This window comes from Scyliorhinus canicula, chromosome 15 (assembly GCF_902713615.1).
Source record: "Scyliorhinus canicula chromosome 15, sScyCan1.1, whole genome shotgun sequence".
Lineage (NCBI taxonomy): Eukaryota > Metazoa > Chordata > Chondrichthyes > Carcharhiniformes > Scyliorhinidae > Scyliorhinus > Scyliorhinus canicula.
This window is the reverse complement of record NC_052160.1, coordinates 120,586,170-120,730,348: the sequence shown is the minus strand read 5'-3', so window position 1 is coordinate 120,730,348 and position 144,179 is coordinate 120,586,170. Positions and strand designations below refer to the sequence as shown.

At 45.7% G+C, this 144,179-nt stretch overlaps 2 protein-coding genes across 5 annotated transcripts; one reads left to right on the top strand and one right to left on the bottom strand.

Moving 5' to 3' along the window:
• Window positions 1-65,483: 65,483 nt before the first annotated feature.
• Window positions 65,484-107,556, top strand: LOC119978591 (transmembrane and death domain protein 1-like). Of its 4 annotated transcripts, none has more exons than XM_038820357.1 (5): window positions 65,484-65,923; window positions 92,603-92,779; window positions 94,674-94,793; window positions 101,945-102,097; window positions 107,001-107,556. In XM_038820357.1, exons 2-5 carry the CDS (start codon window positions 92,629-92,631, stop codon window positions 107,381-107,383), a joined length of 807 nt encoding a protein of 268 aa, XP_038676285.1. In that variant the 5' UTR covers window positions 65,484-65,923; window positions 92,603-92,628; the 3' UTR covers window positions 107,384-107,556. The 4 variants fall into 4 exon arrangements, 3 of the variants coding, with proteins under 3 accessions (XP_038676285.1, XP_038676284.1, XP_038676283.1); XM_038820356.1 differs by having other exon boundaries at window positions 65,484-65,932; XM_038820355.1 differs by lacking the exon at window positions 65,484-65,923 and adding an exon at window positions 89,461-89,533.
• A 16,634-nt stretch (window positions 107,557-124,190) lies between these two features.
• On the bottom strand, window positions 124,191-125,141 carry LOC119978174 (olfactory receptor class A-like protein 1). Its single transcript, XM_038819607.1, has one exon. It carries the CDS (start codon window positions 125,139-125,141, stop codon window positions 124,191-124,193), a length of 951 nt encoding a protein of 316 aa, XP_038675535.1.
• Between the last annotated feature and the right edge of the window lie 19,038 nt (window positions 125,142-144,179).

The following is a 144,179-nucleotide window of genomic DNA, read 5'->3' as shown; positions in this document are numbered from 1 at the left end:
ACTGCATTCCTCAAAACTGTTAGTACATTTCGACTCATTAAATGAACTGATATTGACCTGCGTGCCTCTCCATATGGTGTTGGTGCCATGTTGTCCCACGAGATGGACAACGATAGGGCTTGTGCCGAGAACCCTCTCAGAGGCCTAAAAAGATTACTCATAAATCAAGAAGGAAGGACTATTAATAATCTTTGGTGTCACGAAATTCTACCAGTACCTAAGCTGGCACGGCGGCGCAGTGGTTCGGACCCGGGTTCAATCCCATCCCCGGGTCACTGTCCGTGTGGAGTTTGCACATTCTCCCCGTGTCTACATGGGTCTCACCCCCACAACCCAAAGCCGTGCAGGGTAGGTGGATTGGCTACGTTAAATTGCCCCTTCATTGGAAAAAGAAAAGAATTGGGCACTTTAAAAATAAAAAATTCCACCAGTACCTACATGGTAGACACGTCACCCTCCTTTCTGTCCACAAACTGCTCTTGGGTCTCTTCAAAGAGGACAAACTGTCGCACTGATCACCTCAGCAAGAATTCAACGATAGGTGTTAATTCTGTCTGGCAGTGAATATACTTTTAAATTTCGTCCTGGGACACACGTTGCAAATGCAGATGCCCTTCACCACCTACTCTTGCAAGAAAGTGTCACATGTACTCCAGTACCACAAGAAATTATCATGGCATTACAGTCTGTCGACATATTGCCTGACTCAGAAAAGCAGATCAGAAACTGGACCAATCTCGATCCCCTTCTCTCCAAAATGAGCGACAAAATACTTATAGAATGGGTAAATGAGCCAGTTTCAGAGTAAATGAAACTATTCTTTACCCCCACAAATTAATTGAGTTGTCAGATGGCATCATACTCTAGGGAGCAAGATTAGTCATTTCTGTATCAGGCAGAGAGATGCTCCTAACTGGACTACTCGGCACTCATCCTGGCATCTCTAAGGTGCTTGCCAGGAGTTAAGTGTGGTGGCCCGGTTATCGATGCTGATATCGAGAAGCTTGCCAAGCACTGTCAACAGCCTGCTACAGCCTCAATGCGCCCTTGGGAATGACCTGGCCGGCCATGGGTATGAATTCATATCAATTATGTTGGTCCATTCCTGGAACAGTGTTTTTGCTCGTGATTAATGCACCCTCTAAATGGATGGACATTTTTGAGGTGAAGTCACCCACATCGCTTGCTACCATCAAAAGCTTATGCCAATGCTTTTCACCTCACGGATTACCTGAAGTCATTATCAGACAATAATGGAACTGTAGTCACAAGTGCTGAGTTCCAAAACTTCACTGCTCTAAACAGTATTAAACACATTAGAACTGCAGCTTACTGCTCAGCATCAAATGGACTAGCCGAGAGAGCCGTGTAAACTTTCAATTCTGGTCTGAAGAACCTGTCAGGAGGAACTTGGGAGACCAAAATCCCACGATTCCTCCACAGCTACTATACCCACTCTACATGTAACTATGGGACTTCCAATCGCAGAACTGCTAAGGAGATGCCATCTCAGAACGGGTCTGAGCTTCGTGTTTCCAAATTTGCCAGGGAGGGTAGGAGGCAGCCAAAGTAATCAGAAAACAAATCATGATTCGCATGATACAGCACGATCATTCATGGTAAATGAAGCCGTACACGTAAGAAACTTCAATAGTTCAAAATTATTGTCTCTTATACCGAACCCTATTCATCCCAAATGAACGTGGTGGGATGGATCGTTCATAAACACGTGGATCACTTGAGGAGTAGAGAGGTGCTCCAGCAGTCAGTGTTGCCATCAAGAAATGTTTTCGAACCTTTGAGCACTGTAGTACCTGATCGACCTGTTAACGACATAACTGGTGTCTCGTGGAAACAAGTAGTGATGAATCGCCTGCGCCAGAAGAGCGACCCGTTGTTGCACTTCCTGTTAACGCCAATCTTGTGGAAGCATCTCAGACAACACAATCACACTGCTCTGCAAGGAACAGAAAACCCCCTCAATCACTTGATTCATAATTGTCCAACTCATGTGCATAATGTTTAGTTAATATTTAAGGCGGAGTGAATTGGTTATTGAAGATTGTATAAAGGACTTGAAAGGGGATGGATGTGGTGATTGTCACTTTCAGGGCAACACAGCAAAATTAGGGTCACATGGCCTGTGTGACCAATCAGGACTTAGAATGTGGAATCATCCGTGGTGAGAATGGATCTTGGGTAGAGATATTTTGGGAGCTAGCTATAGCCATGCAGCTGCTGTTCAATTCTTCTTAATAAATACCTTTTGTGTTCCCTAGTGAAGTCTGTGAAAGTGCATCATTACAGAGGAGTAGGCTTCTTCAGTCCTGAGCCTGCTCTGCATTCAGTAAGATTATGATTAATATGATAGTGGCCTCAGCTTCACTTTCCTTCCTGCCCTCTATAATCGTGGACTTACTTGTGCATCAAAAATCTGTCAAACTCAGCCTTGTATATATTCAGTGACACAGTCTCCACTGGTCTCTGGGGTAAAGAATTCCAAACTTTAACAAGCCGTTGAGAGAAGAAATCTCTGCTCATCTTTGTCTTAAATGGAAAACCCTTCTGGCTGTCATACATGGACCATAGGGAGCAATTCCACAGTGGTTAGGCATACATAAAAGTAATAGGTATAGTTTTTACTTTTCATTTGTAGACTTCAACCAGCCGCTGTGCAACATCCATGGTTTATAGAGAAAAACTATTGCACAAGATGGTAAGCTAATTATGAAGAAACAGGAAGTGGTCAGGGACAACAATAGAGACTTCCTCCATAAGGTCCCATTACATTGTTCAAACATTCCACCGTGCATTGTTACAGTCCGATGTCCAAATAGTGGAAAGTTGAAATTAAGGCTGCTGCAATTGATTACCTCTTATTGTCTCGCGTGGGATAATAATATCCCAATTTTAATTCTCAGCAAGTGGGTGAGACGAGTTACAAGTTTGGCCAATGTCTCCAAGATTAATTTACTGAAATATTAAGTGGAATCTTCTGGTCAGGAGGATAAGTTGGGGGCCGTGAGGGGTGAGAGTGATTTCTGCTTGGGATCAGGACAGATGGCCACGCGATGATCTTGCCCTGGTGAGCTCATCAGATATGCAGGCGCGAGGGGCACGGCAAATTTTGTGGTAGAGGTGGGCAGGAAGTCAACATCCCCACCGCTCCCTCCTCAGCTGTACCATAACCAGTATAAGTTACCCGGAGATCTGTGAACAAATTGCAGGAATCCATCTAGTCAGCATATTCTTTGAAATTGTCCTCTGACCCTGAGCATTTCAGCCATTGGGGAAGCCCTGTAGCTTACATCGGTCTACCTCCCCCCCTCCCCCCCCCCCCCCCCCCCCCACCCCCTCCCCCCCACGCCTACTGCCTTGGTCATCTTGAGTTGCCTTTCAGCATAGATTTTATTGCAGTCCCACATCTTACTGGGATCTCATTGTTTTTAGGCCTATGTGTCTGAAAACTCATCATTTGGCCTTCACCATAGAGAGGAGAACACACTCGAGCATGGTTCTCATGCAGTTGACGAATGATATATGAGCTGTCCCTTCAGTCAGCCATTTGTGCTCACTTTTCACATGTTGTGAAGAAGGGCCTTGAGAAACTGTTGCCTGTAACCTTCCAGACATCCTCGAACACCTGCTCCCTCTGTCACCCACCAACCTCTAATCATCACCCTTGACCCACACCATGGCGTTGGCGGAAGAGACCCCCTCCCCTGTGCATGCGCCCGTATGTCATCAGCTACTGACGCTCTGGCGCATGAGCGGACTTACGCCGGCCGGCGAAATGGGAACCACTCCGGCGCGGGCCTAGCCCCTCAATGTGAGGGCTTGGCCCCTAAAGTTGCAGAGAATTCCTAAAGGTGCGGAGAATTCCGCACTTTTGGGGCGGCCCGACGCAGGAGTGGTTCAAGCCACTCCGATACGCCAGGATTCCCGCCCCGCCGGGTAGAGGAGAATCCCAGCCCTGGTCTTCAGAAAAAGTTTACAATAAGTGTGCAGTAAAATAAAAACAATGCCAAGATTTTCAGATTCAGAGGTGCCACCAGTAACCTCAAAGAAAGTATTCCTGCAATCTCTGTGGTGAGACCCTTCACTCCCTCAGCATCCAACTCATTAAAGTGTTGTTTAATAGTGATGTCATCGAACTGTTCAAGATTAAAAACTTTTCGCAGAAATACAACTGGGAAATGAAAATCACGTGAACTCAAATCTCTTTTTAAAACTTTGAACAAAGTAAAGATTGGGACAACAGAAGGTTAGTTCGAAGCAGAAATATTACGACCAAAATATTTTAAAAATCTAGTTTAAAACAACCTAGTAATTCGTCGTAACCTATTTAACAACATTCTGCCTTTTTTTTTTCAGGCGCCGGATTGGGTAATCCCTCAGTTTGATGTTAATAATCTAGCCATGCCTCACTGAACAGGGAATAAATTTTTATGGGGTCTCTGACAATTATCTTCAGGAGGAAAATTGGGAAGTGCTCGCCAGAGACCAACTGATGCCCTCAATTGTTGACTTGCTTGTTTTGGGGAGTTGTCAGTGGTGTGGAGTGGAGGGGTGATGGTGGTGGTCGGGAATGATCGTGCAGCCTGGGGTGGAGCATGGGTGTCATAAGAACAAGGAGTAGGAGTGGGCAATTCAGCCCCTGCAGCCCGCTCTGCCATTCAATTAGATCCTGGTTGATCTCCTCCTGGCCTCAACTCCACTTTCCTGCCCATTACTAATTAAAAATTTGTCTCTCTCCACCTTAAATTTACTCAAACACCCTGCATCCATCACATTCTGGGGTGGTGAATTCCACAGATTCACGACCCTTTGAGAGAAGTAATTACTCCTCATCTCTGTTTTAACTTTGCTCCCCTTTAACTTAAAACTGCCACCCACCGCAACTTCAGGATTCATAGATTTCTCAGCTCTTACACTGACTCCTGCAATCAAATCCGGAGGGGGACTGATGGTGAAAGCTGACAGTTCGCCAAAATCCCCGCAAATTCCAGAAAACATATCACTGTGTCGGAAAATCATCATAGATGAAATTCATCAGCAAAAGAAAACTGAAAAATTTAGTAGCAAGGAGCCTCTCAAGTTCAACCTTTTGCTCATTAAAGATGAATACTTTGCTACTCCTCCCAGCCAATACACATTGCAACACCTGTCCAGCAGGTGGAGCTAAACCTTCATCTCCTTCATCTCCATTTTCTTACACGACGATACCCTTCAATGTTTGCGGACTATTATCTATCTTGCTTATTTTGTTATACAGACTAATATGACAGCTTTTTCAAAGAGCTAGCACAGGCACAATGGGCTGAACAGTCTCCTGTGATGCGACATAATTTTATGATTGTTATCAATGAAAAAATAAGGGCAGCACGGTGGCCTAGTGGTTAGCACAACCGCCTCACGCGCTGAGGTCCCAGGTTCGATCCCGGCTCTGGGTCATTGTCCGTGTGGAGTTTGCACATTCTCCCCTTGTCTGCGTGGGTTTCGCCCCCACAACCCAAAAATGTGCAGAGTAGGTGGATTGGCCACGCTAAATTGCCCCTTAATAGAAAAAATAATTGGGTAATCTAAATTTTAAAAAAAATCAATGAAAAAATACATTTGGCATGATCTGGCGGCCGCATGGTGTCCGAACCAGGGTACGATGTGGCCAGTAGATGCTGGGAGAGGGCCTTCTCTGGGCTTCTGGGTAGCCATTATGCTTCGCAAGAACTAACCAGTGATCTGGATCCTGCCAACAATGGGTGGATTCAGCCTAACAGGGCACGATCTTCCCAAAAGGGAACAAAGTCCTCGAGGGAGTGCCTTTAGCCACGTATTTCCCTCAGTGCCGAGAAACACATGGTTATTCAACGCGACTGGCTTTAAATAAAGGGACTAACGGGGAACGCGTAGCCAAGGCCAGTTATAACCCCGTTTTTTACAATGCGAAGCTCCGCTCACTCCTCTAAATGGAGTCCCAAACCCTGATCTCCTCCCAGCCCAAACACAACATGGGAGGGTCCCCTGGGCCCCCAACACCCAAAGCTCAAAACTTTGACAAAGGATTATATGGACTTGAAACTTTAGCTCTTTTCTCTCCCTGCAGATGCTGCCAGACCTGCTTAGATTTTCCAGCATTTTCTTATTGGTAGCATAGCCAGGATGCCCATGTGGCACTGGCAGGCAGTGCCAGAGCACCACCCTGATCAAAGGGCATGCAGCTGGGGGCCTCCAATCCCCTTGGTGACCTCCACGACTGCCGTTCCATCTGGTCCTCAAACGGTGCTCGCCCGAGATCCCGAGTTCAAGGGAATCCCAAAGCCTCACCCGGCAGTGGGGTTTCCCAGATTTCAACAGCCATGCTGTGCCGCGGCGAGAAGCTTTTTCAGTGCAGCATGACAGGAGGATAGCGTCACAGGGTGAAGTCAACGTCGAAGCTGACTTGCCTCTGCCTTCGCCGGATCAAATGGCCACCTGGCATCGAAAGGCCTCGCCAAGGAGACCCCAGCCAGGCTCCGTTCACCACTTGCCTCCTCAGTGCAGGAAATGTGTTTCAGTGTGACCTTGGCGGGACGTTCCACGCCAGGGCAAAAAACAGGACAGAGTGCTGATAGATAGCAGGGTCATTCCCGGTGCTACAAGCGTCAGGAACCACCCCGCTAATCCTGCCCAAACAGGAAATCGGTTTTATTTTGGTTAGATTGCGCCTAAATTAATTCGGAGTCCTCTCATGAAAGATTTGAAGTTATTTGTTTCCTTAACTTTTCCAAAGCAGCAATTCAGATTTGAAGAGGTATCCAAATCATAATGCACAATCACTACCTTAGTCGTCATGTAGCTTTCAACTTCTTAGCTGTCAATGCTGTCTTTCTTTAACGACAACAAGCATGTTATGAGTGTGTGTGTATCAGATCAGAGCAGGTGTATGCAGAGCCCAGAAAGCAAAAAAATGGAAAAGAATCTACCAAGTTCTAACACATCCAAGACATTCCAATGTTAGATCGTGTAATGGGAGGATACCACTTAGCGCTTTCAGTACCTGGCCTTTTGCAACTTTTCCCAGTAAATGTAAATCACCAAGTTAATGATGTTTCATCAGTTTTTTGTACCCTGAGCAGTCCATTTTGCCAAGCCATAGAACAGATTTTGATTGGAATATGTACCGAAAATGTTTGTAAATGTTTTCTGATCCCTGGTTACGGCACTCCTGCCGCTCCCGCCGGCACGGTACTCCACCAGCCCCATAGTGGTGGCGACTTTGCGGATCTGGGGCCAATGGAGAAGGCACGTAGAGGGAATGGGAGCATCAGTTTGGTCCCCAATTTGCGACAATCAGCGGCTTGCCCCGGGGAATATGGACGGTGGGTTCCGAGCATGGCGGAGGGCTGGGATTGAGAGGATGGGGGATTTGTTCTTGGAAGGGAGCTTGCTGAGCATGAGGGCATTAGAGGAGAAAATTGGGCTGGCAAGAGGGAATGAGTTTAGGTACCTGCAGGTGCAGGACTTTCTACACAGACAGATTCCGTCCTTCCAACGCCTGCCACTCAGGGGGATCCAGGACAGGGTAGTGTGCAGTGGATGGGTGGGGGAGGGGAGGTTCTCGGATATATATAAAGAACTTATGGGAGCGGAGGAGTCACAGACCGAGGAGCTGAAGCTTAAGTGGGAAGAGGAGCTCGGAGGTGAGGTAGAAGAGGGCTTATGGGTGGAGGAGTTGAGCAGGGTGACCGCAACATGCGCTAGACTCAGCCTGATTCAATTTAAGGTCGTCCGCCCACATGACAGTGGCCCGGATGAGTAAATTTTTCGGATTGGAGGACAGGTGCGCCAGATGTTTGGGAGGGCCGGCGAACCCTGTCCACATGTTTTGGGCATGTCCAAAACTCAGGGGGTACCGGCAGGGGCTCGCGGATGTTATGTCCCGGGCACTGAAAACAGGGGTGGTGATGAGTCCAGAGGCGGCTATTTTTGGGGTTTCCGAGGACCCGGGAGTCCAGGGGGAGAGAGAGGCTGACATTTTGGCCTTTGCTACCCTGGTAGCCCAGCGACGAATTCTGCTGGCATGGAGGGACTCAAAACCTCCGAAGTCGGAGGCCTGGATATCAGATATGGTGAGCTTTCTTGGTCTGGAGAAGATTAGGTTCGCTTTGAGAGGGTCACTGTATGGGTTCACCTGGAGGTGGCAACCATTTATCGACTTCTTCGTGGAAAATTAATCATCAGCAAGGGGTGGGGCAGGGGGGATTAGAGTAACGTATGTTAGGGGGGTAGTTAGGCTGGTCCTTGTGGGAGGGGAGCTGGGTTTCTTGCACTATAACAATTGTTTTTTGCACACTGTTGTATATTACTGTTGTTTATTGTGCCAAAATGTTTTAATAAAATTGTTTATCAAAAAAAAATGTTTTCTGATATCAGTCCAGGTACAGAACCTGATATGGGACAGTGACCACATGTCTGTAATGTCTTCCAGGCTACCCAGGAACCAAAACAGAAAATAAAAATTCCCTGCATTAACTAATTCTAAAATTGTACGAGAGTTAAGTCATTTATTTAGGAAGGGCTAATAGGACTTGACACATAACAATAAACTAATATGTGTTTCACAGATAATTCCTAACCAAGAGATTACATTTTTAATAGGGTAAGTATATCACTGTAGCTTTGTGGGAACAGATCAATTTATTAGTCATTAAACTTTAAAAAAAATACTGTTATTTGAGGGAGAAAATTCTGACGTCGGTTACACTTCCAAGACTCAACCTGTAGTCTGGATAAAACTTTGGCAGGTAACTAATGTCCATTGGGATGAAATCAGTGTCAACAAAATTGCCGATTCACTATGCGCCCATTTCACACCACTGATATAGTTCCATTTCACCCCCCAATGAGTTTGTGAAACATTTTTTTATTGACGATTATAATGCAGACACACAGGTTTATTTCAAATTGGTTAATGCTCTCTTCAAAATAACAAAGGGAGCTTCCACGTGCCAAAATACAGTGCCATAAAGTCTCCACACACGTGGATTTGAAAATATGGGCTGCACTTTTCCAGACACATTCATCTTGGGCATCAAATCCTGTATTGGCCGGAAATTCTCACAAGAGGACCATAACAGAACTTGCCACGGGGAAGATCTTCCTCGGCCACCTGCCGACGACATGGATTCAAAGACGAGGGCGGCACGCTGGCACAGGGGTTAGCACTGCTGCCTCACAGCACCATGGACCTGGGTTCGATTCCAGCCTTGGGGACTCTCAGAGTGGGGTTTGCACGTACTCCCCGTGCCACAGTCCATAGATATGCGGGTTAAGTGAATTGACCATGATCAATGTGCAGGGTTACAGAGATAGTGCGAGGGAGTGGGACTATGTAGAGTGCCCTTTCGAACGGTCGAGGCAGACTCAATAGGCCGAATGGCTTCCTTCTGCACTATAGGGATTCTATGAATTTCCATGTATTTAAATCCATTAAATATTCAATATCGGCTTATAATGAAATCTTCTGGGAAAGTCACATGTTCCCACTTGCTGTCATGGCATGGGTGGGAATCACGGCTGGTCTTCAAAAATGCTGGGGATTCAGAGATGACGGTTGCCCGAGGTGGTCGGGGACATGGCAGGGCAGTGACCGTGCACTGCCAGCTTGGCACTGTCAAGGGGCAAGGTCTGAAGGGGACGGAGCCAAGGGAAGGGCTATAGGGAGACCCATTTGGAGGGCCACAATGTCCTGAATCTGCACCTACCCTCAGAAAAAGCATTCTACCTAGGCCCACTCCCCCACCCTACCCCCATAGCCCCACACATTGATCATGGCCAAGAAAATGTAGATCATGGCCAAAATGTTGGAGACATGGTTATGGTTCCAAATAAAAATAAATAAAATATACCCGAAACATCAACTGACCCTTGATTTTTTTGAACAGACTGCCTGACCTCCTGAATATCTCCAACATGTTGTTCATGTATTTTTTTCATTTTCGTATTTTGTTGTGGTTTAAAAATATGGAGCAAAAAACATAACAGCAACAAAATACGGAAAAGATGCCTGGTTAGAAGTTTGCAATTGCGTGGCAGAGGCTTAGCTTTCTTCCATACATACACCAATTCAAACCCGAGTCAAATTGCCCAAAGGTTTGTTTAAAGCATTTCACCTAACCTTCAATAAAGTGCGTGAAGCAAAGGGAAAGGATGCCTTTTGACCTGTGTAAAACAAAATGCCGATAAGCCTTGACAAACCATAAAACAATACATTGAAGGTAAAGAAATACATGGCACATTACCAATGCTTGTTCACTAGCTGTGGTGATATGTAATCTTTCACCTCTGTATAATTGCAGTCCATTGTACATTAACAGTGATAAATAATAAAAATGAACTTCATCAAATGTCGCTCATGCACCAAGTGACATAAAGCAGATGGGTTGCATAATCTACTTTGACAAATTTTCATTTGAACTGCCACTTTTTTTAAAATACAAATTGGGATCAATATAGTGAACTACAGCAATACAAAAGAGAAAATTAATTTTAGAGTCCTTTAAGCACAGAAAGCCTTTCATTAAATCATTGATCATATAGATGAGAAATCTATAAAAGACAAAGGAATTAGTAAGGAACAGGCTATCAAAATTGAGCTATTGCATTCTCGAGCAATTTATGTATACTCAAGTCTCTTAAACAAATCTACAGCTTGGTGTCCACGTGAAATAATTCAAAATAGGGGGGATGTCAGAGGTAGATAATTTACCCAGAGAGTAGTGGGGCCATGGAATGCACTGCCTGTGGAAGTAGTTGAGTCGGAAACGTTAGGGACCTTCAAGCGGCTATTGGATAGGTACATGGATTATGGTAGAATAATGGAGTGTAGATTAATTTGTTCTTAAGGGCAGCATGCTAGCATTGTGGTTAGCACAATTGCTTCACAGCTCCAGGGTCCCAGGTTCGATTTTGGCTTAGGTCACTGTCTGTGTGGAGTCTGCACATCCTCCCCGTGTGTGCGTGGGTTTCCTCCGGGTGCTCCGGTTTCCTCCCACAGTCCAAAGATGTGCAGGTTGGGTGGATTGGCCATGATAAATTGCCCTGAGTGTCCAAAATTCTATGATCTATGATTAACCTAGGACGAAAGTTCAACACAACATCGTGGGCCGAAGGGCCTGTTCTGTGCTGTATTTCTCTCTCTATCTATCTAAAACTCACTGACTGCAAAACTCTATCATGAAAGGTCTTATCTGGAGAGTTGCATCAGTAAAACTTGTCAGGGGAATCTATATGAAGCTTTATAGGTAGAGGAATACAACATGGGCTACAATTGATCAGAGGATGGACTGTCAGTACACGGGAACTATAGATTTAGTACATGGGAACTACAGATTTAATCTGGGCAAGAACTGACTTTGGCGAAGTGTAGAAAGACCTGATTGTTGACATACATCCAAGAGGGCTGGAATTGTATTTCCAAGGGAGTTCCAAATGTTTTTGAAGTGTAAAGTAGGGAAATTAATAAAAGATCAGTCAGTCACATGAATGGGAATAAATTTGAAAGGGCGACATTATGCAGTGGAAGAAGTGGAAGTATATTTTTCAATGCAAACTATATCTTGTAACCTTGCTAATTTGTATAGACCAAGGGCAGTGCTTACGTTATTTGAAGACATAACCTGAATATACAAGTTCATATCTCCATTCTACTTGTCCCATGGAGGTTTGTCACATTTAAATCAGTTTATAGATAAATAACAGGTGTCAATAAAGGTGGTTGTGCATGTGGTGATTTGTAGTGATTGTTCCTTTAAGGGCAACACAGCAGAAGAGGGTCACTTGGCTTGGGGGACCAATTAAGACCAAGATTAGATGATCACCCCAGGGGGTGAAGTCCTTTCTTAGGCTTAAGATATGCAGGGGACTAGGGCAGCTGTTGTGCTGTTTTTCTTATTAATATATATCTTCAGTGTTTCATTACAATACAGTCACAGGATTTATATTAGGAAAGGAAACTTGATGACGTCAACATTTTGTTCATTCTTTTACTGGATGTGGGCATCACTGGCTGGGCCAGCATTTATTATGCCATCCCTAATTGGTCTTGAGGGGACATGTAATAGTCAACCACATCACTGTGGATCTGAAGTCACGTGTAGGCCAAACCAGATAATTTATCACATTATCTGCTGTGGTGGGATTCAAACGATCCCCAGAACACTATCTTCGGTATCTGGATTACTAGTCCAGTAATAATACCACAAGGCAGACTATATGAATCCAGTCCCGCAACAAATCAGGCAATTTAATTTTATGAAGAATAGCAGCTCAAGAAGGCACCCCACCATCACCTCCTTAGGATAACTAGAGTTATTTAATAATTGTAGGTCTTGGAAATAGTACCTTCAGAATTAATTCTAAAATGTTAAACAAAACTGGAAGAATTCCATAAAATATGAGGTTTATCTTCCAAGTGTTTATAAATAATTGATTTAGTTTGTTACCTATATCTAAATGTTGAGTTCTGAAAGAATATTGACCCAGAACAACTTACCTCAAAGCAGCATGAAGCAGGAACAAAAGCATCACTATAAGGTCCACCTGATGATGATAACACATAATTAATTCCCTGAAGCAGTAAAGTAGCATATGAGTACATATCCACGGCAGCTAATTGGCAATCTCAAGGGTAATATTGGCATAATAAACTGATAGACAGATATCTGAGATCATTAAGCTCAGTTGTAGCTGCTGGAGTTAAAGTAGCATATAATTAAGTATTCAAACTGGTTTGACGCAGTCAGGGTGTTGTGTCGTATTTTGTAATTTTGTGAAGAAATATAACAGTCAGAAAGCAGTTAATAAACTGTTGAGAGCTTTGTGAAAATCATTCTGCTGTTTAAAGCTTTCTTATAAACACACATGCTGTGCGTTTCTTTGAAGACAGTTCTATCCAGCTGACATGGATACTGGGCTCAGGACAAAAACCTCAGGACCATTGAAGTTCCTCGAAAAGGAATTGCTTTCCTCCCAGTTCTGATGAATTAAGTAACAATTGGATCAGTACTTTGCCATTCTCTCGACATGTTCAGAATCTTGTCCCAGCATCTTGCCTATTACCGAGTGCAGCCAGCAAACTCTTTATTGATTACCAGCCTTACCGTTTGCTTGCTTCAGTAAAGGAAGTGCAGAAACCTGCATGGAGAGCAGGCCGGGACATGCTGATGTATCTCCATGGTCACACCCTTACAACAGTAGTATACAGTAGACGTTAGCCATGTTCAATGTGGTAAAAGGGCCTATTTGAGACAATGAGAGTAAGGATTATCTGGGAGTGTGTGCATGGTTTTCTCTGTTACACATTTGCCTCACCAGAATCAAGAAAGCTTCCAAAGAATTCTGTATAATTTATGTTGCAATAATAAAATGTAGCTTTCACTATTGGATGTAGCTGTTACAAGGGGGCATAACTATAAGGTTCAGGGTGGGAGATATAGGAGGGATGTCCGAGGTAGGTTCTTTACTCAGAGAGTGGTTAGGGTGTGGAATGGACTGCCTGCTGTGATAGTGGAATCGGACACTTTAGGAACTTTCAAGCGGTTATTGGATAAACACATGGAGCACACCAGAATGACGGGGAGTGGGATAGCTTGATCTTGGTTTCAGACAATGCTCGGCACAACATCGAGGGCTGAAGGGCATGTTCTGTGCTGTACTGTTCTATGTTCTATGTATGTTCTATATTCTCATTTGCAAGTTGTAGGGTTATCCTTTGGCCAGCTTTCTTGTTCCTGGTGGACTTTTTCTAGTTATACACTTATTTGATGTTGACCATTTTTTTCAACTTAAAGCAAAGTTAATTCATTCTGATGTAAAAGTTCTACTTATCACAATAAAGGGTAACTTCTAAACTTTGATTTAAAGTTGCGTGCAGCTACATGACAGGAGGTTGTGAGTAGAGAGTTCATTTGTTTTGCTAAGATTACAAAAAAAAAGTTGTTTATTTACCGTGTAATCCCCAGAAGGATTGTTTGACACTAACGGAATTTGTTAGATTGGCTAATTAATGTTTCTTAGTTATAGTTGCTGAGGGAAGCTTTAAAAAAAAACTTATGTTGTAAGTAGTCTTCTAAAAGAGAGGAATTTTCTCTGCAGACTAGGCTTGTCCTGCAGCCAGCATTGTGTGCATTGTCCCTGGCAATAAAACACACTTCATGTTCCATCCTGCTTGAATTCCAGTGGTTTCGACAGGTCACGACAGAAACATTCCAGTTCTTACAACCAGTCTAAAACCCATTTTACTAAGAACACTGAGAATTATAATGCCTCTTTTGTGATCAACACAGGCGACAACAATTTACAACTAAGAGAACCAAGTTTTTTTAGCGCAAACCCAAATTAACATTTCTCTTTCTTCGCCCATCACACACAAACTTGTTTTCACGGTTTACAAATGCCAAAAATGGAAAGCCACTTAAAAGTTTCAAAATCAAAATTTCATGTGGTACTTTTCATTTTGGAAAGAAAGAAGTAATATCAGCAGCTCCGCTTACAATACGACTCGTGTTAAAGTTACAATTCACTTCATCGTTCTTTATCAATGACACCATCTATAATGCCCATTCACTGTCAAGCTGCACCTTTGCTTTATTTCGCTCAGTGGTGGACTTTCTTCCTGCCTTTTTTGTACCAACCTTCCTTCTCCAATGTGCTTCCTCCTTTCCTAATTTAAAAATCCAGCTTTCTGGATTTGACTTGTTTAATTACTGGTTTGTTTTGATTAATTAACATATATGTGGCTGCAAGATTGCACCCCTAACGCCTGTAATTTTGAGTCTACCATACTCAGCGTAAAAGTAAAGTTGCCACAGTCCCAGATGACCATAGGCTGCTTTCCCCTTTGAGGGGGAGAGCTGACTCATGGTGATTTAGCCGGAGGGTCACCGCACCTCAGCCGAGGGGCTAGTTTGAGAAGGTGGGGCCTTCATGAATAACCTCAGCAGGTACGGTGATTGAGCCTGCACTGTTGCCATTGCTCTGCATCCCAAACCAGCTGTCCAGCAAACTGAGCTAAACCAGCTCCTACCGGCCCCTACTGTACTCGGTGTATCATGCTGCTGAAGACCAGATGCCCTGACAGCATTCCTTGCCAGTTCCCTATATGTCAGTCCCTGCCCCTTTCAATATGTCAGCCACCACACCAGGGGTCATCCAACTGGGCTGTTGAGGCAGCAGGTTAGCTGCCTCAACCACTCTGGAGGAGCCTTCCAGAGCTCACTGGATTGGGTGCCCCAATTCACGGTGGTCTTTATACCCTTAAAAACCTGGCCAACATGAGGGTCCAACCTTTTACTCTCATGTATTCAGCAAACACTGTAGGAGGAGGTGGGGGAGGGGGAAGATGTCGAGGAGGAACAGGAAGAAGATGAAAGGATTAGGCAGCTGGCACATCCAGATTCTGGCTGGGCTATCCGTAAGCACCTTATTTGACTCCACTTCCCAGATCCACATTTAATCCAATTCTCTACCTTACGACCCCTCTGTTATGGACTGTCACATTGTCCTCTTGGCTACAATCCTGAACCATAAGCTACCACAAAAAACCATTCCATACCAACTGTGTCCATGAAAACATCCAATACTCCACCCAAAATTCAATAATCACCTTTATGCATTCCCTTAGTGCCCATCTTACACATGCCTTTGCCTGGCATCACACTCCTGTACATTGCTATCCCAGTGGCTGCAGCATGGTACTGGAGGAGACTACAGATCTCCTTGCAAGACAGCTCTGGGCCTAAAAGACCTGACTACCCTTGTTGCACTTTATGCAAGGGCAGCTCCTCAATTTTGACTGTGCTTCTGATCTTTGGCTACTCCTGGTAGCATGTTATATTACTGGGCTGAAGTAATATATGTTGTTACTAGTTGCTGATGATCCTGAAGAATACAAGAGTCTTCGAATGTAAGGCAAACAAATTTATTAAATAACGATAAAACGAATAAATGACACTCTACTGAACAATTTCTAGAAATAAAGTGATGAAATCTAACTATGTAAACTGTATCGGAACTACACGTGTTGTCTGAGCTGTGATCTATCTATACTACATGACTGCTGCCTAGCTACTCCTGTGTGGAAAGAGACCAAGATCCTTTGGGAGCTAGTACATATAGGGGGGGATTGTGTGGTGCCCTCTAGTGGTAGTGTTATAGCTAAGTGTTGCGATTAACCTACACGTCTGTCTACATATCATTACATTGTTAAGTTTCCTTTACTTGTTGTTTTAGTTGAAGTTTATTAGTGGCACAGCAAAATTGAGTAGGCCCAGTTCTGGGCCATACGCACTCACCATGGGAAGCAGCAGTCAGTGATAGCAGCCAGCACATCGTCCACATGTGAGCTCCTGCATCTTGGTCCTCGAGGTGACATTATTCACATTGGCCTTCATGTTTACTTGCTCCTAATCCCTTCTAAATCTTTACCTCAAGGACTTTTTGGTCTCCCGTGGACACAGGACCTCTCTCCTCTTGTTCACCTCTTGCATCAGAGTTGTTGCATCAGAAAATCTAGGAATCTAGGCTCTCTAACACACTGCTATTGTGTGGCTCGGAGACTCAAAAGTGCAGCCGCTTCTAATACCTACTGTAGCCACAATGCACCTCTTGTTTGAGAAGTGACGGTCAAATCTTTGGCCCATCACCTTTAAAGCAAGCTCGCCTTTTCAGTGTACTGATCACATTTTCGTCTTTCCTGTATGCACAGTGAACTTTGCAACTGTGGCATTCTGTTGAGGTATGATTGAAAACATTAATAAAAGTATCATGACAAACAGAAGATGAATTCCAAAGCAACTGACTGTCAGTAAGATTTAAGCAATAAAGGTCGACATGAAATCTGGAAATGTCACAGCTGGATGGAGGATATTTATAGTGGTGGGCCAGTTAGGCTTTAACATTAATGCAAGCATGCCAGGAACCTATTATCACTGAGATATTTCATATTGTATGGCCAAGCAACTAACAGTGAAACCTAAATACATTGGAAAATACATTTTCCAAAACCGCTTAGTCAAGCTGACTATTATACATCTGAATTCTCACTTTTAAGCTTCGCATGAGGTCTGTGGACCATGAAATTGCCAATTACACCCATGGAACATCCCATTAAAAGCTTAAGTAGATTGTCTTGAAGTTTTACATTTGACCAACAATCAGATAGATTGCACATAAAAAATTACTATCTGGCAATACTTGGACACCAGTCTATTTAATCATTTCTATTGAAACTCAGTCTACATTGAAACAACACCCAAACACCTTATTTAGTACAGCATATAAAACAATTAGCAAAGGACCAGCATTTACAAGGCGTGAAAGATTAGTTGCTCAATAAACAAGCTGCTGTTTACTTGTAAAAGTCGAGCGCCGGCTTGAAAATAGTTTGTCTGCATCGCTGAATGTTGATGACATGAACGCAGGCAGCAAAATATTGAATTGGAAATGAATTTAAGAATTATATATGGTGGATAATACATTTTCTGTGATGTGATTAAATGAGAAGTATCTATGCATATTGAAATTATATGCCTGGAATAAGATATATAAGACATCCACTATATTCTGCTGACAATTGTTCCTCCATTTTGTTTCTTCGACATAGTCTTTCCTTTCATCTTTTTATTTTACTTCTTGGAACATCAGCAGCCTGATTGACTATTGTATCATTTGCAGCTTATGTCTTATTCCACTCTGGATATAGTGATTTGCTGCTGTTGTGATGATGGAAATTGTTTCCTGGTGGACCTCTATCACATTATATTTACGATGAAGCACTTCTAAATACATTACTTTGCTTTTCCCTTGGTGACCCAAATAAGGTGTTTACTCTTCTTCCTTACTTTCTATTATGTCAAAGTGCTTTCTAAGTGGCAGGCCACATTGCTGGTGCTCATGTAGGTCGCAAGGGATGGATTTAGCATTGTGGCTGTAAGTGACAGCCCACTAACAGCTCCAGCCAGCACAGCTCCTGGAGTGCTCAACACCTGGGGCCTAGAAGGACAAGTGGCTGATAAAACTCTTGGGGTGACAGCAAATCCAACTTGATCAAATACCAGCCAGTGGGCAGGTGTCTTCAGTCACATGGTTCCAGCTGTGGAGGGCCATCTTGGATCCAGAGGTAACACTACCTCCACCCTTCAAGCCCTGCACTAAACGGCAGCGTGTCCTATAGCTTGAGCGTGCCTCAGGTTGGAAGCCTGGACAGCTGCTTGTTGAGCCCAAGCTACCACTTCCACTTTCAACTCCTTGCTTATTATGTGTGTTACCCCTGAAGTTCGCTCCACAAACTCCTCAAATAAATGCCCTGAAATTCTTACAGCAGGTAGATATGTGACAGCCGGCTCCCACTATGCTAATTTCTTGGCTGCCATCTTGGGACGGCCCTACGGGAAAATAAAAGGAAGATGTGCGTAAAAATATATCCAACATTTCAGAGGATGGGCCGGAGCGAGGGGTCCATCCCATTCCCCATATATTTTAATGAAAAATTGCAGATAATAAGCCTGTGATTTTCAGATATGTACTGTTAGTCGGCCAAATTATTCCTCATGATTGGTGCAAACTCGGAAAAGTCTTAAATTCCATTTTTTTCATTCAGTATGAGGTAATGTTACAATGCCAGCTGATCTTAATACTGAACAAACCAGATCCCAGGCTTGGTAGACAGTAATTTAGTTTTAAACAGTGAAGGGCAGTTACTGCACAAATCCACAGGAATCTGCTGATGAACTTTTAACAAAAGAATTAAACATTTATTAAACAAGAAAAATGAACTACATTACACGAGGCAGAAAGTTGGAAAGCTTTCAATACAGATACCAGAAATTATTCAAACTAACACTATTCCTTGCAGACACAAACCCCCAGTGAAGATTTGCCACTGTCTCAACACTAAGGTGTCTTGCTTGGGTTTACACAGCTTCAGACAGTTTTCTTCTGGCAGACCTCTGAGCATTCAATATGAAAATGAAAATCGCTTATTGTCACGAGTAGGCTTCAATGAAGTTACTGTGAAAAGCCCCTAGTCGCCACATTCCGGCGCCTGTCCGGGGAGACTGGTACGGGAATCGAACCGTGCTGCTGACCTGCCTTGGTCTGCTTTAAAAGCCAGCGATTTAGCCGAGTGAGCTAAACCAGCCCAAAGATGTTGGGCGGGATTCTCCCATCTGACGGCAGAGTGTTGACGCCGTCGTAAAAAATGGAGAGTTTAACGACGGCGTCATCGGACCGCTAAGTGTAGCGATCCTCTGCCCTATAGGAGGCCGGCATGGCACTGGAGTGACCTACGCCACTCCAGCTGCTGATACCGGTGTCAAATGGGCGCTGTAGGTCTGCGCATGGCGACCGGCGCAATTGCGCGCATGCACAGTAGATTCCTTCTCCACGCCGGCCCCGACGCAACATGGCGTAGGGCTACAGGGGCCGGCGCGGAGCAAAAAAAGGCCCCCACCAGGCGAGGCCGGCCCGCCAATTGGTAGGCCCTGATCGCGGGCCAGGCCACAGTGTGGAGGCCCCCCCCCCGGGGTCGGACCCCCCCTTTCCTCCCCACCAGGACCCCCCCAGACAGGATGGACACCAAGGTCACGCTGGGTAAGACCAGATGTGAACGGCGCTTGCGGGACTCTGGCTTTTTTGGTGACCATTCGGCCTATCTCGACTGCGCTGGCGCCAATGGCAACGATTCTCTGAGAATCGGCGGACCGGCGTCGCGCAATTCGGGCCCAGCCCGGCGATTCTCCACACCGGCGTGGGCTGAGAGAATCCTGCCCGTTATCTTCAGTTGGCATATTTCCTTGAGACCCCCAAAACTGTAATATTTTAACTTTCGAGCAAATACATGAGTTCCTTACACTCAGTTCCTCATCAAGCTTTTTTCCCCAAGATTTCGTATTGGAGAAATCAGACATTCTGCCTCCACCTTCCGGCATGCACACATTTGTGACTTCATGGGCTTCATCTAAGCCAGCCTTTCCACAACATGGAGCCACCAAACAGCTTCTGGGTCTCCTCTGTACAGAGCCAGCACAATTTCTACCTGGAGGTTTATCTGACTCCTTTTTTCTGAACTTACCTGTTTCTGTCTCTTGCCTTGGTCCCTTGCCTAGGACTTTGTTTTGGGACCTTATCCTTTTCGCCTCCCTTGCCTCCTGCCTGGGACACTTCTCCTTGAGTTAAAGTTGACTGGCTCCTCAATTGCTCATCACTGACCCCTGAATTGAGCTGGGGAACCGACCAACATGCTCACAGGAAACTATCTTTCAGAAGGTTTTATGAAACATCACTTGCTTACAATTAAACACCTTATTTCCCTGAATAAAGTCGGAGGGATTCATCAGCTTACATGGATACCAACTGATATTTGGATTTATCTGAAAAGTCTTTGACACTGAGGAGGATTTTCTGTGCCCCCGTGGGGTGTTTCTCGGTGGCAGGAGGCGGCCTGTTGTTGCCCGGCAGCAGGATCTTCTGGTACAGCTGCTGTCAACAGGACTTCACATTGAATCCACCCCCTGCCACCAGGAGAACCCACACGGGGTAGGGGCTCACCATCCGTGGGACCAGAATATACCATTGGTGAGAACGGCTGGAAAGAACAGCCCCCCCCCCTCCAATCCCCTCCCCCTCCCCCCCACAGTTTTCATAGAAATGGGCCGAGTGGTCTGCCCAATACGACCGGTTCACGCCGGCGCCAACCACACCTGGTCGCTGCTGGTGTGAACAGCGCGCGAACGCTGCATGTGCGGCCTGGGGGGGGGGGGGGGGGGGGGGGGAGGATCGAGCACCACGGGGGTGCTCAGTGGGGGTCTGGCCCCCTTTCCCGCATAGCAGAGATGGTCAATCAAACCGCTCAATATCGTGTATTCTCCACTGTCGACCTCAAATCCGCCTACCACCAGCTCCCTATCAGACCGATAGACCGCCCCTATACTGCTTTCGAAGCAGCCGGCCAGCTCTTCCACTTCCTCAGGTCCTCTTCGGCGTCACAAATGGGGTCTCCATCTTCCAGAGGGCGATGGACCAAATGGTGGACCAGTACGGCCTGCGGGCTACTTACCTGTACTTGGACAATGTCGCCATCTGCGGCCATGATCAGCAGGACCATAACGCGAACCTTGAAAAGTTCCTCCAGACCACCCGGGCCCTCAACCTGACCTACAACAAGGAAAAATGCGTTTTTCACACAACCCGACTAGCCATCCTCGGCTACGTCGTGGAAAAGGGGTCCTAGGTCCCGATCCCAACCGCATGCGCCCCTTAAGGAACTTCCCCTTCCCCATAGCCTCAAGGCCCTCAAACGGGGTCCCCAGATATGCGGAGAAAGCCCGCCCACTCATAAAGACCATGACATTCCCACTGACGGCTGAGGCCCCGTCGGCCTTCAGTCGTATTAGGCCGACATCTTCAAGGCCGCTATGCACGCGTTGGACGAAACCATTCCTTTCCAGGTAGAGAGCGATGCGTCGGACATCGCCCTGGCTGCTACCCTCAACCAGGCAGGGAGGTCAGTAGCATTCTTCTCCCGGACCCTCACCGCCTCCAAGATTCGGCACTCCGCAGTCGAAAAGGAGGCACAAGCCATTGTGGAGGCAGTGCGGCACTGGAGGCACTACCCAGCCGGTAGGAGGTTCACCCTCGTTACCGACCAACGGTCGGTAGCCTTCATTTTTGAAAACGCACAACGGGGCAAAATAAAAAATGATAAAATCTTGAGGTGGACAATCGAACTCTCCACCTACACGTACGATATCAAGTATCATCCTGGGGAGCTCAACGAGCCCCCAGATGCCCTGTCCCGTGGCACGTACACCAACGCGCAGGAAGATCGCCTGCGGGCTATCCACGATGACCTCTGTCACTTTGTGTCCCGCAACCTACCTTACTCCACCAAGGAGGTCAAGGCCATGACCAGGGCTTGCCAGATCTGTGCGGAGTGCAAACCGCACTTTTACCAACCAGACAAGGCCCGCCTGGTAAAGGCCTCGGGGCCTTTTGAGCGACTAAGCATGGACTTCAAAGGCCCCCTCCCATCTACCAACTGCAATATCTGCTTCCTAACCGTCATTGACAAGTTCTCCCGCTTCCCATTCGCGGTTCCCTGCCCCGACATGACCTCGGCCACCATGATAAAGGCACTGCACAGCATCTTCACCTCCGGGGTCTCACTTCCACCTTGGCTGATGACGCCGGGACCTGTTCTTCTCCGGAGGCACGCGAGGAGCCATAAAACGGATCCCCTGGTCGAGAGGGTCCGACTGCTACATGCGAACCCCCGTTATGCCTACAGCACCCCGGCGGCAGGCAAGACACGTTTTCCCTCCGGGATCTGGTGCCCGCTGGTTCCCCCACGACTGACGCCCACCCCCCCCCCCCCCCCCCCCCCGCGCGGGACCTGGCACCCGCTGGTTCTCCAACTGATGATCCCCATCCCATCGGCAGACACGGACCGTGCCCTCCCCCCCCCCAGCGCCCCCCCTCCACACTCCCCGCCGGCGCTGGCACCGTTACCCTCAGCCCCAGCTATTCATCCAGCTATTCCCCCTAACCCCGACCCCTTAATCTGACCCAGACCACCATGCTCAAGGATGTACCCTCATCAAAGACGTCTGTATCCACCGCACCACCACCCAAGCCACGAAGGTCGACGAGGACGAACCAGCCGCCAAAAAGACTAGATATGTGATTCCACTTCACCCCAACGGACTTTGTGTTTTTTTTAAACAGGGGGTGAATGTGATGAATGGTTACTGTACCCTTAACACCATGTAGGTGATGCCCCTTTAAGACCCGGTTTGGAACCCTGGGGGACTCCGCCTCCAGCTCCGCCCACCAGGGAGCCGTATATAAGGTGATGCCCTGTAGGTGGCACTCAGTACGCAGAAGTCTTGGTAATTAATTAGTTCTCTGCTTATTAAAGCCTACATTTATCATTCCACACTCTCGTGTCGTTATTGAGGGTACTACAAGTTTTTTGCTGTTCTGAGAGCGATTGGCAGTGGTTCGATCGCTAGGGCGAACAGCAGCGGGGACAACGGGCATCCCTGCCTGGTGCCCCTGTGCAACACTGGGAGCTGGTGTTTGTCCGTATACTCACCATGGGAGCGTTGTACAGGAGCTTCACCCAGGAGGTGAACTCTGTTCTAAGCCTGAACCACTCCAGTACCTTTATGAGGTACTCCCATTCGAGTCTGTCGAAGGCCTTTTCTGCAACCAGGATGGGGTCATGGTCACATTCAGCAGGCGCTTGATGTTCGATGGCAGCTGTATATCTTTGACAAAGCCCATTTGATCCTCTGCAACCACCTCTGATACGCAGTTCTCCTGCCTTTTGGCTAGGATCTTGGCCAGCATTTTGGCGTCTATGTTTAGTAGTGAGATGGCTCTGTACGAACCGCACTTCATTGGGTCTTTGTCTTTCTTAGGTATTAGCAAGATTGAGACTTGTGCTAGCATAGGGGCAGTGTGCCTCTTGCCAGCGAATCTGTGAACATCTCCCCCAGGTGCAGGGTCAGTGTGTCGTGACAATGTTGTAGAAGAACACCAGGAACTTGTTTGATCCCCGCCTGCATGGAGCTAATACTCTCTATGATCTCTCCCATTCTAGTGGTGCTTCCAGGCCCCATTTTCTGTCCTCCTCCACAACTGGCATGTCCAGTCCATCGAGGAACAGTTTCATCCCCGAATCCCCTGGTGGGGACTCTGGGATGTACAGGCCTCGGTAAAAGGCCTCAAAGGTTTTGTTAACCTTGTCTGGGTCTGTTTCCAATGTGCCTCTGCTGTCTCTAATTTGCGCGATCTCTCAAGTGGCTGCCTGTTTTCTCAGCTGGTGCGCCAACAAAGCTGGTGCTTTGTCTCCGTATTCGTATAGGGTCCCCTGTGCCTGGCAGAGTTGGTGTACCACTTTCCTCGTGCAGAGCAGGCCAAAGTCCGTTCATAGCTTTTTCCTCTCCACCAGCAGCTCCAAGGTCGGGTCCTTGGAGTATTTATGGTCTACCTCCAGTATGGAGTCGACCAACTGCTGCCTAGCCGCGCTCTCCTCCCTATCTCTTTGTCCTTTATAGGTCCTCTAATCACGGTCTTTAGCGCCTCCCAGAACATGGAGGATGAGACCTCCTCATTTTTATTATTTTTTTTGTATGTTCAACTATGGCCTGTGATACTTTCTCGCTGAAGACAGTGTTGGCCAGTAGTGCAGTGTCCAACCTCCATGTGGGGCATTGGGCACTGCCTGACTCCAACCTCACATCCATGTAATGTGGAGTGTGATCGGAGATTACCATTGTGGAGTATTCCGCTTTGACCAGCCCTGGAAGCACAAAATATTTCAAAATTAACTTGCTATAATGCAATATTGGCTAATGAAAGTTTTGTGTGAGGTATGCAGCAGGAGTGCTTTTGGGGCCAGATGTAAAATTCCAGTCTGACTCCTGTAAATTTACACATATTTTAAGTCCCTTATACTAAAAGATATTAGTCTTCTTATTTCGAATTTATTCATCAATGAGGCAAACTCAGTAAGAATTATACAGAAGCAAAATACTGCAAATGCTGGATTCTGAAATGAAAACAGACCAGACAGCATCTGTGGAGATAAAAAGAAGAGTTAATGTTTCAGGTCAATGATCTTTCTTCAGACCAATCTTAGTGTTATGATGACTACAAGGACACGAGGATCGTCGATTGATCTCTCCGTAGGGTTTGTGGAATAAGAGTTCCCCTGTTGAGCGGGCAGAGGCTTACCCAATAGGAACCAGTCGCAGGGAGTTTAAAACCTGCAGCTCAGACCCAGACCGCGTTCCTGATGGTCCCCGGGCTGGGAAGCAAGCACTGTACACTGCGGCAATTGTCCTTTTTGTTGTTCGAATAAATGAGAGTTTTGTATGAAGCCTGGCCATGGCGGAGTTATTATGCTTAGAAATAATCCTCTCCCAGGCCCAAAAATATTCAACTGAGACAAACTAAACAAAAAGGAAATAAATAGGGCTGGGTTGCTTGGGCTTTTGAAGGGAAAATTGTTGTAGCGCAGAGCTCTATGATCCACTGGCCATATTTTGGATATTCCTAATGCAGTACTTTCTAGCATGGTGAGGGTGCTTTTTAATAAGAGCTCTCAAATTCTTTGCTGTGACAGGGCAAGTTTCTCCTCATCTTCAAAATGAATTCCTCCATCTGGCTATGATTGGTTTTGTCTTCTGGATTTTGAACCTCTTGCTCCAATGATATCAATTGAATCTTTCACCGACGATCTGCTTGATGTACTTCCGATAGACTGTATCCGAGAGGAGTGATTCCAGGGAGTGCAGCTTCCAGAGTATTGAATTCTTAACTACTCAGAATTCTATGCAAAGCCATGTGCTTTTTTCTGTGGGATTCCAATTAGTATTTGATTGTGTGGAGTTTGCACATTCTTCCCATGTCTGCATTGGTTTACCCCGGGTGCTCCGGATTCCTCCCACAGTGGAAATGTATGGAGGTTGGTGGATTGGCCATGCTAAATTGCCCCTTAGAGTCCACAGGTTATATTAGGGTTACAGAGATAGGGCAGGGAATTGGGCCTGGGGCAAGTACTCTTTCAGAGCATTGGTGCAGACTCGATGGACCAAATTGGCTCACCCTGCACTGTAGGGATTCTAAGCAATGTTTCTCCAACTGCTCCTATTTTTTGAGGTTATGTCCCAATGAAGTGCCTTAGGATATTTCTTCGCACTGAATGCGTTATATAAATGAAAACCTTAGTTGTTCCCCTCTAGCAGCTCACCCAAGTGACCATTATTGCAAGTCCCAACAATAAAATCATACAAATTCGCAGCCCCTACTCAGCCATTCCATAAGATTATGGTTGAACCTCTACATCCACTTCACATTTCTGCTCTATCCTCACCTTGATTCCCTTTTTTCCCAAGAATCTAGTTATCTCAGTCTTGAATATACTCAACGCCTGAGCATCCACAACTCCCTCGGGTAGAGAGTCATTAAGATTTGAGATCCTCTGATTTCTCCTCATCTCAGTCCCAAAAGGCTGATCCCTTATCCTGAGATTATGACTTTGAGGGTCTCCAGGCAAAGGGGAACAGCCTGTGAGTTTCTACCCAGTCAGTCCTTTGAAGAATTTGATATGTTTCATTAAGATCACCGCCAAAGTATATATGGTGATTGGGCTAGTTGACTGTTAGCAGCTGATGTCCAACAGGAATCAAAACTCGGCCAGTTTTCCTTCCTAAACTAAAGAAGTAACACTCCTACCACCATTCCAGATAAAATTACCCATATTAATAAGGACTGGACATGGGTTAAACTCATTGAACAATCAGTGAAGGATCAACAGATTTTTGTTTAAATGGCAAGTAATTTATTGCTCTGCTCTGTAAACGGAGGGAGTGGAGATGTGGCAAAATGCTGATGGGAAATAAATATCTTAATTACTGTGAAAGCTGAACCTTGTATTAATATTTGCTGTTAACCTGATGTGTTTGGTGTACCTGTAGTGTCTTGACAATAAACACAAAATGTACAAGCACTTCAAGCTGATTATGGCGTGAGGGAATATAAATAATTAAATTTGTTAATTTTCTTCAGAGGAAATATTTGGCCATGAAGAAGTGGAAGGATTTGCCTCACCATTTTTAGCCATTTTGCTTCTTAGGATTAGCCAGTTAATTAAGGTTGATCAGTGTTGGACGAAGCCATAAAGCAAGTAAACACTCAAGTCATGTGCTCAATCATAAAGTGGCTTGGTGGCAAATAGAGGTGACCTGGTTGGGTAAAGCTGCCAGAAAGAGAGAGAAAAGATGTTGACAGCACGAATTGTGTACAATTGGCCCCTTAATTGGCTAAATTACCTGTTTGCTTGTTGGTGGGCACATTTCCGACAAGCGTGTGCGAACCAACCAAAATATTGCACGAGTGTGCGGTGACGTCAGGACGCGCAGCAGATGTGTTCTTGCACGATTTCATGTGCTTTTTGGTGGATGTGTCCACCGTGCAACTTAAAATCTGGCCGAAGATTCATGATCATTATCGCAGAACTGCTGGAAGTTTGTGCACGTATTTTGCATGGGCGGGATTCTCCGATCCCCCCGCCGGGTCGTAGAATCGCCGGGGCGGTGTGAATCCCGCCCCCGCCGGCTGCTGAGTTCTCCGGCATCGGAGATTCGGCACGGGCGGGAATCGCGCTGTGCCAGTCGGCAGCCGCTCGCAACGCCCCCCCCGGCGATTCTCTGGCCCGCGATGGGCCGAAGTCCTGCTGGTTCTATGCCAGTCCCACCAGCGTAAATTAGACTAGGTCCCTTACTGGTGGGACCTGGTGGCGTGGGCGGGGATCCGGTGTCCTGGGGGGGGGGGCGCGATCTGGCCCTGGGGGGGGGGGGGGGGGGGGGGGGTATCCCCATGGTGGCCTGGTCCGCGATCGGGGCCCACCGATCCGCGGGCGGGTCTGTGCCGTGGGCGCACTCTTTCCTACGCGTTGCACATGTCAGCCTCCGTGATGGCCGACGCGTAGGTGAACACCCCCCGCGCATGCGTGGGGATGATGTCAGCAGCCGCTAACACTCCCGTGCATGCGCGGACTCGCGCCGGCCAGCGAAGTCCCTTTGGCCCCGGCTGGAGTGGTGCCAAAGGCCTTCCACGCCAGCCGGCGGGGCGCAAATCACTCTGGCACCAGCCGAGCCCCTGAGGGTGCGAAGGATTCCGCACCTTTGGGGCGGTCCGACGCCGGAGTGGTTCACGCCACTCTGTCCCACCAGGACCTCCCACCCCGCCGGGTACGGGAGAATCCCGCCTATTCGTGGTCATGTGTGTGTGCACATATACGTGTGCGTGTATGTGTATGCGTGTGTGAGTATGTGTGTGAGACCGCGTGCCGGCATGTGTTTGGTAAAAGAGTGGGAACGTTACTGACTAGCAAGGTTCGCAGCTATGAAGGAGGTCTAATCGTTAGGTATGGGGAAACAACCTGGATCTGTGGAGTCACAGCAAGGAGTCAATACTGCCAGCAAGGATGGCAGGAAAGTTTCAAAATTTCAAATATGTGAACATCAAAAATGTGGGATTGAGCACTTAATTAAACCAAAATACTCACGAGATCCTGAACATTTTGATATGAATCATTAAGTCCAACAGATGTTTTTCAAAGTTACTTGTTGCAGATAAATTGCAACTGTTCACAAGCTTAATGTGTGTTTGATTTATCTTTGAAGCCATTTATTTTGAAGCATATTTTAAATTTTAGGACGATGGAAATATGATAAATATATAGTAGAAATTGCTGTTACAGATTTTATTGCATGAAGTGATGTACTTCTGCCAAATTCCATTCTTCATGATTATCATTGAGGCATTATCCCAGGTTTTTTAAATGGGATTATGTCTGTTAAAATAGTCAACGCAGGAATTTGATTAGGTTTATTATTGAGTTTATGGACAACGACATTTGAACAGTAATTCCTGTGGTATTTTCATATGTATCAATAAGGCACTTGAATTTAATGTAAATCAAAATGGCAGAAATTAAAGCATGCCTTTGTTTAAATTGAGTGGAAGGTTCTTAATAGCAATACCCTTGTCAGATGTGATTTTTTTTTCTTATCTAAGCAGTTCTGTTGAGGAGTCATTGTCTGGTATACAATGGTGCCCGAGGAGCTGTGCGTCTTAAATAAACATCCTAATGAGAAATGGTTATTACCTTATGCAAATGATATTCTATCACACCCATCAGAACTAAAATCACAGTTATTTGTTTCAGAATGGAAGAAATGGGGAAAATATAAAAAATGCTAACAAAATAACTGACTTACAAATGCAGAGAAAAGTCATTACTTTTTTGCAAGTCAGCACAAGCTGTCTGCTAGAACTAATAAGAATGTAATGTGCACAACACCCTAAGGACATTTTGCACCTTTTCTACAAGTTTCCATTTAGTTTGCTGCAAATGTAATGCTCTGGGTAATAAATATAGTTCTTAAGCTATTTTCTTTTGCACCATTTGTAGTGGTCAAGTTTCCTGTAGTTCTCTTAAGTTTTAGCTGTTATTCAGCGGTACCAGTCTTGCCTCTGCATTGGTCCCGCACCAGAACACTGAACAAATAAACTAGTCTGATACTTTAGTGCTGTCCTTTAAACGAGATGTTAAAGTGAGGCCCCATCTGCTTTCTAAGGTTGGTGTAAAAGATCCCACGGCAAGTTTCGTAGAAGTGCAGGGGTTATGTCCTGGCCAGCATTTATTCTCCAAGCTAATGAGGGCTATTGTCTCATTCTTGTTTGGGAAAGCAGGTGTGCAAAATGGTGTGCAAAATCATAGAATCACAGCTCAAGAGCTCTGCATTTAATTGAAACTCCCATTGACAGGCTTTGTGGGCGCGATTTAACTAAATGGGAACAAAGTTCCATCGCGAGCATGTTTAGCCGCGTGTTTCCCGGCACTCACAGTGCTGAGAAACACAAAGCTATTAAACGTCACTTGGGTTAGATAGGGGGCCTCAGTGGGGAATGTGCGGCCGAGGCTGGACATAGCCCAGTTTTCTGCACTAAGGAACTCTGCTCAGCGGAACTCCTCAGTATAGCTACAGTGCAGAAAGAGGCCATTCGGACTGTCGAGTCTGCGCTGATCCTCCAAAAGAGCACCATACCCAGGCCTACTCCCCGCCTTATCCCCATAACCCCATCTAACTTTTTGATGGGAAGGGGCAATTTATCATGGCCAATCCACCTCACCTGCACTTCTTTGGACACTAAGGGGCAATTTAGCATGGTCAATCCACCTAACCCACACATTTTTGGATGTGGGAAGAAACCGGAGCGCCCAGAGGTAAACCATGCAGACACGGGGAGGAAGTGCAAGCCCCACGCAGACAGTCACTCGAGGCCGGAATTAAACCAGGATTTCTGGCGCTATGTGAGGCCACTGTCTTTCCCTGTGTCTTTATTCACCAGTTTATCTCAGTTGGCTGGACAGCTGGTCTGTGACAGGCTAGCAGCGTGGGTTCAATTCCTGTACTTGGCTGAGGTTATTTATGAAGGCCCCGCCTTCTCAACCTTGCCCCTTGCCTGAGGTGTGGTGATCCTCAGGTTAAATCACCACCAGTCAGCTTTCCCCATCAAAGGGGAAAGCAGCGAATGGTCATCTTGGATTACAGTGACTTTACCTGATCTTTATTCACCCATAGTGTCCCATCACTGTGTGCTCACCTTTTAGCAGAATATACCCTGTACTATTTTTGGGACAGTATTGCCCAGATATTCCAATGTTTTTATTTCTCTTATCTGCTCTGGTTCATTCCTAAGTACTGGATCCCAAACAAATGATCCCTTGGTGGACTTTTAAATCCAAAGAGAAAATGCTGGAAAATCTCAGTAGGTCTGGCAGCATCTGTAGGGAGAGAAAAGAGCTAACGTTTCGAGTCCAGATGGCTCTTTGTCAAAGGGTCCTTTTAAATATTGGGTTAGAAAGGAGACCTGTACAAGTTGAAAATGCCTTATCCCCATTCTGACTAATTCATTTCAGATTACTTGTAACCCCACACAATTATTACACGAAGATTTTAAACTCATTTTCAAATGCATTGCATATTTCTCCCTCCACCTCCCTTCTGTTGTCAGGTGATCTGCTCACCACTCCTATTTTTAAAGTTATTTCACGAGATGTGAGTGCCTTGTCCACCCCTAATTGCCCTTGAGAATGTGGTGAGGAGCTGCCTTCTTGAACTGATGCTGTCCATGTGGTGTTGGCGTACCCTGTTAGGAAGAGAGTTCCAGGTTTTTGACTCAATGACAGTGACGGAATGGAATATAGTTCCAAGTTAGGATGGTCTGCAGCTTGGAGGGGAATTTGCAGGTGACAGTGTTCCCATGCATCTGCTGTCCTTGTTCCTTATCAGGACAGAGGTCACAGGTTAAGAATCTGCTGTTGAAGGAAACTTGGTGAGCTGCTGCAGTGCATCTTTCATATGGCACGCACTCCAGCCATTATGCTCCGAAGGTGTAGAGGGTGGATAATTATGGTGGTGGATGGTGTCCCAATCAAGCAGGCTGATCTGTCCTGGATGGTTTTGGCCGTCCGGAAAAATGGAGAGTATTTCATCACACTCCTGACTTGTACATGGTGGATACGTTTTGAAGAGTCAGAAGGTGAGTTACTTAACAAATGATTCCCACCCTTTGGCCTGCTCTTGTAGCTGCAGTATTGAAGGAAGTGGCCTGAGAAATAGTGGATGCATTGGTGATCCTCTTCCAAGATTCTATAGAATCTGGAACAGTTCCTACAGATTGGAGAGTAGTTAATGTAATCCCACTATTTAAAAATAGAGGTAGAGAGAAAAGAGGGAATCTTAGACCAGTGAGCCTAACGTCGGTAGAGGGGAAAATGCTAGAGTCCATGAGAAAGGTTTAATAGCAGAGCACTTGGACAACAGTGGTAGGATTGGATAGAGTCAGCATGGATTTACAAAAGGGAAATCTACTGAAATTCTTCGAGAATGTAACTGGTGGAGTTGATGAGGGGGAGCCAGTGGATGGGGTTTACTTGAGGGACGATTTGATGGACAAAAACAGAGTCCTGCTTTGGGCGGATTTAGCGGGATATTTCCTGGCATTTGCAGTGCCAAAAGTGACCCCATTATTGAACAGGCCTCTGCTTTTTTTTTCAGGCCTCAGCGAGGAATGCCTCACCAAGGCCGCACTTAGATGCATTTCCTAGACTAACGAGCTCAGCTCGCCAGTGCAGGAAGAGATGGACGCACCATTTTTAAATGGTGTCCCATTCTCCCCCACAGCGGCTCCTGGACCCACCACAACGGCCTAACATATCAATTAAGGGGTCCTCGAGCTCCCCGCACTCCACATCATAAGGGCAGGGCACCACCCCCCTGCCCAATTCCTAGCATGGGCAAGGTGCCACCCGCACACCTGACACTGCCAGCCTGGCACCCTGACAGTGTCGCTGTCAGCCTGGCAGTGCACTCGGCATCCTGGCATTATTAGGGTGGATGCGGGAAATCCCTCTGGGGGATCTTTGGAGGGCCTGACCCGACTGGTCTGGGCAATGGAACCACATCTTGAGCAATCTAATTGGCTGCTTCACCAGTGCACGTGTTCACACAGAAACCCCATTAGAGCGAGTCTTAGTGGATGTTTGTGGCCTCCTGACTGGCATCATCAGCCACCTTCTGAGTGGGTATCCTTTGTCCCTGAGAAGCTATCCCTCCAGCCACTGCTTTCCCTCAGAAATGGCTGGGATCTGTGAGTGCCCCAAGATGTAACGATCATGGATGCTTCCCAAGAAACAGGCACACACCTGCATGATGTGCATCTTGAGGTCACAGACAATCTGGACATTAAAGGACTGGAATCACTTGCAGTTCAAAAATGGCAGCCCCAAGCCACCATGGAAACCCCAGAGCCACGTGGGTGCAGTCGATGACACCCTGCACCTGGGGCATACATGCTCTGTGGGCAAAGCCCTTGACCCTGGCTGGCATGACCCCGGTCTAAGTTGATGTGCATGTGGATCCTCACAAATACCACATCTGTGACCTGCCTTATTCACTTGTGCACTGCCGCACAGGTTATCTGAGCAACAGAAACTTTCAGGGCCACAGAACATGGGTGACCTCCCAGTTCACATGGTGCAAACTTTTGCATCACCTGGCACAGATGATCCACCGTCTCCGGGGCAGATGCAGTGTTCTTTGGCACTGGATCTCTGACATATGGAGGTAGGAAGTTCTATGCCAGAATATCCTTGGCCGGTAGTGTCTCCTCTGAGGCGCAGCCATCTGTGGCCCTGCACCCGGAAGATCAAAGGGCCCTGTGTCCCCCTCCTCTGCAGGGCACTGATCCTGACCATGTGCAGCAACATGTCAATGTCACTGCTTCTGGTTGATCACAATCGAAAGAATTGCCAGCTCAACTGGATCCATGATTCTCCAGAATCAAAAACTGAAAGGAAGAGAAAATCAAAGTGAGCAAGGAGGTGTCCAGATAGTCCCCTGACCCACTGCCCTCTCAGAACCTGGGACATCCAGCCATGCACATCCACTATGTGAGCACCTTTCTACCAAGCTTCACTTCATCTTCTGCCACACAATAGCCAGTTCCCTACGGATGTCTCTCTCTTAACTCCACATGAATTAAGCACTTTGACCTTGAGAGCCTCAGCAAGCCATGTAACTCCCCCAAGGATAAGGAGTGAAGGCAGTTGAGTGCATTCAATGGAGCTGTGTTCTAACCTCAGGGGGGGAACATAACTCCACTACCCCGTCATCCTTTGAATGGGGTGACTGATAAGCAACTTCACCATAATGCCTTGAATTGGGGGCCACATTGTGGTACCTCTCTGTTATGGAGATAGGAGCATGAGGCTTGGAGTTCAACTATTTTGTATAATATAAATAAGCAATTAAACAAAATCAAACAAACTGAGGACCCTTGGAGTTAGAGTCAAAGGTTAGAAATTTGGCACCAATCAGGGGCACACTCATGCATTATAGTGCTGACTAAATTGGCAAATTGACTCATCAAGGAAGGGTCAGGGAGCTAATTAGACAGCTGGCTTCTCCTTGTGGCAGGTGAAGACTGCAATTAGCATGCCAACTTCATCCTTAGAGTACATTCTCATTCCGCCAACTCTCATGAGCTGCGGATTAAATGAGTTTTCCAACTTGAACAGCTAGCCAGGCTAACACTAAGTCCTGACAACCTGGCCTTCATACCCAGTGGCCTTGAACTTCCATAAAGCCCATGCCCTCTGGTTTGACAGTGCTGCTTGAGCATGGTGTTCATTCTCACTGCAGTGATTTTCCCCCTTGTGTGAGGTTCTTCAGACTTCACGAGGCTGAAAAGCCCCTTTTCAGAGCCTTCCACTCTGCCCATGCAACCTGGCCTCTCATGGGACCTCATCCAAGAACCTCACAGCTGCCTCCAATGCCGACCCTGTGGATTCACCTGCTCCAACCCGCTTTCCAGCTACCACTCTGGAAGGGCCATCCCTCAGTGGTTATATTGCCACAAGCCGAGCAAGGAGGACATGGGAAGCGCTGCCTGCAACCAGCCACAGATGCTTTAAAATCTAGAGGCTCAAAGATATGAAGGGCCTCTAAGGCCTGTGAGCAACTCCACTTGCCGAGTTGCAGATACTGAACACCCCCACACCCTCCAGCCCCAAGTTGAATCTATCTGGGCCCCATACATCCTCTCCACTTCCCCCTCTGCAAAAGGCACCCCAGATGGTAATGGCCGCCAAGTGCTCACCTCTGAATTCCCCATCAGCGAAGGGCCGAATTCTCTACCTGAGTCGCCGTTCTTGCTGATGGCGGACGCAGCCTCAAAATCACCTTCCCCCCCCCCAAGGTATTAATATTACTGCCTGGATGTCCATGGATTTTGCTTAATCCAGAACCTTCAGCCATTTCCTGATGTCAACTGGAGTGAATCAAATTGGCTGAAAACTGACATTTGTGATGTTGACTACCTCAGGAGGAATCTGAGATTATCTGCCCAGCTCTTCTGTCTGAAGATGGTTGCAAATGGTCCTTTTCTCATCCTTTTCTTTGACGTGTTTAGCTCCCCCATCACTGAGGATGGGGATATTTTTGGTTTCTCCTCCTCCTCCGGTTAAGTTGTTTAATGTGTGATTGATCCGTCATTACCTTCTATCTCTCCCCCACGTATTCTATTTCTGTGATACTGATGACTGCATCAATTATCTCTCCTGCCATTATGTTCCATTTAATAAGTACAGCTATTCCACCTCCCCTTATTCTCTCACTCTATCTTTGGTAAACATGTTACACCCTTCAATGTTTTATTCCAATTCTGATTTCTCTGCAGCCAAGTGTAAGCCTGGCTATCTTGGTTTCTTCAATGCATTATTGCATCTAGTTCACCAGGACATTGTGTGCATTGGCGTACAGACGTTTAACTCATTTTCAATAGTTATTCCTCTCACATTATTTTTAATTGTGTTTTTATGCTCCATGTTCTTTCACTCTATTCCTTCCCTGGTCATTTTTGTACTCCCTTAGTCTAACCTATCCTATGTTCTACTTTCTTTTGATGTAGAAATGCCAGTGTTGGACTGGGGTGAGCACAGTAAGAAGTTGGCGTACAACACCAGGTTAAAGTCCAACAGGTTTATTTCGAATCACTAGCTTAGGGAGCACTGCATCTTCCTCAGGTAAATGAAGGACTACAGTACTACTTTCTTATTACATGTATGTGTATTTTATTTCTCATTGATCCTTCTGCTGTCTTAATAGATCAGGCTTGTCCAAACATTTTGTGTGTGTGTGTGTGTGTGTGTGTGCGTGTGTGTGTGGGGGGGGGGGGGGGGGGGGGGGGGGGGCACATTGCAATTTTTTTCACACTCATGGGTTGCAAGGGGGCAATGAGCAAATTTCAAAAAGATAGGGTAGAATTTTCAGGATGGTGAGCGTTGGCGCTCGCCAGCCTGAGAGTTGGTGCCCAGCACACCGCTGCCGACTCTCAAACTTCCACTGCCATTTAATGCTCACTTAAGCATTGATTAGCAATGAGCGGGATTTCTGTTCGCCTTTGGAAGGAAGTCCCATCCATGAGAGTTGTTGGCCAAGCTCTTCAACCTGGCCAGGCGGAGCACTGCAGTGGCTAGAAACAGAACTGCAGTGTTCTGCCAGGGAACATAGAAGATAGAATTTACAGTAGAGAAGGAGGCCATTTGGCCCATCGAGTCTGCACTGACCCTTGGAAAGACCACCCCACTTAAGCCCACACATCCACCCTAACCCCTCCTAATCTTTTTGGACACCAAGGGCAATTCAGCATAGTCAATCAATTTAATCTGCACATCTTCAGACTGTGGGAGAAAACCGGAGCACCTGAAGGAAACCCACACAGACACGGGGAGAACGTGCAGACTCCGCACAGACAGTGACCCAAACCAGGAATTGAACCTGGGACCCTGGAGCTGTGGAGCCACAGTGCTAACCACTGTGCTACCTTGCCGCCTAGTTAAGTCCTGGGGAGGTGGGCAGGAGATGCTCAGGGGACGATCGTGGTGATGGAAGGTAGGTCGAGGGGGTGGGGACCCCTGAGCTCCATCCTCACTCCCTCTCACACAATCAGCCACCCCCACTCTCTCTCACACAGTCAGCCCCTCCACTCCCTCTCACACGAACAGTCAGCCCCTCCACTCTCACTCAGAATCACTCCCTCTATCTCTCACATGCATACACACAAAGCCTCTCTCTCACATGCATACCCATCCCCTCTCTCCCACACAGACACATACACACGTCCTCTCACACACAAATGCATACACACTCTCTCACTGCCTCTCTTTCACGCACACACACATGCACACAAGCACAAACAGAAACACACACAGATTCACAATCTCTCTCACATGCACATGCACTCACCACCTTTCGTTCTCACACACTCACTCACTCTCTCACACATACACATTCACTCCCTCTTCCATATACACATTCGGCCTTTCTCTCTCTCTCACACACACATACACACAAACTCTCCCTCTCTCTCTCTCACACATACACTCACCCTGTCTCCCACACATCTGCAGACATGTGCAAAATGCGTGTCCTTCCCATTGATCCAACTCCATCCTGCCATTGTATTGATGCCAGTGTCCCTTGAAAAGGAACACCTCTTTGCCAAACCAGCCCTCATATTAATTCTCACCTGTCTGTCTCTGTGCCAATTTTCACATGGCTCAGCCATAATCCAAAGATTATTACCCTTAGTGGGATCACTACGTCATTGAAACAGTCCATGCCGTGGATGGTCACATACATGATAAATAGTTTGGATATACGCAATTCTGCAATGTTAAGGGAAACACTGAGCAAAAACCATCTCGCAAACTCTGATATTTCAACGATACAGGTTGATGGCTTCGAGCAAAGGCAGGGCACATGAAAAGAATGCTCAGAGTCATTATGCATGATCATTGTATAATGATCTTCAATTCTTTTGAAAGTAAACTCTTAACTTCAGTCAGCTTTTTAAAGTCGTATTTCATAATCAATCATTTGAAACCCATCTCTCTACATGAACAAATCTTCTTTTAAAGGTCAGCTAACCATTTTGGTCGGTATGTTACTGAATGTGGTATTTAAACCTTTTAAGACGCATCTATTCTCACTAGGTTACCGAACCACTTTACAAGCATTGACATGTGACACAACCACACCCTACAAAAATTACCCTCCACATAATCATTATTTTAGTGCAATTTCGTAAATAAATATTCCTGATAATTAATGATTGCTCAGAGCTGTTCTTGTGGTCTATTAATCAGACAATGCATCCATTATTTTCCACACATTGTTTGGTATACCTGCTTTTTTGAGTGAATAATTTGAGTAATTTAACTGTGGGAATGATCGTGAAGTCATTTATTCTTATTTGTTAATATTGATTTAAATATTTTCATGTAATTCACTCATTAACGTTGGAACGGTATTTGATAACACTAAAGCAATTGAACAAATAATTAGATTGCCGACCTTTACCCTGTCAGTGTTATGTAGAATGTGAGAATGGCCCATGCTCATATTCAATATGAAAATCGCCTCAGTCTCATAGGTTGATCTCCCCTTTGAGGGTGACTGGTGGTGATTTAACATGAGGGTCACTGCACATTAGGCAAGGGACAAGGTTGAGAAGGCAACCTTGTCCCTCATGGTAACCTCAGCTGGTGCAGGAATTGAGCCCGGTTGATGGCATCACATCTCATCACAAACCAGCTGTCCAGCCAACCGAGCTAACCGACCTCTCTAGTCAATAAGGATCACAGCTAATGCACAGAAGCTAATTCGAAAAATCATCTAAGTAGACATTCTCCAATGTCCACAATCAAGACAACTGTACAGGTTCTTGTCGAGTCAGACCGACTTATGCAAGTGAATGTCTTAGACTTGTGGGCTGTGGTGTAGCACTGCATGGTAAAAATTAGTTTGTATCTGTATTTCCACTGTGGTAACTTTTTGATTCCAATTCTGCTACTGCACTAGCATCGCTAAGCAGACATCAGGCTTCTGCCCATGTTGGTGCACAGAGATATTGAAGGACAGCCACTACAGAATTGCTTTCCAGCATCTCAATGTCATGACCACAATGGTAGAGGCACAAGAGAAGGTATCCAGCACATTTTCCTAGCTGTTTAATGCATATGAGACAGAGAAACCATAGCGACGGAAAGAGTGACAGATAGTAGGCTATTCAAAACTGAATGTTGAGGTGGGTGTGCATGAATTGATCATCTATTTTCCATTTTTCCTACAGTACTCCACCTACTGGGTAAAACTATCCTATAAAATGAATCGCTATATATATATTTAGTTATTTCTTCATTTTACTAAACCAAGGCAATTTAGCAGTGCAATGCTTTGTCAAATGTCTCAACATATCCTATTAGAATATACACTGACTTTAGGGTGATCAAATCATGTGAGATATTCAACATGAATTCTTTTTTAGTACATGAAATCTTACGGAAAATCATTTGTGTCCCAGAAAGGAACTGTCGAATGAGTTTCTTCTTCTCAAAACTAAGATCAGTTTGGTCAATCACATCATGAAAAGTGATACATGGCTTCAGCGAATGTGGAGTTCAGGAACTGCGATGGAACATTCTAGGGCATCATTTTACTTCTTATCCTTTCATTTCCAGCCGAGACAGGGTGCTACATGTCAGCGTCTGCTGGGCAAGAGTGTTTACGCAATCCTATCTTCGTATCTTAAATGGCAGGTGGTAAAGCCTTAGTATTTTCTTTTCCTTGTCTCTACCTGCCTTGGGCAACTAACTTCATTCTCATTAATGTGCAATCATTTGCTCAAAACACCTGGAGTCTTACAACATCTTTTAAGACGGAAAACTACAAGAAATTCATGCAATACAAAGGAGTTGGTTTATGGTGTGTTTTTTTCCTTATCTCTTTTTCCCGCAGCCTTCTTTGCTCTCGATGGATCACAAGTTTTAATCTTAGCATTTTATTTTCCACCTGTGAAACGGGTTAAATTTACACAAAGGCAAAATGCAATGGGACTTATGGGAACAAGACTGAAGCTGAATAAACTTGTAGTTTAAGGACAAAGTCAAACTTGAATTTCTAACACACCCAAAATCTGAGGAGGCGGAAGGTGATTCAATCACACTAAATCAACTTGCGCTTTTGCACCTTTTACTAGATTTGCCTCGCCCTTTTTCTAAAAATTTCGAGCTAATTGCAGAGAATTTTACAAAGGCAAGTTTTACAAAATGATAAGCTTTTTTTCGAACAGCTTTCCTGCTGGACATCTTTTGAGGTACGCAGTCTCAGAGATCTTTGCACTCAGGCTTGAGATTTGCGAGAGTTCTGTTCAAGCTTTGCCAAATATGGGCCAATAAATCATGGAGTGAACCCTCAGGCCTCATCCATCTTGTTCTCACAAGACAGGCTTAAAAAAAAAACTGACAATTATTATCCGTGACTGAAAAATTCAGTGTGACCAATAACCATTTTATCAATCACATCTAATTTAATCTGAAAATGACAGCATGTTGGAAGTCAAATCTTTCAGATATGATGAAAAATGCCCAGTTATTAATGCTTTACTGACAAATTGAGATGAAGTGACTTGTTTCACTGATACCAACCAATGTTATTTTATCTCATGCTATTGGCATCTGTGAGGTAAAACCATGCTGCCAAGCCTTTGTTAATGGAGTAGAGCTCGTATGGATTGTTATTTGAATGCTATTGAACATGGACAGCTTTCAAAACAGATGTGGGGGTTTAAAGGCGTAATGATCCAGCCTGTACCCATTCAATTTAGGTTTTTAGAATTAGAATTAGAATTAAAACAGTACAGCACAGAACAGGCCCTTCGGCCCTCAATGTTGTGCCGAGCAATGATCACCCTATTCAAGCCCACGTATCCACCCTATACCAGTAACACAACAACCCCCATTAACCTTATTTTTTTTTAGGACACTAAGGGCAATTTAGCCTGGCCAATCCACCTAACCCGCACATCTTTGGATTGTGGGAGGAAACCGGAGCACCCGGAGGAAACCCATGCACACACAGGGAGGACGTGCAGACTCCGCACAGACAGTGACCCAGCCGGGAATCGAACCTGGGACCCTGGAGCTGTGAAGCATTTATGCTAACCACCATGCTACCATGCTGCCCCCAAAGTTGGTTGTGCACCAACTTTGTGATACTTGCTCATTTGTATGTTTGCTGCTTTCAATTTATGGTGCCAGTCATTGGCTGCACACATCATCGGGGATTCAAAATCACGGCTTGCTAGGGCTGGTTAAAGCTAGTCGGCACCACTTAAAGCTAGCCTGAACCTCTTAAAGAAGGAGCTGGCAGTCATGCAGTTAGTGAATCTGGCCTGGAAATCATTGAATGACCACATAACATGAGAGGGAGTGGGCTAAATGGTTTTCAGATGCTGCAGTGATGTCCTTCGAGGTGGAATGTAGGAGAGATGTCCTGTATCTGCACAAGTCAAGATGTGTTCAAGATGCACATTGAAAGGCAATGGGAACAAATATCTGTGGAGGTCAATGGCAGGAATGAATGTAGATTCTCAAAAAGTTCAATGAGCAATTAAGGTTCGTGAATGCATCTTCATGTGCCACATCCTATCAACTACACCCATCACTAGTTTCAGGCACTGCTCAAAACATTAAACCCCGCTCATTCACCCATCAATGATTTCTGTTAATCAGGACCCACACCTAACATTCCTCTGCTTCACCTCACCCACACAAACCAGGCACAGCTGCAAGTTTCAAAAGTCACATCTCAGAATTTGCACCCGCTGCCAGCTAATCAACCATGCGAGCCAACATCAGACAAACATATTTCACCACATTCACTGGCACAATTGCTTCTCATTGCAGGTTAAGGTTGTGCACAACCAGAGGTGATAGGGGCTAGTGGAAGGAGGACAGGAACAGTTGTGGTTTACTGGCTAGGGTGGAGACATGTTGGCCATTATTGAGATGCCAATGGCTGAGGCCATGGTCAGCAAAGGGAATAAAACCAAAGATAACAGTATCTTCAATCCTTCTTTTCACATTCTATTTCCCTGCCATCCCACACTCTCCATTGATTTGCAACTGGAGATGATATCCGCATGAAGCTCCGTTTGCTCCCCTCTCCATAGCACATCCTTACTCTTTTGCCTTTTTACTCTTGGATACGCATATCTAAGAGGGTAGATTAGAGGGGGGGAGGCATCTGCATGCGGTGAGACATTGGACATGAATGGGCTGGAGCCAGGGCGGGATGTTGGACCCACCATGATTCAGTGTCCGATGCTCAATGTCTCTACTTCCATTGCAGCACAAAGCAGAAGCCAGCCAATGTTTGAGTGAGGAAGTGAAAGCTCAGTTTGAAGTCATGCAAGATCTGTTTACTACCATTATGGCTGTGGATTCCAGTGTGCAAAGGGTTTTTCATGATTGCGCAGCAGTGTGGCAGCCTGACAAACAGATGACTCAGATTGTGCATGAGCTATCCTGAGAGAATAGCACTGGCACTCTGCCAGTGTCCTAACTTTCTCGTCAGCCAACCAACCCAAACTGCTGCCAGCCACGGTCACATGGTATATTCCCCAATCAGGTCTTTGAGGTCCAGGCCTGCTTGAGATTGTCCTCCAAGGCCATCTGCAGTCCCTCCCATTGGAAGGCAGCAGCCTTCCACAGCCTTGTTGTAGCGACTGGGCTGGTTTAGGAGCAATAGGAGATGCAAAGGCCTTTGAACGACATGGATTAAGGGAATGCCTAAGGATGATTAGTTGTCAATTGTACGCAATATGGAATGATTTGATTAATGAATGTGGTTCATGATTTTATCTCGAGGTTGGTTTTCCTTTTGCCTTGTGGCCAAGTGGACACTGTGATAGTCACTAACAGAAAGATGGTAAGTCATGGGATTGTGGGTGAATGGGAAATTGATGTTGTGACTTGTTAGAATCGGATTTGGATCAATTCTTTGTGGGTGGCCTGGGCAAAAAGGGGCTGTCTAATAATAAATAATAATAATCTTTATTGTCACAAATAGGCTCACATTAACACTGCAATGAAGTTACTGTCAAAAGCCCCTAGTCGCCACATTCCAGCGCCTGTTCGGGTACACAGAGGGAGAATTCAGAATGTCCAAATTACCTAACAGCGCGTCTTTCAGGACGAGTGGGAGGAAACTGGAGCGCCCGGAGGAAACCCACGCAGCCACGGAGAGAATGTGCAGACTCTGCACTGATAGTGACCCAGCCAGTCCACTTTGCCTGCCTACCTCTTCTTGCTCCTCCTCCTACAATTCCTCACACGTTTACCATATAGCTCGTAACAAGGGTGCTCACCTCATGATAGTGGGATGCTGTAGGATACAGCAGATCATCATGCATCTCAACACCCTCCCTGTAGAAAATTGCAGGGCTCCTGCAGAATAGTCCAGGCAGCGGAAGCATTGTTTCAGCACACCAATTGTTAGCTGTTTCATATCTTGTACAGTAATGTGACTTTCATTGTATGCATGCCACGCATTTGTGCAAGAGCTGCGCAGCAAAGTCAACCACTATACAGTCAATGCCCTTATTGTCCAGTGGTCACTCTTTGGCTTGCCATGATGGTTCCAATGCAGCTAGCATAGTAGCCTGCCGCAGAATGATGGCTTCTTGATTGCTGCAGGATACTAGATATTTATCTGCATGATCTCCTACCTATTCTCACACCCCAGGGGTGGCAATGGCATAATGGTATTGTCATTGAGCTCTTAATCCACAGACTCAGGATAATGCTCTGGGGTCTCCAGTTTGAATCCCACCATGGCAGATGGTAAAATTCAATAAAAAGGCTGGAATTAAATGTCTAGTGATGACCATGAAACTATTGTCAATTGTCATAAAAAAAAACATTTGGTTCACTAATGTCTTTTAGTGAGGGAAATCTGTCATCCCTAACCAGTCTAGCCTACATGCGATAACAGACCCAAAACAATATGGTTGACTCTTAAATGCCCTCTGAAATGGCCGAGCAAAACACTCAGTTTAAGGGCAATTAGGGATGGGCAATAAATTCTGGCCCAGCCAGCGCTGTCCTCATCTCTTGAACGAAGAAAAAAATCTAGATGCTGAGGGACTGAAATTTCTTTCAGTTCCCCTGTAGGGCATGCACCACCTGCAAAGTGTTTAGTGTGCAGTCAGTTGTACCCTGTACTGTGGTAAACCAGCAATCCAGTTAAACCACATGAACGCTCACCTGCTTGTACCTGGTAAGAGAGAATGAAATGTAATTAGCTTTCATTTAACTGAGAGATTCCATGACCTCCCTTATGGAACAGTAAACAACAAACTGAATATCTCCAGTTCCAGACAAAAAAGAATCAGAGGCATGGAAGTTCATTGCCATGGTTACCTTAACAGTCACTGACAATGCACTCAATGCTCTGAGTGCAGTTGTTGCTGGATCAGGTGGCAGGTTTCAGTGAGGATATCCTTCCTCAAGTTTAGGCATTGTTTGCTGCTGAGCTTCAGGTAGGAGAATTGCTCTGTGTATACCATGGCTGGATGTGGCCTCCTACTGAGAGCTCCCCTCCCTTCTCCTCTGTTCATTATTCAGGTCATGCTATATTTTAAGGGGAACATCTACTGGTATATCCAAGTCTGGGAGCAACTGGTATGTGCTAAAAGCCTTAAGTCAACAAAATGTCCCTCAACATCTGCCAAACCACTTCCTTGAGACTTTGGAGATTCAAAACTACTTTTGGCCGCACAAAACACTAAGAGAACCATAGCAACAACCAGAAGAAATCAATTCAACAGCCAAGATGTTAGCAGTTGGTGATCCCTATAAATAGCGCTGAGTTGTGGTTTGTCATATTGCTGAATATGTGTTTAGCTGTGTGTGGTCAGGAGAGGACATTAGATGGAGCACTGAGCTCCAACATGGCACCATTGGTATCAAAGCAGAGTGAGACCCTGAGTCATGTTATGATGTACACCGTCTGCATACTTCCAACTGGTGTTCACTGTGTACAAGTTGACATTCTCATCAATATTACACTCGGCACAATTTCCCCACAAGGGTGTGCGCACTGCAGATGCTGTTTTGGAGCTTTAAGGGCACTCTGTCAGCCAAATAATGGGTGATACTGAGCCCGATTTCCTGCCCAGAGCATTCAAACATTCCAAAGGAAATAAGATCAGACTGAATTCATTCACTACTTAAAAAGATGACCTTTACTCATGCAGTATTTAAGCAATAGCCAGAAAAGCAGAAAACAGCTAAAGTTGCTCCAATCTTATAAAAACTCCAGAGCAAGGTCCTAAGGATTAAATAAATGTTGGTTCAATATCTAGAACAGGAAGAATATTGAACTCTTCTGAAAAGTAGTTAATTTAAACACACTTCAAAAGCAAATAGAAAGGGTTCTGCTTTTCAATTCTCAAAGTGAGTGGTAGACACCCTCATGCATTCCACTGTTCACTATCTTAGCCAGGTGGTAACCCGTTTATTTGCAGCTGAACCTCACCAAATGTAAAACATCCATCAATAATTCAAATCCAACAAAGATATATGAAAGGCAAGTCATACCTAACATAAATATATCGCAATTCATGGAGGATGTAGCGATTTAGGTGGGTAGTTGTATAATGGTGCATGTTACATCTCTTGCAGCTCACAGGCACTTTGATTAGTTATGAGTCTGTTGTGAGAAAACATAAATGAAAGCTCTCGGGACTAGTAATGAAGTGGCAAAGTGGCCAATGGATTGACTAAATAATATGAAAGAACGTGTAGTGATCAATAGTCACGGTTTTAATTGGGCAACATTGACCTATATATTTCAAGGCTTAGTTGTGGAACTTGTGCACAGTATATTCTTATAAATGATGTTCTAAATCTGCAGATGATGTAAAGTTGCATAGAAGACAGATATTTAGGGGACAGGGAGAATATTCAGAGCAATTTATTGACAGTAGCAACTGAGACCTAAAAAGCAATAGACAATGTTGACCAAATTTATAAGTGCCATTGCAAATTGATAATCATTAAAAAAGAAGAGCTAACTGAGATAGTTAACTGGATCTCAAATATCATTCTAGTGCAAGGCTGTGATTACAACTGTAAAGTTAATGCTAGTGTGCATAAGTAACTTCATCCAAAAATACATCCACGGATTTGATTCTTACACTAATGATTTTCGTGAAATGACTCATGGAACATTGTATCTACTTAGAGTCATAAGTTTAAAAAAGGGGAAAGATTCAACGAGGATCACCAAGGTTGATTCCAGACATTAGATTGTTGAGCTGTGGAGTAAAGGTGGTGGAAGCTATATATTTCCCTTTTTTTATAAGGAGGCACGATTATAAACTCAACATGCCACATGTTCAACTTAACCACTTTACATTTGCACTTGACAAATCGTTCTCTGCTTGCACCAGAAATAAAGTTACCATGTTGGATTGTCATCACCAGTGAAATAGTTTTGCTTATTTCAGGGAAGGAAATTTGTTACATTCCGGTCCGTGAATGTGACTCCAGTTCACCACATGCTGACTCTTACTGCCTTCTCAAATAGCCCGGCAAAGCCACTCAGTTGCAGAATCACTACCGTGAGACAAACGTCCACCACAAACTTCACTGGTCCATGAAGCATGTGTAATAACATCCAGCCTCTCCAGCGTCACCTCTTTCATTAGACCAAAGCAAAAAAGCAGTTTGAACTTTGTTTTTCCCTTAAAACAATTGCCATGAATGGAAAGGCATGTCTGTAGTAACGTTATTTCAAACTCAAACTTCTTGGGCTGGCACAGGGCTACTTTTTGGGGGGTGGTGGGGGGCTGAAATGTGGTTATTTTGTTGAAATAGAGTTTTCTTTTTAGTGTGGAGACTGATTTACAAAAGAGGCTGATATGTCACAAGGCTCATTTAAATTTGAAGACATTTGCACTTTAGTCTGTTTGATTTTTTGATGCATATATATATATGTAAAATATGCTTTTAGGGTGTGGCTGACACTGTCAGTATTGATTGTCTGTCCCCAGTTAGTCTGCAGCATTAAGTGATCAAATATGTCAAGATAAACGTAGGCCATCTGGCAAATGAAACCCACATGCTGGATCCGATATTGGGTGCGGCTTTCTTTTTAAGATATTTCTGACAGTGATTGAAAACATGACTATATATACACTGGAATAAAAAAAGAAAATCCTGGAAAGATCCAGCAGGTCTTGCAGCATCTATGGAGGGAGAAACAGACAGTGCAATTGAAAGGAAATTATTCTAAGTGACATTTTGGACACGTTTGGCGGGGTAATTCTCAATGGCACTTTGACAAGATCATGGCCTGTATTCAATGGCACTTAGTGCCAAAAACAAGACCCTACGAGATTCTTTCATTACCGGCTCCCTCGCTGTCTGATTTGCCAGACGCGACCTCAGGTGCCTCACCGCTAACAAGGGGCAGCCACTTTTAAAAGCTCCCTCATCATTTATTGGCAGTCAACACACAAGCATGGCAGCATGAGGTCTGCTCCTTGCTTTGGCGATGCCGATCTGGTCAGGCTTCTCAACATCATCGATTAGAGACGGGCCACCATGTCCCCCCAAAGGGGTCGGAGGACCAGCAGCAGGTTCAGCAATGCCGCCTGGGAGCCAGTGGCAGTGGCTGCCAGTGCGCACAGCAGGACAAGGAGGACCGCCGTCCAATGTCATAAGAAGACTTACCCATCACCGAGTTGCAAGGGTAAGTTACCACCTCTCTCCTGGCATCAGTTCTGCCTGCCACCCCTCAAATTCACCCTCCCCACAATCTCCGTGCTTGTTCCTCAGCACATCTTAGCACCCACCAGCACAACCTCTTCATGTCCAGATGCGGTGCCCACACATGCCACCTGCTATAGGCTCCCTGACCCGTCAAGCTGTGGCTCACAATGCCCTCTCTTTGTCCCAGCAGGAGAAGATAGCCCATAATAACCAGGAAAGGCCAAGATAGGGGGGCTGGATGCTCGAGATCTGAGTCCACACCCCCTATGAGGAACGGACCCTGGAAATCGGAGGTTGTCCGAGGAGAGAGCACTCACCGACAGTGAGGTTGGCCTGCACCACAGAGGTGAGAAACTATTGCCGCTTCACTCGGATGACGTATCTCAAATGAGTTGTTCATGTGAGACAAAATGATCCTTCTCTCTCACTGACTGTCATAATATACACACAAGTATATGATGGTGCACAGACAGGCATTGATTGACACACAGGATGACCAATGAACATACAGAACACAGCAGCCAATCACCAGACAGGACACGGCCACTATAAAGCCAGAGGGCACTAGTTTTCCCTCTCTCTTGGGATGCAGCCTCTGAGACAGCCAGAACCTGTGAGCAACAACTAGAACATCCACCATGTGGCAGTAAGATAGTCTGATCAGGTTGGCCTCAGGTCTCCAGTCAACTCAGCATAGTGTCAACCCACAGTTAAAGTATGTTTAATAGTTAAGAGTTCAATAAAATAGAGTTGCATTTCTTCAAGTGTTGGAAGCCTGTCTCTCACTGCTACAGTAAATGTAGTCCTCGCAGACCCAGCATACCCAATACATCATGGTACCAGTGAGTCATGTTAGAGTTTGACAGACCTACCCTGAGATAGTCTGCCTTTGACCAGCGATCAGCCATCCGCTAACATGGACAGCGTCCGCCCTTCCCCGCCGCTCCGCATCGCTGGCAACCTCGGTGCAAACTGGAAGATTTTTAAGCAGAAGTTTCAGCTGTATCTTGAAGCCACCGACCTCAAAGCCGCATCGGATGCCAGAAAGATTGCTCTCTTCCTCTCAACAGCCGAGAATATTTTTAACTCCCTCACCTTTGCTGAAGGTGAGGACAAGACAAAGTTCAAAACAGTCCTGCTGAAGTTCGACAGCCACTGTGACATCGAAGTCAATGAGAGCTTTGAACGCTATGTGTTCCTGCAGAGGCTTCAGGGTAAAGATGAATCTTTTCAGTCCTTCTTAACCCATCTCCGTATCCTCGCGCAATCCTGCACCTACAGCTCCACTTCCGACTCCATGATCCGCGACCAGATCATTTTCGGGGTCCACTCCGATCCCCTTCTCCAGCAGCTCCTTAAAGTTAAGCAGCTCACCCTCACCATCGCCATCAACACACCACTGACCACAAGTCCATTGTCTTGCTGGATCCATCTGATGGGGCTGGGCCACTCAACAGAGCACCTGAGCATATCTCTGAGGAGACCACAATCGAGGCATCACAGCTATCACATCCACCTTCCACCAGTACAGAGACGCACACCTCGGTCCGGGGTGACATTATGAAAATGAAATGAAAATCGCTTATTGTCACGAGTAGGCTTCAATGAAGTTACTGTGAAAAGCCCCTAGTCACCACATTCCGGCGCCTATCCGGGGAGGCTGGTACGGGAATCGAACCGTGCTGCTGGCCTGGTTGGTCTGCTTTAAAAGCCAGCGATTTAGCCTTGTGAGCTAAACCAGCCCCTGGTGGACAGACATCTGTGTCACAATCTGGTGGGCACCACATAGTTGCTGATGCACAGCAGGTGACGGCAGGAACATCCAATGGAGTCAGCAGTCAGAGATCTGCTGGATCCCAGGACTCAGCTGGGTCCCAGCCAGATTCTGAGCCTCTGGACAAAGTTCTCCCAGCGCTGATGCAGATGATACGACACAGCCGTGACATTCAGGAGGGGATGTCAGCGACATTCCAGTGACTGCATAGCCGATTAGAGGAGTCACAAAGGTTTTGGACGCAGGAGATGGTGCCGACAAAGCCTGGCACCGAGGCCAACACGGCTAGGGTTGCAACTGCAGTGGAAAGCCAGGAGGGCGAGGACTGTATCTTGAGTGGGACTTTGCATCTGGGAGGCCTTCAAGCCATCTCAATTAACATCCCACTGCTCTAAGACCAACATATGCCAATATTTCATGCATGGCAAATTCGTATAGAACGACAGGGATAGTCTAATAACAGGTGGAGATTCATCCAAGTGCTGTGAAAGAGTAAGTAATGGATATTGTGAGAAAGGGGTGGGTCAACAACATGGTATCTGGTTAGGTTGAAAGTCACCTTATAGGGTTTTACACCACCTTACCTCTGTTTCCTTCTCATTCAAATCTGTTCCTCACACATCCATGTTGCTGCTGCTTTTGGAAGACCACTCCTCTCCTCCTCCCTCCCCCCATGCCCCCCCCCCCCCGCCCCCCAATCTTTGTTTATCCATTGAACTAATGCTAACCTTGCCCCTTTCTCCCATTTCAGATCCAGGGGATATGCATAGCCCTCAGAGGGCTGGTGAAAAAGTAGGCCAGCATGACAAAACAGAAAGCATCACACAACCTAACACTTGAGGACACCAGCTCAAGGAACTGCATGATTATGCTTCCCAGAAGGGAAGAAAACATTAAAACGGGGAAATACGAATACTGGTCCAAACTATATTTTCCTTCTGGGTGTCCATTGTATCGTCAATCATAGTATCATAGAATCCCTACAGTACAGAAGGAAGCCAATCAGTCCAACGCATCTGCACCGACACTCTGAAAGAGCACCCTGCCTCGGCCCTATCCCCCACCCTACCTTATAACCCCACCTAACCTTTGGGCACTGAGGGGCAATTGATCATGGCCACTCCACCGAACCTGCCCATCTTTGGACTGTGGGAGGAAACTGGAGCACTTGGAGGAAACCCACACAGGCACGGGGAGAAAGTGCAAACTCCACACAGTCACCCAAGGCTGGAATTGAACATGTGTTTCCCTGGTGCCTTTGTCCCATCACATTTTCCTGTTCAGGAAGGTCCAAGAAAATTATTTTATGGACGGCAAGGTACATGGTGTGCAATAAAGTATTATATCTCCTCATGTCGGCTCTGGGCTACAAAGGCTTCCCAAGCTCCCAATGATCTGCTGAATCGGAAATATTGACCCTGAAGCCAGGGAGGGTGTGGGGAAGGTTGAAACAACCAATAACTGAATGCCATGAGTACAGAAATGTTGCCTGATGGCAAGATACTATTACCAATTTATTGGAGTTTCCCCACCTGATAGCTGGTCAAATGGGGAGCCTGTGGCAGGAGGCTGAAACTAATGGCACTACATCAGGATGTGCTCAAATGCATGGTGGTGTGCATTCAGACATTGTGGTAGAGCAATACAAAAAGACCCAACATTACAACAGGAGGGAGAGAGGTGGCATCGGGACTAGCGAGAGGGGCAAGACCAATTTTTGGGATGAGCTGGTATGATTTGAAAGAGAGAACGGAATTTTCAGAGCGGAGGCCAAAGGCTTCTCTGAAAGGCCAATAAAAGCACTCCTGCTCCTTCTAACCAAGAAAGAAGGAGTGCTGGAAAACTGAAATTAACTTATTGGCCTGACAGCTTCGGCCTCCCTTTTACAGTGAGGTTTCCCAATCCCTTAGAAATAAGTGAACGAGCAATAGAATTCAGATCAACCAACCAATTGCACTGTGATTGACTTAAATATAGAAGTGAAGTATTTTTCTTTTATTCTGCAATACTTGGATGTTTGAAAAAAAAAATTGTTGGGAGCTTATGTAACGTGTCTTTAATTCCTGCTTCCCCTGCACCCCCTTCCTGCAGTCTTCCCCTGCTTAGCATTTGAGGCGCCTGTTATTGCATGTTTCTCATTTTAGAAGTCGAAAATGAACAACCAGAAGTAAGGATCCCTTTAAATGCCACTTCATGGTAGTATATTCTTTCAGCCTCAAGATGTGGGAGCGGAAGTAGGTCACTCGGCCCATCGACTCCGCTCGACCATTCATTCAGATCATGGCTGATCTGATGTAATCCTCAACTCCACTTTCCTGCCTTATCCCATATACCTTGATGCCTGTCTGTCTCAGCTTTGAACAGTTATCATGAACAGGTCCTAATTCAGGCACAGGGTCTTTATTGATTTCGGTTAAATCGTGTCAGCATTTAGTTCAGTAAGAGGCCACGGATGCCTAGCGAACGCTTAAACTAATATGACTTTGGCACATCTGGCACCATTCAGCCACGGAAATCCGATCTTATTGCAACTCTTTTGGATCTAGAGAACATGTGAAATGCAAAACCAATTTCTATCCTTCATCGTCCATTTCCAACAGTTTGCAATAATTTACAGGTCATTACCTCAAATCAATACACTTAATTAAACTTGCAGTTTCCTTGCTGAAATTGAAGAGATCCATTCAGCAGAACCGATTGCTTTGTTTTCAAGGAACAATTCAATTTTTAAAAGCATATTTTATCTTCATCGTAGTCACTTACACATTATTTGGGGGGGGGGGGGGGGGGGGGGGGGGGTTAGAATTTAAGTAATAATCAGAACGAATTCCGGGTGTTTTTCGGTGATGAGCGCTAACTCCTTTAGCGTAATCACGGAGAGAATTTGTATTTAATTCACTCACTTTCCTGAAGTACAGACGGCATTAAGCTTGTAGAGACCTGGCTTTTAATAGCTTGAATATAGGACAAGGTAAAAGAACGGATGTGAACTGAGTGTTCAGCCCAGGCCCAGGTATTTAAATGACACATTTCCTCTGTTTCGAAAAGAAAAGTACATGCCTGAACAGAAGAAGGAAAGGTGGGGGAGCTTTTGAATTCCAACCCAACTGTTGGGTGAATGGGGTGAAAGTAAGCACACATTATTGTGCCAGCATCCTCCAGGCATACCTGCAGCCTAGGTAGATCAAATCATCAAACCTCGGGACAGCGTGTGTATTCATGTTTGCCTGATTCTGTTCCAACATGACAAGGGGCTGAGTGCTCCCTCAAAGCATAGCTCAGCACAGACATCGTGTCGGCAGTATAATGATAGATAAGACATTCCTCAAACAGCAAGTTCAGACAGATTTATGGCCATGTTGAAAACCCCATCATCGACGCTAATATTGCCTCTGAGAAGAAACGAATGCTCCACACACTCAAACAACTTCAATTCACACAACGTACAAGTAAAATGAATCTTCTCAGTGTTTCATTAACTTTTTAAAAAATAGGCTTTTAGGGATTCAATCTCAGGAAGCTTGATCCACATCATCCACTAAAAAAGAAAGACTTGCCAAATATAACACTTAACACTAGATTGGGATGTTCCAAAGTGCTTTGCAACCAATACATACTTTCAAAGGCCATCACTTAAAACACAGCAGCCAATTTGCACACAGCAAACTCTCACAAACATGAATGTTTCTTCCGTAGTGATGTTAAATATTGGCCAGCTTGCTGGGGAGGAGTCCCTTGCTCTTATGAAAATAACACCATGAGGTCTTTTGCTGTGAGCTGAGAGGGTAGACAAAGTCTCAATTTAATGTTGTGTCATGGACAGAATGTATGTTTCCTTTCACTGCACATGATCAGTATGTTTGTGAAGGAAGGATGTGTTTTCTTACCCTCAGAGTGAGTATCCCAATTAAATAATTCCCAGCAGCAAGCTTTTTCTGAGTTTCAAATAAAGAAAGTTATTTATTATCACACACTTAGCCCAAATTTCCTACAATGTTTCACTCACTCATCTCACATACACTTTTGCCACAAGATTAGATACAGAGGAGGACAATATACTGCCACAATTTATAATTATCGCAGTCTCTTTTGTGGCAGGCCTGTAGTTTTGTTGATGCAATTAGGTCTTGTAAAACAAGGGATTCTTCGCTAATGAGATTTGTTGTAGCCAAATTTCTAGAAGGTTGGTTCTCAGGTGATCTTTCTCTCTGGTAGGATCTCCTACTTTCAAGGTATTGCTGCTTATTACCGCCAGTGGAGGAATAAACTCCCACTGGCCAGTAATTCCTCTCTTCAGTATTTCGTCCCTCGGGACATTTGAAGGGAAGGACAACTTCACATAAGTTTTATAAAATAAACCCATCTGACATTTGGCCGGCTCCAACCCGCGCATGCGAGGCTGACGTCACGACGGCTGACAGCTCACACCCGCGCTTGCGCGGTGGCCGTCTTCCCCTCAGCCGATCCGCAAGACGTGGCGGCTTGATCTTGCGGGGCGGCGGAGGGAAAATAGGGCATCCGATTGAGACGCCGGCTCATCGATCGGTGCGCATCGATCGTGGGCCTGTCCCCTCCCGAGCACAATCGTGGTGCTCATTCCCCACTAGGCCCCCTACAAGCCCCAAAACGGGCATCTCATGGCGATTTCACGACGGCAGCGACCAGGTGTGGTTGCCGCCGTCGTGAACCGGTCGCGTCCGGGTCGGAGAATCGCCGGTCGCCGTGAAAAACGGCGAGCGGCGATTCTTCCGAGCGGGAGGTGGGAGAATCGCGGGGGGCACCAGGGGGTCGTGAAATTAGTTGGGGGGCCCTCCCGCAATTCTCCCACCCGGCGTGGGGAGTGGAGAATCGCGCCCATTAGCCCCGAGGGTTTCTAGTTTCATGCTGGGCCACAGGGTCATAATCATGGGAGGCATCTGCAGCCTGTACATAGGAAAGAGGTTACATACAGGTGGGGACTCAATGGTCTCATGGTGGGTGTGGGGGCGGGGGCGAGGACAATCTCTGTAGGTCACAATGCAATACTTCTCAAGATGAAGAGCGGTCATATCAACATGACATATCGGGACAACAACATCAAAGCACTCAGGGGTAGGAAAGGGTCATCCACGACTACAACAATGGGATCAAGGATTGGAGGGCAGAGGAAAAGTGACAATAGGGAGGGAAAACTGAACATGATGCTCCTCTAGCATGCTGGGAGGGATTTCCACAATCACAGGGAGAGGGTCGAAGTTGGTCTGGTAGTAGAACCTCACCAGCATTGTTCTTCAAGCCGGGCCAATGACGCAATTGAAAATTAAAGTAGGAAAACAATTGTCTGGGGTGGCTTCACAGGGCTTGTAGGAGGAGTCGACCACTGCACTTGTGGGCTAGCTGATGGGGCACCCTAATAAATTCTGATTTTCCTAATGGAGAGGAGGACAAAGCTGATACAGGTTAGGAGTAGTCAAATTATAATTTAGGGAATTTGGCACCTTAACTCTCATTGTTCTTTCATGCAAGAGCATAATTCCAATTGCAGCCATTGTAAAACTGCTTTACAAAGACTCTGGGCGAGATTCACTCGTGGAAATCCTGAGCATTTGAAGGAACAAGTAGAAAAGGGGCCAAAGTGCAGATGCCTGATGCCCATTGGAGCTCTGAGCCTTACAGCGTGGCTGGTTCAGATATGGGTACACCCCGCCTCACCTCATTTCATCACTGAAAGTTGGGGCTGTTGTGTAAACCAAAGGAGACAGTCTGAGCCTGCCCTGCCTGAGGCTTCGCGAGCTGGCAGAACTCTCTCAGACCCAAGCCCAATGTTTGTTGGAAGGTGGAGTGTGGTTGTGGTAATGGTTGCTCTTCAGGTGACCCTGAAGGCTACAATAGAGCTGCAAAGAGACTAAGTGGGGATGTAATGGCTAGGAAAAAAGTAAGCCTTTGGCTTCACAGTCACTCGCTATCAAGAACAGGAGGATGAACTTTGGAGGCTTTTGCTCAGTCCTGTTTCTGTTAAATCATCCTGCCTGAGGGAAATATTTTTTTATGAATTTAGAGTACCCAATTATTTTTTGTTGTTTTTCCAATTAAGGGGCAATTTAGCGTGGCCAATCCACCTACCCTGCACATCTTTGGGTTGTGGGGGCAAAACCCACGCAGACATGGAGAGAATGTGCAAACTCTACACGAACAGTGACCCAGGTCCAGGATTCGAACCCGGGTACTCAGCGCCGCAGTACCAGTGCTATCTACTGTGCCACATGCCTGAGGGAAACATGGATGGAGCAGCCAACATTGCATTCATCCTGGCAAACAGACAACTAAGATGGAGGGGAAGAGGAGCCCATCGTTGCCAGCCTGGGCAAAGGAAAGAGTCTCACCCTGATGAACAAGGGCCAGCAGGGCTCCCTCAACATTCAGAAGCTGAGGTGGACAGAGCAATTGTGTAGAGGTGTCCGCCAAGACCAAATGTATACAGAAGATGCTTTTCATACCACCAGTTAAGTGACACATAGTGCCATCGATGCCTCTGCATGTCATGGGGCATGGTAGCTCACATCTGCAATATTCTCCAGGATGAGTTGACGTCACATGCACAGGGAAGCCATCCGTTTCAGTGGCTCTCAAAGTCATCGCTGCTCAGATCTTCTTTGGGAGTGACCCACTTCAGAGATCCACTGGGAACCTCTGCAGGATTTCTCAAGCATCTGTTTGCAAATGTATTCAAGAGGTCAATGATGCCCTATTTAGCAAGACACATAATTACATCCCGTTCTCCCTGTATGAAGCCAGCCAGATAGGGGGATTTGCGTCGATCACCAGATTCCCACAAGTGCAGGGTGTCATCGACTGTACAAATATGGCTTTAAGTGCTTCCTAGCAGCAGCCATTGCAATTCATCAACATGAAAGGGTTCCACTCTCTCAATGTAAAAGTTGAAGTTGCCATAGTCCCAGATGACCGTAGGCTGCACCCCCCCCCCCCCCCCCCCACCACCACATTGTGACCTCGAGCTTGCTCATGAACTAGGCCTGACTGAGGTGTGTTTCCGCACTGGTGAGGGTACGGGTGAACACTGTGATGGCTCGAAATCCAGTGGGTCTCCAGGATCCTCATCCGAGGTGGCCTGGGAGCTCGGGTCGAAGGTTTGGGTGTCACTGGGCCTCTTCTGTTTCTTGCTGGCGCCCATCTAAGAGAGAAGAGATCATTTGTGATTCGCTGAAAAGTAACCAACTTCACAAAGCTCTCACAATTTAATTGGATGAATGGTGAGCTGGTGATGGGTCCTCACTCGCCTGGGAGATGTCGGCTTCACCCTGGTTGCAGGCACGGTACCTGTCATTGCTGGCCAGCTCTGCCGTCCGCGCTTCAAACTGAATGAAGGTGAGTTCAGGCAATTCCATTTTGGTCCGAAATCTCTCCCTATTTTTTCGGGAGAGTTTTTCCTGCATTAAGGCCGATAGACAGACTGTGCGCAGGATGGATGCTATGCCAGGTGATAAAGATGCGTGCCTTCTATGGGGGCTCTGTGGACCTGTGTAAGATCTGAAGGTGCGAACCGCACCGAATATGAGAAGAGATGAAGATGCCGATGTGTGTGTGTGGGAGTCAGTGCTGATATCCCTTGTGCTTGTAATGTGTGAGATCCCTGTGGAATGTACCCCTGCGAATGCCAGATGGCCTTGTGAGAGTGAGAGTTGAGAGTGGCAAGGTTGACTTACCGTTGTTGTGCGGGTTATATCATTCATCCTTTCGCTGCACTCGATGACAGACCTGTGGTGAGTTGGCGCTGACCTGCTGACCACCCTTCCCAAGCTGGAGTTAGAAAATAGCAGCAAGAGCAGAACATTTGGCCCTTTGAGCCCGCTCCGCCATTCATTATGATTATGCCTAATCATCCAACTCAACAGCCTAATACCACTTGCCCCCCATATCCTTTGATTTCCCCCCATATCCTTTGTTGTGTAGTTCATGGAACTCCTTCTTCCACCACTGTGGTAAAGGACATCCTGGTGTGCCTCCACCATGTCCAGAACCCATGTCAGCGCATGAACCTGTGAACTTGGGAACTCTGTCTCTTGCCTTTTGGGGCCATCACTCTCTTCAACTAGTCCTGGGCTGCAGAAGTGAAGGGTGTGTTGAATACAAGAATGCTGCAGCATATCGCAGGTTGTGGACCTGAATTGTTATGAGCCAAGCTCCCACCATCTGATGAGTCAGCCAGGAACAGATCCTACCAACTCCAGCAGTCCTGATGCCAAGAATTGATTGGTATTCGACTTCTGCCCTCACTTGGGAGAAGGTCCCGCCATGGAGAGTTGTCAGTCAATCAGATTGGTATGGCAACTGCTCGGCCCAACTCCATGAGAAACTACAGAGAGTCGTGAACACAGCCCAGTCCACCCTAACCCAACACCCATCCATTGACTCTGTCTACACCTCCTGCTGTCTTGGGAAAGCGGGCAGCATAATCAAAGACCCCTCCCACCTAGCTTATTTACTCTTCCAACTTCTTCCATCGGGCAGGAGATACAAAAGTCTGAGAACATGCACTAACAGATTCAAAAACAGCTTCTTCCCCGCTGTTACCAGATTCCTAAATAACCCTCTTATGGATTGATCTGATCTCTTCACATATCGTCTCCACTGAGTAGTACTACACTCCTTTATGCTTCGCCCGATGCCGGTGTCTATGTATTTACATTGTGTATTTATGTTTGCCCTATGTTTTTTTCATGTATGGAATGATGTGTCTGGACTGTACGCAGAACAATATTTTTCACTGTACCTCAGTACACATGACAATAAACAATCCAAATCGAAAACCATTACCATTGTTACAGTGCTGGGTCATTCTGAAAAAGGTAACTGACAGAAGTCCATAAAGTCAGTACCTTAAAAGAAGTTCTGATATGTTAATGGAATATTCGAGACAAAATTATTAGTAAAGTAAATGGTAAGAACACTCCTGTTGTGTTAGGTACACTGGTCTAACACTGGCTGCAACTTAGATCAGAAAGATACTCCAGACCTTGAAGTTAGTTCAATCAGGTTTATTGAACTAATAGCACAGTTAGCACAGTTCTCTGTGAGTTCGACTCTCTGCTAATTTAAGTGTGGTTACTCTGTCTGACTGAACCAGACTACCTCTTAGCCACGTGGTGGAGGGGTGAGATTGTAATAACACCCTTGACTAACTGTCTAGATGTTCATTGGTGGAAAGAGGCAGAATGTGGGTGTCTCGTGTCTTTTATATTCAGATCCCACCCCTAAGTGTCCTGCCTGCTTATTGGTCATGTCCTGTTCCCTGTGTCCATTAGCTATTTGTCTGTATATCATTATGTGTGTGTCTGCCTATCATGACAACTCCCAATGTAAAAACATTCCTCCTCAAACACTTTAACATGGGAGATTTCCAATGGTCCACAGAAACGGTGGGCGGCACAATAGCATAGTTGTTAGCACTGCAGCTTCACAGCGCCAGGGTCCCAGGTTCGATTGCCTGCTGGGTCACTGTCTGTGCGGTGTCTGCACGTTCTCCCCATGTCTGCGTGGGTTTCCTCCAGGTGCTCCGGTTTCCTCCCACAGTCCAAAGATGTGCAGGTTAGGTGGATTGGCCACGCTAAAATTTCCCTTAGTCTCCAAAAAAGGTTGGGTAGGGTTACTGGGTTAGGGGGATAGGGTGGAAGTGAGGGCTTAAGTGGATCGGAGCAGACTCGATAGGTCGAATGGTCTCCTTCTGCACTGTATATTCTATGTTCTATGTTAAACCACACTTTCAGACTTCCACTTATCTGTTGCTTTTATTGAACTTCGGGCCACATCAGAAAGTGAGTACACATGCAGCACAGTTCCTCAACATTCTTATCCTCATGGCTGTTTATTGAGTTGCTTCTGAACATGTAACTTCCGTATTGGAAAATACTGGGAAAGTATTTGCAGATGTATTTAGAACATAGAACATAGAACATAGAACAGTACAGCACAGAACAGGCCCTTCGGCCCTCAATGTTGCGCCGAGCCATGATCACCCTACTCAAACCCACGTATCCACCCTATACCCGTAACCCAACAACTCCCCCTTAACCTTACATTTTCTAGGATACTACGGGCAATTTAGCATGGCCAATCCACCTAACCCGCACATCTTTGGACTGTGGGAGGAAACCGGAGCACCCGGAGGAAACCCTCGCACACAGGGGGAGGACGTGCAGACTCCACACAGACAGTGACCCAGCCGGGAATCGAACCTGGGACCCTGGAGCTGTGAAGCATTTATGCTAACCACCATGCTACCCTGCTGCCCCAACATTAAATTTGTTCTTATTTAATATCAATCGAATAGCTCTATTAGAAATTGGAGTCTGAAACTATGCATTTCCATGGAACTTGGGGAACTTAAATTTCGGGCGTGATGTAATGGGAAACAAAAGAGCCCGTTCAGGGTGGGATTAGAGGAATTGTTCCAACACTTGTAACACCGGGAATGGCCCCGCTATCGAACGGCACTCTCTTTTGTCTGCGCCTCAGTGATATTCCCTGCACTGGATTGGATTGGATTTGTTTATTGTCACGTGTACCAAGGTACAGTGAAAAGTTTTTCTGTGAGTAGCTCAAGCAGATCATTTAGTACATGAAAAGAAAGGAAAATACATAATAGGGCAACACAAGGTACACAATGTAAATACATAGACACCAGCATCGGGTGAAGCATACAGAAGTGTAGTATTAATCAGGTCAGTCCATAAGAGAGTCGTTTAGGGGCCTGGTAACAGCGAGGAAGAAGCTGTTGTTGAATCTGTTTGTGCATGTTCTCAGACTTTTGTATCTCCTGCCCGATGGAAGACATTGGAAGAGTGAGTAAGCCGGGTGGGAGGGGTCTTTGATTATGCTGCCCACTTTCCCATGGCAGCAGGAGGTGCAGATGGAGTCAATGGATGGGAGGCAGGTTTGTGTGATGGACTGGGCTGTGTTCACAACTCTCTGAAGTTTCTTGCGGTCCTGGGCTGAGTAGTTGCCATACCAGGCTATGATGCAGCCATTTAGGATGCTTTCTATGGTGAATTTGTTAATGTTGTTAAGAGTCAGTGTGGACATGCCGAATTTCCTTAGTTTTCTGAGGAAGTAAAGGTGCTGTTGTGCTTTCTTGGTGGTAGCTTCAACGTGGGTGGATCAGGGCAGATTGTTAGTGATGTGCACACCTCTGAATTTGAAGCTGTTAACCATCTCTGTCTTTGCCGTGTTGATGCAGACAGGGGTGTGTACACTACTTTGCTTCCTGAAGTCAATGACCACCTCCTTAGTTTTGCCGACGTTGAGGGAGAGACTGTCATCATTGAACCATGTCACTTGGATCTTTATCTCGCTCCTGTACTCTGACATCGTTGTTTGAGTTCTGTCCCACTACAGTTGTGTCATCAGCAAACTTGTAGATGGATTTGGCATTGTGTGTATATAGGTTGTATAGTCGGAGGCTAAGTATGCATCCTTGCGTGGCCCCGGTATTAAGGACTATCGTGGAAGAGGTGTTGTTTGTCCTTACTGATTGTGGTCTATAGGTCAGGACGTTGAGGATACAGTTGCAGAGTGAGGTGTCAAGTCCTAAGTTTTGGAGCTTTGATGTGAGATTGGCTGGGATTACGGTGTAGTCAATGAATAGGAGTCTGACAGTGGAGTCCTTGTTGACGAGATGCTCCAGGGATGAGTGCCGGGCCAGGGAGATGCCATCTGCTGTGGATCGGTTGTGGTGGTATGCGGATTGCAGTGGATCTAGGCATTCTGGGAGTTTGGAGTTGATGTGCCTCATGACCAACCTCTTGAAGCACTTCATGATGATCGATGTCAAGGCCACAACACGATAGTTGTTGAGGCACATTGCCTTGTTCTTCTTTGGCACTGATATGATGGTGATCCTCTTGAAACAGGTGGGGACGTCAGAACGGAGTAGAGTGGTTGAAGATGTCCGCAAACACATCTGCCAGCTGGTCTATGCAGGATTTGAGTACATGACAAGGGACCCCCATCAGGACCCATCGCTTTCAGATGGTTCACATTCAAGAAGGCCGCTCTGACTTCAGAAACTGTGACAGTAGGTATGAGTGTGTCGGAGACTGCTGGGACAGTTGGCAACAGTTTGATGGTTTCCTGCTCGAACCGAGCATAGAATGGATTGAGTTCATTGGGGGAGGGGTGCACTGCTGCCAGAGATTCTACTTGGATTCACTTTGTATCCAGTTACGTTGTTTAAGCCTTGCCACAACCAACGAGAGTCCTTGACATTAGTCTATGACTCTGGCTTGGTCCGATGTTGTCTCTTGGCATCGCTGATGACTTTGCGGAAGGCTTACCTGGATTTCTTGCATAGGTCAGGATCACCTGTATTGAACGCCTCAGACCTGGCCTTCAGTAGGTAGTCAACCTCCCGATCAAGCCATGGTTTCCGGTTGGAGAACTTACATACTACCTTCTTTGGCACACAGTCTTCTACACAATTGCTGACAAAGTCTGTGACGGTGATGGCATACTCTTTTAGGTTGGTTGCCGAGTTCTTGAATATGGACCAGTCCACTGACTCCAACCAGTCACGTGGGAGCTCTTCTGTTGCCTCGGACCAGCACTGCACGACCTTAACCGGATTCTCCCGCCTGAGTTTCTGCTTGTATGCTGGGAGAAGGAGCATCGTGTTATGGTCCGGTTTTCCAAAGTACAGTTGGGGGATGGATCGGTACGTTATTTCTAACAAACTAACAGAGTGTGAGTCAGGGTTTGTTTTGATGAGTCTGGTGAGCTTCTAACCAGGATACCTAACGTATTTGCAGGACCGAATACCTGGTCATGACGAACGAATGTCCTATTTTCGCCACACAAAGGCAAGTGTTTCTCAGGGGATCCTCTTTCATTCTATTTTTTTCAGTTTTCTTGGCAAGACCACAAACTATTCATAGAATCATAGCATTTACAGTACAGGAGGCCATTCGTCCCATCGAGTCTGCACTTAAGCTCACACCTCCACCCTATCCCCGTAACCCAGTAATCTCACCTAACATTTTTGAACACTAATTTAGTATGGCCAATCCACCGAACCTGCACATCTTTGGATTGTGGGAGGAAACCGGAGCACCCGAAGAAACCCACGCAGACACAGGGAGAACGTGCAGACTCCGCGCTGACAGTTACCCAAGTCGGGAATCGAGCCTGGCACCCTGGAGCTGTGAAGCAACCGTGCTAACCACTATGTTACCGTGCTGCCCTATTGCAGGTATACACATCAAAAATATGCATCTTGTCAAAAAGTACATATACAAGGATAAAAAATAGTAAATGATCAATTTTCAGTGGAGGAATAAACTCCCACTGGCCAGTAATTCCTCTCTTCGGTATTTCGTCCCTCGGGACATTTGAAGGGAAGGACAACTTCACATAAGTTTTATAAAATAAACCCATCTGACCTTTTAATTTCCTGCATTCTATACCCTTATGGCATAGTTATTTATGATTGTGGCACTTAACATCAATTTTCAAGACAGTGTTATTAAAACCAAGATCATTTTACCTAAATCCTTAAAAACTGTCAGGGAGAAATGAACTTTGATTTGTGTTTAGGTGCCAGAAATGAAAAGGTACTGTTCCAACATGCAAAAACAGTGCAGTTTTCATCTATGTTCTAATTTATTTTTAAACAGGCCTATACAAGAGATTGGGAGCTGGTTTCTCACGCACAAAGCTATCAGGTGCTTATGATATTGCTAAATATCTGCTGAACAAAGCTGCAAATTCATAAAATTGAAAGAAATTTGTAAAAAGTTTAAGAAAGTAAGTACGCAGAGTCGTTACATTGCAGAATGAGGCCATTCAGTCCATTGAGTCTGACCAACAGGTTAGTTGATTGGGCAGCTCAGTCATTGAGGAAAGCAATGGACGCCAGAAACAAAGTCGCAAACCCTAGCTTTAAGATGTTTTTGCACGTCCAACTACGGTTGCTTTCCTTTGTCCTGGCGGTGTGGAATCTGTCCTACCAAAGCTTGAGAACCTTAGGCTATACTGCAGAAACCCACCTTGAAGTAGATCTGCTGTCTGACTATAGACTTGTTTCTGTCGGTGGAGCCCTGCAACAGTTTTATTTTACAAAGTAGATTTGAATGATCATCCTGTAGAAGCTATAAATTACACACCAGCATTTAATGATCTGATAAAAGCAAATTAGTATGGATGCTGGAATCTGAAACCAAAGAGAAAGTGCTGGAAAATCACAGCAGATCTGGCAGCATCTGCAGGGAGAGAAAAGAGGTAACGTTTTGAGTCCAGATGACCCTTCGTCAAGGCTAAAGACAGAGAAAGTGGGAAATATTTATACTGTGGAGTGATAATGAAAGATGAGTCATAACCACATAAACCCAGGGAAACGGGGTGCTTATACCCACAGAAAGCAAAGGGAAATAGTGCTAATGGCAGTCCCCGGGTTAGGTGGGGTTAGTTGGGGTTACTGGGTTACTGGGATAGGGTGGAGCCATGTGCTTAAGTAGGGTGCTATTTCCAAGGCCGGTGCAGACTCGATGGGCTGAATAGCCTCCTTCTGCACTGTAAATTCTATAATTCTATGATTAGTGGAAAGTTTCAGAGTGGACACCTTGTTGATGTGAGAATTGCTACAGATCACAAACGGGGTTATAACAAGTGTTATATACAGTTTCAGGAGGAGGTAGATGCAATTAATTAACAAGTAATTAAGAAGACTAATGGAATGTTATCCTTTATTATGAGAAGAATTGAATGTAAAAGGATGCTTCATTGTTCAGGGCATTTGTGAGACCACAGGCAGGATTTAACTCAATGGGAACAAAGTCCCATAGCCCCAGTGTACTATGGGAGGGTCCCCCAACTCCCCCACCGCCCAACATCCACTCAGGGCACCCCCAGCTGGATCACCACCATGCAAATAATGCAACCTTGGCAGTGCCAACCTGGTACCCTGGCAGCACCCCTGCCAGCACCACCTGGACACCTTGGCAGTGCCAGGTAGCCCAGGTGGCACCAGCAGTACCAGTCTGCCTAAAGGGCATCCACCTGGGGGCTTCCAATCCCATGGGAGACCCCCCATGAGTGCCATTCTGCCTGGTCCCTGTTTGTGGAGACCAGTACTGGACAGCACTCGCCCAAGGCCTCTGAGGTGCAGGAGATTGATCCCACGCCTCAGGTACCTCAGGGATCTGCACATTAAAGTGAAACTAGCTGTCTTGCTTTAATAATCACATTTGCTAAAAAGTGATCCCCCCACAATGGGCGGGATGTGCATTGTATCGTCTCATGAGATCGCGTTGAATCTCGCGAGATGTTGCGAACCAGGTAGACCCCGGGAGTGGGGTCTCCCGGCTTCTATCGGCCATGCTGCTCTGTGGTGAGCTGCCTTTCAGGCAGAGCATGGCCACAAAATCACACCCCACATCTTGAATACTGAGTGTAGTTTTGGTCTCCTTATTTAAGGAAGGATGTAAGTGCATTGGAGGCAGTTCTGAGGAAGTTTATTAGATTTTAACTTGGAGCAAATGGTTGTCCTATGAGGAAAGATTGGACAAGTGGGCTTGTTTCCACTGGACTTTAGAAGATTAAGGGGTGACTTGATTGAAGCGTATAAGATCCTGAATGGTCTTGACAAGTTCGTCATGGAAAGGATGTTCCTTCTTGTGGGTGAGTCCAGAATTGGGGGCACCATTTTGAAATTAGGGGTCGTCCCTTTAGGACGGAGATGAGGAGAATTTTGTTTCTCTCAGAGGGTTTTGCAACTTTAGAACTCTCTGCCTCAGAAGGTGATGGAGGCGGAATATTGAATACTTTTAAGAGGAGGTAGACTGCTTCTTGTTAGGCAAGGGAATCAAATATTATCGGGGAGTAGAGAGAATGTAGAATTTGAAACACAAACAGATCAGCCATGGGGCAGCGCGGTGGCATAGTGCTTAGCACTATGGTTCCACAGCGCCAGGGTCCCAGGTTCGATTCCCGCTTGGGTTACTGTCTGTGCGGAGTCTGCACATTCTCCCCATGTCTGCATGGGTTTCCTCCGGGGTGCTCCGGTTTCCTCCCACAGTCCGAAGATGTGCAGGTTAGGTGGATTGGCCATGCTAAATTGCCCTGAGGTTAGATGGGGTTTCTGGATTACAGGGATAGGATAGAGGTGTGAGGTTAAGTAGTGTGCTCTTTCCAAGAGCTGGTGCAGACTCGACGGGCCGAATGGCCTCCTTCTGCACTGTAAATTCTATGAAATAAGTAGCCATGATCTTCTTAAAAGGCGGAGAAGACTCGAGGTGACAAATGGGCTATTTCTGCTCCTATTTTAGATGTTCGCATGTGCAACATGGAAGTCTTGTGGGTCACATATTAAAGCCATGTTCTCATTGTTTTTATGCACCACAATTGTTTCTACTGACAGATCTTGATGTTCTGAGGATCGATTCACTAATGAGGCAACAATGTTAACAGACCACATGGTCAGAAATTCAGACAATAGGAAAATGAGAAAATAAGAACTCCAGGCGTCAATAGAACAGAATTGTTTGGGTCAGGGTGGCAAGGGCTGGAGGCCCAGCTGCTAAAAATAAGTTAAATGGGATAGCGTTAATTTGTACAGTGGAGAGTAGGAGAACTATTTCAATGCTTGAAGCTACACTTTTTCCACAAGATCTCACTATTACTTTGAGAAGAAAAGCAATGTTTTTTTTTGAACACTTCATTCTGAAAAATGTTCAACAAGTCTCACGGGGTTAAATATTCTGTGAGCACATATTTGTTGGTCACGTCTGTCGGGGTGAGGCCAGGTGTCAGTTTCTGAAGGCAAAGACTTCCCCTAAAACAGAAAATCCTTTACATGTTGAAGTAGGGGTGGAGTAGAGTGGGAAGAATTGCTGTTTATTGGACTGTTGTCTCCGACAGTCTGACAGCACATATGTTCAGACAGGTAGATAAGGGTTGGATCACAGTATGAAATCTCAAATGGTCGCTCCTCATCTCAAGCTACCTCGATGTGCCTCACCTTAATTTATTTTCTTTATGTTTTTTTCAGTTCTTTTTGCTTTTCCTTTTCTTTTAATCATAAAATGCATATTGCTTCCACCTTTTTGTCTTTCTACAAAGTACCTGGTCACTCATACCTGAATAATGTCTTAACAATTTTGTTTAATCCCTTTCATTTTCTATTTCCACTTCTTTTGTCCTGTCCAATACCCCTTTTGAAACAACATTTTCAACCTTGTTTTCCCTGGTGAATTATCACCTGATCGGCTATTACAAACTTCTCAGTAAACCCAAATGTTTTTTACAAGAAATATGACAAACTGCTTGCTCCAGAGTTGGTGACCAACATGTGAGGAGACATGGTGAGTGATGTAAGTTTTGTAACAATTTACTGGTAACAGGAGCGATTTGATAGGCTTATAAGCATGCTATTTAGTAAGCGGATTTGTCTGAGAAACAGAAACATGGGTTGCTCGATACATTTTTAAGATAAAATAGTGAACTAATAGTATTTCTCATCTCCCTTTCTGTTTCTTTTTCTGTTACTTTAGGCCCAACGGCATTATGCACTATTCTCAATGAGGTGATTAGCAATCTATATGTTCTCAGGCATGTCCCCAAGACACTCCTGAAATAACTACGAGAAGTAATGCAACATGTTGTGGGTTGCTGAGTTTCAGCTTCTTCCTTTCCCTGAGTTGAACAATCTGATTCCACTTGATGTCTCCCAGGTGGCTTGTTTCAGATCAGAATCACTTCACCATGTGAAGGATTTACTCGGTAGAATCTATTTCCTGCCAATGCCTGATTGCAGGATGTCATGGAGTTATTTACTGAGCTGCTGTGGTCCTTAAAATACACTCCAGTTCTTATGGAGTGAATATTCTTTATTGATAGGGAAGGGGAGCAGAAACGAGTAAATTCTCAACTGCTGTTGTAGAAATACTTTCAAAAGTTTTTTCTTTCCCATCTCAGGTCATTTTTAAGTGAGAGGTTTAATTATGTTATTTGAGAGACACCGTAACCTTATCCTTTCCTTTAAAATGAACAGTTTCAGGTTTCATCAAAAATGACTTTGAAGAAAGACAGGATTTTCAAAAAAGATTTCACTGGAGCGTAAACAAAGATTTTTCAAAACAAAAGTGTGCAATGTAATACTCCAAAAATGCCTTCCAGTCCTCAGAGTGCATCTAAAACCAAGTTAAATGTTTATATTTTGGAAGTATGTCAAGTGAGGGATTACCCAGACAAATTATTTTAAGGTATCTACTTTGTGCCCAGTCTATAAATCAAACTGAAATGTTTAAAATGCTCATGTCTACTTCATAAGTTTGGAATCAAGTTAAAGTTTCAAACGGGTATTGCTAATTTTTTGAGGAAGCTGTACTTTTCATAGACTGGAAAATTCTTGGCATCGATTTTGTGTTTAACTACATGAAAAAAAAATAGACTCAGGAGTCTCAAAATACAATTCTCTGAGTAACTTTAGGGGGATGCGAGAAGGTCTGTAGTTGCTGACGCCTTTCAATAATTTTGTATTTAATCAGTCTGATTAAATAAAACCCAAAACATAAAAGATAAAATACTTTTGCTCAGTATTTCAGATGTCAGAAGATGGTACAAGAAATCCTTGAAGTATCTCTCTTTCTCTCAAGAAATGATTCCAATTCAATTTTATCTGGTGCACCTGCAGCTAGAAAAGGGTTAAAGTGTTTAACAAGTTCGAAACACTATGGGGCTGCAAAAGCAATGTGGTCAGTAAAGGGTTATAGCGATTAAGGGCAAACAATGGGTGTTTGTGTTTTAGAGCTTGTAGCAGCCTGCAAAAAGGAGGTATGTTCGACAAGTCTGAAATGGCCTGAAAAATTTGCAGTAGTCATGTGTATCCAGTTAGAGGTGTGGACCTCTTTACTCCAAATCTGCTTTCAGAGCATTTTTATCCCAAAGATCTGGCATTTAATTTTTCCCAAAGGGAGGAAACTGTCCGTTCAATTGATTTGTGTAGGTGTTTATTGCAGGAGTTGCTCAGGCAAGTTTAATAGCTTAACCCTTTCCGTACTGCAGCCACTCATTCCAAATACAGTGGCCCAATGTTTCAATGGTAATGGGTTGATGGGGCTGAATCTTATAAACTAAGAACAGAACAAGACACAATTGATTGGCGTTTTCTTAAGAATGTACTCTTACATTTTGCAATTCAAATACTTCAATTGTAAGTTTGTTGATGTGTTATTGGTTATAGACCAGAAAGCCAGGTAGCAAGGATAAAACTAGCCAATATTTTATCAGCCTTTATATATAGAGATTCACATACAACTCCTCACCAACCAACTAGTTTCAATCTGTTCCTTTTTATATTGCAACAGGTAAATGTTCATGCCCACAACCTGCATACAATATAATATAATGAATATACGATTAACATTACCTATATTCTTACAGCTCACAAAAGACATATTTCAAATTCCCGAAAAAGTATTTATGTTCTATTAGCTAAACAGGTCTCTTGAATGGAAGTAAACTATCAGTCCAGACACACAAAGGATGATGCATCCTGGACTATATCTAAGCATTTGAAGGCCACAAAGGCTTAGTTAAGGGATCATACTAAATGATAAGCAAAACATAGTAGAGGCTAACCAGTTGATCGGCTATTCAATTTCGGGTAACTTAAGATTAACTTCAGATCGCCTTACTTAAGATTTTCGTTCAATTCTTCTGGTTCCTAATCAGCTGAGTTTAATTTATTTTGTATATTGTGCTCCAACTCTATTGTAAACAATTAGAAAAATATCAACTTCATGACAGGTCATTTGATGGGATCTACTGAAATGTTTTAATTCAATCTTAAAATACTGAGTTCTGCAATATAACATTTTTATTAAATTTCTTCCTCTCTATTTTAGACAGATGTGTCAAGAACTGGAATGAGCAATCAGTCACTGGTGCTATAAGTACCAGTCTCTGGTATCCAAGACTGGAATGTTTTGAATCATTTAATTTTACAACTGTAATTTAAGGTATTCCACCTACAGACCTACGTCTTTTTGAAAGAGGATTGGACATGTATCAGGCTGGAGGTCGGTAACTAAAGTCAGAAAGTGATTCAAAACATTTGCATATTCCTATTATTAGTTTAAGAAGATAATTGTTAATAATTCAATGTAAATTTTGCACTCGTCTATTGTGCTCAATGCTAAGTTGTACTTCTTACAGAAAAGTTACTGTTGAAGTCACTGTTATTTGACTGAGATGGTTTATGTAATTTTGATACTACTACTTAATAAACCTAATTGCTTACCATAATAGATTGGTCGGAAACTCAGCAACTTGAGTTACTAAGTACTGAAAATTGTACTGAAATGTTTTCAGCTCCAGTCACTGGGCAGTCTTCCAATCAGACCAATTCCTGTGAGTAAAGGCTACCCAGTAATCTGCTTTGGTGTGCTGGAATTGTACAGTGTATAGTCAGATCAGGAACACAGATGAAATTTGTGGAGAAATCCCTAGTTGCAATGATGCTGTCTTCATTCTGGAAAGGGATGCATTGTGAAGGGTGGCCCGGGTAAGGAGTGAAAAACGAACATTTGAGTGGCAGACAGATGCAAAAGAGTTTCGAAGCACACAAAGCAAGACAAGTTAACAAGACAAATCCACTCAAAGTAGTACCAACAAATGGAACCAGGAAGCAGCATGTTATCGTGCATCGGAATTTTGTTTAGAATAAGCTAATCCATCAGGATTTTAAAATACTTTAAAATGAAGGCTCTTTTGCCAGTGCACAATAAATGAAATAAAATGTGTTAAAGGTGACCAACAATGCAAATATTTGCTCGCTTTGACATTAAGGTGGCTGTAAGGACTAAGTAAAATTGGCTGATAAAATGTGCAAATAGCTTTTTACGTGTAAATACAAATTTGTTCAATTGGAAATAAAATGGATTAATATATCCTGAAAAAGGCCAACAGGTTTGGACGCCCAACAGGTTTGCACACCCAGAACTTTGCAAAGGATAAGATAATACACACATGCTTAAATTACATGAAATATGCCTTCAACTGCACATCGCTAATTATTTTCATATTCCATACTTCAATGTATAGAAATTTAGTGAATGAGTCTGTGGCTTCTGAGACAACAACCAAGTTACGTTAGTGAAAAAAGCTAATTGATGCTGTAAGACTGGATGCCATCCAGCACTTCCTTGTGATGTACCCCTTACTGACATAATCCATGCATTCTGCTGTCCTTCATTCCACCGGAGTCTGTAACATAACCAATCAGATTTCAGTGGAGTGAAGTGCAGGAGACATGGAACACAATCTTCCAATCAACACTGACAGAACGATGGCTAAACCGAACAATCAGCTCCAAGAAAAGGACCAAAATCTTGTCAATCAGCCTTGTGAAGCGCAACACAAGTAACCTATCACTGCCGATCTGCATACAAAGAAATGCAGGGAAATAAAGTAACTCATTGTTGAAGTATGAACTAGTTGTAACCAGAGACCACTTACAACATTATTATTATCGCTTAGGGATTAGTCTGGGAAGGTGAGAATGTTTCTGGGGTTTGGCTGATTTAAACTTCAGTCTTCCTAATCTTGATGAAATTAAGTCTGGTCATTTGAAAAAAAAAATTCTGATCCTTCTCATGTGGTGCATATTCAGCAATAACCAAACAGGGCTATCGGAGTATTGGGAAAAACATTCTTAGCACAAAAAAGATTTGACTGCACCTTACATTTAACGATAAACGTTGATGCATTATGGTCAGATATCTTGGTTTTGAAATATAGTGCAACTTGACTTTTGTAGCTTGCAGCACATTCCATATGGCATTCTAAAGAGCCAATGGCTTATTTATTTTTAGAAGTGTAGCCTCTGTTGTTGTTTGGCCAAATACATCAGCCAAATGGCACACAGCAAGACCTCTCATCAATGGCAATAAAATAAATGACTGATTTACTTGATTTGGCGGGCAATCGTTGCCAGGAAACATTCACTGCCTTTCTTCAAATATTTCCATGGGACTGTTTATGCCCCACCATAACTGGCAGAAGCAGACAACAATTTTGAAAGCTCAGCCACAAGATGGCACCTCTGACAATGCAGCTTTTCCTCAATTCCACACCCATGTCTTAGCCTAGATTAAGAGCTTAAATCCCGAAAAGAGTATTGGCTTTCTGAATCAAAAACACAGCACTAAGCCAAGTTGTCTTATAACACAGATCCATGAGCGAGTAACATAGTGGTGAGAATTTTCATTTAGAAATCTAAAAGTCAACAGGTTAAAGTTCTGGAATTCCTGGCACATTAATCTTCTGTTCATCGTGATAAACTCAACAGTTTCCAACTTGCTGATCCAAGAAAAAGCAGTGTGATAAAATATTATTCCAAATGAGGGTACCCACGGGCACTGGCAGTGTTAGTTTGCTTTTCTGCAAAAACAAGCTGAATCTCAGACTAATCATGAAGCAGAAGCCACATTTTATCAGAGTGGGGTCCATGGCTTTTCCTGCTGAATAAATTCAGTTCAAAGCAGGTGAAGTGGGAGGAATATGGAAGTGCCAGTATCCATCATGTAATAGGGCGCCACGGTAGCACAGTGGTTAGCACTGTTGCTTCACAGTCCCAGGTTCTATTCCCGGCTTAAGACACTGTCTGTGATGAGTCTCTACGTTCTCGCCGTGTCTGCGAGAGTTTCCTCCGGGTGCTCCAGTTTCCTCCCACAGTCCAAAGATGTGCAGGTTAGGTGGTTTGGCCAAGGTAAATTGCCTTTTGTGTCCAAAACAGGTTATGTAGGGCTATTGGGTTATGGGGATAGGGCGGAGGTGTGGGTTTAAGTGGGGTGCTCTTTCCAAGGGACAGGTCGGACTCAAAGGACTGAATGGCCTCCTGCTGCACTGTAGATTCTATGAGAACTCGATTTGGTAGTTTTAAATTAAACGTTCAAAGTATAGATTTTTGCACAAAATCATAGGTGTCATTCAGATAATTTACACCAATATTCTTCAATATATGGAACTGCATACGACCAAATATTCAGGTTAAATGAGTGTGATGAATCCTATAAATAATGAAGACACCCAAACTTACAATTAATCACTGAATATAATGTGATCCATGATGACACATGCATTTTCATTACGTTTACATGTGACTGTACAAAATACAATCCTTCCCAAAAATAGTTACCCTTGAAGATTTTCATAAGCTATCATTATTGTTTTTTGGAAAGAACCTGGCTATGTTTAAGAAGTGGAAAGGGTACATAATTAATTTTTCTACAAAACCTGCCAAGGACGACCATCAGCTGAGCACTCCGCCCATCAAGATCAGGAACGGCCAAGCATTCAGCCATAATAGTTCTCACTTTCACTTCTACACAATGGAGTGTGTCAAAGAAATCGATGATGAACAGAATAACCTCTTGCTCTCTGTATTCAATGGACAAACAAAGAGTAAATAGAAAATGCAACATATCTGTGCTCTGCTAGTCTAATATCCGGTTCAGCTATCTGTACTCCAGCATCTTTATCGGAATAGCTTATTCTTATCACAGATTCACCAGCATTCTGTCCAGGGCCAACCATATATATACATGGTTCAACAGTGAAAATTTTGCCCAAGGTGCCATTATGCACATCTGAATCTTGATCAAGGTGGGGATTTCAGACGGCATTCTCAAAAGCGGGAGACTTCGGGATATCCATTACATAATCATCACTATTTGGTTGGTTTTCACACCCCTCCCCCAACGTCTCACCTGTAAGAGAGTCCTCGGACCCTCCCGATCCCCACCTCACACAGGCCTGATCTCCAGCATGGGTAAAATGTCAGCCTGCAACCTTGACATTGCCAGGCTGGCAGTACCAAGGTGCTTGGGTGTCATCAGAAGTGCCAGTGTGCCACCCTGCCTGGAGGCCAAACACCCAGGAGCCTCCAATCGCCTGGGAGATCCCCCCAAGTGCCATTCCATTTCTGGGGACCATTACTAATTGGTGCCCAATTGGGGTCTCCTCGGAGAGGCCGGTAGGTGCCAGGTGCCATTCGATCAGGCGGAGACATCTTTAAGTGGACTTTTAAGCTCACTTAAGTATGCGAGTCTGGACCCCGCCCATTGTTGGTGGGATCCAGATTACGACATCCCAGAGATCTGGTTAGATCTCGTTGGCGTAACGGCCATTAGGAATCCTGGGAAAGGCCTATCCCAGGATCAACCGGCCGCAACCCATCCCGATTCCAGTGGTGTATAACGCCCTAGGTATATTCCATTGTAAACATTTGAAGAGTTAATACTCTGGGTTTGCATGTGTTTGACTGCAGTAGTCATGTTTTTAAAAAGAATCTTATTTTGCAAGAGCAGAAAGCTTTTAGGAGCCAGAGGTGAACTTGACCAGAGTAAAAACAGCCTGGGCTAATGCAATGTTGTTTGACCACATTTGTTTGTCTTCTATATTATCATTAACACTCCTTTTGTCTTGTGTCCATGACATCATTGTCAATCTCTCCTGACCTCCCACCTATCCCTGACCATCTATTCTGCTCCATTTTCTGCATCCCCTCTCCAACTATATAATCCATCACATTTCTACCCTTCTTCTGTTCTGAAGAAGTCAAACAGACTCAAAACATTAACTCTGCTTTCCTCTCCACAGATGCTGCCAGACCCTGCTGAGTCTGCCCATTATTTTCTGCTTTTATTTCAAATTTCCAGCATCTGCAGTATTTTGCTTTTATAAACATACAAATCACTTTTTTTTTTGTCTTTTTAACAGCAAACTGCAGCTCCCCACATGCTGGAGGGCATCCCATTAGCTCCCGGCGCTCTGTGGAGTCAGGATTTGCATGTGAATCTGACTTCAGGATCCCAGCCAAAAGTGCAAAATGCTGCCCATTGATTCGCCTGATTTGTCAGAAAAGAATCTCCACTGAAATGTATTTCTGTTTGGTCACAATGTATTCTTGGACAATTAAAATAGCTCATAGTCACAACATCACCTTTCCCTTTACCTGATTTAGAAATAAAGCACTTTGCTCAAGTGCATGTTTAGCTCAGTTGGCTGGACAGCTGGTTTGTAATGCAGAGCAAGGCCAACAGCGTGGGTTCAAAGCCTGTATAAGCTGAGGTTATTCATGAAGGCTCTGCCTTCTCAACCTTGCTCCTCCCCTGAGGTGTGGTGATCAAATCACCACTGGTCAGGTCTCCCTCTTAAAGTGGAAGCAGCTTATGGTCATCTGGGACAATGGCAATCATATTGTTCCCCAGTGACGATTTTTAAAAATGCATCAGGTGAAAACCTGATTATTTTAAGTGAACAACGAAGGTAATTTTCTTTTAAGAGTTTGCAACTCGATTCTTACTGTGCGACAGCTAACCTTTTAATTATTCATCCGTCTGTGAAAGGCGAGACAGTAGTATCAGACTTGCAGCTTTTTCAGCATTCCGAAGTCATCCCATGAACAGATATAGAAAAGGCTCTGGAATAAAATATTACCAGGGCCTGGGAATGTGCAGGTTTACATTTATAACTTTTCCTGGACCGGTGTTCCCTGGTCTATGGGATGTACGTTATATATGTCATGCACTTGAGACGTTTTTGAACGTTGAAATCAATTAAATAATGCATTCAATTCAGATGAGACAAGCATCCAATTTCTGTTTCTATTCACATCCTGAGGACCTATCAGTGTGTTCACGACCCCAGATATGTAAAAAAAAGAACTACTGAAGGGGAGAGCAGGTCCAATGCTTTCCAATAGGATAATTTTTATATTGCTACCTAATTAAATGTGTAACAGGATTATTTGAGGAGATATGTTTTAATTTGGTAATGGAATGGAACATTCTACTTCAAATCAATATCTCCCTCTACTGGCTGCTAAAATATTTAAAATGGGACAAATGGTATGCAGCTTTTTGGATTATGCAACAGCTGCCCAAACTATAACTCAGTTTCCCACAATCTGAATTATTCTTTCTGAGGATCTTTGACTAGCGTTAAGAGTATATACCTGCTTAATGTACTACAAGGACACTGTGTTATTGCTTTTCCTTTCAGAAGTTTGTTCATTCTGAGATCTAGATGAAAGGACCGTCCATTTGGGTGCCGGTAAACATTTGAAGAATAATAGAGTGCAGCAGTTGACATTTCCCAGACTTTGTAAAAAGGTTCTTGGTGGAAGCACGCATATCATAAACAATTGTTAAAAACTGTACATTTTGCACACCACACCCATACAGTCAATTAAAAAGTAACCAGTCCGCAATTCCAAGAGCTATTTTTGCTTTCAGTCTCAAAAAAACTGCAGCTGAGGCTGAAAATTCAGTGACCTGTGAAGTTTACAAAACTGGTAAAAAAAAAACTAAACGGGTCAATTCTTTCAAGAAGCTCAGGGTGACTAAGGGAAGCAGAAAGCTCATAAAATTTAAAACAATGATGACAACAAAAAAAGATAAAGGGGGATTTTAAATATCAGAACTGGTTGCGACACCGAACAACGAAAAACATAAAGTAAAACAAAGAAACTAGAAGTAAAGAATTGGCAAAAGAAAAAAAAATGAAGCTTTCATACACGTTTCCACACAACAATATACTGTATCTGTATAGAACCTTTAACATACTGGGCTGGATTCTCTTCCCGCAATGCCCAGATCACGTTCCCCGATGGGCTATAAAATTGGGCATCAGGGGAAAATCGGGATCAACGCCGGGCGGTGAACCCCGCCGCTGGTCCAGGATCGAGGTCCACAACCGCACGTCAGGAGGAGGCTGCAACTGAATGCAATGGGTCTTATTGACCTATTTGCATTCTCTTAGTGGGCCCGGCATCCTATGCTCAGACCCTCCATGATTCCCCAGTCCCCTTGCCTGGGAATCACGTGGGAGCGGATCACATGCTGAGCCAACTGGTGGGCCAAGGCGGGGTTACCCCTGAGGGGTGTTGCCCCCAAGGTCCATCCAAGTGCCGCCTTCCTCCTGCAAAATGCACTATCAGCCTGCTCCTCCTCTACCAGACCTCCCCCCTGCCTTGTCACCCCCTCCTCGCCCACCCAGAGACTCCTTTAATCAGGAGACTCCCCCCCAGGGTCCCAATTCATAGGGAGACCCCACCACGGCTCCCTACTTGAAGGAGCCCCCACCCACTTCTTACTAGAGGGACCCCCCAAAGAGATCCCCTAATTTAATGAATCAAGGCTGCAGCTGGTTTATGGAAGCTGTCAATCCCAGCCCACTACTAGAAAGTTATGACCGGCATACTGTTAATGGGTCTGAGGCGTCTAGACGCCTCACAGATGTTCTTCTTCGAGGAATGGACACATGGGGTCCGGTTGTCCGAGCCCCACGCTGGGCCGGAGAATCGCCGCAACCGCGCCACGCCTCCCTGCTGCCGGCGCGCGATTCTCCGATGTGCGGAAAATCGGCGCCATTTGCTCCGGCGCGTTTGGCGCGGCGCCAGTCGCGGGCCGCCGATTCTCCGGCCCGGAGGGGCCAAGCGGCCACGCGGAAACGGCAGAGTCCTGCTGCCGCTGTTCACGCCTGCTCGCTGCCAGCGGGAACTCTGCGTGAAGGGTCGGGGGCGGCCTGTGGGGCGGGGAAAAGCGCTCCTTCATCGGAGGGGGCCTACTTGTTCCGCTTCCGGCCCCAGAACCCTCGCGCCATGTTGCGCCGGTCTAGAGCATTCCGTGAGTCTGCCGCGCATGCGTCGGATGGCGCTTCGCCACTGCGCATGGGTGGGTTGGCGCTGCCCCCAGTCTGTGCCAGGATGTAAGGCTGGAGTGGCGTTAATCGCTCCAGCACCATGATGGCTCCCTGTGGATGCAAGAATTGGTTGTCCCCGCGCCCGTTTCGCACCATCGTGAATGTCGCCCTAAGTGTTTGCGCCGTCGTGAAACGCAATAGCGTTCACGACGGCGCAAACACTTAGGGCGGGATTCTCTGATCCCCCGCTGGGTGGGAGAATCATGGGGGGTCAGCGTGAATCCCGCCCCCGCTGTCCTTCCAATTCTCCCACCCCCCAAAACCCGGCGTGGCGTGAGTCTCGCCGCCCGCCTCGGAGAATGGCGGGGCCCGTGCGACTCAATGGCCGCGGGGCCACCCGAATTCTCCAGCCCACAATGGGCCGAAGACCCGGCCGCCTGTAGCCGGTCCCGCCGGCGTAAATCAAAGTAGGTCCCTTACCGGTGGGACCTGGCGCGCAGGCTGGTTTCGGGGTTCCTCGGGTGTTGCGGGGGGCTCTTGCCCCAGGATGTGACCCCACGGTGGCCTGGCCCGTGGTCGGGGTCGGCCGTTGTGGTCCTCCGCGATAGCCAATGTAGAAGTGACTCCCTGTGCCCATGTGCGGGGATTACGGCAGCATGTGCTGACGCTTCCGTGCATGCGCCGACTTGCGCTGACCGACGGAGGCCCTTCGGCGCCGGTTGGTGTGGCTCCAGGCCCCTATCCCGATGGCCGGTGGGCGCCAACCGCACCGGGGTGGGCCTAGCCCCTGAAGGTGCAGAGAATCGTGCCCTTAGTCTCCATTTTGGAGAATCGCGCCCATGGTGCTTCCAGGTAAGAGTTGCAGTTGTAATTTTTTTCATTGCACTTGTCTGGACTGATCTCTAGCTTCCAGACAGGGGTCTATTTTTCTGGAGGGCGGCGTCTCTGATGAAAGGGGTGGATGCTGTGGCGGGGGGGGGGGGGGAGCTCTTTAGTCAGGGCTCCCTGTGGGTGTCCCTCTAGTCAGAGGGTATCTGTGGGGATCCCTTTAGTTAGGAGGACAGTGGTGGCAGTGAGCTGCACACCCCGTTCTGGCAGCACCATGCAAATGGTTCATTTGCATCTATTTGCATCCAATTATCGGGCCCAAAGCCGGATTCTGTAGCCCCACAGCCGGGATTCACACGGGCGTGAATAGGTGAAGGTATTTTACAAGTTTGGTCCTGACATGGTGAACAGGAAATTGGGTCAAAGGGGATCAGTGCATAACAGAGATGCCCCCAAAGCCCATTGGTCCAACAATGCAAACCTACCCCCCCATCCAACCACCCTCAAGCCCTCCCAGCCTCCCATCAGACCCCCCATCATTTCCTCATCAGACTCCCCCATCAGCCCCCCCCCACCATCAAACCCCCATTAGAGACCCCTATCAGACCTCAAACAGAGACCCCTACAGAGACCCCTCATCATACTGTTAAAAAGAGGAAGTCAAAGCACTTAACAGCTTTTAATGTCATGATATGGAGATGCCGGCATTGGACTGGGGTGGCCTCATCAGGGAATGAAGGAGCTACGCTCCGAAAACTAGTGATTCCAAATAAACCTATTGGACTTTAATCTGGTGTTGTAAGATTTCTTACTGAACTTTTAATGTGGTAAAGAGCTGTGAATCAGAGCAAGAATGTTCATGAACATTGTGGTTAGCATCAAAGCGAGGTACTGCAGATGCATTCAAGCATGACGGGAAAGATAGATCAACAATGCACCAAGCAGTTGTCTCTGGAATAATAAAACTGTCCATCACTGACCAATGTAATGTATTGCTGTGAAAAACTGAATGAATGATTTGCACTTCAAAGGCGTAGATGGGATTTGAAGGCCTTGGAAGTGTACTGGGCTTTCAAGGAAGCCTCTGACACTTGTAACAGCTGCTGCTTTAAACACTTTTGTCTGAGGGAGCAAATGTTAGGAAAGGGTAAGTGAAAATGCTGTGATTTTTCACCCTACTACCTGGACTGCTCTTAAGCTTTCAGGCAGGTGTCTCTATTGGGGGCCTGATGGGGCAGTGGGGATCTGATGGAGTGGTTTGATCGGGGTCTCTCTGATGGAGGGGTCTAATGGAGGAGTCTGCTGGGAATCCCTAATGGGGATCTAATGGGGGGTCTGGTAGGGTGGACTAATGGGGTGGTCTGATGGGGTCGCCCTCATGCGTGCATGCTGTGAGGGAGGTAACCCGTTATTTCTGTGATGTTGGGAGGCAGGATGCCCCTACTTGTCATCAGGGGGTGGAGGTGTGGAGGGAAAGTCACCAGCTCTCGATATTAGCCCACCTGCTCAAAGTGGTGGCCCAATACTCAGATTCCAACAGAATCCTGTGAATTCTCTACCATACATAAATTTGTAATTTGAAAGGAGAGGGAATTGTTCCTAGCACCAGAGGAGACCAGGAGTGAATCTCCACTGACAGGAGCACCTAGTCTACAGAATGGAGAATCCAGCTCTATGTACCTTCTCTCAATGATAGGTTCACTCCCTAGAAGGCAGACTAATTGCAGGGGCAAGTGCGTCCGATCTACAACCTAGTATGGAGGTGGGGCAGTAAACGTCTTCACATTGCACATTTTATATGAATGGGATATTTGTTTTTTTTTTAATTGATCAACTTTGGTCAACTGATGCTTCCAATAACTCTTTGGCTTCTCCAGAACAATAAATTAATAATGTCTTTCCTGACCCTGGAAGTGGGGACATGTTGTCCAATCACAAGGGGGTTGTGATTGCAAATCCTATGGGGGGGACTAAGGGTCTCATGGGTTTTTGTGGGGTGAAGGCCTGAATTTGGGTGAAGAGATCGCAGGATCTAGTGGGGGAGGGGGAAACATCCTTGCTCCCCAAGTAGCCTAGTAATGGCACTTTCTCCCTCAAGCTGTACTCAACTCCCTTGAGCTCTCAGATTTCCTGGGCGACATGGTGGCACAGTGGTTAGCACTGCTGCCTCACAGCTCCAGGGACCCGGGTTCAATTCCGGCCTCAGGTGACTGTGTGGAGTTTGCACTTTCTCCCTATATCTGCGTGGGTTTCCTCCGAGTTCTCCAGTTTGCTCCCACAGTCCAAAGATGTGCAGCGGGATTCTCTGACCACCCCCCCCCCCCCCCCCCCGGCAGCGGGATTCTCTGAACCCCCCCCGCAGCGGGATTCTCTGACCCCCCCCCCCCCCCCCCCCCCCCCCCGGCTGGGTCGGAGAATCCTGGGGAGGTGGCACGAATCCCGTCCCGCCGCTCCGACACCGGCTGCCGTATTCTCTGGTGCGGTTTTCAGGTGGGGGCGGGGCTCATGCCACGCCGGTAGGGCGCCGTTGGCAGCGGATCCCCCTGCAATTCTCCAGGCCCCGATGGGCCGAGCGGCCGTCGGTTTCTGGCCAGTACCGTCAGCGTGAAATGGGCATGGTCCCACACGGCGGTACCTGGCTGGTAGGCTGCTTGGGACGGACCTCGGGGGGACTCGGAGGGGGCCCCCACGGTGGCCTGGCCTGCAATCAGGGCCCACCGATCTGCGGGCGGGCCTGTGGCGTGGGGGTACTCCGTCCTTTCGCGCCGGCCTCTGTAGGGCTCTGCCATGGCCGGCGCAGAGAAGACACCCCCCTGCGCATGCGCAAGAATACGTCGGCCGGTCTGTGCGTACTTGGGACCACGCTGGCATTTTAAGCATGCGCAAACTCGCGCCGGCTCTTCACCGCTGGTTAGCGTGGCGCCAACCCCTCTGCCGCCGGCCTAGCCCCTGGAAGTGGGGAGGATTCCATAACTTCCGTTTGGTCCGACGCCAGAGTGGTTCGCGCCATTTTCTTACGCCGACATCGGGCCATCGTTGGATTCAGGAGAATCCCGCCCGTGGAATTTGGGTAGATTGGCCATACTAAATTGTCCTTAGTGTCTAAAAGGTTAGATGGGGTTACTGGGTCTCGGCAATAGGTTGGAAGTGTGGGCTTAAATAGGGTCCTCTTTCCAAGGGCCGGTGCAGACTCGATGAGCCGAATGGCCTCCTTCTGTACTGTAAATTCTATGAAGGCCTGGAAAAAATGGTTATCTACTCAAACTCACAGGCTGCCAGTCTCATTAAACTATTTAAATTGCCAACCCACCTCCTGGAAGCATGCCAGTTGTTCAATCCTTGTCCTGCTTCTATGGGCTGGTTGTGGTGACAGATCTTTAAAATGTTATTATCTATTCAGATCTCACTCCTACCATTTTTCCCTGTAAAATTCAACCCACAGATGAAGGCCTGAATTTGGTGAAGAGATGGCAGGAGCTAGAGGGGGTGGGGGAAACACCCTTGGCCCACAAGCTGTCTACTGATGTCACTTTCTCCCCCAATCTGTCCTCAACTCCACAGGCCTAATAAATGATCATCAAAATCTGTCTCTTTTAACAAAAGGAATGGTTGAAATTAAATATCACAGCAAAAGAAAATCTGTTTTTTCTAAATGTACATAGATTCATGACATTCAAATTCGCTTGGGGAATTCATTCTTGAAGCAGATTTCTCACTTGATCCAGTTCTCTTAATAGGAGCCAATCCCTTACCATTTTAAATGGATCAACACCTCTGCCTCACATTCTTTTACCACAAGCATCGGCACAGTATTGAAGGTTGTTTAGTGTGGGAATGTTTCACCAATGCCTGACAATTTTCTGCACCCCATTTCATCCTCCACATACTGTAATAATCCCATTGTGGAACATGTATAACATCATCATCATTGAGTTAGTTTATTTACTTATCCAAAGCAAACATATTGGTGCAGTTACTGCACATATGGTGGGGTTTGCACTCCACAGCTTTCAAACCTATGGCTCTCTCCTGTAAGAATGATGCTGCTACAGTATAAAGATTGATTTACAAATTGCTTAATAATGATTTGAATGACTTCGAGTCCACTTTTAAAGCAATGATCCTTTATTATTTAGTTTATGTGTTGTACAATGACATGTATCCTATTACAGCTCCTATTATAGAATGCACATTAGTTCAGTCACTAAAAGAATAGAAAATGAACACTGGTTTGAAAATAATAGCGCCCAATTTCAAATTATAATAAGGTAGGTCAGAAATTATTTTTTATAACTCCGTTAACTCAGTTTATTAAAGAACAATTTGAACCATTAAATATCAGGAGTATCCCAGGTTTCACCATCTGATTTTGTTGAGGTAACTCAGCAATGGAAGTACTTCAATGGGCATCATGGTCTTAGGCAAAGGAGAGTAGAGCGAGACAGGATACTGATTCCTGATGGCATTACGAGATCCCCTGTTGCAAATTAAGGCATATGGATGTTAGATAAGGGCGTGACGAGTGTCAGAAGTATTGTCCCCTAATGGCTAAATAATTTATTAGCTTTCACTGTTCAAGCTTATGGGAGAATAGTGGTCACTTTATTGAGGTAATAGAGGAAAGCCCCGATGACCTATAGAACTGTATCTCTAGAAAGTACCAACATCCTCAAGACTGATAGTCAGGAGAAGGGGAAAATTGTTGAGAAAAGAAAAAATAAAGAACATTCATTACCTTTATGGGTGTCATTTAGTCACAATGTCTGATACACGTTGACGTTAATTCCCCAGCCATTTTATATTTTCACCTATATTATATCATCACTGTCATGTAGAGCAAACATGCAACGTAATGAGATTTGAAAGACAAAAATAAATGTCAATTTGCAACGTAAGTGTCCCAGGAATAATGTTGAAATAGCTACCGATGGATTTGATTGAGATCTATGGGGCTCAATTGGTCTCAATATTCAACATTGTCAATCACTGAAACCTTAATAGCTTACTGAACGTGCCTGGAAGCTGCGCTTTTCCTGTTTTAATGGTGGCCGGTGGGGTGCAGCCAACCAACCCACTCCCAGGAAGGAGTCCCAAATTTAAATATTTTGCTGGGGATGTGTGCCTAAAATGTATTAATTGCTCCTTATTTAACAGTGACTGAGAAGCCTGGAAGCTAATAGAGACATGGACTGCTGGATGGAGAGCATTAGAGCCTTTCCAGCATTGCTTGTGGATCAGGAAGAGTCTGAATGCTTCCCCCCTACCCCAACAAAGAGACCTTGTTAACTTCCCCGATGATTGAATCCCTCTGTATCCCAAGCACTCTCAATGCGCTCCCCAGCCTACATCTACTACTTGGAACCCTTCAAATGCCCTTTGCATTCTCTGCGATTGTGTCCACCATGTCCGCCTGCAGTCCTTTTCTCTCCTGTTAAATCTCTTATTGCCAGTTGGTAAAGGAGGAGACCAGAAGGTAGTAGAACATAGAACAGTACAGCACAGAACAGGCCCTTCGGCCCTCAATGTTGTGCCGAGCCATGATCACCCTATCAAACCCACGCATCCACCCCATACCCGCAACCCAACAACCCCCCCCTTAACCTTACTTTTATTAGGACACTACGGGCAATTTAGCATGGCCAATCCACCTAACCCGCACATCTTTGGACTGTGGGAGGAAACCGGAGCACCTGGAGGAAACCCACGCACACAGGGGGAGGACGTGCAGACTCCACACAGACAGTGACCCAGCCGGGAATCGAACCTGGGACCCTGGAGCTGTGAAGCATTTATGCTAACCACCATGCTACCCTGCTGCCCCTAAGTCTTTACTCAATTTCTTTTAATTCGCAAAATGAAACATCACACATGTATAGCTCCTATGAGTACACAGTTAAATTAAATGGGCTATTTAACGGATTAACATCCCTTTAAAATGCGCTGTAACGGAAAGCCAAAACATTGAACACAACTTAGTAAATCAAATGTCATTGCCGAGACTGATAATGCACACCAGCCCCTGTGACACCCACTGGGTATAGAAGGCTTCAGTACCAATGGACACTGCATGCTCCTTCTCCGGGGCATGGATGTAGCCATGGAAGTGTTTGTTTACATTTGCACAAGTCATTATCAAATGAGTGCCCACCCCACCCCCATCCCCCAACTGAACCTTAATATATACAATTACTGGATTACATTTTCCAAACAAAAAGTAGCAAATAATATGTACAATATTTCAAAACAAATCAAAGAAAGAATGATTTTCCATTATCGTAAGGTGCCTATCTTTTAGGACGTCCAATAATCTTTTAATACAAACACTTGTTTTCCTGAAACAATCAGAAAATTGATGACTCGCATCAACCCATTTGATCATGATCATTTATGTCAATCCTTTATCTATTTTTCATTTACATTTTCGCTCGAGTGAATATTGTCCCTTGAGGAACAATTATCTATGTTATATTCAACGGGAAAACAGTTTCAGTACACCACTTATATAGAATTTTCCATAAAATATTTGACAACTGGAATCCCATATCTACTGTTTCCGCAAGAGCCCGTGTTTCTTCAACTAAAGTACTTTTAACAATTATTTTAATTTTCTTAATTTATGAAATTCACAAAGAAAACCTGTCACTGTCAGTCTTGGGGTGATATACTAGGAGAGTCATGTTATATCCCTCCTCATGTGGTCAAAACACCGCAAACATATTTGTTTAGTTCCCCTTCTGCATCACTACTTTAGACGATTTCAGAAACGCTTGTCTCTAAAATGTTTCTCTCAGCAAAAACACAGCCTTTATGCCAATTAATCTACACCCCAATGAATATGTGGTTAAAGGAGCTAAAATTACTTTCAGGATTACTTTTCTGCTGTGGGAGAATCCACTCTAACATCTGTATTGCCCAGTCGCTCTTCAAACTCCCAAGGAACAAGCTGCGTGCTATAGCTCAAAAAGTTCAATATGCAAGGACCTTTTTTGTACAGAACCATCTATGCAATAAGACTGGCTGTTCCTTATTTGGTACTTCAAGATGAACTCCAAATTTCTTCGAACTATCTAATTCTCTTTCTTTCTCCTCTCGTGTCAGGTTTAAGGTTAGAGTTAGGGTTTACTTCCTCGTTTATTGAGAAGCATTATGTGATAGAATTTTACATTTGAAAGTGAGGTAGATCAATCTGAAGCCAGGGTGCGGGATTTGAAAAAAAGAAATCTGCAGGTATGAGGGAAAGATTAGCTGAGGTAGTTTGGGAAAATAGACGGAAAGGTACGATGGTACAGAGCAATGAATAGTCTTTAGAAAATTATTACATAGATTTCAGCAATATAGATACCTTCAAGGCCCAAAAAGCCAACAAGAAGTCAGTCAACTACAGCGATCCAAAGAGAACCAAGAAGCTGAGAAAGAAATAGAGAATATGATATGAATTTAAATTTAAACTAGCAAAAAATATATAAATGGACTGTAAAAGCCTCTATAGGTATGTAAAAAGGGACTGTTTGGCTCAGATAAATATGGGTCCATTACAGGCAGAGTTGGGTGAATTTATAATGGGGAACAGAGAAATGGCAGAGAAGCCAAATGGGTAGAATCTTACCAGAAAATGGTGACGGGCTAGTTCCGGTGAGAAAAACAGTGCAAATCCCATCGACAGCAATGACAGGATTTCTCACGGAACTTTGAGCCTCTTTAAGAAAAATGTTTTCCTCACTTGAATCATGTCATGCTCTCGGCGGCCTCCCGCTGATTCGCTTGCCCCGGATTAACTTAATCGCTGAAACACTCGCTCCAGATACATTCGAGAGGATGGCTACCAGGAAGCCAGCACCGCGTTTCTCAGAGGGAGCCCTGACCAGTCTCCTGGATGGCACACAGCAGCGGAGGGATGCCTTGTACCCACATTAAGAAAGCATCCCATCAGTAAGGTGACCGTACTCACCTGGGAGGGCATTGCAGCCTTTATGATTGCCAGCTCCCTGCAGAAGAGGATAGGACAGCCGTGCTGTAAAAAAATGAATGACATTCTTTGCACAGACAGAGGAGGTCTGCCACCTGCAGTCTCCTAATGCAACCTCTCACCCACCCCTTGAACCTCAAAGGTGATCTTCCACCCAGTCACATCGCAGGTTACCCACCTGTCATGATGCCTTCTTCCCCTCCTCTGACAACCACCTGGTGCCCCCGTCTCAACTCTGCGCCTCACATCTCTACTCCCACTCCAGTCCCACGCAACCCACTGCTCAACCATCAGAACTGGCAAGATTCCCACCTACACATGTGAAAGGCGCAGCGCTACATCTCTCCCATCTCCCAGACTGATGACTCAGTGAAGATGCGCTCCTCCTGGCAACACCCCCCCTCCCTCCTATCCCCCAGCATCAAAGCTCAGGTCTCTCATTGCAGCCACACCCCTCCAGTGATGAGGATGCCATGGGCTGAGAAAATGTAGAGATGCTGACCCACCCTGGAGGTTAGTTGGAGGAAAACAACAGAATCCCTGACCTCGAAGGGGGCTGTTGCTCATGAGAGATCACCCCGTGCCTCTAAACTCTATGATAAACCTTTCATTCTGCATATTTCATTAGCACAATTGATTTGTCAATGAAGGATGAAATTCCATATCAAGCAAATGAATGCCTCTTGTGACCAATGAGGCACAGCTGATTAGAGGGAAGCATGCAATTGGTATAACAAGCACACATCTAGAGGGCACCCTCATTCTTCCTTTTCACAGCCCTACACACTTATTCCTGAGAGCCAAGCATCCTAGACAAGTGGAATTGATATTCAATAGAGCTTAACCCCTTGGTCCTCGGAGTGGTGCCTGAGTATGGGGTTCTACTCACAGCTTCCCAAAATAAGGGGGCCTTCATTCCTGTGTTATGTGTCACTTTGATAACACCACTTTTCCGCCATGGAATATTTAATGTTTAAAGTAGTTTAGTGGATAATGATATTTTGAGTTACACCTGAAGCACCAGTTAATTGTTCCCCAGGCACTCCTGGGGTTTATTCACATACTACCAGTTCTCCAATTCTGTCATCTGTTGTGGTGTACAAATCTTCTAAAAGTGCTTTCACCCTATTCCCTCCTCCTTTGTACAGCTGCTTGTGTCCAGTAGCTGGACGATTTCAAGATGCCACAATCATTGAATTCTCCATCCTCCGTAAACTGTGGAATGGTCCATTTGTGTCATCAAGGCTGCTGAAAATGATTGCTTCACCAGGGAAGTTTGTAAAATCCATTCTTGGGTTCAGACACTGAGGAGACCCAGATGCCGCTAGAGTATCATTATTGATGAGTTGCCCTCAACCATTGCTGTTGTTTGAGGAATAAGAATGAAAAACGTCCCCATCATTAACTCCTAATAAAAATTTACATACCACCTCCCTGACAACACACAAGTTGGGCAGCACGGTAGCACAAGTGGATAGCACTGTGGCTTCACAGCGCCAGGGTCCCAGGTTCAATTCCCCGCTGGGTCACTGTCTGTGAGGAGTCTGCACGTTCTCCCCATGTCTGCGTGGGTTTCCTCCAGCTTCCTCCCTCAGTCCAAAGACATGCAGGTTAGGTGGATTGGCTATGCTAAATTGCTCTTGGTGTCCAAAAAAAACGGTTAAGAGGGGTTATTGGGTTACGGGGATAGGGTGGAAGTGAGGGCTTAATGTGGGTCAGTGCAGACTCGATGGGCCGAATGTTCTATGTTCTAGGTGTCCGGAGACTAGCTGCACTGCACTGAGGCACATAATCTTAAACTTAGACACTCCTGCTCAGCGGCAGAATCATCCTCAACAGCTTGCACTGCTGCAGTTGTGCCAGCACTGGCAAAGGCTGTGAAAGGCTGCACAGTTTTGGGGTTTCCTGGGTGGAGGCTCCTAGGATATTCCACTGACGCTCATCCTCCCTGCAGGTGGCAGAGGACCCCAGCTTGACTCCTGCAGGAGATGGGGCACTTGGAGGGTGTGTGGCCATGGAGTGCATGGTCGAGCATGCGCCCAGAAAGATCTGCTGCACCACAGTCTCCATGGTGATTGCCAACTTTCCCATGGTGGGGGTACGGGACAGGGTGCTCTCGGAGGTGTGGGTTGGAGGAGGGAGGATTTCGGACATGTACCGGGTAATGCAGGAGGTAGACGAGGACTCGGTGGAGGAACTAGAACATAGAACATAGAACATTACAGCGCAGTACGGGCCCTTCGGCCCTCGATGTTGCGCCAACCTGTGAAACCATCTGAAGCCTATCTGGCCTACACTATTCCATTTTCATCCATATGTCTATCCAGTGACCACTTAAATGCCCTTAAAGTTGGCGAGTCTACTACTGTTGCAGGCAGGGCGTTCCACACCCCTACTACTCTCTGAGTAAAGAAACTGCCTCTGACATCTGTCCTATATCTACTACCCCTCAATTTAAAGCTATGTCCCCTCGTGTTGGTCATCACCATCCGAGGAAAGAGACTCTCACTGTCCACCCTATCTAACCCTCTGACTATCTTATATGTCTCTATTAAGTCACCTCTCAGCCTTCTCCTCTCTAACGAAAACAACCTCAAGTTCCTGAGCCTTTCCTCGTAAGACCTTCCCTCCATACCAGGCAACATCCTAGTAAATCTCCTCTGAACCCTTTCCAAAGCTTCCGCATCCTTCCTATAATGTGGTGACCAGAACTGCACGCAGTACTCCAGGAGCGGCCGCATCAGAGTTGTGTACAGCTGCAGCATGACCTTGTGGCTCCGAAACTCAATCCCCCTACTGATAAAGGCTAGCACACCATATGCCTTCTTAACAGCCCTATTAACCTGGGTGGCAACTTTCAGGGATTTATGTACCTGGATGCCGAGATCTCTCTGTTCATCTACACTACCAAGAATCTTGCCATTAGCCCAGTACTCTGCATTCCTGTTACTCCTTCCAAAGTGAACCACCTAACACGTTTCCGCATTAAACTCCATCTGCCACCTCTCAGCCCAGCTCTGCAGCTTATCTATGTCCCTCTGTATCCTATAACATCCTTCAGCACTATTCACAACTCCACCGACCTTCGTGTCATCTGCAAATTTACTAACCCATCCTTCTACACCCTCTTCCAGGTCACTTATAAAAGCAGTGGCTCCAAAACAGATCCTTGCGGTACACCACTAGTAACTGAACTCCAGGATGAACATTTGCCATCAACCACCACCCTTTGTAAATGGGAAGAGGAGCTGGGTGAGGAGATTGGGGAGGGGACGTGGGCTGATGCCCTGGAGAGAGTGAATTCCTCCTCTTCCTGTGCGAGGCTTAGCCTCATACAGTTCAAGGTGCTGCATAGGGCCCACATGACTGGGTCGAGGATGAGCAGGTTTTTTGGGGGAGTGGACAGGTGTGCTAGGTGCTCGGGGAGCCCAGCGAACCACACCCATATGTTTTGGGCGGGCCCAGCGTTGGGGGAGTTTTGGAAGGGGATCAGTACAAGGGTTTCAGGCGGTGGCAGCCTTTTCTGGACTTCCTGGCGGAAAGGTAGGGAAATAGGCCGATAGCAGCAGCAACCCGGGGGGGAGGGAGAAATGGGCACATGGGTTAGTGGAGGGTGCTATCTCTCTCTTTTTTGTTTTTTTATTTTTTATTTTTCTTTGTTTTTGTTCTTTCCTTTTGTTTGAAGTTGCTCTTGAAGCTGGGGGGGTATTGTTCATTGTAATAGAGTTAAGATGTTTATATTTTGTATTTTGTAAAAATTTCAATAAAAATTATTTTTTTTAAAAACGTTCCCATGGTGGCCTCGAGGCGCTCGCCTATCAGAGCCACAACATCAGATGGAACACGGATGGATTTGTCCATCTTTCGCTCTAGTCTGCTGAATGACTCTCAAGTTTATGCCTGATATTTCTCCACCTGGTGTTGCATTTCTACCAGTGAACTGGAAGCCACTTCCAGAGGTGAATCAGCAAGGCATGACCTCTGCTCATACTATTTTGCAACCAGGGGCATGAAGGTGCCCAGTATGTGCTGACATTATTTCCAACTTGGTACCTTCCATGTGGAAAAGTACCTTGTTTCTGGTTTGATTCATCATGCTGCCCAGCAACATCAGGAACTTGTTCTGAGGGAAATCTGAATGTAAAATACATCAATTCATGGCATCGCACAAGAATGTAAACACTTTCTACCATCTGACATTCTTGTTGTCCAATATTTCTTTGTTATGATATGAAGGGTTGATTTATTTTCCCCTTTGATCAACGGAATTTAAATGAGCGGACAATAGAACCCAGGTATATTCTTAGTTGGGTTCCTATTGTAGTTTTGCTTGGTTCTAAATTCCAAAGTATGTATTTAAATCTAAACTCTGACAGAAATTCTCTGCTCATACCCGAGATGAGACTTGTAAGAGGACTAGCAGTGTTATTTTTCTCCATCAGAGCATTCTCTGTCAGAGGAGAGGACACAGGTCAGATGAAAATTTACTCTTGAGAACCCCCTCGACACTACATCATTGTAAAAAAATCTCCATAAATGAACCATGATTTGTAGCAATCCAATGATAGGGATTGGCCTCCACTGGCTACTTTAATACTGTTGACGTTGGGTTGCCTTTTATTATGTGGACCATTTATATGTGCTTACAATTAAGACAAAATGATGGTCCTTATGGTGTGCATAGACGCTAATGCTAGTCTAATGTAATTAGTACATTACAAAGCATTCAGAATAAAATTTGTAAATATAAAGAAAATAGGCATTGGAAATTCTGTACCAAACTGTAGTTAGCTCCTGTGGTGTTTTGAAACCATTGGTATTCACCCTCAGAATGTTGTTTTTTGATTTTTTAATCTTCTCCACCTCATTCCATTGTATTAACATTCTGATTGGGTTGATACAATCAACAGTCAAAGGAGAACAGTCAGAGAAAGGAGGGATCAAGTGAGACACACACTCATAAATATACAAACAGGGTGAAATCATATAAATAAATGAAGACGAGTATGAAATGTTTAAGTTCTAATCATAACCAAGGCATCAATTGTTTAAGATAATAAAGCCCAGTACAATTTCATCACGAGGGAGAGTCCCCTATTTCAAATCAGTCTTTGCCTGACTTATGGAACTCTTCACCTTCCTCGCTCCAATAAGTCTTAAGAACTTAAGAAACAAACTGAATCACTTCCACCTATTGCACAATTGGATTGGTTTTGTCTCTTCTCTCTAATGTTTATCGTCTCCAATACTTTTGGCACCAAGCATCGTCTTAAATCCAGGGCGGCACGATTGTTAGCACTGCTGCCTCACATCTCCAGGGACCCGTGTTCCATTCTGACCTTGGTGAACGTCTTTGTGGAGTTTGCATGTTCTCCCCATGTCTGCATAGGATCCCTCTCACTGTCCAAAGATGTGAAGGTTAGATGGGGTTACGGGTATAGGGTGGAGGAGTGGGCCGAGATAGGGTGCTCTTTCGGAGGGTCAGTGCAGACTCAATTGGACGTCAGACCTGCCAGCCCCAGAATGAATGCAGAGGCCGTCGGATGTAGAGGTGGGCTGTGCGGAAGGCCTGCCTCTGTGCTTTGGCACTTTGTTAAACAAATTTTTAAAAGAAATAAAACAGCAAACAGTCCTCCTGCCCTCATTCCTCAACTCCCCCCATTCCCCACACACTCCCCTTGTCCCATGCATGCCAGCCTATGCCACCTCATATCCCTCACCCAACCCCCCCCCCCCCCCCCCGCCATCCCCCCCGCACCGCCTATAATACCCCTATGCAAATCCATATCCCTCTACCCACGCCTACGGCCTCTCATAACATTGATGCCAACTTATTCCCCTCTTCCTAATCTCCATGGCCCCTCATACCCCCTATACTCCCACATTCTCATTGCCCTTATTATTTTAAAATGTTATTGTTAAGATGCAATAAACAGAATTGGACAGCTTGTGTATTCCAGAATGGTATCAAGAAATGGCAAATTATGTTGGATATTAAGCAACAAAGCTTAAATTACAATGAAGTGTATTAACAGATAAACATTTATTTTTCTGACAACTATTTTAGCAGAGGCACCTTACATACACAGATTAATGTCAGTGCTAAGATCTGTGCACAAATATCCCACAGAATAATTTTAGGACCAGGAAGGCATACAAAACAGAACCTGTGGATTTTAGAATGAGAAAGAATATTTCACTGAAATAGCTCACTATCCCCCAGTATTTGAAGCCTATTATATGGAAAATTATTGGTTGCTGCCAAACAGCCACAGTTCTAATTGCGCCGATCTCCAGTTTCAAGGCAGCTCAGGAACCAGCTATTGAATAAAAGCACACCTTGCTATTTCAATAATAGGGCATTCGTTGATTAGAGTTGTTTTGTTATGCTCTTGACGTAGCATAAGCTACTTCCTTGATGTGCACTCTGACAAAGGAAGGTTCAGACTTGGAGATAGCTTAAACACGTTTATTAAACTGTTAATAATTCTCCTACTTGGATTCAACTCTCCTGTTAATCCTGCTATAGCTACTCAGACTGACGAACCAGTCTGCTACAATCCAGGTGGTGGGTGTGATGTGTTTCAAGTTAACCCTGTGTACTCACTGAGAGTTTCCACTGGAAAGAGGAAGATCATGTGTGCTGTGTCCTTTTATATGGGTTGGTGTAATGCTCCCCTGTGGTAGTGTCACCTCTGTGTGTTTCATGAAAGCCCATTGGTCGTGTCCTATCTTACTGGCCCATTGGGTGAATGTCTGTGTGTCATGTCTCTGGTGCTCCCTCTAGTGTCTATCTAGTCTACGTGTATTTACATTAACCCCTCGTGTATTTACGGTGATGCATATCACCACAAGAGTGAAGACCCTATCCCACCACCAGCAGAAAAGAAGCTTCAATCTTTGAAAAACCCTTGGCATATTAGCCAGTCCTACTCACTGCCAGGGCTAGAGCTTTTCTTCACAGGAAAGAATTGTTGAAAGAAGTTCCCTGCACCAGACAAATCCCTTATTCATTTTTGAATTGGGTGCAGGGACCTGGGGAAGGAACAGAACTCAGGGATCGGGGTGGATCAGACCACCAGATACAGGCTCAGTCCATTAGGTGCTCAGGATCCAGGTGGAAGCTGGTGCTAAAATGAGGCAGGTGAGATGTTGAGTAAGCCTCAGGCAGGAGCCACAAAGGGCTTACCTTGGAGACAGCAACCGTTAGGTTCCGAGATGAAAACTACCTTGGTACCATCTACCTTGGAGACAGGGGTTGTATGGAAATATGTACTGCAAGAAACTAGGACACTGACAGCTACATGAATAATACTCTAATGGATGGAAGTGAGCTGATAATCTTGAAAATATTTTAATGAAAAATCTTTATTCCCAATGTTCATAATTTGTAAGCAAAGTTAACACATCATGGAATTGAGTGTATCATTGGTATGGCTGGTCACGGCATATTCTGTGTGCAGCAAAAACACATTCGCAAAACAGTCCCATAGATATCTCTTTCATTTACTGATGGATATATTCACATTCTTTCCTTTAGCTGCTGATGATATAGGACTTCATCAAATGACTCGAATAGCAGAACTGCTCACCACTGTTGAATGTGAGGAACTTCACGCAAAGCTTACTCAGCCTGAGAAAGACATTATGAAGGAGATTGACGAAATGTTGGAGGGAAATGACAATTTATTCAAGACCAGGAAACGCAGAGAAATCAGTAGGTAATCTCAACTAACTGACCTGATGCTCCCACATCAAGCCTGGCCTGTAATGTTTCCATCCTAGTGCGTTACAACCGAAAAATGTGAAGTATTCTCATTGTAAGTGTCCTGCATTTGAATGTATTGGGGTAGATTTTCTGTCAGCCTGAACTTTGGGCAATTAGAGGCCAGAGGGCACTGATTTTCAGCAGAGAGCAGATGGTGGGCACTCCCAGCTCCCCATCGTCCCACAGGGAGGCCTAAATCCATCTCACTAGTGCAAAATGGAGCCATTTTAACAGCTACCAAGCTTATTTCTCACCAATTGAGGAGTGTTAAACTTGCCCCTTAAGAATCAATGTTTAATCCTACATTTTGAAAGATAATGTGGTTTAATAAGTTATGTCTAACATACTCTGACAAGAATGAATGCATTAACCTTATTGCCTTTGAAATGAATAAAGTGCTGGTTCAGAGATGCATTTACTATCCCTTTTAAATGGCTACGGTTCCTTACTTTGACTGTGATATGACACCCTGGGCTAGTGCGCAGTCAATTCCAGCCCCACCTGACCCGGAGTCACAACACAAGTGAATACACCAATAATTCTTTGAACAATACCAAAGTCTTTGGCCCTTGGTCTCCCAATAATTACAGTCACCAGGTTTGTCAGCTTATTTATAACAAGAACTATAATGAAATCTGCAGCAAATACAACTGATTAACTATTATCTAATTTCTAATTCCCCACTTTAACTTGCCCCCAACCCTCAACATACACATGACAGACAGACAGGGAAGAAAGGGGTGAAGAAAAACCTAAGCAAAAGGGAAAAAAGTTTTTGTTTCAGAAGGGTGTTTCCAGCTCCTTACTCCTCTTCAAATATTGCTTTCAGTTCAAGGTTTCAATGTACATTCCTTCAGGTACCTGTAGTATCAGGAATATAGCACTCATTGCCAATCTGGAGAGAGAGAGAGAGAACAGGTTATTGTCTTTGTTTGCAGATTGTAATGGATTCTCTGCAGGTTCATTCCTTCAGGTTCTCTGCAGCTTCAGGAATACAGCACTTCAGGAATACAGTATTCACAGCCTTTCTGGAGAAGGAAAGAAATGCAGGTGCTCATCTTTCTGTGTCTAGGACTCAACTGCTCCCTCAGGTCTCTGAAAACCATCCCAATGGGATAGAATCCAATCACCACCTGTTACCGGGCAGAGCATGACCTTTTGGCCAACAGCAGAGTATTCTCTCCTATAACTAATGAGGTCCTTATTCTCTCTGCTGCTTGGCTTAAAGATACAAGTCTATTAATTACCCAAGGATCAAAAATGATAACGACAAAATAAAAGAAAGGGGAAATAAGGCAATAAACAGGAAGGAAACTTACAACTGGACCATGGTTACACCACAATATTAGTCTGAAACAAATAGCTGTATGCAGCAAATCAAACCAGTGTTATAATCCAGGTTACATCTGGCTGCGGATTTCAATCTGCCTCCCAAGATAGAACTCCAATGGGGGTTTTGCAGTATTATAAGAGAATGGAAGGGAGTGTCTGCTTTCTCATAATGGAGACTGTGCTACATTTGTAAAGTGCCGAGGGTGTCCTGTGCCTACCTAGTGGCTTCACACCGCCCAAAAATTATTTTCCAGTTTCATGATAATTTGCTGGAGGCAGTCTCATACTATTTGTCTTAAGTGTGCTCAGGAATCAGTGAAGGACTGACCTATGCTGTCACTTATATATTTTTACACAGCCAAAACTGCTCTGCACCAACACACAAGTGCCAATATGATCACTACCACACATAAAAAACAGTCCTGAAAGGAAATAGCTTTCAGAGAAGAGTTACGATTGTAAGAGACATCTTCTATGTCATTCTCATTATTTATTTATGTCTGTTTCCTAGCCAGTTTCAATGACTGCAACAACATTCTGATTGACTGGTTGAAGAAAGAAGGTGACAGCATGTACTGGGATCGACTGTCTCGTGCACTCAGGCAGGTTGGGCGGGACGATGTTGATAAAGGTATCATCTTCCTTATTGATAATTATTGCAAATGTTTCAGTAGGACACTAATTTGATAATCTGACTTTTTATTTATAGAAAATAAGCTCCATGAGATTCTTAGAACTGAAAGTGACACAGACCTTGTGATGAATTAGAACGTTTTGTGAAGTAACAAGCTCTAGATTAATAAATCAGACAGATACTTATTGCTGTTTTAACCCAAGAAGGAAAGCTAGACTAAGAAAAGGAGAAGGGTATAAGTATTCTCATTTCACACAAACAAGTAGTGACAGAGCATATAATCTAGGCTGAAACCTGCGTGCAATTTTGAGAGACTGAAATATTTTCAACCATGATATCTGCAAGATTAGATTCATTACAGCACATGCATTGTGGATGAATGAATTATAATACAGCTACAAGAATGCATTTACAATTAGCAATGTTAGTCATCTATGTTGCTAATCATAGCAGTAAGAGTTTTGCAGAACATTTAAAAACGTTTCTTCGCTTTCCCAGGAGCGTACTACAAATTATAATTTCATTGAGAAGTGGGAATAATGGATTTATTTCTTTCCCTTCTGCTTGAGAGGGTTACTGCATACTATAATTTCAAGGTTTACAAAGCATTAGAATTAATAACATGACGCTCATACAGCCAAAGAAAAATGCACGGTTTCTCCTACCAACTAATTATAATGAGTTAGTTTGTTTAACATTGTCACAGCTACTCAGTTTGTAAGTTTAATTGTGACAAACCATTAACCTGAACAAATAATAATCACATACAAACTTTATACTGTATGTGCTTGGGAGAATAAGTAACTTCCAATTGAAGACAATGAAAGCGATGCAGTGGCCTTGCACCCGACTTGGTGCCAGGAAGAGGCCGTTGAGGCCTTCATGGACGGCACGGTAGCACATTGGTTAGCACTGATGCTTCACAGCTCCAGAGTCCCAGGTTCTATTCCCGGCTTGGGTCATTGTCTGTGCGGAGTCTGCCCGTTCTCCCTGTGTCAGCATGGATTTCCTCCGGGTGCTCCGGTTTCCTTCCACAGTCCAAAGATATGCGGGTTAGGTGGATTGGCCATGCTGAATTGTTCCTTAATGTCCAAAAAGGTTAGGTGGGGTTATGGTGATAGGGAGGAGGTGTGGGCTTAAGTAGGGTGCTCTTTCCATGGGCCTGTGAAGACTCGATGGGCTGAATGGCCTCCTTCTGCACAGTAAAATTCTATGATTTTCGCGCCAGAACTAATCAGGATAGAAGCTGTATCGAGTTCGATTAACTTTAGCTCCAGCTCCACAAGTGCCTCTTCGGGAGCACATAAATTCCATATGTTGACGCCAATAAGTAACTGGTGTTCAGAGTTAGATCTTTGTATTCTATCAACCAAATTATCTGCTGGAATTCTCCGGCCTTTCCTGTCAGCAGCGCGCACCCACCCATGGGTTTTCCTGTGGCATGAGGTGGCTTCAATGGGAAATCCTATTGACAAGCAGCAACAACAGAGAATCTCGCCACCAGCAAACGGCGGGGGGGACTGGAGAACCCTGCCCAATATGTCCAAAACGCTGTGATATAAAAAGAACAATATGCAGTACCACACGCAAGTCCTCATGATGAGGTGACTGTTACAATCTCAGTTGGTGTTATAACTGAACAGGAAGATCCCAAAATGGAACTCTGGTTCAAAAGACAATCCGTGGGATTCTCCGTCGACGGGATCCTCCACTTCGCCAACAGTACACCCACCCTCGTGGGTTTTCCGACAGCGTGGGCTGGCCACAATGGGAAACCCCATTGGCCGGCTGCCGGAACGGGTGATCCCGCTGCCGGTAGGGTCGCACCAGGAAACAGGGTTGGTGGGACGGAGAATCCCACCCTACCACCCTGTAACTTGGCTTTTGTTTTAGAAAACGTGGAGGAACAGAGTCTCAGGACTGCTAGTTAGTTTTAACAACAAGAACTTTTTTTATTGAACATGAAATATTGGATTATGATACAATACTACTTTACTCCCTCCTTGGCTTCACAAATATACACAGATTTGAAGGTTAACACAATTTCAAATTATTTATTGAGCTACAATGGTCTCAGGGCACAAAGTCCCTTTGAACACAAAGACTGGCAGTGGCAAAACACAAAGGGCGAAATTCTCCCCCCCCCACGACGGGTGGGAGAATAGCGGGAGGGCCTTCCCGACTTTTTTGACGCCCTCCCGCTATTCTCCCACCCCCCCGCCGAAATCCCGACACGAATCGCTGCCGCCGTTTTTTTACGGCCGGCAGCGATTCACAGCTGTTAGAAGGGCCGAAGTCCCAGCCCTTTACGACCTTTTTACGAACGGCAAACACACCTGGTCCTGCCGTTCGTAAAAACGTCGTGACCACCTGGAAAAAAATAACCATGGCACCGATTGGCACGGCAGTACCACGGCCGTGTCAAGGGTGCCATGGGCCCGCGATCGGTGCCCACCGATCGCGGGCAGCGGGCCCGATGCCCGCGCACTATTTGTCCTTCCGCCGCCCCGCAGTATCAATACGCGGGGCGGCTGAGGGGCAACCCGGACCGCGCATGCGCGGGTTTCGCGCAAAAACGCGATGACGTCACCCGCGCATGCGCGGGTGGAGTCTTCCCACCTGCGCATGCGCGGCTGACGTCATATGACGCGTCAGCCGGCGCTAAGTCCGACAAGCGGGTTTAACGATTTTCGTTAAGCCCGACTTGTCGGAGCCTCCGACGTCGGGCTGCTAGCCCCGACGGGGGACCAGAATCGGTCCCCCGTCGGGAAGGGGCGCGATGCCGTAAAACCCGCCCGGGTTTTACGGCGGTTTGACGATTTTTCCCGTTTTGGGAGAATTTCGCCCATACTCTCCATTCCGAGCCCAGTGAATTTCTGTGAATTTTCCCTCAAAATTCCCCCAGATGATTCTTATACCATGAGCCACCTTATCTCACTGAATTCCAGCTTCCCCACAAGTGATTTCAAATTCCTCTTTCAAAAAGACAAACTTTCATATCTCATTTTAAGTAGTGCTTTCTCCCAGTTATTTTCCATCAAGGATTCACTCACAGGTTTTACTCACCTTCCCCCTTCGGGATTTCTTTGTCTTCACAGTTGCTTTATATATCGATTCCCAGACAGTAAGCTTGAGGTAATGATGGGATCAGCCATGATCACACTGAAGGTGTCTAGGCTTGGGAGACTAAATAACCTACTCTTGCTCCTACGTCATGTGTTCAAGGGAGGAGATCCCTTAAAACCCCCTTGTTTTTTCCAACAGTTACTCAGAGAACAGATTTAAGTTTCTAGAAGTAAGCATTTATCATTCACAGCACTTACCCAATACTCATGCTCCTATTTTATTTAAATTACATGTAAGTAAGCCAATAGCAGATTAAGAGCAATGCACCAAACTCATTCTTTCTGGATCATCTTGGCGAAATTCTATTATCCCCACATATTTGTGAGTTAGCATGATGTTGTGTTTCTGACTTTAAAAGCATGGAATTAAATCACTTTACTACATTAGACAAATTCAGTAATTCCATTCCCCAGGGAGAGCAGGCCAGAGAATTACTGCCACATATTGTAGCTCTGTTTCCACCCTGCACTATTTATCAGTGTGATGCTCCATTATGAACACAGGATTAATCAGTTTATCCTCAGATGAATGCATTTCTTTAAATGTAAAGTGCTAACCCACAGGACAGAATTCTCTGTTTTTGAGTCGAAGTGTATTATGAAAAGCTTTCTGTTGGCCAGAATGGCTGGATCCAGTGTCAGATTCGCGGTTAGAAGCTCATTAATTATACACAGGTGAGTTCCCCTCTGAACCACCTGGGGAGTTGGCAGCTGATTTGTCCTCTACTAGCAGCTAGCAGATTCGAAGGTCTGGGCGTGATATGTAAACACTCTCTCCGGCCCAATATCTTCATCAGACCATGCAGGTAGTCCAGAGGCCAGAAGCAAAAGGCAAGCAACCTCAAGGGGAAGTCTGTACCTTGATTCAACTACCCTCCCCCCGAGCTCATCACCTGCTCATCCTATGTGGACCTCGACCTACCCCACCCCGTTCTGGATTCTTCTTGCATCTCCTTACGGTAAACAATGCTGTATCCTTTTGACTCCCTTGTTTGTGAGAATTTCATTCAGGCTTGTTAGGGTCGAGATTCCCTCCCCTCAATCTTCCCTTTGCCATCCGTTGTTTGTCGTCAACATGCACCTTTGCATACCTTTGTACCCTGTTGCCCTTCTATCCCCAGCTTTGGCACAGCCCTCCTTCCACATTGCCCCTCTGGTCTTCATCAACACAACCACTCACCTCAAACAACACCCCTGGTCTAACTTTGAAAAGTTGGAATGGAGGGTCCATGAGTCCTGCAGCACAGTGCTGTCAAAAAAGATCAGCTCAGCATGGAGCTGGAGGGCATCAACCTGTCTGTCCCGGCAGAGTGCCATTCAGTGTAACAGAAATGGCACAGCGTTATGGCATGTAGGCTATGCATTTGCACTCACCCCACTGTTTAATGAGAATTCATGAGATGCAAATGAATGCAAAATGGGATTCACACTGCCAGGCACCAGGAGAGCTGACCCGCCATTTACTCACCATTGGGAGTATTGCAAACTGGTTTTACGCAGGCGGATTTCTGCCTTGTTGGCTCCTGTTGCATTCTCCACTTCTGCCCGCCACCAAACCTATTGCAGGTAGGATGGGAGAATTCCACCCATATTGTTTAGTTAGGATGGAAGGCAGCCAATGGAGTGGCCAGCCAATTTGGGGAGTGGCAGCAGAGAAGTTGTGGTTTTAATGGTTAAGCTTGCCACAGCTAAAATGGCTGTGCTTGGCTGGAGGTCACTGCCCTGCCATTAGAATCATTTACTTTACTAGGGCCTCTGCTGTCCGGCCTCCTGTTACCATCATGTTGGCCTGGCATGGAGGTTACCACTGCTCTCTTCTTCAGGATTAGATTATAATCTTCGAGGCTTCAAGAATGGAGAGTAATCTATATTCCTGTTGACTTGCGATGGTTTTCGCTGCTTGTTTCTTGAAATTGCAGTTGTCTAAATAAGGCCATAAAAGGGGTGGCTACATCCCTATGTCATTTAACGATGGTTTATGATGGAGGAGGGCTCATGTAGTGATCCGGGGTTGTGGCCGCTGGCAAGGGCGCCACTCCCAATAGCTCCAGCAAAGTTCTCGGTGAGTCTGGTGGTGGTGACCACTTTGAAGATCTGGAAGCAGTTTAGACAAAATTTGAAGTTGTGGCCGGGCAGGATGGATGCGAGGTTTCGGATATGGGATGAGAGGGCGGTCAAGGAAATGTAGGACTTGCTTCGTGGGGGATGATTTGCAGGCCTCCTCGTTGCTGGAGGCGGTAATGTCACCGGGAGGGCTGAGAGGGGGGTTGTTTTAGCGATCTGTGGGAGGATGCTGGAGGAGTGTAGGGTGTCTATGGAGGGGATTAAGGTGAAGTGAGAGGAAGAGCTGAGGGGGCAATGGAAGAGGAATTGTGGTGTGAAGTGCTGTGGAGGGTAAATACCTCAACCTCTTGTGCGAGGCTGGGGCTGATACAGTTGAAAATCGTGCATAGGGCGCACCTCACAAAATTGAGGCTGAGCCGGCTGTTTGAAGGGGTGGATGATGTCTGTGAGCAATATGGGAGGGGCCCTGCAAACCACTTTCTCATGTTTTGTTCTGGCCCGAAGCTGGAAAAGTTTTGGCGGAGGTATTTAACCCAATCATGGGGGGTCTTGCATACGGATGTGGAGCCTGGTCCCCTAGAAGCCATTTTCAGGGTATCGGACCGGCCTGAGTTGCAGGCGGGTGCGGGGCAGATTTTTAGCCTTTGCCTTGCTGATTGCTTGTAGTCGGGTCCGATTGGGGTTGTGGTCGGGGGGTGGGGGGGGGGGGGTGGTGAAGGAGGAGTGTACGATTCTTGGGGGTATTGGGCTTTGTTTATTATGCATTTTCGGGAGCTGGTTGCCGTTGAATGCTGAGGGGGGAGGAAGGAGTGATTGTGGGCTTTGGGAGGGGTACTGATGTGTTATCTGTGCTGGTCTAACATCGACTGCAACTGGATGCAGTAATACGAGAAACAGGCTTCCGACACAGGAGATGGTCCAACACTGTTTGATTGAACCTGTTGATTGCTGCACATAATCTGCTGTGGGTTGACACTCTATTAACCGAACTGATAACCTCCTACTGGCTTGACCAGACTAGCTCTCTACCACATGGTGATGATGTCCATTGGCCTGTGCACTGTGACTATCTCCCTAGCCATGTCCTGTGAGAGAGAGAGAGCCTTAATGCCCTGTGGGCTTATAGTGGTGGTGTCCTGTCTGGTGATTGGTTGTTCTGTGTCATGTGTGTTCATTGGTTATCCTGTGTGTCAATCACTGCCTGTCTGCATCTTATGATATACATGAGTGGATATTATGATAGGTACTGTTTTCTTTTTTATATTGTTGGGGGTGTTTTGTTTCTGTTTCTCTTCTGTATGGTGAAAATGTTGAAAATGTGGCGAATAAAAATATTTTTTAAAAAGTTTAATCTGACACCCATGCAGTATCAATACGGTATGCATTACAGACTAGGCCACTACTTATTGCTGTGACTCTGGGAATCTGCAGGTATTAGCAAACAAGAAGACCAAGGGTGGGATTTTCTGGCCCTTCCTGCCAGCTGGATCCTCTAGTCCCGCCGAAGGGTTCCCCAGCAGCGGGTTCGGACGAGCTACGCAAAACACCATAGACATGAAATGAAATGAAATGAAAATCGCTTATTGTCACGAGTAGGCTTCAAATGAAGTTACTGTGAAAAGCCCCTAGTCGCCACATTCCGGCGCCTGTTCGGGGAGGCTGTTACGGGAAATCGAACCGTGCTGCTGGCTTGCCTTGGTCTGCTTTCAAAGCCAGCGATTAGCCCTGTGAGCTAAACAGCCCCTTCATCAGGAGGACTGGGAGATCCTGCTGACAGCCTCTACCACCGGAACATATGCCGTGGAGGGGCCTGAGATAAAATGTTATGGTGACAATGTGTTCACATTTTCAGCATTATATTTTCATGAAGTATTACTTGAGGAGGGGGGGGGGGAGGAACTCTTACAATGGAAAATGTTTGCCTAAATATGAAAAACAAATGTCACTTCTTTTTACCAGAACTGCGGAAGAACATGAACCAGGACAAGACTTTGGAAGTGAATAAGAATATTGTGGAATATGGTAAAACATTAGAACATGCCCACTCCTCCCTGATTGTGACTGATGATGAGATTAAAATCGAAGAAAATAACCGAGACAAGCGTAGTGAATGTAAGTTCAAATTATACCAGTTGTACCTGTATGTGGAGTCACAATTAATTACTGTCACACTGCAGAACAAGAGAGCATGTTTCTGTTTTAGTCTTTCGCGGGTATGGGCGTAACTGCTAGGCCAGCATTTATTGTCCATCCTCAAATATCCAGGAGAAGGTGGTCGTGAGCTGTCCTTTGAACTACAGCAGTCCATGGGATTCATGTGCACCCACAGTGCTGTTAGGGAGGGATTTCCAAGATTTTGACTAGCAACAGTAAAGGAACGGTGATATATTTCCAAGTCAGGATGGTGGGTGACTTGGAGGTAAACTTCGAGGTTGTGCTGCCCTTTTCCTTCTAGATGGTAACGGTCATGGGTTTGGAAGGGGCAATTGAAGTAGACGTGATGAGTTGCTGCAGAGTATCTTGTAGACAGTGCACACTGACTCAATCATAGAAGGACTGAATGTTTGTGGATGCGGTGCCAATCAAGTAGGCTGCTTTGTCCTGGATGGTGTCGAGCTCATCAAGGCAAGTGGAGAGTATTCCATCACACTCCTGACTTCTGCCTTGTTGATGGTGGGCAGGCTTTGGGGAGTCAGATATTTGCTCTCGGGCCAGGTGCACAGATACTGGGAATGCTCAGCTCTGCAAAACTGCCCACTCGCAATTGGGATTTTCATTAGAATTCAGGTTTGCCATCCCCAGAATGGGTGCTGAGGCTGCCTGACACAAAAACAGGAATGGACAAAGATCTGCCTCTGTGCTCCGGCACTTTGTTGAATTAAATTAAAACAAAAATAAAAATGAAGAACAGCCTGCAAGCTCCCTCACCTTCCCCCACACACTTCCTTCCCCCATCCATGCCAACCTATGCCAACCCATGCCAATCCATGCACCCCACCCACACCCCATGCAATTCTTGTCCTTACACCAACCCATGCCCCTTTCCCCATCCCCCATGTTCCCTCACACTCCCTATGCTTCCCAACATCCCCATCGCCCTTATTCCAACTTGGTGCCAACACATACCAATCCATACCCTCCACCACCATTTGTACCTCACCCCTCCATGCCAATTGACTAGGTTTGCCAGTTCCTTGACAATTTGACAGTTTCTTACTAGTTTTGCACTGCAGAAACTCACCAAGGGTCCTTGGACAGCCCTTTGAAACCCATGACCAGTTTCATCAAGAAAGGCAAGGGCAGCAGATGCACAGGAACAGCATCACCTGAAAATTCTGCTCCAAGTCACACACCACCCTGACATGAAAATATATCGCCATTCCTTCACTGTTGCTGAGTCAAAGTCCTGAAAATTCCTCCCTAATAGCACTGTGGGTGTAAGTGCACCACGTGGACTTCTTCCATTCAAGAAGGTAGCTCACCATCACCTTCTGAAGGGAAATTAGGGATGGGTTTTAAATGCTGGCCTGGCCAGTGATACCCACATCTCACAAATGAATTAAACAGAAGCTCCTTGGTTGCATTGACAGTTCCAATTCTGCACCATTTACACATAATCATGTTTAATTTAACAATCCCAAAGGGAGCTTTGCCTCTTCCAAAGCTGGCCCCGGATCATATCCTAAGAGTAGCTCACCCCCCCCCCCCCCCCACCCCCCCATAATGATACCCTGGCTACCAAACAAATCCACCAGACCTACACTTACATGAACACTTCAGTTTTCACACTCCGAGACTACCGAAATCCCACTCAGAGAAGACAGCCGGTTATTTAAATGGTCAGCAGCCTCCATAATCTGCGCATGTGCAAAATGCGGCCAGATTCTAATCATGTCGGTGAAAATCAAAAGTGCCGTGTTCGGGGGTGAAACTCTGAGTTTCCAAGCATACCTGCCACCGCAGACAGGCTCTCTGACCTGGCGAAAACCGGCACCGGAGTTATGGCCTGGTAAAAACGGTCTCTCATCATTTCATTTTCCCTTCTCTTTCACTTTGGAGGTCAGATACAAGAGCCAGAAAAAACCATTGAAGTTCTGGAATCGGATTTGGACAGCCACCAAGCAAATATACTCAAATTCAAAATTCATCACCTGCTTCTGAATCTACCATTTTATGAATCATTTGCTTTCTGCTAACAAAATATGACACCCATAAACCTGTCTTTTACAGTGGAGAAACTATGAAAGATTGCTGAGTTTTCTGAAGTTCAAGGAACCTGTTATAAACTGCATGGATCTCCACTAGTGTACAAATATGAAGTGGAGATGCCTGTGTTGGACTGGGGTGGGCACAGTAAGAAGTCTTACAACACTAGGTTAAAATCCAACAGGTTTATTTGGAATCACTAGCTTTTGGAGCATTTCATCATGAGATTAATTTGTTCTTAATCTAGGACAAAAGGTCGACACATCATTGGCCAAAGGGCCTGTTGTGTGCTGTATTTTTCTATGTTATATGTTCTATGTAAACCTGTTGGACTTTAACCTGGTGTTGTAAGATTTCTTACGATGTACAAATAGATATGGGGTGCTATTTGATGGAGGTTCAGGGAGTGGAACCCCTTCCTGTTGATGCACGGCACTCTCTGATGGTCCGCTGCGTGCAAAGTGATATTAGTGCCATCAACAGCCCCCTGGACTTGGGCCATCCCGGCGATGGCAGAGAATCCTGCTGCCCGGGCATCTTGTTGGCCCTGGTCCATGTCAATGTTTATATAGTTTGCAGCCCAGGATGCACATGTCAGCTGTAGCTTATAAAATGCCACACATGTCTCCACTCGAACCCTGGAATGCCCCTGAAGCACAGAAGTTCAGAACTGTGATGACCTTGATGGCCACCTGGAGAAGGTATCCGCTTCCTTCACATGGTACCAAATCAGCGAGGACATGCCAGAGGTGCCACATCATCCCCTTGTTGAGGCGGAGCGTCTTGTAACACATGCTGTCCGTCATCTGTTCAAAAGACCAGCGACGCCTGTAAACATTGGGTCATCGCCAGCCTCCCCCGCTGGGCCCCTCCCGAGCCTGATGAGTGGCCAGATCCTCAGGGTGTGGGGCGAGGCCCTGCACAAGGGCTGCTGCCTCAAGCCTCTGTCGATGCCAGCAGCACCATGAGGGCAGCTTCCACAGGGTCCAAGATATCATCCACCCCGTGCAATTTCTCTAAGTATTGGAGAGAGTGAGAGCCTGACAACCAGCGGTGCCATCCATCCCAGGACCCTGCAGTCATCCATTGCTTCCCTCCTCTCCCCCCACATGCCATCCCCAGCTGCAGCGGGGTCCCTGGTCACCGGACCCCAGACCCTGTACCCCGGACACCCGCACGTACCGTTACCTGGCCCGGGCGTTAGTCCCCTCCCTGGTGCACACACCCACGCACTGATCATGGAAATGTTCCCGATGCTGGGGCCCAGCCCCTGGGTGTTCGGATGTTGGCTGCTGTGTCCGTGGTTTTGTTTCCTGCAGTGTTCAGACAAAGTGCTCAGGCATCATGGTCTGATTGATATACCAGGCAATAACTCTCACATGCTACATGGCATGCCTACCCACTTGAATCCACATGGGAGCAGTGACGTGCTCATTTAACTATGATTACCAATTCCCTATTAGCAATAGCCTTCAGCCTGGCGGCCAGTGGCCTCAGGGTGGGAGTTATGGGCGGTCGGGGAAACAGACAGGCAAGGGCTGGGGTTGCTTCCGTAATGGGTACTCACGATCCACGGGGTGGCTTGGCAGACCTGCAGACACTGAGACACCCACCCTCTCCCAGCCCAGGGACAAGACCTCCACCAATGGCAAAGCCCCTCTACAGGGCTTCCTCATCCCCCCCCCCCCCCCCACCCCACCGAGCAGTGGGGCAGCAACCCAGATCCCAGGCTCATTGCCTGGGAGCAATGATGGCTGCTCACCTACTCGGATCCCCACAGCAGCCATTCCAGGAGGTGGTTGGATCACGGGAAGCCATTAGATAGGGGGTCATTCTCATTAATTGTATGGAGATTGACTTTAAGTGGTGATTATTGATTTCTCTCCATGTGGAATCCTGATTACGCCAACAGGAGCAGGCTGGTTAGATCGCAAACTGATTGCCGCCCGGCGCGGTTCTCGGTTTTGGCCTCTCCTGCAATCTAACAGCCGTGTCGTGCATTCGCTCAAGCTTGATGCGGCCGTAAACTGACGCCCATAATTTAGGTTCATTGAACCTCTTGAAAAAGAATCCATACCACCTCAATTCTGAGGTACGATCATTCAAACAACTACCGGCACAAAAGAAATGGAGTATGGTCAGAATTTACGTTTGGTTTAATGCTCATCACTAACAAAATCACATTCAATGTGCACACCTGTATCAGTGTTGCCAGTTCTTACATTATAGCTCTGCAGGATCTTGTGATTTTTTTTTTTTGCTTCCTCTTCTTGAGATGAGGTGCTTTGGTGTTACTCAATAACCCATTAAGCTGCACAAATGAGATAACAAAAAAATAATTGCCCAATTAATACACGTTAAGTAACAGGATGGGAGCCAAAGTTAACTCACTCTCGTGAGTTGACGAACCCATTGCTATGCCAAACACTGAACTGCGTCTTGTCAACGTAGTTTGTGTTGATGGTTTGTGAAGAAATCGATAGTACATCACAATTGCTCTAAGTTGGTTCTCTATTTTACAAATCCTTTCCCGACAATACCAATAGCTGACACCTTGCTCCTTAAACCAATTTGGATACAATACTTGGACTATAAGGCAAATAATTCCTTCTGTTAAGTAGAAGTTGCAAACAAAGGAAAACAATGAGCATTTATTGAGAGCTTGAGGGCCATGGATGTTTTGGCATAAAGTGTGCTCACTCATTTACCTCACGCTCCCTCTCACAAACGCTTTACTCCATGCTCATACAATTTTCTCATTTGTACATTTATCGATCAGTGATCTGATGGAATCTTTTTTTATTTTCAGTTCTGGAAATTAACTGGGATGAGCTGGAGCTAATTGTTGAAATGGAAAAACTCCCACCTTATCCGAGAGAACTTACGGAAGGATTCCGGACAGTTCTTTGGGGGGTGCTTTTTGGATTTGTTGGCTCCGCCTTCTTGGGTGCTGTGAGCCTATATTTTATCATTAAAATAACAGAGGAAGACTGTATGGAGATAATGCGTCGATCCAGTGTGCTGCACCGCATCAAACGTCGAAGTAAACCAGTGCAGCGAATGGTCTACTCTTCTGACGATGAAAGTTCACATAGAGCCAAACCATCGAAGCAGTTCAGACACTACTTCCCTTCATTCCGTGCAACAAATCATAGCCGAGAAAAGTCAAAAGCAAATATGACCACAAACTGAAATAGCACTGAGTCACATGTAGTGCTCAATGCGAAAGGAAATCTAGAAATTATCAGGTTGCTTTGATTGGCATTCGAAAGGGAGATTTCTGTTCCCACAGTGACGAGGAAAATTCCAAAACTTTGGCCTTGCGCATTTGTTACGCTGGACATGGAAATAAAGACCAGTAATGGACACATAACTTACATTGAATTGAGTCTTTCTTAAGATGTGAGGTTGGCTTGTGCACACAGTTGTTTGTCATTAGCTGACTGGAGTAGGTGACGTCTCTTGCAAAGATTTGTTTCATCAAAATTGTAATAGACAACCAAGGGGGAGAATAATTGTAGTCTGAAATTCTTGAGGTTTACCTTAAAGGAATACAATGTGCAACTTAACCAGAACCTGCCCCATACTCACTCGGCATGTTAGGTGAAAATTGAGGTATGGAGAATACTCACTTTACAAAATGCCCCAGTTAAGAAATATCAGCATCATAGGCTTCATTGAAGAGATTTAAAGTTTACATAGCCCCACTGTATGAAAGCCAAGAAAGTTAAAAGGAGGGAACCAAAACATTGGGCGAGATTCTCCGCACTCCCGACGGTGCGGAGAATAGCGTGGCTCGTAAAATTTTACGGCCACGCTGTTCCGACGCCCTCCCGCTATTCTCCCCCCCCCACGCCCAACTCCCGACACGAATCGCTGCCGCCGTTTTTTTACAGTCGGCAACGATTCACAGCTGATGGATGGGCCGAGTTCCCAGCCCTTTACGGCTGTTTTTACGAACGGCAAACACACCTGGTCTGGCCGTTCGTAAAAACGGCCGTAAACTCTCGCTTTTTATAACCATGGCACCGATTGGCACGGCAGTACCACGGCCGTGCCAAGGGTGCCATGGGCCCGCGATCGGTGGGCACCGATCGCAGGCAGCGGGCCCGATGCCCGCGCACTATTTGTCCTTCCGCCGCCCCGCAGTATCCATTCGCGGGGCGGCTGAGGGGCATCCCGGCCCGCGCATGCGCGGGTTTCGCGCAAATAAGCGATGACGTCATCCGCGTATGCGCGGGTCGGAGTCTTCCAATCCGCGCATGCGCGGCTGACATCATATGACGCGTCAGCCGGCGCTAACTCTGGCAAGCGGGCTTAACGAAATTCGTTAAGCCCGTGATGCCGGAGTTTACGGCGTTGGGCTGCTAGCCCCGACCGGGGACCAGAATCGGTTCCCGGTCGGGAAGGGGGGGGGCTGGCGTCAAACCCGCCCGGATTTGACGCCAGCCTTACGATTTCTCCCGGTTTGGGAGAATCGCGCCCATTATTTTTCCAGATAAATAAAAATATGATTAGAAAGGATGAATTTAAGTCAACTAAAAAGCAAACTACCGCTTTGGATTCATACGGGACATTAATATAGAATCCTTCTGATTCTTTTTTTAAATAAATTTAGAGTACCCAATTAATTTTTTTTCCAATTAAGGGGCAATTTAGTGTGTTCCATCCACCTACCTTGCACATCTTTGGATTGTGGGGGCTAAACCCACGCAAACACCGGGAGAATGTGCAAACTCCACACAGTGACCCAGAGCCGGGATCGAGCATGGGACCTCGGCACCGTGAGGCAGCAGGGCTAACCCACTGCGCCACCCTGCTGCCCTCCTTTCTGATTCTGACCTCGGATGACTGTGTGGAGTTTGTATGTTTTCCCTGTGTTTACGTGGGTTTCCTCCAGGTACTCAGGTTTCCTCCCACAGTTATAAAGATGTGCAGGTTAGGTGTATTGGCCATGCTAAATTGTCCTTTAGTCCAGTTACGGGGATAGGATTGTGACGTGGGACTAGGTAGGTTGCTCTTTTGGATGGAGGATCGGTGCTGATTCAATGGGCTGAGCGGCCTCTTCTGCACAATAGGGATCCTATGGATTTTAGTGCATCTGTACATGAAACAGAGAAAGTTAACATGCGTCTCCAACAAGCAAGTCAGAAGGCGGCACGGTGGCGTAGTGGTTAGCACTGCTGCCTCACGGCGCTGATGACCCGGGTTCGATCCCAGCCCCGAGTCACTGTCCATATGGAGTTTGCACATTCTTCCCATGTCTGCATGGGTGTCACCCCCCACAACCCAAAGATGTGCAGGGTAGTTGGATTGGCCACGCTAAATTACCATTTAATTGGAATGTTTTTTTGAAATACAAGCAAGTCAGAATGGAAATGGTATGCTGTCCTCTATTGAAAGGTGTTTGAAGTACAAGAATTGGGGCAGCAGGGTAGCATGGTGGTTAGCATAAATGCTTCACAGCTCCAGGGTCCCAGGTTCGATTCCCCGCTGGGTCACTGTCTGTGTGGAGTATACACGTCCTCCCCCTGTGTGCGTGGGTTTCCTCCAGGCGCTCCGGTTTCCTCCCACAGTCCAAAGATGTGCGGGTTAGGTGGATTGGCCATGCTAAATTGCCCGTAGTGTCCTAATAAAAGTAAGGTTAAGGGGGGGGTTGTTGGGTTACGGGTATAGAGTGGATACGTGGGTTTGAGTAGGGTGATCATGGCTCGGCACAACATTGAGGGCCGAAGGGCCTGTTCTGTTCTGTGCTGTACTGTTCTATGTTCTAAGAAGCCTTCAGTGAGAATACCCCTGGATTACTTTGTGCAGTAATAGGGTTGGATTTTACAGCCCATTACCAAGTGTGTTTCTGCCTTCACACCCACCCCCTGACCCAGTCCCTATAAGACAGTAAGTGAGCAGGTGCTGAAAACAGCATTCTGCCCAATTTAAAAAAATCAATGTCCAGGTAAATCAGTAGACCCAGAGTAATGCTCGGGGAACCCGGTTCAAATCCCCGCCACTGCAAAGGGTGAAATTTGAATGGAATCAAAATCTGGAATTAAAAGTCTACAAATGACCATAAAACCATTGTCAATTGTCGTAAAGACCCATCTGGTTCACTAATGTCCTTTAGGGAAGGAAATCTGCTGGCCTTACCTGGTCTGGCCTATATGTGACTCCAGATCCACAGCAGTGTGGTTGATTCTTAACTGCCCCCTCAACAGCAATTATGGATGGGCAATCACTGGCCCAGCCTGCAATGCCAACATCCCATGAACAAATTTAAAAGCAATTGAAATTTTTGACAAAAGCTGACCTGAATATGAAATTGGCCACACCACAATACAGTTGGTATGGGCAGGTGGCGCGAATGAGCAAGCCAACTGGTTAGAAAGCGGATAGGAAGGAAGGGGTACATCTTTTTGTGGGGGGAATCGCTGTGATCATAGGACGTAAATCTCCATCAACCCTTACTTTGTGCCTCCCTGCTTGACCTCCATAACCAGTCCCACAACTGTCCCCACATCTCGCTTCCTAGACGACCCAACCCCCTTCCCAACCCTAAACACCCAGGACTTACCTTAGTCCTGGATACAGCAATTTGTTTGTGGGCCTGCTTGCAGTCCCAGCAACACCCACAACTGAGCTTTGGCTGCTGGCACTGTTCGAGCTGCTGGCCAATCAGATTGATTGGCAGCTCTCGAGGTCAGGACTTGCTTCCAGTGAGGGGTGGAGGTCCCATTGTGAGCTTGTTTCGGCCACTGCCCCAGCATGTTATTGTAGCCGAGTGGGTTTTTTTCTCTTTCAGTCCGTCAGTTTGAAATGGACCTTTGAAACCAGTATGTGAAATTGTGTTCCCCAGAGAGCAGTGGAGGCAAGAGCATTGAATATTTTTAGGACTGAGAGAGATAGATCCTGAATAACATGGGAGCCAAGTGGGTATGGGGGGTAGACAGGAAAGTGGAGTTCAAGTCACAATCAGATCATCCATGACCTTATCAAATGGCAGAGCAGGCTCGAGTGGCTGAATGGCCTGATGCTGCTCCTAATTTGTAAGTTTGTAATGGGGGATTCCCCTCATCTGTAAAATACAGCTCTTAACCTCTGTACCTGATAAAGGTTAAAATTTGCCAATGCTTTTGTAACACATTGATGCAATCAAAGCATTGTCCTTTGAGGGGAGATAGTAGAATAAGAACATAAGAACGTAAGAATTAGGAGCAAAAATATGCCATCTGCCCCCTCGAGCCTGCCCCGCCATTCAATGAGATCATGGCTGATCTTTTGTCGACTCAGCTCCACTTTCCAGCCCGACCACCATAAGCCTTAATCCCTTTATTCTTCAAAAAACTATCGATCTTTATCTTAAAAACATTTAATGTGGGAGCCTCAACTGCTTTACTGGGCAAGGAATTCCGTAGATTCACAACCCTTTGGGTGAAGAAGTTCCTCCTAAACTCAGTCCTAAATCTACTTCTCCTTATTTTAAGGCTACACCCCCTAGTTCTGTCTTCACCCACCAGTGGAAACAACCTGCCCGCATCTATCCTATCTATTCCCTTCATAATTTTATATGTTTCTGTAAGATCCCCCCTCATCCTTCTAATTTCCAACGAGTACACTCCCAGTCTACTCAACCTCTCCTCATAATCCAACCCCTTCAACTCTGGGATTAACCTAGTGAATCTCCTCTGAACACCCTCCAGCACCAGTACATCCTTTCTCAGGTAAGGAGACCAAAACTGAACACAATACTCCAGGTGTGGCCTCACTAACACCTTATACAATTGCAGCATAACCTCCCTAGTCTTAAACTCCACCCCGCTAGCAATGAAGGACAAAATTCCATTTGCCTTCTTAATCACCTGTTGCACCTGTAAACCAACTTTTTATGACTCATGCACTAGCACACCCAGGTCTCTCTGCACAGCCGCATGTTTTAATATTTTATCATTTAAATAATAATCCCTTTAGCTGTTATTCCAACCAAAATGGAGAACCTCTCATTTGTCAACATTGTATTCCATCTGCCAGACCCTAGCCCATTCACTTAACCTATCCAAATCCCTCTGCAGACTTCCAGTATCCTCTGCACTTTTTGCTTTACCATTCATCTTAGTGTCGTCTGAAAACTTGGACACATTGCCCTTGGTCCCCAACTCCAAATCATCTATGTAAATTGAGGGACACCACTAGCTACTGATTGCCAACCAGAGAAACACCCATTAATCCCCACTCTTTGCTTTATATTAATTAACCAATCCTCTATCCATGCTACTACTTTACCAGTAGACCCAGAGTAATGCTCGGGGAACCCGGTTCAAATCCCCCCCCCCCCCCCCCCCCCCCCCCCCCCCACTGCAGAGGGTGAAATTTGAATAGAATCAAAATCTGGAATTAAAAGTCTACACATGACCATGAAACCATTGTCAATTTTCGTATAAACCCATCTGGTTCACTAATGTCCTTTAGGGAAGGAAATCTGCTGGCCTTACCTGGTCTGGCCTACATGTGACTCCAGATCCACAGCAGTGTGGTTGATTCTTAACTGCCCCCTCAACGGCAGTTATGGATGGGCAATCACTGTCCCAGCCTGCAATGCCCACATCCCATGAACAAATTTTAAAACAATTGAAATTTTTGACAAAAGCTGACCTGAATATGACATTGCCCACACCACAATACAGATGGTATGGGTAGGTGATGCGAATGAGCAAGCCAATTGGTTATAAAGCAGATAGGAAGGAAGGGCAACATCTTTTGGTGGCCCTGTGATCATAGGACGCACATCTCCGAAGGTGATACCCTTACTTTATGCCTCCCTGCTTGACCTCCAAAACCCTTCCCACAACTGCCCCCACATCTTGCTCCCGAGGCTACCCAACCCCCTTCCCAACCCCAAACACCTGGGACTTACCTTAGTCCTGGATCCAGCAATTAGTTTGTGGGCCTGCATGCAGTCCCAGCAGCACCCACAACTGAGCTTTGGCTGCTGGCACTGTTCAAGCTGCTGGCCAATCAGATTGATTGGCAGCTCTCGAGGTCGGGACTTGCTTACAGTGAGGGGTGGAGGTCCCATTGTGAGCTTGTTTCGGCCACTCCCCCAGCATGTTATCACAGCGGAGTGGGTTTTTTTCTCTTTAAGTCCGTCAGTTTGAAATGGACCTTTGAAACCAATATGTGAAATTGTGTTCCCCAGAGAGCAGTGGCGGCAAGAGCATTGAATATTTTTAGGACTCAGAATAAATAGATCCTGATTAACATGGGGGCCAAGTGGGTATAGACGGTAGACAGGAAAGTGGAGTTTAAGTCACAATCAGATCATCCATGGCCTTATCAAATGGCAGAGCAGGCTCGAGAGGCTGAATTGCCTGGTGCCGCTCCTAATTTGTAAGTTTTTAATGGGGGATTCCCCCATCTCTCTGTAAAATGCAGCTCTTAACCTCTGTACCTGTGATGCGACCATCAATTCACTCGAAGACTCGTTTAGAAGTAAACAGTGGTTTTAATTAACTTACAACTTTGCCTGCCTGTGACCGGTACAATACTGAAGGCGGTCCCGCAGGTCTGCTGCTCTTATACTTCCTCTAAAGGGCGGAGCCATGGGCGGAGCCCGTACATGCTCCGACATCTCCCCCTGTGGGTGAAGCCACACAATGGCCCATAGATGGAGCCCACAGGGTTAATAACATAGGATAACGTAATACAGTATACTGCTGAATTAACAGTATTTATACATTCACCACGACCTGATAAAGGCTAAAATTTGCTAAAAGTTTTGTAACACACTGATGCAATCAAAGAGTTGTCTTTTGAGGGGAGATAGTAGAATAGGCCTAGATACCCTTGAGTTTAGAAGACTGATAGGCAATCGTATTGGAAGTGATAAGATTCTGAAAGGGTTGACAATGTAGAGGCAGAGGCTGTTTTCTTGGGCTGGGAAGCCTTAACCTCAGGACATAGTCTTAATTCCAATAAGAGCCCATTTAGGACTGAGATGAGGAGACATTTCTTTAATCAGCGCGCTGTTGTTGTGGCTCGAGACATACACTGGAGGCTTCCAGAAGCAAGCAAAAGGGGTTTATTGATGAACGGCAAAGGTATATAGATAACAGGCACAGAACACTATACACAGGTCTTTACACTTCTCCTCGAGCTCTGTGAAAGCTCCCCAGTGGCCGGGGTTTTCCGTGCTCCCGCGTGATTGGGCCCGAGCCGGTCACATGGTCAGTGGAGCTGAGGTAGAAGGTCAGTCACAATTTATTGAATGGCAGAGTAGGCTCGAGGGGCTGTATGGCCTACTTTTGCTCCTATTTCTAATTTTCTTATAATTAAATTCTAATAGCGACACAAGATTAGAACTCAAAGTATGAATTTAAATGTGCAATGTAGTATTTCTCCCATATAAAGGTCAGCACTGTTGTTAGTACACAGCACTGTATGAATGCTAACACCTGGAGCTCTTTTACACTGCATGCAACATAAACATACTTTAATTAATTGTGACAATAACTAATTATGAACACGCTGCTGCCCCGTGCTCACTTAATTACTTGGTAATTATTATGTTTACCTTGCTTAAGTGAACAGATTCATCAAATATGCTACACATTGAATAGTAATTATAAAGAATTAGTGTAAGTATCTTCTTCAAATCTAATCTTAGATGATAACAACACATGACTGAAATTGTAATGTGGCAAGAATGCAGGTAGGCATTCTGCAGCTTCTTGCAAAACTTGCATTCTGAATTTATTATTTAAAAACTGGTTGATGTCTGGTGGTGTTGCTCCAGAGGAAAAGAAGATTGTGGTCGGATTTTCATATCGCTGCCATGTTCTCTCACGCTCTAATAAACTGCACCTGCCCGAGGAGCAACTTTGATCTTCATCTTACCTGACATTACAAGGTTGCCAGTGACTACAGCAACGACCTGCACAGAAAGACTTGCTCGCTTACCCAGATGCCTACATACCAATTATCACTAAGGTTTGAGTCCAAAATACCTGTTTCAACTGATCTTTATCTGCTGTGTGCTCCGACAAGATGCTCAACTGTGCTTTCAGCTGGAAGGTGGGTCAGACAAAGTCTCGCGCGATGCTTCTTAATTGGTGACCTCTAGAAACTTCAGACAATAACAACTCAGTTGCTGAACCAGTTGGCTCTCTGGCATTTTGAGTTGAGCATTGGCTGAATGGGGGATAATGGTGTAGCTGTGCTATCATCATAAGGCAACACATTCTACTCCCATTGCATTACTCCTCTGGTTGTCAGATTGCAGCTCAGCACCCTCACTGATCCCCAGATGAGCCAACTGTTGTACATCTATGATCTGAAGTAAGCCCTGATTCATTCAGTCTCCCGGCCTGTCCATCATGGGTTTCCCTAAGAGATACTGTTACTGGTGTCACAGATCTCTGCACGGAGGGGCAGGCTGAAATATCCCTTGAGGTGACCCCCCCCCCTCCCCCCCCAGCAAATTGCAATACATTTAGGAATCGTTGCTGCACAGATAGTATTGTTCTTTTAGTGCTGGGTCCTCTAAAGTCTGAAACTCTGTCCTCTTCTGCAGAGAGAAGGCCTGAGCCGTCTTTCAAGGGAGCCATTTCCTCGGCTTTTCTTCGACTTGCACCTGCGCCTTCTCACTTACGCTCTATGAATCATGAAGTGCAAATCCTTTCATCCCACCATCTGTACCACCCAGTGTGCCAATTTCCCTGCTCGTACATGAATGAGTGAGTCCATGTGATTGTGCAGCTTAGAGAGGATTATATCCTTTCATGTGTGTGGCTGTCGGCCAGTCCTTCCCAAAAGGAAATAAACAGTAAAAAGTGGGAAATGGCTGGCACTGCTCTGAACTAGAGTTCTATTTTAAGGTGCATATAACCAGTTCAGACCAGTATCAGTCATTTACTCATTGTTCCTTTTGGGTTGACATTTGAACAACCTAGAAAGAGCAACAGAAACAATGATTAGCAATGGTTAACAATGGCCAGGGCATGAAGTCGGAGATGAGTGGTGAAACACTGCAACCAGGTTTCTATATTATGTGTGTATGAACTAGAGAGTTAAGTAAGAAAGAGAAAAAGAAAGAGAAATGCCCAAACTCTGCTTCTGGTCATCTCCAGCAACACCATCTCCAATATTGCTTATCTTTCCTCCACTAATAATGTCAATGGAAGTGTCCTCCATTGGAGTCAAAGTTTGAAACATAGCAGGACCTCCTCATGTTCTTGATGTCTCTCTCAGAGTATGTGCCAGACTCTCTGATAAGAAGAATGGGAATGATTGGATTATGTCATGTTGGGGACTTCTGTTGGCCTCTGAGACAGCCTAACATAGTGCATCTTCTAAGAAGGAGAAGTGACAGGTGTAGGCCAGAGGGGGAATATCATGATGGGGACAGGAAGTACTGAGTATGGACTGCCAGGAGGGGATCGAATGAAGTGTCCCATTATGAGAGGATAGTGACATGGGGAAGAGAAGAATCATTTGGAGTATGATTAAAATTTGGTGTTTCGTGGTTAGCTAGAAAGCAAGAGAGAGTTGGAGAGAAGCCTTCCCTTGGCTATCCTGGTAAGGTCAAGACATACCTCCCCTCCTACGGTTAGAAGAAATTGGTGTCTTTAATAAATTGGTATTTTCTTCATAATATAAAACATTTTATGCTAGACAGCATCGATTCTATCTCTGGAAAGAGAGTTTCTAAACACTTTGATTATTAAAGTGGAAACAGAAAGGTGACCTCATTCAGATTGTCAAGTTGACGTACCTAAACTGATAGCATGGCTTCTTGTGCAGTACTTTACGTATGCAAGTGTTTAGAAAGGACCAGGATATGACCCTCAACATGATGCAAACTAATAGACTGCCCTGACAGTTTGGGTACCTTCCCTGTATCAATTGGTCAGAAGGGTTTGAATAGATGATTGGATTGGATTGGATTTATTTATTGTCACGTGTACCGAGGTACAGTGAAAAGTATTTTTCTGCAAGCAGCTCAACAGATCATTCAGTACATGGAAGAAAAGGGAATTAAACAAAATTCAAGAGCTTTGGAATTAATTTTTAAAAGGTTAGAACAATTATAAGTTAAGTTAAAAGTGGATCTGTTGGGGAGAGCTTGCAGAGAGTCGCCTCGCTCCGGCGCCATCTTTTGCTGAACAAAGGCACTAGGTTGGCACTAGGTAAGCGACACCCTCCCTCTCCTAGAAAAAGTGCTCAGGCGTCTGGGCTGGGTTCTGGTGAGGTGACTGCTCGTAGGCAGCCGCCATCTTCAGATGGACGAGGAGGAGGCGGAACACTTCGACTAAAGAGCAGAATAAGCATTATCGTAAGCTACTGAGATCAACACACACATACACTGTACCAACCGCCTGCCCTGAACTGTTATGGACTGTATACTTTTTCTGTCTACTTGGTTAATGCATCGTATCTAAACTGCCGCTTCTTAATAAACTATCTTAAAATAGCTGACTGCCTACCTTAGGTATCTGTGGCCCCTGAATCCCAAATACATTACACGGTAGCCACAACATTGCTGACATTGTTCTGCCCAGCCAACTCTCTCTACTGCTGCTGGATAATGTGTAGGAGTGCCCATCACCCATCCATAGAAAGGAAGATTTCCTTTCTTATTCCAGGCTATCCTCTTTGGCTGCATCCGAGAATCTGGTGTTCTGGCCAATATACCGCTTCCCCTCTCGAAGACATGCAACCTGTCTGCAAACTACCCAAACCGTACCACCTGTTAGCCAATATTTTTAATTGGAAGTCAGTGGAATTATAAGTTCATTTTGCAAGATTTTATTACAAAGAGAAAAGAAACTGAGCTTTGAAAGCAAAGTTGTAATTCTACCGCAGCCTGACTATACCAATCTGACCCAGGTCCACATTTCTGTACTGATTTAAAAGCACATCACAACATTTGTATTGCCAGCTATATAGAATTCCAGTTTACTCAGCTGTTTTCTATATTCTAATCCTTGGATAACTTTTATCAACACGGTTAGAAAGTGCTCCTTTTAATTAAATGTCAGTCTCTATTGGGCTCGACAATAGATAAGCTAGAGGGTTACTTTATGGTGCTGAGTAGAGTCAAAAAGAACATGAATAAAATAGCAGTATGGATTCAGCACGGAGGAACATATATAATTGTCCAGTTATTTGACTACCTCCATGTTTGTTGGCTTTTAACAAAGCTCAGTCAGCTAGATATTAGCTCAAAGGCAGGGAGGATGTGGGTGCTATATTAACATCAGGAAACCCAGAAGAATGGGTTTGGTCCATACGATTCCCACCTGTACCATAAGGTGGCAAACAAGCTGTGGGTAGGTCTAGTTGGGTGATGGGAAGAGGTAAATAGTGGTTGAGTGTCTGACTGCGGGTGGGGTGGGTGGGTTGATTCCCCAGACATGTGGGTCGCGATTCTCCGCTCCCCACGCCGGGTGGGAGAATCGCGGAAGGGCCGGGCGAATCATAACACGCCGCCCTGGCACCCCCCACGATTCTCCCACCCCCCCCAAAATGGCGTGTCGCGGAATCGCCGCTCGCCGTTTTTCACAGCGACCAGCGATTCTCCGGCCCGGATGGGCCGAGTGGCCTGACGTTCCCGACCTGTTCACGTCGGCGGCAACCACACCTGGTCGCTGCCGGCGTGAACATAGCGCGAAAGGTATATAGAACATAGAACAGTACAGCACAGAACAGGCCCTTCGGCCCTCGATGTTATGCCGAGCCATGATCACCCTACTCAAACCCACGTATCCACCCTATACCCGTAACCCAACATCCCCCCCCCTTAACCTTACTTTTTAGGACACTACGGGCAATTTAGCATGGCCAATCCACCTAAACCGCACATCTTTGGACTGTGGGAGGAAACCGGAGCACCCGGAGGAAACCCACGCACACACGGGGAGGACATGCAGACTCCGCACAGACAGTGACCCAGCCGGGAATCGAACCTGGGACCCTGTGTAGCATTTATGCTAACCACCATGCTACCACGGGTTGGAGCCAGCCAACCTGCGCATATGCGGCTGACGTCACTTAGGCGCCGCCGTCGCGTCATTCTCGGTGCGCTGCTTTGACGCAAGTGTCAAGGCCCGGCGGCCGAGTTTCTCGAAACGCCGCTCCTAGCTCCCCGGGGGGGGGAGAATAGGGGGCGAGGAGCGGCCTCCAACGCCGTCGTGACACTCGGCCGAGTTCACGACGGCTTTCCCGATGCCGCGCGGCATCGGAGAATCGCGTCCGAGGTTCTTTGTATGTGGGGATTATGTAACTGGTGGGGCTGGGGGTAGCATCCTGTTTTTCCTGGCCCACAAGCAGTGCTACAAAGGCACTGACTTTCCCCTTGAAGCTGAACGTGCCTCCCTTCAGCTTGTCAGGTTTCCTTCAGAAAGCTAGCATGTCACTGTTGTACTGAAAAGCAGATTTCATATCATCATCAAAATATTTTAAATGCCAATCCATCTACTTTGTGGAGAAGCAGTGGTGCAGTGATATTGTCAATGGACTAATAATCCAGAGAACCAGAGTCTTGCTCTGGGGACCCAGGTTCAGATCCCGCCATGGCAGATGGTGAAATCTGAATTGAATAAGAATCTGGAATTAAAAGTCTAAATATGACCAGGAAGTCAGTGTCGACTGTTGTCTGGTTCATTAATGTCCTTTAGGTAAGGAAATCTGGTCTGGCCTATATGTGACTCCAGATCCACAGCAAATGCCCGCAGGAATGGGCAATAAATGCTGGCCCAGCCAGCGATGCCCACATCCCATGAACAAATAAAGGTATATGTTTAATCTCATTTATATTCTCCGAGAACGAAATGCAAATAGTGAACAATTTTAACAAATTACAGTATTGTTAATACTGGTTTGAAGACATACATATTCATGACCAACTTGTGTTGAATATCTCAGCACACAATAGCAAAAATGACAAGTGTGAATTAAAATAATATGTATATGTTTTAATTAAGGCTTTACAGACTTTCAAGCTGAAGGGAGTGTTGTTAAAGAATTAGCACATTGTATGCCATTGTGTGTCTTATAATGAGAATTATTTCTCATTTTCAAATAAATTTTTGACTTATGTGGGTTTTTTTTCAATCCTTTTCAACATCAGGGATCCATTTAGCAAATTTGTAAAAAATCATGGTGCAAAAGTTTAATAGGGGCTCCAGAAGCATTATCTTATCTGGTTAAAATGGACTCTAAGAAATTCTGCTGTGCAGGCAGCAAATCCCCCTGGCAGAAGGAGCCAGGCTCTTGTCCTCTGGCTGGGGTGCTGGTGAGAGCCCATATGTGATCTCTTATCAAGGAGACCCCGCACATTAATGTCAATCGGGCACTTAACTGGGCAGAAGCATCCTCGGAATCAAGGATCCCCACACGTGTGGGAGGGGGTGGCAGATCAGAGGCTATCATTGCTGTATTGCCAAGTAGCACAACCAACAAAGCATTGCACTCAATTGTGGTCCAAGACCACTCAGGGACCCAAGCCATCGGATGGGGATCACGGGGCTGTAGGGGATTAGTAGCACGGGCTGGCGTTGGTTCTCGCCAGGATCCGCCGTCTTGATGGCAGGTCACTCATTCAGGCACTCAATGCCGTTGAATGAGGGAACCCCCTGAGAGTCAGCAAGTAATATCAACAGGGTTTGCTTTTGTCGCTTCCCAAACAGCAATTCCCCTGTCGGGCCCTGAGTGAGCACCAGCAATGGCGGGATGGGGCCCCCAAGTGCACATTCCATGCCCACTTAAGGGGATTAACTGGTTGCAGGGCAGAAAGGCCACCTGCGAGCCTTGCTGCCTGATGAAACGCCCTCTCCCCCCCCCTCTCCCCCCACCCCACCAAACTCAACAAGGGGAAGGGCATTAAATGCTTCAACATTGTTTCGTAGACGGTAGAAATAAAATGAATCTATTTCACACTGAAGCAAATCTTACTTAAAGAGAGGTGTATACTGTTGGCAAAGACGTAACCAATATGTTGTGGCTCATTTTTATTAACAGCATTAGGTGAACCATTTCGAAAAAGTACAAACCATAAAGTTGAAAAGATCCTTCTCTTTAAAATTTTTACAGTGGTTACCATTTTTCACGCTGCATTCTATGATTAGTTTTGTATTGAGTCAATAGATCTCAAAGCAGCAGGAAATTATATAAAACCTGACTAAAGTCAATCAACTGGAACACGTTGGCAGTCCATAACATTATGATGGTTGGAATTCTAAAGGCTTTTACTCAGAAACATTGATCATTTTTGTTCTCTGCAGCTGGTTGGAAAAATCCATTCAGGTACATTGTCATTGATAAGATGATCCTTTCATCTCCATGATCAAAGAGATAAAATTATTTGGAAGGCTGTGGATCAAAGACCCTATTCCAATTAGTGGCTTTACTATCATTCCCTGGGGTGGTCTTCAATCATTGCTCGGAGGTCACCCCGCATTAGAGCAAGCCCCTCCGTATTGATAAATGAATGGGCCGATGTACTGTACGACTCTATGCCTCGATGATTCTTCTCACAATGTATTTTTCATAATATTTATATGAACATTTAACAGAAGGCATGAAATATGATTTGACAAATGCAAATGAAAATCAGTGTTTTACTTCCAGCACTGATTTTAAAAGGTGCAAAAGGAATTTAGTGAGTACTTGGTACTTTTAAGCATGTTATAAAATTGGCTTGTTCCTTTTAATCAGTCATTGGAATGAAAAGTGGAGCTTTTCCAGAATGTAAGAAATTGTAGCTGCTGCGATGTCTTTTTAAAGGGACCTTTTAATATTTTATAATTTAGTTGAAAGAGACTTGTCTTCTGAAATGTTCATTTACAAATAGTCAAGGAGAATGAATATTTGTACTACCTACTGTCAATATTGTAGATTGTATTTATTCCTTGCAACACCTAGCAGCAAAAAATCACAACATTTTAATATTTATACCATGTAGGTCAGAAGCTTAAAACACATTCGTCCTTTTAAAGTTTCGCAGTGTGAACCAAGCCCTTTGATATTATCTAAAATCACCACATACAACTCACTTCCATTCAGTATAAAGTCAGAGTAACATTAAATCCTGATTATTACTAGAAAGTCACTCACATCTCTTCACAATTCATATATTAATTTTCTGTGCCATGAACGTTTTCATGTACAACCTAATGAGAAATACAACAGACATTTTCAAGCATTTGTGCGATATTATAGGATTAGCTTAAATTAAATACGAATAAACCTGTGACCTCAGGAGGACCAATAACATCAATATATACTTTGCAAAGCACAATGCAATAGGAAAACAAGAATCTTTCATAAATGATTGCATATTTCATCACTTAATAAAGTATCAGCTCCATTGAATAAAAAAATTTGCTCAAACATTGGTTCATCCATTCTTAACATGTCTCCAAAAGCATATTGTCATAATAGACTCCAAGCAATTGCTGTGAGCTATTTGATACATTACAGAAGTCAGAATGAGGCAGAAAGAACATGACACCCATTGTGCAAGGGTGTGGGGATAGGAAAGAGTAATCCAACCTGAAAATTGGTTTTACAGTTTTTCATATACACCGAGGCTGCATGTGTTTTGTGGGGGGTAGAAATAGTAGCCTCTTCAATGGACTAGATAATGCAGCGAAAGAGTGGGGAATCCTACCAGTGATGGGTTGAGCATTTTGAAACTAGGGCAACTCAAGTACTGATGAAAGCTAACTTTGATGATGAAAGCAGTTAACACTTTACACTTTATTTCAACAAAACATTAGAACATAGAACAGTACAGCACAGAACAGGCCCTTCGGCCCTCGATGTTGTGCCGAACAATGATCACCCTACTTAAACCCACGTAACCCGTATACCCAACAATCCCCCCATTAACCTTACACTACGGGCAATTTAGCATGGCCAATCCACCTAACCCGCACATCTTTGGACTGTGGGAGGAAACCGGAGCACCCGGAGGAAACCCACGCACACACGGGGAGGACATGCAGACTCCACACAGATAGTGACCCAGCTGAGAATCGAACCTGGGACCCTGGAGCTGTGAAGCATTGATGCTAACCACCATGCTACCGTGAGGCCCCAATTGCTGACATGATTTTTGAGTACGTTGTATAAGGTCTTGTTATCCACGACATTTTTGTCAATCTCCACCTATCATAGAATCCCTACAATGCAGAAGGAGGCCATTCGGTCCATCAAGTCCGTGCCGACCTCTCAAATGAGCACTCTACCCATACCCACTTCCCCCTATTCCCGTACCCTAACCTGCACACCCCTGGACACTAAGAGGCAATTTAGCATGGTTAATCCACCTGACCTGCACATAGAACATAGAATATACAGTACAGAAGGAGGCCATTCAGCCCATCGAGTCTGCAACGATGCACTTAAGCCCTCACTTCCACCCTCTCCCCGTAACCCAATAACCCCACCCAAACTTTTTTGGTCACTAAGGGCAATTTTATCATGGCTAATCCACCTAACCTGCACATCTTTGGACTGTGGGAAGAAACCGAAGCACCCGGAGGAAACCCACGCAGACACGGGGAGAAATTGCAGACTCCTCACAGACAGTGACCGAAGGTGGATTTGAACCTGGTTTCCTGGCATTGTGAGGCAGCAGTGCTAACGACTGTGCCACCGTATTGCTGCCCCTCTATCCAATCCCACTACTCCAAACATGACCACCTCCACCCCACCACAATATAAATCTCACTCTATTTCCAGCTTTGCCAAAGAGTCATACAGATTAGAAACATTAGCTCCCTTCTCTCTCCACAGATGCTGATAGACTTGCTGAGATTGTCCAGCATTTTGTCTTTGTTTTCTTCTAGGTTACTAGTCCAGTAATATTACCATTATGCCATCATCTCCCCCCATATTTAAATATGGTTGTGAACTGTACAATTAGTAAGATCGTTATTCTTAATTTCAATCGAAAAATATGTTCAGGGATCTTTGAAATTAGTCGAGTCTTGTATTTTCAAATAGCTCAAGAAGCAGCTTCTGACAGCATTGTTTCTGGTTTTGCCTTCACACATTTTAATTTATTGTGGACTTTTCTGTTGGAAATAATAATAACAATAGGACTGACTGATGCGTAGAGTGAGGAAAAAAAAACTCGGAGGTCTGAGATGAGAGAGGTCCGCATTGTTTTAGCGACAGTCAGCGTATAAATCCACAGAATGCTGTCAACTCCAAAGAAAAGTACATAGAGAGTAACCAAAGTGACCACTGCTTTGGCTGCTCGAGTCTCAATTGTGGATCCCTGGTTTTTGCTTGAGCTCCGAATCCCTTTAACTTGCTGCTTGTGTCTATACAGAACTAGCAAAATATAAGCACTTGCTAGCACCATAAGGACAATGGGTATGACATCTCTGGAGGTCTGCAGTGCGCCATTAGCCAGCTTGACTGTCTGTGAAGGGAACTTCACCAAGCAGTACTCAAGATTCACAGCATGTTTATTGCCAGCTGAGTTATTTTCTGAAGAAATGGAAAATAATATAGCTGGAGTACTTAAGGACATGTTCAGAACCCATAGAAAAGCAATAACAGCACTCAGGTATTTTGCTGCTTGCCTTTTGATAGTGGACCAAGTTGAAGTGACTGGTGCCAAAGTAATACATTGAAAACCACTGAGGAGAAAAGTCAGCCAGATAGACAAAGACCTGGTGGTTCTGTAAATGAAAATTACAATTTTACAACCATAATCGTCAAACAGCTGCTTTAGTCCAAATGCTGCTGTAGCTTCTGGGATGCACCTTACCAAAACCACTATTAAATTCACACTGGCTAAGTTGGACACTATTGTATCTGCCGGGAGGAGTTTGTGGTCATAGCAGGCAATGTGGATGAATGATGTGACGATAGTTAGATTACCTGGGATTCCAATCACTGTTAACAGGAGGTAGAGCGTACCTTTCACAATACTCCTTCCTTCCATCATGTCCTCTTTAAATGATTTGTAACTATTTAAAATGTCGTTCTGGTGCCTGCATTAAACAAAAGAAAATCTGTATTATTGTGACCGATATAACTGACCAAATGCAATAATTTCACCAGTAACCTAGCAACAATTGGTCATCTAATGCATTTGGCAATTGAATACAATTTGCAAGAAAGTCTGAAACTTAATTGAAGCACTATTTCAAGGAGAAGACTTTATTTTGTTGACAGTGACCAGATGGTTCCATAATCTATATGCAGTCCCTGTTTAACAAAATTTAAATCCTTTTCAAAGCCTTGAAAATATAATTACTTTTGAAAATTAAGAGCTATTTCAATCACGATAAGCATTTTAATATGTTTCGTGATAGTTAAAGGTCAGATTTCTCAGGTAGCATTTGTATGTTTGTTCATCGGTCACTCCTACACAATAGTCTATTTTTGTTCATTTCACTGTATTTCAATTTGTGTTTAACTCATGATTAGATTTGGAACCATTTGCGAACCATTTCATCTGGTGAATCAGCCCAGTTTCCAATATGGAGTTGTTCAGACGACCAGGAAATATTTTGGGAGGATGTTCGTAGATGAGGCTGAAATTATTTAGACCCAGGCAGCATGGTGGCGCAGTGGGTTAGCCCTGTAGCCTCACGGCGCCGAGGTCCCAGGTTCGATCCCGGCTCTGGGTCACTGTCCGTGTGGAGTTTGCACATTCTCCCCGTGTTTGCGTGGGTTTCGCCCCCACAACCCAAAGATGTGCAGGGTAGGTGGATTGGCCACGCTAAATTGCCCCTTAATTGGAAAAAATTAATTGGGTACTCTAAATTTATAAAAAGAAAAAAGAAGAAAAAAATATTTAGACCCCAATAACAAGTGTTGCTCAATGGTATCAAAAAACCCATGAAACAACTTATAATAATAATCACTTATTGCAACAAGTCGGCTTCAATGAAGTTACTGTGAAAAGCCCCTCGTCGCCACATTCCGGCACCTGTTCGGGGAGGCCGATATAGGAATTGAACCCGCGCTGCTGCCTTGTTCTGCATTACAAGCCAGCTGTTTAGCACCTGAGGGAGAACATAGTTGTATAAATTGTTACATGGTTAAACTTTTTACTGCATCAAATTCCTTGTTCTGAGGAGATATTGTTGGGTGTCTCTCATGACACTGGGGTTGAGTCATTTGCCATTAGAGATAATGCTGTAAATTAATTGGTGCTTTTGATCATACTGCAGTCGTCTTGGTGGTCGTTCTTACAACAATGCTGTTTCTTGGTGATCCAGGAATTGAATTGACCTGAAAAGCCTTATCGGCCAATTGAAAGTATGTCCTTACAGAAAAATGGAAAAGTATAAATGAACTACTTGTGGAAGGGACCTCAGATAAAAATCATAACTAGTAACAAGGGCTGGAATTCTCTGGCCATTGGGATTCTCTTTTCCCGCCGGCAGTGCACCCACAACCATGAGTTTCCCAGCGGGAAATCCCTTTGACATGGAGTAATGAATCCCGCCACCAGCGGACGGCATGCCATCGAGAAACACGTGTGGCTAAGGGACCTGAAGAATTCCGCCGTATGCTGTCTATGCTGAGACAACGAGATGTGCAAAGTTTGATGCCAGTCAGTCGGGTAACCCTAACATATTACTTCCTCCCACATTTTAAAATGAGTATGTAACTATGAGAATTATGGCAAGAAACAGAGAAAAACTAACTGAACATAATGTGCTGTTTGAAAATTGTCATTCTGGATGTCTGCGAGTGATACATAAAACTGAATTTAAAATGTCCAATTTTAATTAAGATGAATACATCAAACTCTGATAGGAGATAAATTCAGCGGAGAACTTTTGAGAAACAATTGAACACATAACCAGAGCACATATATTCAGGAGAAATTTTCAAGTTTTGACCCGAGGGACTTGATGCTTGTCAGGAGAATAATTTACTCAAAAACAAAGCAAATTTAAAACGAAAACTTCCTGAAGGCTTGTCATGTCATTAAACAGATGTTGTTTACACAACTACCTGGATGCGCTTTACAACAATGTGGGAGAGCCAGCAACAGGCTTAAATTTCACTTCATTGTTAACCGATTGTAAGGATTTCAGTGAAAATTCATGACCCAACCAGTCTTTTGGAATCTTGCAACAGGTCCCTTCTAACACGAGAAAGAAGAAAAACCATTGTGGCAATATGGCGGGAAGTCAGGGCAAGAACTAATAGCACTTTGGAAATCAGCTCATAAATCCAAAAGCACTATTTGTGAATTTAGCAAAATAAAGCTGACATCTTGCAGATTCTAGCCAAACAACATCAAAGTAGTAAAATAGATGCAAAATACTGTAGATGCTGGGAATTTGAAATGAAAGCAAAAAGTGCTGAAGAGTGTAGCTCTGGCAGCATCCGTGGAACTAGAAACAGTGTTAAATGTTTTGAGGTGAACATGAGTCTTCAGAACTGCCACCGAAGATAGTCATACGTTAAACAAATGCTATCAATCTTCCATTGCCATCTAATTACCTCCAAGACGACGTACGTTTTGTGCTCAGGGATCAGACTTTATGGCTTCAACCTACTCGTTTTTTGTCATTATCAAATTGTATCTTCTGCGTTGTCAGTTTCGGATGCACTGAAACATAAGAAGAATAAGGTAATAAACTGATATAAATTCTTCATCAGAAAAGTTAAGTTAGCAATGATGCATTTCAAATCATTTATAGAGCAACAATGTTATTCGCCAAGACACTATTTACAAGATTGCAACTAATTAACGATTAACAAACAAAATGTCCAATAGGAAGTTTGATGCATTATTTAGTCCTAACCACTGAGGCCTGAAGGGCAGTTCTCAACTGCTGTAGACCACCCCTGCCTCGTGTGTCATTTGTTTATATCTTATTTTATACTCACAACTTTGTCCATCGCCGACATTACCTCATAATGCAATATGATTTATTTTACATAAAATTAATAATATTCCTTTAATTAAATTTTAAATATAATTAAATGTACTGCAATTTAATTCCAATCCCTTTGTTTTAAAACAAGTAAACCAGCCTTTTTGTACCAATTCCAGAATTTTGTTCTAAGACAATTTTAAAAATGGAAATCTTTAACAACGATAAAATTAACAGACGCTCAGTAAAATGCACAATACGCGAACATATAAAGAAATCCAAAGTGAAAAACTGGTTGCTTTGAAAGAGAATAAAGATAATGCTTACCATTGTTGGTTGGGAGTGTGATTGAAGGGCTATTGAATTGTATATATACCATAAAAATACATTGGGGAATAAGGGCTCAAGGAAAATAGCTGCAGCTAAAATCAGTAATATACCAGAGGGAATAGGACCCTAGCTCCTGCCAGTTACTCCATGCACATAAAAACAACTCTACAAATATCTGAAGAGAACGTCTTAATTAATCAGACAGAAATGAAGGACGTTCCCCTCTTACTGCGAGTTGCGAGCCTTCATTGTAACTGAATCAATGGAGATCATTTGTAAATGTTTTTGAAAATCATCAAAAGTTTCAAAATCCAATAAGGTTGTCTTTCAGCTGAAGTTTTTATTAATCTTTCTGGTGGATATTTTCCATCAGTAGAGGTGACGAACTGGAGGAAATCTGCTTCCTTAAGACCAAGAATATAGGAGACAACAGTAATGCACAACTAGCTGTTCGTAGGAAAGTTATTGACAATATCACTCTCGACACCTCATCATTATCACACACATCTGTTATGTTGTTGTGTGTCAAATCATTCTGAAGGGGCAAAAAAGTAACAAATATCAATGCGTTCACCACTATCGTTTTTAGGGACTTTAATATAAAAATATTTTGTAGTCACCTGTTATTGAAGTTGGTAATACATCAATAACTTGAAAACACTTGGTGTTATTTGACCTTGGGCTTCCGAGAATAGAACAACAACAAGTTAATGTTATCCCAAAAGAATATTCTATCTTCAAAGTGTTACTAAGGTTGTTGCTTAGAACATGGAAACCATTAAGCTAGAGATGTCCAATTTGATAGCATAAAGAGCTGCCTGCTAATTATCGCAGTTTTCTAATTATAGATGATCTTCTAACAATTAAAATATAATTATATTGTGGAAGATGATCGGGGAGTCCAAATGTAGAAAATTAATGTTAGTTTGCAAAAAAAAAGAATTAAATTGGTGCACAGTAATACCTGAATTACATGTTCATTGCATTGAAGTTGAGACACATCTTGTGAACCAGATTACATTTTTATTAGTAGAGACATTTGAAATTTGTAAACATTATACATTTCCATAATAGAGTGAAGTCAACCGTGTTTTTAAAAAAAACTCAAATGAATATTCGAAGAACAAAGAACAAAGAACAAAGAAAAGTACAGCACAGGATCAGGCCCTTCGGTCCTCCAAGCCTGTGCTAACCATGCTGCCCGTCTAAACTAAAATCTTTTCCACTTCCTGGTTCCATATCCCTCTATTCCCATCCTATTCATGTATTTATCCAGATGCCCCTTAAATGTCACTATCGTCCCTGCTTCCACCACCTCCTCTGGCAGTGAGTTCCAGGCACCCACTACTCTCTGTGTAAAAAACGTGCCTCGTACATCTCCTCCAAACCTTGCCCCTCGCACCTTAAACCTATGCCCACTAGTAATTGACCCCTCTATCCAGGAAAAAAGCCTCTGACTATCCACTCTGTCTATGCCCCTCATAATTTGTAGACCTCTATCAGGTCGCTCCTCAACCTCCGTTGTTCCAGTGAGAACAAACCGCGTTTATTCAACCGCTCCTCACAGCTAATGCCCTCCAGACCAGGCAACACCCTGCTAAATCCCTTCTGCACCCTCTCTAAAGCCTCCACATCCTTCTGGTACTGTGGTGACCAGAATTGAACACTATACTCCAAGTGTGGCCTAACTAAGGTTCTATACAGCTGCAACATGACTTGCCAATTCTAATACTCAATGCCCCGGCCAATGAAGGCAAGCATGCCGTATGCCTTCTTGACTACCTTCTCCACCTGGTTTGCCCCTTTCAGTGACCTGTGGACCTGTACACCTAGATCTCTCTGACTGTCAATACTCTTGAGGGTTCTACCATTCACTGTATATTCCCTACCTGCATTAGACTTTCCAAAATGCATTACATCACATTTGTCCGGATTAAACTCCATCTGCCATCTCACCGCCCAAGTCTCCAAACGATCTAAATCCTGCTGTATCCTCTGACAGTCCCCATCGCTATCCGCAATTACACCAACCTTTGTGTCGTCTGCAAACTTACTAATCAGACCAGATACATTTTCCTCCAAATCATTTATATATACTACGAACAACAAAGGTCCCAGCACTGATCCTTGAGGAACACCACTAGTCACAGCCCTCCAATCAGAAAAGCACCCTTCCATTGCTACTCTCTGCCTTCTTTGACCTAGCCAGTTCTGCACCATCTTGCCAGCTCAGCCCTGATCCCGTGTGACTTCACCTTTTGTACCAGTCTGCCATGAGAGACCTTGTCAAAGGTCTTACTGAAGTCCATTTGGACAACATCCACTGCCCTACCTGAATCAATCATCTTTGTGACCTCTTCGAAAAACTCTACCAAGTTAGTGAGATACGACCTCTCCTTCACAAAACCATGCTGCCTCTCGCTAATACGTCCACTTGCTTCCAAATGGAGTAGATCCTGTCTCGAAGAACTCTCTCCAGTAATTTCTCTACCACTGACGTAAGGCTCACCGGCCTGTAGTTCCCTGGAAAGATTAAGATGCTTCCCTCTACCCTTTAAATGTGGGTTTTTCATTTTATGTTTACATCTGTCTTTGAAAGATAATGGGCACAATTCTCTCAATTTCCAGGAAGCACTTCAGAACAAAAAAAGGCCAGTTTAATAAAACTATGATTAGAAAAAGGGGAAGCACTTGAGAGTTGACGGATCGGGGAAGAGCTATCAAAACAAACAAAGCCACACCCTCCTTTGAAGTAGCCAGAATATGTCAATCAAGTGGCTTGTGAAGGGTAATGGGCGGTGAAATTTAATGTAAACAATGCAGTTCAAAGATGTGCTTCTCAGCAAGCCCAGCAGCTTGAAAATTAAATGGGAATTAAATTGAATGTGAATAAAGAACTTCAAAAGGTTTCCAATTCAAAGAGAAGATTTGTACCTTCATCTGGCAGATCATTGATATTGACATGCTTGGAGAGACATCAACGTTTTGAAGGTTTCAGAGGGAAGGTTTTTACCTTAATCTAACAGATCATTGAAATTAACATGCTGAAAGAGAGTTTAAAGGTTTTCAAGACTTGCCTCATGACCCCCATCCCGGGAAAGATCCCCGACCTGATCCCCTGCAGCCCAACCCAAGCACCGCCCTACCCCCCCCCCTCCCCCCCGACCCCCACCTTGCCTGAAGGAACCCCTCGACCCCCTGGAGATAGGTATAGAGAAGCTCCTCACCCCCTTGCACTCCGTTTGTGTTCCTGGCACTTTGACTCCACTTTAAGAGACAAGCAGTAATTTTCACCCATGGGACCTTAAGCTGGGGGTGCAGAAGCATCCTGGGAGGCTGCATCATTCCACTTCAATCTCACTTATGCCTCGACAGGCAGACACTTGCACCATTGGCCATCGGCACAAACTCTGGCACGCTGCCTCTTGCAGAGCAGATGTCCTGACAGTGACACCATCAGCTAGCTCACTCCACAGAACCACCAGCTGTCACCAAGCCCTGCTGGCCCACTGCGCTCCTGCCACCAGTCAAGTTGACACAACCAGGTCACTGACCATAGGTCCTAACAGGTTCCCACCCCCTGGCCAAGCCCCATCTGTGGACCATGCCAACACGCATGCCGCCAAGCATGGCGCTGGTTGGTAACGCACTTCACCCGCCTGCCCCCCCCCCCCCCCCACTACCCGGTGTCATCCTGCTGGCAGGGTATCACATGGCACACCGTAGGAGGACCCCCAAACTAAACCCCACAGCAGGGCATAGGACAGTGGCCACAGAGCGTGGGTAGTACCAGCCGGCAGGGACAGGTGGCAATGTTAGAGGCTCCCGAATGCCAGGCACTGACAGGGCCAGTGGTGCGATGCGGAGGACACAGTGTCATGGGGAATGGCTGGGGATGGGAATGGGAGGGACAGGGACTGCAGAGCAAACCAGGTCCAACGTGCAGCCCATTGGACCTGGTTGGGCACGGGAGCACTCACAATGCTAACATGCATGGGCAGCACGGTAGCATAGTGGTTAGCACAGTTGCTTCATAGCTCACGGTCCCAGGTTCAATTCCTGGCTTGGGTCACTGTCTGTACGGAGTCTGCACATTCTCCCCGTGTGTGAGTGGGTTTCCTCCGAGTGCACCCGTTTCCTCCCACAGTCCAAAGACGTGCAGGTTAGGTGGATTGGCCATGCTAAATTGCCCTTAGTGTCCAAAAAGGTAAATTGGGGTTACTGGGTTAAGGGGATGGGGTGGAGGAAGTGTGTGTTTGAGTGGAGTGCTCTTTCCCAAGTGCCGGTGCAGAGTCGATGGGCCGAATGGCCTCCTTCTGCACTGTAAATTCTATGATTCTATGCTTGTCACTTTACCCCTTGCAGAAAATGGATTTTGGTATCGAATCTTGAGTGGTTGGAATCTGCTTAGCCTTGGCGGATGCAATGAGGCTGCACGAGCTGGAGCTCTGTGGGAGGGCCCTGCAGAACCAGAGCTTTCCCCAGGAGAGGCGGAGTCAGCCAGTGATGGTGGAGAGCCGGCTGCCAACAGGGCGAGAAGAAGGTGGGAAGGAGGCATCGCACCAGGCCTCGTATGTATCGGCAGCGCATGTCGTACAAAGACCTGCTGGACCGAGCGTATCACCGAAGACTCCGGCTGAACAGGGAGAAGGTACGGTATATATGCCGCATCATGGCGCATCTGGAGCCGCAGGGGTATGGGGAGGACACCTGCTCCCGGTGGCCATCAAGGTTATGGTTGCTCTGAACATTTATGCTACAGGGTCTTTCGAGGCACCGAGTGGGGACCTGCCTGGGATCTCCCAGACCTCTGGTAACAGGTGTATCCACGCCATAACAGAGGCCCTGTATGCTCAGGCGGCAGTATAAATATACCTGGATATGGACCGAGCCTACCAGGTTGCCCGGGTAGCTGGATTTGCTGCCATTGCCGGATGCACCATGTCCAGGCGTAATCAACCTGATGCATGTCGCCCCTCAACGAGCACTGCTGCATGAGGTGGTGCCCTTCACAAACCAGCTGCACGTCATGCACATCTGCATCTGATAACCAGGCAGCGTGCAAAATGTCTTCACCCTGGCACACTCGATGGTACCCAACACTTTTGAGGAAGATCCCTGAGTGAGTGGGTACCTCTTGGGCGATAGGGGTTACCCACTGTGGTTGTAGCTGATGGCGCCTATCCGGAGGCCACAGACCAATGTGGAGTCCCGAAAGAAATGCTGTTAGGTGAATTGGACATTCTGAGTTCTCCCTCTGTGTACCCGACCAGGCCCTGGAATGTGGCGACTAGGGGCATTTCACAATAACTTCATTGCAGTGTTAATGTAAGTCTACTTGTGACAATAAAGATTATTATTATACCGATCCCATGCAGTGCGCAGGAGTGTAATTAAGCAGTGCACTTGCGTGTTGACGATGCGGTTCAGGTGCCCGGACTGCTCTGGAGGGTGAAGTGTTGGCTAGTGTAGACTTGAGAGATGAACAGACACTTCCAACACTGATGAAGGTTCAACTCAATTTTATTAACTATTCCTAACTAATTAACACACGATGACTGTGGGTCTAAATAATGCTAACTTAAACTAGAGACCTAAACCTTGTTCGAACCAGCTGATTCTCTCAGCACATGTTGTGAGTTCGGGCTGGGCTGAATGAGTTCCTGTTACACTCAGAGGCAGCACCCAGAATGAGCGGGAACCGTGGTGCCCTCTGCCTTTATAGTGTGTGTATTCTAACTGGTGATTGGCTGCGGTGTTTGTACATGTTGATTGGTCCCTGTGTGTGTCCACCAGTGTGTGTCTGCACCATGATGTACTGGTGTATATTATGACAGAGGGGCGCTCCAGTACAACTCTAGAATGGTCTCCCACATCGTGGTAGCCTGCTGCATCCTCCACAACATCATGTAACAGAGGGGCGATATTTATGCTGGAGAACGGAAGGATGGCCAGGATCAGCAGGGCATGGAGCCCCGCCAGCCACTGGAGGCCACAAAACATGTGCACCAGCAGGGCCCTCACTCACAGGATAGTCTAATCGCCTTCAGGTTCGCCAAACAGAAGGCCTGGCCACAGACTGCTCAAACGTCCTGACTCTTCTCCTCCCAACCACATCTCCCCAGCCCCACACTCCGCTGGCCATCCCCTCCCCTCTCTACCCTCCCTGCACTAACCCACCCCCACAACCCTGCACACACCTCCACCTGCTTCACGGCAAGGCGCTGACCCAGAGTTGGCAGTATCAGCGGATCCAGTCCATGGGATGGAGGATAATGAAAACCCGCTCCGTGATAAGCTCTGATGCTCTGCATCATTTGACAAGTCTGACGCTGATGGGCCTAATGGCCTCCTTCTGCACTGTAAATTCTATGATTTTATGATTCCTGCCCACATTAGCTGCCCAAGTGATCCCTGCATGTGTACTGACCATTCCCTCTCATGGTCCCATTGAACCCCATGGGGTGGCGGGTCTGGGAGGGGGCAGGGATGGGTACCGAGTCCCCCAGACTGTACAGCAGAAGTGGAGTCGGCCTGTTGCATATCTCGCCCTGGGTCCCTTTTGGTGGCCATGCTCTGGGGAGAATAATCCGGGTGCCACAAGTGGCGTGGTGCCACCCTGTTCGGCCCACAGATACACTAGGGACATGTTGGGGGGGGGGGTTTCAGAGGTGCTGCGGTGTTGCAGCACTGCCCCTGTGAGAGTCACCGGCATGGACCACATCACCACCTCCTCAGACGGGAGCATGGCCAGAGGGAGCTGCGGGGCTCCCACGCCACCTGCTGCTGCCAGTCTTCGAGTTGCACTCTCATCACGACCAGGGTCTCCATGCTGGCGGCCGTGGAGCACAGGGACAGGGGCAGAGTCTCCATGCTGGCTGCCATGGAGCACAGGGACAGGGGCAGAGTCTCCATGCTGGCTGCCATGGAGCACAGGGACAGTGCCACATCCATCTGCAACTGTGTCACGTCACACAGGGACTGACCCAGCGGCAGGCCAACGACCTTGACACCCGCAGCCATGACCCGTTGTGACTGGGCCAAGCACTGGAGCGAAGCTGAAATGTCCATGTCGGCCTGATACTTGGCTGTCTGAGACATGGCCGCAGGTTTTGGATGGTTGCTGACACTCCCTCCTGTAATTCCCGGCTCTGCGCCTGCATCTCTAAAATTGAGCGGATCACCCTTTCCAGAAGTGCAAGAAATCTCTGGATGGCAGTTAGTTCTTGGTGTCGGTCCACTCTCTGACCGTCCACCCCCTCGGGGGCTCCTACCTCCACATGATGTACTGCTGCATGTGTGCGGCGCGTAGCAGATAGTGCCCAGAAGTCTTTTCACTAAAGTGCCCAGCCGAGATGATTATCTCTGGGATGGTGGAGGGTGGTGTCCGTGACAGCAGTGACGAAAGGTCGGCGTCCTCTCTAGACATGTGCTCCGGGGTATTGCAGGGATGTGGCAGGGGGCGCAGCTTACCAGCAGGTCCCACCTCGGCGCCAGGTGAGTCGCTGGGTTGAGGCTGGGACGGAGGACTCCAGATGATCCGCCTCGCCACCAGGTGATTCTGCTAAACAAAAGACAAGACGCATGGTTAGATTGTGGTTGGCATGGTGGGAGTGGGGGTGATACATGTGTCAAAGGGACATCGCAATTCATTGGGGGTTCACTTTAATCTCTGATGCTGACCCCCGCCTCAGCGACTACCTGCTCTCCAACCCCGCTAACTAGGTCCATCGTCCTATGCTCTGCAACGGTGAGTGGTCAAGGTCGGGTAGGTCCCCTCTGGTCTTTTCCCACTCCTGGTGATTGTCGTGGGGGGAGAGATAATGCCTTCTCCTGGGGGGAAGATAATGCACATTGTGAGACATTCAGACACGGGCAGCACAGGGGCTCGGTGGCCTTTGGCCTGTGTATGCAGTGCACCCAGCCATGACAGGTGGTATGAGTGCTTGTGGCATGTGGTGCAGGGTGGAGTGCGCATGGACTACTGACAGTTGGGGATCGATTGACCTCTGGGGAGGGTGGCTACAGACGTGAGGGACGGGAGTTCATGTCGGAGCCCAGTGGTGATGGTGGTGACTCACCCGAGCTGGCCTAGGGGGTTTCCCATCCTCACACAGTGCTGCCTTTCCATCCGCCTGGCGATGACTGCATGGGGAGGGGTGTGATTGGTGTGGGGGAGTGCGGGACGGGGTACGGAGCTGGTGACTCAGCCTGGCTGCCCTGAGGAGGCTGTGCAGCTTCTTCCTGCATGCCTGGCGGCCCTGGTGGTGGGGACCAAGCTGCTCACGGCTTCTGCCACCTGCACCCAGGCCCGATGTCGGCGGGTGCCAGCCTCCTTCCCATCCCGTGGAACAGAATGTCCCAGCTCTGCATTGGTGAACCTTGATGCTGCTCTTCGGGGTGGCATCTTCATGGGTGGAATGAGAATGTGACGAGTGAAGTGCGTATATGAGGCAGCAGCTAGTCAGCCTCTTGCGTGCCAATCCCCACCATGGCGATTCACACACTGCCGTGCGTTGGAATTGTGGTGATCCAATGTGTAATTGTGTGTGTGCCTGTATTAGGGGATGTACAGCAGTACCTGTATTACAGGTTCGTCGGTAGCCCCTGCCGGCTAGCTCCGCCCACAAGGAGCCGTATAAATATGTATAAGTTCTCCTGAGCAGCCATTCTACCAGCTGCAGTTGGAGGATAAACAGCTAACTGTAATAAAGCCTCTCTTGTACCCATTCGAGTCTTTAGTACAATTGATAGCGCATCAGGAATCACACTAGTTCCACGTGCCACCGGTGCTGGCCCATTAGCATGTTCTGAATGGCTCTGGGAGTAGTATTGGTATTCTTCATTGTATCAAGTACAAACTTGTATCTTCGCTGCCTCCCTCTCCCAAAAGAAAGTTATCTATACAGTTAAAACAGTACTTCTGTTCTTAATTGAGAAACAATTAATGCTGAGGAATATATCAGTTCATGAGGCAAATATTGTGGAATCATTCCCACAGTATATCGCAAGATGAGATACCCTCAATTACAACACAGGAGAGAAGATTGCTAATTCAAAGGTTTTAATCATCAGAGAACTGAACAGCAGCCGAGAAGTGTGCTCACCACATGCTGCCGAGTGAGCCTCATCTTATATACCGTTTCCTGGGGGCGGAGCCAGAGGCGGAGTCCCCCAGGGTTCCAAGCCCGGTCTTAAAGGGCCAATGTATTAAAGGTAAGGTACAGTTACAGCAGCTACTGATACCATTCATCACACAAGGAAAAAGCTAAATCCAATTCAATATGAACAAACCTCAATTCACCAATCAATCAATCAATCAATCAATATGCATTTTATTGTTAAATTTGCGATCAAAAGATAAAACAAAGATGAACAATTTCAGATCTACCTGAGCATGCTGAGAGATTAACTGAAAACAGAATCAATTAACATTTGCATCAATGATTGGCACTGGAAAACATGAAGGAGTTAGAATGAACAGTGCACAAACTGTGAAACTGGATATTAAGATGGTCAAATAGTACAGCACTGAAGGAGACTATTGTGCCCATCAGGTATGGCCCAGTTTTTTTGATGAGCAATCCACTTAGTCCCATTCACCACTCTTTCCCTATACCCCTGCCATTTTTCTTCCTTTTGGTATTGATCCAATTCCCTTTTGAAGGGAATTGGATAGATGCTGCTCAATCTATGTCAGCCACCATCACAGGTAGTGAATTCCAAATCCTAACCCCCTCAAACTGAAAGAAGGTTTTTCTCCATGTCCTTTCTGGTTCTTTTATCACCTTAAGCTTGTGCCCTTTGGTCATTTATCCTGTGCAGGGTTTCTTGTGGCGCACGGGGCATGGTGGCACAGTGGTTAGCACTGCTGCCTCACAGCTCCAGGGTCCCATGTTCAATTCCATCCTCGGGTGACTGTCTGTGTAGAGTTTGCACTTGCTCCACATGTCTGTGTGGGTTCCCTCCAGGTGCTCCGGTTTCCTCCCTTGGCCCAAATATGTGCAGGTTAGGCGTATTGGCCATGCTAAACTGCTCCTTAGTGTCCAAAATGTTAGGTCAGGTTACAGGGATGGAGGCGTGGGCTTAAATGGGGTGCTTTTTCCAAGGGCTGGTGCAGATTCAATGGGCCGAATGACCCCCTTCTGCACTCTAAAATCTATGATCTATGGGCCGGGATTCTCCGCTATCCGACGGGTGGGCCGTACCGGCGTCGAGGAGTGGCGTGAACCACTCCGGTGTCGGGTCGCCCGGATGGTTCGGAATCCTCCGCACCTTCAGGGGCTAGGCCAGTGCCGGCGGGGTTGGCACCGTGCCAACCGGTGCCGAAGGGCCACCGCCAGCTGGCGCGTGCTGGCACATGTCGGCGGTTTTCTCACTTCACTGGCGATTGCCCTCGAGGATCTATCTTTTCCTCAAATTTGTATATATTAAGATGATAATTTTCTCTTCTCTCTTGTCCAACAGCACATGAGACATGGATTTCTTTTAGTGTTTTACATCTAGTAGAGGTTTATGTGAACGGGCCATCGGTTGGACGCTTAACCCTGTACCAGGAGGACCAAAGGGCAGTCGCCACTCCATGCCCAACAGTACAGGAAAACCCTCCGGATGTAAACCCAATATTTAGAGACTGAAATTGGCATCTCCACTTGTTGAGGCAAAAAGGATGCAGTAGAATGACTGACTATATCGATAGTTTCTATAGGATTTCTAAACGAGTGATTTTGTGCTTTCTAATGGTGGAACTGCACCAGGAATGTGAATTCATAAATTAGCCACTGTGATAACTCACATATTAAAATAATAAGTACAGCTGTTGTCATTAGCACAAAGACTTATTTTTGTGGAATAGCTAAAATGTAGCTCATTGCTATGATATTTAATATAAAGTGATTTAATTTTCATAAAATAACGTGAAAACAAAGTGTGATGTTCCTTATTTGGTATTGTTCTAACCTCTGCAGTTACAGTTACTTAATCCCAATGAAAGGCTTCTTTCTTCCTACCTCTGCACTGTAAACTCTGCGATCATTATTACCTGCCTCCCTCAAACTGGAAGACAGTCATGATCTACCCACAGTGGCACAGTCACTCAGTGTTGCTATGTGTTTCAGGGTCATGGTAAAGATTCATCACAAGCATATCGACACCTCGATTTGTAACATTTTGGATTGTGTGATCTTTCAAATGAATGGAGGTGCCTTTCCAATAGACACTGGCTCATTACCTAGTCTGGAGATTAATGCTACAAATTTCACTTGGTGAGAATCTAACATAGTTGTGCAAGAGAATAGTCTCATCTTTATTCTTCAAATGTACCCCCGTCCCCCTTCGAACGGAATGCTGGCCGATTACAAAATATTCCGCCAAGTTGAAAAATGGCAAAACTCTCTGCAATTGCAAAGTTTGTTGCTTGCCAGTTAGCTCTGGAACTTGAACTCCTTAAATATCTGTGGTTTGACTCTAATACTGGCACAGACAGAATGTTATCTTCATAATTGGCACAGTATGGACATTGAAGCTTCTCCTCTGCGAGTTATTCAATTTCCAGTCCATCAAAATGCAGCTCATGAAGCCAACCTGACATGCTGCACAGATGCTGTGCCGGGCTTAGAATGGGGTCCTGTGCACTTTACTTGTGCAATTAAAACACGCACAAGCTCATTTAATAAAGAAATGCAATAAAATATTGCACATGCACCTTGACTAGGAGGTCTTGTTCTGCAGTCGGTAATGCCCCTACCTCTGAGCCAGAAACTCTGGCTTCGAATTTCACCCCGGGACATGGATGGGCTCGGAGTGGTGCGCAGTTTGGTGTCTCCAGAGTTCAGCCAAACAATTACCATCCTTTAATTCTTCCGAGATATGCCAATGGCAGGCGGTCAGAATGGGAGAGATTCCTGGTCAGCCCTGCGATGGAAAGAATGTTGGAGCCTTAACCACCACTGGTAATACCTCCAAACTCCAACATGCCTGTAAAAGCGCATGTTGCCGTCACTATTTGGACTCCCAGGGTGAACTGTGGACTTTGATCTGTGAGCAGCCAATAATAATTATTGGCAATTAAATAAATAGAACATTAGAATTGTGTTTTGTGCTTAAAATAGAATAGAACATAGAATATACAGTGCAGAAGGAGGCCATTCGGCCCATCGAGACTGCACCGACCCACTTAAGCCCTCACTTCCACCCTATCCCCGTAACCCAATAACCCCTCCAAACCTTTTTGGTCACGAAGGGCAATTTATCATGGCCAATCCACCTAACCTGCACGTCTTTGGACTGTGGGAGGAAACCGGAGCACCCAGAGGAAAGCCATGCAGACACAGGGAGAATGTGCAGACTCCGCACAGACAGTGGCCCAGCAGGGAATCGAACCTAGGACCCTGGCGCTGTGAAGTCACAGTGCTTTCCACTTGTGCTGCTGTGCTGCCCAATGAGTAACCTCAACACTGTAATAAATATCGAAAAAGGAAAATTGTTTGTTTTAATAAGTTTTAGAATTTTGGGAATACATTGTTTGGGTAATTTTGACGAGTCAAATCAGCAAGCTTGGGGTTTGTGGTGTCTGATTACCCCACACTCAGTATAGTTAAGGCAGACAGAATGCTGCTGATTCATCAAGATGACTGTAGTGTGCAATCCAACGCAAAACACCTTGCTGACTGCCTGTATGTTCAGCAGGAGGTTCCATTCTGTGCAGTCAGCCGGCACTTCTTAAAGGCAACCTCCCACTCTTAAAGGCGAGGTACAGTCAGGCTACAGTAACTGGTGGAACAATCTCAGTAAATCTTTGATGGAAGCAAGAAGAGTGGTCATGGAGTACCATGTCAAGAGAGAAATCTCAAAAGAGTACTTACCCATTTAAGTTTGGAGATTAATTTTTCCTCCAGCATAATGGATATAATATTCTATAGGTATGGTTTATTTGGCATCTCCCTGGCAATAAATTTCCCCGAACATCTTTGATAAAAAGAATGCCACGTTAACTGCCTCAATAAATGCAAGAATTTCAGCAGCCAGAGTACTTACTATTCTCTTTATTTTCTTGGCTTCCCAAGCCAAAGATCAGCATTTGCCATTTCCTCCATAATAAATATCATAAAACCAACTGTGTGCGAAAAACTTCATCACAAAGGTTTGTATGAGAGGCATCACTACAAATAATCAATTTTATATTCCTGAGGATACTCAAGGATGGAAACTTCAGCGCCCAATTCTCCATCTTTCACCTTTTAAATGTTTTCTTTGTCCTATACCTGGAAGTATGTGAGAACAGATATTATTCCAAAGAGTCTCAAATATGAATATATTTTAGATGTACCTGCATAGATTACTTCAGCATTAGATAAGGGGCAGCAGGGTGGTGCAGTGGTTAGCATTGCTGCCTCAAGGCACCATGGACCCAGGTTCAATCCCGGCCCTGGGTCACTGTCTGTGTGTAGTTTGCACATTCTCCCCGTGTTTGCATGGGTTTCGCACCCACAACCCAAGGATATGCAGGTTAGGTGGATTGGCCGTACTAAATTGCCCCTTAATTGGAAAAAATTAATTGGGTACTCTAAATTTATATTTAAAAAAAGAATTCATCTCTAGACCGTGCACTAAAATGGGGCTTGAATATATGATCTTCAGACCGAGAGCACAAAGCAAATCCACTAAGACTGAATTACTCAAGGTCTTGAAGTAGGGTTGCACCATCCTGGTCTGGCTGAAGGCTGACACCAGTGATACCGTATTCCAGTGCTTTTGAGGAAAAAACGGGAGAAGAAAGAAAAGAAAGTATGGTCACTTGATGAATTATCTGTGCCAGAACGGTAGTTTTCTAGTTTCAAATTTGTTTTATTACAAGAAACAACAACTTAAAACCAAACTTTTATGTCTGAATTTTTGCCACAATGAAGAGCCTCCCAAGTCCCAAATCTGAAAATGGGCACTTCCTAATTTTATGGGGCAGGACTGGGATTCACACTTGCATGGTTCATGGAGACAGCTGACCATTTAAAACATCAAATTTGGTAGGCCTGGAGTGTGAAACCTAATGTGTGCAGATTAAACCAGTGGCGAAATTCTCCCAAAGGGAGACAAACAGCCGACGCCGGAGTGAAACCCGGAGTGTTTCACTCCGGCGTTGGAGGCCGCTCCTCGCCCTCTATTCTCCACCCCCCCGGGGGGCTAGGAGTGAGGGCGCGTCAATCTCGCGCGCCGGGCCATGACGCTTGCGTCAAAGCGGTGCGGCCTGAATGACGTCTTCTCCTCCGCTGCCCCGCAAGACATGGAGGATTGATCTTGCGGGGCGGCGGAGGGAAAAGAGTGCGTCTTTTAGAGACGCCGGCCTGACGATCGATGGGCACCTATCGCGGGCCAGACCCCTCCTGAGCACGCCCCTGGTGCTCAATCCTCCCTCCGTCCCCCCACAGGCCCCACACACAGCGGTCACGCGCTGTTCACGCCGGCAGCGACCAGGTGTGGTTGGCGCAAGCATTAACCGGTCCGGTTCGGCAGGCCACTCGGCCCATCCAGGCCGGAAAATCGCCGCTTGACTGGAGCGGCGATTCTCCGAGCGGCCTGTCGCAAAACACGACACGCCATTTTGGGGGAGGGTGGGAGATTCGCGTGGGGGTGCCAGGGCGGCGTGGCGTGATTCACCCGGCACTCCCGCGATTCTCCCACCCGGCGTGGGGGTCGGAGAATCGCGCCCCAGGTAAATGCTGGTCTGAACATGAAGGATTTGTTTGGATAGCCAGGCATCCCTTTGGTGAACTAAAGTACCCCTTTGAGTGTGGTCCAACACACCATCAGCAGAATTAAGTCACCTTTTTGTGTGAGGCGAAGCATCATTTGGAGTAGATAAGGCACTCTTTGGGATTGTTAAAAGTAGACATATCTCTGCATAAAGAGTGCATAAACTCATTACAACTGTTCAAGCTCATTGGAACTGCCAAAGCTGTCAAGCATTTAACTCTGCTGGGCTTTAACTTTTTCAAAAACATCAATGCTTCATATTTCTGAGGCTATCATCATAGGATTTTGTGTTACATGCTTGATTTTATAACCTAACATTATCACTGTGGGGTGTCTGTTAACCGATTAAGAGCTCCAAATGATTAAAATATATAAATGTTAGCATCCAAAACACATAAGTCCTTAATTGAAATATTTGTTTTCATAAGAGATTAGTTGAATGAATTTTAATGTATTGAATGTTTTTTTTTTAAATCAATGATTTTTTTTTAAATAGTAATGTCATCACTAGACACAACTTTGTTTTTTGTCAGCTTGGCTACTGAGATTTACCAATAATGGATCTGGATGAGTTGGTATTGTTGCTCGTTTTGGTGAGTGTGCTTTACGCTCAATTGGCTCTGTTTATAACCTTGCTCTAGAGTTGCCAGATATCTTTATGATACCACCACGAGGTTCAAATTCAAGTGCTGATCAATAACTCAATGCACTAGTTAGTAAGGTTCAAATCAAAACACATTTATTATATACAGTCAATCGCTACTCTTGCATAAATACTACAAAACTAAGCTACTTCTACCACTACAGGCCAATACTTATCTTCTGGAAAAGGAACCCACTGGGTCAGGGAACAATGGCCTCTTCTTTAATCCTGAGACTGCAGGCTTCCAGCTGGTACGGACTAAGGGTCAGGACCGCCTGTCTCGTAGCGTGCGTTGATTGGACACTTACTTGGTGGTGCAGCTGCAAGGCAGTTCAGGGTCAAGTGTTGTTTCGGTCTGCTGCGTGACCCTGCCGATAAGTCTATCGAGAGAAACTGCCAAGAGAGCGAAGTGAAC

What these genes read in the sequence shown, in the direction of transcription:
- LOC119978591 (XM_038820355.1), top strand. Translation starts at nt 89,461, where the DNA reads ATGAGACTTGTAAGAGGACTAGCAGTGTTATTTTTCTCCATCAGAGCA. An exon ending in TGTCAGAGGAGAGGACACAG is followed by an intron (nt 89,534 to 92,602) that starts GTCAGATGAAAA and finishes TCTTTCCTTTAG; the next exon opens with CTGCTGATGATATAGGACTT. An exon ending in CCGAGACAAGCGTAGTGAAT is followed by an intron (nt 102,098 to 107,000) that starts GTAAGTTCAAAT and finishes TTTTATTTTCAG; the next exon opens with TTCTGGAAATTAACTGGGAT.
- LOC119978174 (XM_038819607.1), bottom strand. Translation starts at nt 125,141, where the DNA reads ATGGAAGGAAGGAGTATTGTGAAAGGTACGCTCTACCTCCTGTTAACA.